The 143,571-nt window shown below is 38.7% G+C and overlaps 1 protein-coding gene and 1 pseudogene across 3 annotated transcripts; both read right to left on the bottom strand.

The window, feature by feature from the left end:
• Positions 1–45,541: 45,541 nt before the first annotated feature.
• CUL3 (cullin 3) lies at positions 45,542–139,655 on the bottom strand. Of its 2 annotated transcripts, none has more exons than XM_032401149.1 (16): positions 139,463–139,655; positions 119,139–119,336; positions 98,976–99,089; positions 78,848–79,008; positions 77,723–77,837; positions 75,559–75,787; positions 72,494–72,639; positions 71,562–71,738; positions 69,818–69,988; positions 69,110–69,217; positions 64,225–64,349; positions 63,702–63,798; positions 62,233–62,367; positions 55,953–56,139; positions 50,881–51,026; positions 45,542–48,339 (listed from the first exon to the last, which is right to left on the bottom strand). In XM_032401149.1, exons 1-16 carry the CDS (start codon positions 139,526–139,528, stop codon positions 48,208–48,210), a joined length of 2,307 nt encoding a protein of 768 aa, XP_032257040.1. In that variant the 5' UTR covers positions 139,529–139,655; the 3' UTR covers positions 45,542–48,207. The 2 variants fall into 2 exon arrangements, with proteins under 2 accessions (XP_032257040.1, XP_032257047.1); XM_032401156.1 differs by lacking the exon at positions 139,463–139,655 and adding an exon at positions 117,787–117,913 and having other exon boundaries at positions 119,139–119,156.
• Positions 79,015–86,679, bottom strand: LOC116630429 (annotated as a pseudogene). Its single transcript, XR_004298973.1, has one exon. The product of XR_004298973.1 is annotated as a 40S ribosomal protein S2-like (transcript).
• Positions 139,656–143,571: the final 3,916 nt, after the last annotated feature.

Genomic DNA, 143,571 nt, shown 5'->3' with positions numbered 1-143,571 from the left:
AAAGCCCCAGATAAATCACGAGGCATATTTTCAATTCTCTGTTAACTAAGAAGAAAGTCATCATAGTCAAGGATGGTAATGATGATTAAGTCAGCCCGGGGGGAGGGGAACCTAGGAGGTTGGTGCTAACCCATCTTCTCTCATTGACCCATTTCCTCTCAGGATAAATCACCCAAGTTTGAGAGAGCTGGAGGTGAGAATTCTCTGCTGGCACCGATGGAATTGTTTTTCTGGCGTTTGGGAAATCATGTCCTCATTCGCACCACGTTCTTACAAAAAGAGCTAACATCACTGCTCCCCACTCTACCATCTCTATTAACTTTATCTGTTTGCTTTTACAGAGACTCAGAAGCTGCGTGAAAGATTACTATAAATAGCCTCATCAGAGGATCAACAAACATGTTTTAAAGAAAAAAAACCTCTTTAAAATAATTGTTCATTTGCCTAGTAATTCGTTAACACCCTAGCATACCTTCAAAGGGGAGCGTGACACATGCACTGTGATCTCTATCTGTTAGCAACCTTAAGCTCCGGAACAAAGGAAATTCAGAGTTAAAGGACTTTTAACCTCACTGGAACTGCTGCTTTGAAGATAGGAATGTTTACGCCAAGCTTTGTTGCTCTGGAGCTACTCAGGCTTATGAGGTCTAACCAGAAACTTCCAACCTACATGGATATATTGGATTCCCTGATCTAAAGAACGTGTGAGTCTACGTCAGCCCTCTCTCCCTGTAGAGACGTACATGCACACGCACGTACGCACACACAAAGATGTTGTTTCCTTGCTATTAATCGCCACAATCAAAACTCTGAAAAAAATCCTCACTGTGTTCAGTCAACACAATTTCGAAACTAAATACCTGAGACGCAGATGGAAGAGCCAAAAATAACTCCATTTACTCAGAGCAATCATGTTTTACCTCATTAAGAATAAAAAGAACTATTTTCCAGAAAATGTGTCAGCCCCCTTGTCAGGGCGATTGTTCATTTTCCTTCAGGTTCAAAATATTTTTATCTTAAATGTCAAAGGCTCTCTTCCAAAGATGTTTACCCAGTCGCCCAAATCTGACAGGATGTGCAGCCGTGAATGAGTTGGTGACATTCAAAAGCTTGAAATCCTGTTTTCAGACTCGACACACTCGATTTTCTGGGTCTTTTGACACTGTTTCCTTTCAACTCTTTTAATCATGCCCTAAATTCTTCGGGCACCCTGGGACCAGCTGGAATACAGGTATCTATTCAAAAATTGTAACTTCTCACTGATGCAAAGGAATGCTCTGGGAATTTAAACTAACCCACTTCCTCCACTTTCCTTCCAGATTAAAGCTCAGGAAACCAGACCCGAATACTAACATTTCTCCCTAGAATAATGAGGAAGTAAATAAGCAGGAGGCTCAGGATCGTCCTTGGGTCTTGGGCTATCCATGCATTTGGACCATTTTTTATGCAAGACCGCCCCAGAGGGAAACCAGGCTGGCCCCCGGTAATACACCTACCTCTTGGAAGGGATCCAACATGGGCCTGAGTCATACCTGCTTTGGTCGAGTGTAAAGTGGAATGCCAAAGTGGCTCTGAAATAAAGTAATAGCCACAGGAATGCAGTTTTTCTGGGAAACAATTGGCCCATACATTACCAAGAGCTTTAAAAAGGTGACTACCAGGGCGCCTGGGTAGCTCAGTCGGTTAAGCATATGACTCTTGAATTTGGCTCAGGTGGTGATCTCAGGATCATGAGATTGAGCCCTGCGTTGGGCTCCATGCTGGGAGTGGAGCCTGCTTAAGATTCTCTTTCTCCCTCTCCCTCTGCCCCTCCTCCGCTCATGTTCTTGCGCGCTCTCTCTCTCTCTCTCAAAAAAAAAATAGTGAATATCTTCTGACTCAGTGATTCTCCTTCTAAAAAGCGATTCTAAGTAAATATTAAAAACTTTGACAAACATTTGTGGACAGAGATAATCACAACATTGCAGGTATGTGAAAGTAGGGGAAAAACAGCCTAAATTTCAAATAGACTAACAAGCTGGAGCGTATCCACACAATAGGAGCAGAGTGAAATAAATCACGGCACTCATTTGAAAAGCTTCTTTCAAATAATACCTACTGATGTAAAACTGCTTATGTTAATGTTACATTTTAAAAGCCAAGGTGTACTATTCCATTTGTATTGTTTCTTGATGGTAAAGAACCATTCATCGAAAGAACAGTAAGAAAGCACAAGTGTGAATAATAGTAATCTCCAGATAGTGGGTTAAATGTGCTATCTCTTTTCATTTTCATCTTTCTGTATTTTCCAAATTACCTGAAATGTGCATTTCGAACTTTAATAAGAAGAAAACAATGAATACATATATTTTTCAACAAAGTAACTTAAATGCAGCATCTCCCTTTATTATCCTGCACAGAAATATCAAGTAAAATGAATTAAAATAAATTCAAAGATGTTGGGGGAGGCTTAAAATATTAGAACTTAGAGTAGTTCCTGCAGTTGGTTTTAAAATAGATTGCAAAGGTTCAAAGTAAATAAATGGAATTATACATATCCATTATGTACATTTGTATTTTGAGGACAGAATCTTAATTGTGCACACACATACTGACAACATTTATCAAACCAGATACTCTTGGTTAATTCAAATTTTAATGAGCTCTTGTATGAAAGTTTTTATTCAAGCTTCTTTTGGCAAGGGCATTCCCAGTTTGGGGGACCCTAACCATGTTTGTTTGCTCTTTCTTTTTATTTTTATTTTTTCAAAGATTTTATTTATTTATTTGGCAGAGAGAGACACAGCCAGAGAGGGAACACAAGCAGGGGGAGTGGGAGAGGGAGAAGCAGGCTTCCCGCGGAGCAGGGAGCCCGATGCGGGGCTCGATCCCAGGACCCTGGGATCATGACCTGAGCCGAAGGCAGACGCTTAACGACTGAGCCACCCAGGCACCCGTTTGCTCTTTCTTTTTGACAATAAATATTTATCGGACACCAAGTATAGGTCAGGCACCATGCTAGGGACTCAAGATATTGTAGTAAATAAAACAGACATGATCTGTTTGTGTTCTCTCACTAAGCTCTCCATTCTGGTGGGTATTAGGCAAACATTCATAACAGATGACAACCAGTTCTATTAAGGAAAAGAGTCAAATGGGAAGTCCAATATAGGTGTCAGGCATCAGGAAAGACTTCTCTGATGGGTGAGGGAAAACCAGCCATGCACAGAGCATTCTGGGCGTATGGAACAGCAAATGTCCTGGGGCAGAAATGTGTGTACTATGTTTAAGCAACTGCCAGGAATCCAGTGTGGCTGAGGAAGAGTAACTGATTGAAAGCATGACGTTGGGGAGGATTGGCAAGGGGGTTGGCAAGAATCACAGCAGTCAATGATTTCCACAGGCTGTGGTAAAGAGTTGGATTGGTTGCCATGGGAAGCCAATAATTTTCTTCATTCTTACTCAAGTCTTTTTTAACCTCATTCTTAACTAATTATAGACTCACAGGAAGTTGCAAAAAATAATCCATTGATTTCCCTGTACTTCTGCCAGCTTCCCCCCCATGGAGGCATCTTCTATGGGCAGAGTATAAAATCAAAATCAGGAGGTTGACGTTGGTACAACACTGTTCTCTAGACCACAGATCTTGTTCAGCTTTACAGCTTTTGTGTGTGTGTATAGTTTCATTCTATGCACTTTTATCCCATGCATAGATTCTAGTGAAGGATTTTAAATGCGCGATCTAATCTGGTTTCTGCTTTGGACACCAGGGGCTGTGAGGAGAATGAGTTGGGTCACAGCAGTTAGGAGGCTGCTGCTCTCCTGAGAGCCAGGGGGGGTTCCAACTAGTGTGGAGGCAGCAGAGAGAGTGACAAAACAATCGAATTCTGTAGAAGGAAGTGGCGGGGCCATCCAGGCTTGGGGTAAACTAGATGTAGGGGATGAGGGGCGAGATAAAATACTCCAGGTTTCTGGCTTGAACAGCCAGGTGGTCAGCACTGTCATTTACCCGGAGGAAGACGTCCGGTCAAGGAGCAGGTTGGGTCACAGCTGCTCCGAGCATGTGAGTAGGAGCTGCAATCTACCTCTGCTTCGGTTAGAAGACACACATTTGAGAATCAGCAGCATTTACACAGAATCCAAAGCCATTAAAAGCCCCGCGTGAAATTTGATGACTTTTTTTTAGTTACAAAGATGTGCGATATAACTAATTATTATAATAAGATACAATCATTCTACTTTAAGAAAAGAAGCCCTGGGTGACATCACCAAGGGAGTGAGTGTAAGGAGGTAGCCTCTAACAACTCAATACCCTAGTTAGTACACGCTTGTTCTACTCCACCATTTATGGGTCATTTCGTTGGGAGTAATGTCTCTTAGAGAGACTGTAAACCTCCAAGTGGCAGAGATGCTGTCTTTTATAAAAAAAATTTCAGTATCAGTGTAGCTAACATACCGTGTTCTATTAGTTTCAGGTGTACAATATAGTGATTCAACACTTCCATCCATCACTCAGTGCTCATCGAGATAAGCGTAGTCTACAACCCCTTCACCTGCTTCCCCCAGCCCCTCCCGGGAGAAGATGCTCTCTTAAAATCTTGCTCTGCTCCTTACAGTGCCTGGCGTGGTGGAATGAACACTAGGAATGCTCAATAAATTTGCTTTTGTTCAGCAAACGTTTACTAATTGCAACCTTTTTGCCCGATATTAGGACAAGCATCAGGGACACAAAGAACACAGCTTCACTGGTTTGCGGTCATTGCCCACTTCCACCTGTATTAACGTGAGGACGCGCACGGAGTCGGAACAGACATTTCCCTCTCGGGTAGGAAACCCCATAAGCTCTGATATGGATCTGACTGTACAAAAAAGATGCCAATTTCGAACAAAGGGTTTATGTTTTTCTTCTCAATACCGGCACCAACCACCTTCAGCAATTAACAAAAAAGGATATTATCCTTGAATGACCACGTGCCAAAAAAACTATCGTTTACGAGATACTTCTGAGATTTTGGAAACTATTAAAAACAGGTTGTCAAAACTCTACAAATTCCTACATGATAATGGAAGCAAACAGCTTGTAAATTAATAGGATATTTCAAGTGTCATAGAAACTATTTCTATTATGTGAGGCTCAAGCATCACCCCAGTGAGAAATCATCTGAGGTATCAGGAACAAGAAAAACATATTTTCTATTCCATAGAATGCCCTTTGACTCTTACATCTGATTTCATGGGCTCCGTGCACAGCTGGATGGCTAGCTTGAAACTGAATCCACAGCAAGGTGGTATGAGGATGGTGTGAATGGCTGTTTGCTATGAACCTGCAAAATTTCTTTTGAAAAGAGAAAATTCTGTCTCCAGAAATTTCAGATTTCCCCCTTTTCACTTAAAAATCCATACCATCATTCATTCAGTGATTATTTTGGGGGGTCCTTCTACATTCAGGATTTATTGGGCTCCTACTAAGTGCCAGATTCTGATCTAGGTGATGAAGCTATAGATGTGGATGAAACACAAAAATTCTTGTCCCTCACCCACTCCAGGGAGGTCCTCAGACAATAAACAGAATGCGACTCATGAAGGAATTCAGAAATGAAATCTGAATGGAGAAAAGGGATAAATAGTTGTGATGTGCTATAGACCAGAGCCAAAGCATGTCCCACGCTCTGGGATCCAGCACAAACCCAGTCTGTTGAGCAAGCCAGACAAAGCTGGGACCACGACTTGATGTAAGGATCCTTGAGAAGTCATCTTTGATGATTTGGTTTTATGATTTTATTTGATGGGTAATATTAGACCAATCAAGCCTAATTTGAAAAAAAAAATCAGTATGTTATTTGCATCTCAAATTAAATTCTTCTTCCTATTCCATTTATATCTGTTTATCCTCCACCTCCATCCACACAAGTTTGAGTGTCCTTACTATAAAAGGGATAAACTGAAATGATGACAACACTGGAGTCAAAGGAGAAACCAGGGGCTCCTGGGTGGCGCAGTCCATGAAGTGGCCAACTCTTGATTTCAGCTCAGGTCGTGATCTCAGGGTCGTCAGATCGAGCCCTGGGCTTGCGCTGGGCATAGACCCTGCTTGATTCTCTCTCTCCCTCTCCCTCTGCACCATCCTCCTGTTTATGCACACACGCGTGCTCTCTCTCTAAAAAAAAAAAGAGAGAGAGAGAGAGAAACCAAAATCATGAAAAATTGCTGTTGAGCCTCCTGGCGCCCAGGGCAAAACTCAAGGAAATTGAAAACCCAGTTTACCATCCCAGAACCAGTCTGGGAGCATAGATGCCACATGTCATTAGTGCTCTGTGCGGGTCAGCAAGGACATGACTGGTGGTCAGCAAATGGAAAGTATTCATCACAGATCTCACCCCCTCCCAAAATCTGCAGTGATAGTTCCCATTTGCTAATTTAGCTGCCTGTTCGTTGTAAGACATGAGTGAACACTCCTCTCTTACGTTAATTTTCACACATGAATCAATGTAATTTCACAGCCACCCAGATCAGAATTCAGAAATACTACTTCTTCAGGGGCTCCAGGCAGCAGGTAGCAGGCATAATACAATTGCACAGAGGGTACCCCAAAAGGCTGTCACCCAAAGACTGCCATGGTCACTATCACGAGACTCTCATGACGAATCTGGAGTCCCAGCCACCGTCTCTACTCTTATTCTACAGCGTGTCCCCCAAATGGTCCTGCCCTCAACCAGGGGTCGAGGACAAGGTCACAGTGTATAAGGAGCTGGGGGTGCTGAGAAGAAACACACTATGTAGGCATTTTGCTTAGGAGTGCAGTCTGTCCCTGAACTCAGTTTATCCTATCTCACTTCCAGCCCATCCATATCCATTCATCCATCCATCCATCCATCCATCCGTCCATCTGTATTCTCTCCCCCCGTGTGCTCCGTCCCTGAACTCAGTTTATCCTATCTCACTTCCAGCCCATCCGTATCCATCCGTCCATCTGTCCATCCGTCCGTCCGTATTCTCTCCCCCCGTGTGCCCATGCACACACCTGCGTACATGCACTCATCAACACGCACATACACATCTCTCTTTACCCTGACGTTAGAAGACAGGGGCCTTTCTAAATGGTCTACAGGTCATAGCCCAGGTTCACCTCATCCAAGTGCACTTGACTCCTGGGAACAGCCGGGGAAATTTGGCAGCATTCCTTTGACAAGTGTCAGGAAGTACCCTGCGGGGACAGCAGGGGGTGTGGGCGGGGGGGGGGGGGGGGGGGGGGGGGGGGGGGGGGGGGGGGGGGGGGGGTGGGGGGGGGGGGGGGGGGGGGGGGGGGGGGGGGGGGGGGGGGGGGGGGAGGAGGAGTGTGGTTTGGAGTGGTGGCTGAGCTTCTTGGAGAGGGGAGCCTCACTGATCTGCCAAGGGTGGGTTTTGTTTCACTGTCAGTCCTCTGAGGCCTGGAATCGAGAGGAGAAGCCTAAGGGGTTTGTGGTGCCAAAGGAGCCACAAAGATGCCCAGGGCTGGGTCTCCGGGGATGGTCCTAATGTCACCAGTTCCGGTTGGCTGGCCCTGGCCGTACAACCAGGCTTGCTGGACCATGAGCCCAGCCTGGCCTTGCTCCTCATCTTCTCTCCAGCTCCCGTGGCCTGACTGTACTGGAAGCTTCTACCTGTTTCTTCAGATCCCCTGTCCACCCTTCTCCACTCTGCCTGTGTCCTGAGACTGACCTCTTGTCCTTCGGCGTCTGTTTGTTCGGCCCGTGAGGGGATCTGAGCACTGCAGGACTGCAAGAGTAGGATATCAGTCCCCAGGCTCCTCCCTGCAGGGTCCTCGTAGGCTGGCCACCTGGGACGTTCAGGGCTCCTAGTCACGGCCCCTTCCTAGAGCCCGTCGCTGCCCTCTGCCCTCACCCCTTCAAGCCTCCTGCTTCCTTGCCCAGAGGTCCTGCACCATCCCTGTGGTTTCCTTAAGCCCTGCCCACACCTTTAAAAACACTCCCTTTCTTAATTTGACCTCCACTCACCCACTTTGAAGGCACCATCTGTTTCCTGATGATGAAGCCTTGACCGCTAGGCTCCGAGAACACCTGCAGCCTCGGGAGGCAGACACATGTGGGTTCTTCCCAGACTGTCACCGCCATTTACTACAGCGTGACCCTAGGTAAACAACTTAATCTCCTTAAAACTGTTTCTCACTCGGTGAGATGCAGATGACACCAGCACCCACCGCTGAAGGTTGCCATGAGGATAAACACGCACCCGAGAGGCTTCGCACAACGTAGCGTGCATAGTAAATGCTCAGAAAGAGCAGTTCTCTTCAGAAACAGCTGCACTCCAGCCTGGACCTAGTCCCCACCGGCGCCACCGTCCTCTGCTACTCATCCTCATCCGTCCAACACTGCCAACCAGTTACCATCCCGCCATTGCCCCCTTCTGCCTGGGAACATGGACACGGTGGGCGGGGGGAGGGGGTGGTCCTCTGCTAACTTCTCAAAACTGATTTTCATCCTTGACCAGCCCTTCCGGTCACCTCTGAGGTCTTTCTTCCTTCCTCACAGTCCCCAGGAGCCACTGCCCCTCCGACGTGCTGGCTTCCTAATGGGTCAGACTCATTAACTTCAGACTCATTAAAACATTACCAGCACCCTGGAAGAGAAATGTCTAGAGTGCTCCAGACCCAGGTCTCCACAGGGTCCTGCTCAGGTCTCCGTCCTGTGTCCCTTTCTCTCTCTGTCTGAACATGTGGCTGGTGCCTGCTCACCCACACCTTGGCTTCTCCTACTGCCTATATCATGATGAGTCCCAAATCCAGATTCCTGGTCCTGATCCGTACATTCAGCCAAGTACCCTACTCTGATGCCGCACAAGCACCTCAAACACAGCATGTCAAACCTGTCCCCAGTCCCCTCCTCCCTGCCTCCTATCCTTGTTATGAGCACCTCACCCCTCAGTCAGACTCCCAAGCCAGCAGCCCTTCGCCCCATCCCCTGCATGTCCTACCAGTTGCCCAGTACTGAAGGATTTATTTCGCATTATCTTGTGAATCAGTCCTCTGATTGATTTCACTGCTGGTCTCTCCTCTGGTGAATTTCAAACACCTTCCCATCAGCTCCTCCCTCTACCGTGCCACCAAAGCAAGCTTTCTGGGTCCATATTTGATCACATCGCTGACCACTACTAATAACAACTACTGTTTATTATGACGGGCTGGTCACTGTTCTAAATGCTCTACATAGCTTTAATCACTTAGGCATCCCAATAATGTGACAAGGTAGGCTCTGTAATTATCCTCATTTTCAGATGAGCAAAATGGAAATACAGGTCAAGTAACGTGTTGCAGGTGCACACGGCTAGTAAGAAAGAGCAGGTAGAACCCAGAGAGTCTTAACCAGCTTCTGGCCACTGTATTATTTGCCTCTGCTCGCCTCTACCCTCTCCCACCTGTACCCGCTCTTCACTTTTCCGTCACAGAGACTTACACTCTTTCAGGGTTCCCACTGTCTACCCTGCAGGAGAGAGCCCCAACTCCTGGGCTTGGCCCCATGGGGCTGCACAAGCCCGTCCCTAACAGCCTCTGCACTGAGGCTGTTACTCTTCCCAAAGGGAAGGGCCCCCAGCAGCTTCCTCCTCAAGCTGCCCCCTTCCTGCCCCTTCACCTGTAAGGGCCATCTTAAACAACCTCCAACCCTCGCGTTGTACCTGGTGAATTCCCGAGCTCGCTTAGAGTTTCAGCCTTAGCATCTCTTCCCTGAGAAGCCTTCCCTGACCTCCCCAGGCTTATCCATGCCCACGTCCATATGACAGCACTTGGCACTTCTCTTACGCGTCCGTCCCCGGGGGGCAGGGTCAGAGCTCTGTTCGTCGTTAGAACCCCAGTGCCTGACACCTGCTAGGTTTTTCAAACGTTGGTGAATACATAAATAAATGAAAAACAGATAGAGGAACTTTGAAGGGCAAGTGCAAAGAAAGCAACAGAGCTGCTTTCAAAACATCAATTATATATATGTATTGTTTTAACACAGAATTCTAACCTTTATAACTACAGACCATCTCTATTCATCATACTTCCTCATTACATCCTGAAGCTGGAAACTGCCCATGGAGTCTTTATTCTCTCAACCATCCTTGATTAGACAAATGATGTCATTAGGTTGGGAGAGGCTCCTTTATAAAATCAAAATCAAATAACTCTTCTTCCAAGTTAAGCTTTTTTCAATCAAATACAAATATCAGCCAGCCCTAGAACCACTTTCATAGTTTAAATGCAAAATCTTATCTTGCAGAGACCATTAAGAGTGTGACTGGGAACTGTGTGTGAGGGGTCAAAGGTCTAACAGAAATCAAAGTCCAAAAAAGAATATGTCTGGATGGACATGTCTGATTTCTACAAGAATAGTCCAATGAAACATCACATCCCCTATTGTTCAGGCCTTCCTCTTAGGAAGAACTGGGTCCCATGCTGACGTACACGATCCTTTACTAATTACTGATTTCCTCTTGAAGAGCCAGAAGAATCAAGAGTAACACTCTCCATGATTAAATAACAAAAGAGTTCCCCTTCATCTGGTTGAAAAAGTGGCTGTTTAAGTTTATGGTAAAAATCTCCACATAGGTAGCATTTTTTGAAAAGAGGGGTTGTCTTTAATTTTTTTGAGGAAGCAGAAAGTTATACTAAAACAATCAACCTTGGTCAGCAGTCACTTCGTTGGAACTCCATATCCAGCTTAGCCACTTGATCCTGCTACAGCAGCTCAGAAAACAAGGATCAGAAAGCTGACTCTGGGTCTAGAGGTTTTCCCTTGTGAGCCAAAAATTCAAATGTGTTTCATATGCTAGTTACAAAGGTGGTAAATTAAATTAATACATTTTCTAAGATCTCCCAACAGGAGCTGAAATGACTAGAGCTAAATATTCAGTTAACCAGAAAATCGCAAGCTCCAGGAGCCCACTGCTAAGCATTCCAGTGGCTCAAGACTTTCCAGATGCTTCTCAAAAATGAGAAATATTCTACAAAAATGAGAAAGGCATTAACTCTGTGAAATTTTTTTTTTGGATGATAGATCATCAACTGAATCCAGGTAGAAAAAAGGTAAATAGTTGGAATGGGGTATATTATTGAAAGGGTGAGAGATAAGAAGAAAAATAACTGGTGTTGTGAACATCACCATTTTTATGTGAGATGGATCTATGGACAGAGGGTCTTCGAAGGGCTTTCACGGAGAATCTTTGTGACATTCTCTTCTTTCCAGTGACCACCCCAGCCTGAACCACTTTACAGCAGAAAAGTGTGTAAGTCCTTTTCTCCTGAGCTCTTCGGTCTAAACTATCATCAGCTAATCCTTGAAAAGGAAAAATAACGATCTACAAAGATGGCCACCAACATTCCCCCACCACCACCACCATGCACAGGCAGCCTCATCTCCCTCTCCTTGCATCTGGGCTGTCTCTGTGACTTGTTTTGCCCGACGGATGCTGCACAGGTTGGTATTATGTGACTTTCAAGCCTCTCCCTTAGGAGGCTTTGCAGCTTGCACATTTGCCCTTTTAGAAGCCAGCCGCCATGTACAGAAGGTCAGGCGAGGCTACTGAATGATGAGGCCAGAGAGAGAGAGAGAGAAACAGAGGGCGCCCACCCAAAGGGGAACCCAAGTCCCCTGGCCAACATCCCACACCGAGGCCCTAGACGAGTGAGTAAGGCCATCTTGGATTTTCCAGCCACAGGTGAGCGGCCCCAGCATCGTAAGAAGAGAGATTCCCGGCCAGTCACGGCCCTCCCAGCCACTCAGCTGAGGCCCCTAACATCACAGAGCAGAGAGATGATGGCTGCTGAACCACACTTCAATCTCTAACCCACAAGATCTGAACAAATACAATGATGATTAATTCCACTAAGTTTTGGAGTAGCCTGTTACCTAGAAAATAGGTGATTCAACCGTAAAGTGTGGCCAGTTCTGCGAAGGGCTCCCGCCTGCTCGTACCCGTGAGGTGCAGTGAATACGCGTGTTTCTGCGAGCGGGCAAGTGCTCAGCGCTGTCCCAGCACCTGCGGGTACCGAGCACTCCGTAGGAGTGGAGGCTGCTCCTGTCATTGTCAGAGACTGAGTGACTCACCAGTGATGTGGTAAAGGGAGATTGTTCTTGAAGAAGAGTTTGTTTCACACACCCTCTGAGGCCCTTTTCCTGGCCACCTATTCGGTGAGTCCTGAGACGAAGGTAATGTGAGCATGCCTCATGCTCCTGATCTGAGGGCACCCGGAGTAGAAAACAGCGAATGTCCTGGGAGATCACAGCCCCTTCTATGGAGGTATCTCCTAGAGACACCCGCTTGGAGAAGCAGCCCCAGACAGTTCTTCCAGAGTGACTCCCTCTCCTGCCACTTTTGAGGAGCAAAGCTCCTCTCCTGGCCTCACGGAGACTACATTGGACCAGTTGGGTATTCTTTCTAGGGAGGTGTAAATGGGCAACGCAGGGACAGACAGTGGATGTCAAGGAGACCCCAGAAAGAAGATGGATGGCCTTGGTGAGCAGCCATCATGGGAACAGAGCAAAAAGACCCCAAGTCCCCACAATGGCAGATAACACAAGATTCCTGCGGAAACCTGGTTCCTGGGTCTTTTTGTTCTCTGCCAGCGACCTTAATTCTTTTATGGTCCCCGTGAAAGCTGCTGGGTTTCTGTGGGAGGTAACCAGGGGCCCTCATTTCCCTAATATCTTTGCCATAAAACCCCATTTTTGCAATAACCTTTTTTTTGGCAATCAAAACTACATAAAGAGCACAAGCAGTGGTTGAGAGGGATAGTGCGTCGGTTACTCCCATCTCTTTCATCCAGACCAGCCGACTCCAAATGAATGTGCAGTCTAAGTCAAATCAGCATTTGCCCCGCAGAGATCTTCCAGACAAATCCCCTTAGGTGTCGAAAGAGGTGGCTGCCCCAAATCGCCCCCCACGCTGGAAATTCTGCCGCTGCCCCCGAAGACACACTGACTCCCTTTGGACCCCCGTCTTTCTTCCCCCGGCTTTTGCTCCTTGCATTACACCAAAATCCTGTCCAAGGCTTGAAGTTTCCTTCCCAGCCACCCATTCCTTTCCCCCCTGCCCACTTTGGGCTTGGAAGCTGACTTTGATCCCCAGTGCAGACCCTTCCATCGGCCAGCTCTATGGGAGCAGTCTCCTAAATAGAGAAGTCACTGCTGTCGCTCATAGCACAACCCTCTCCACGTGCCTCCCCCTCAGCCACCAAATCCTTGGAGATTTCACTCCAAAACAGCATCCACCCTATCACCGTTCACTTCGTTTTATGTGGAACTGGGATGCTTTGTAAAGAACATTTAGTCAAGGCAAGTCTTTACAAGTCTTTGCCTAAGAGGATTTGGTTATAAAATACCTAACGGGCTTCTTTATAATGGAAATGAAACCTTTGTAATGTAAATCCCGCCATCTGACCCCTGCAAGCAGAATGAGAGCAATATTAATTTACTTACTATTTAATTAGTCTCTCTTCCCCTTCAACACCCCCTGGGAGGTGGGGTTTCCAGGGACTGGAAGAATATCCTCCGCTTCTTTCTAACATTCCAAAGCACTTTTGCATCCTAGGAAGGCTCGACGCTGACCTTGAGAATGACAAGAAAAATTGGGAAGCACTCTAAATCAAAACAGACTTCGCAGGAGCAGCTGTGGCTCTTGCCCAGTCCTGACTATGCCCCCTTCTCATTCTTTTGTTTGGGTTAGTTTACTATATGTTTGATGACGGAGTCGCCAGCTCGTTTACGCCGTGGTCTGTAAACTTTTCTATTGTTCTTCAATAGAACAAATCAAAACTAAGAAAATGCCAATATATTAGTCTGTGTACTATTATCTTGAGGATAAAACAGGAAGTCTGGGACTAAACATAAGACATGGTAGTACTTATGAATTAGGGTCATTCATTTATTTTTTTATTATTATTTATTGGGTGCCTATTAAAGCCACAGCACGATTTCTACAAAAATAGTTTATTGTGATGAAGACTAATTTTAGTAACAATCCTATGTATTAATAGCACCCGCCAGGTGTGCATGGGCCCTGTGTCTCCTTTAATTCTCACACAATCCTATTTAGCAGACCAAAAGCAGAGGCTCTGTGAGGTCAATACTCTCCCTGCTTCCCACGCAGCTTGGAAAGGCATGATTAGGATTCAAAGTGGGGTTTTTTTTTAACCCCAACTGTCATGTTCTCCTGAAAGGCTGTAGCCCAGAGAAGAGAGAAAGAGTATCAATATCCTCAGTCTAGAAAATATTTTTGTATGTTTCAGTATTAAAGCCACAAACATTTCCGATCTTTAGCTTGTAAAGAACTACCCAAACCATTGAAGCAATAATTCTTGAATTAGGTTTACCCCAAATTGCCTTTCTTCACTTCTGGGTTCAACTCTTGATGCTTTTGAGTACCCCCCCCCTTATTTCTCTTTTTCTTTTGCCCAATAATCTCCAGCTTCAGGCTGTGACATAATGACCCTTCCGCATTATGTTTGCTTGTCAAGGGCCTGCTGCACTTGACATTCCCCAGCTCATTTGAACTTAATCGTTGTTGATTAGTGTCAAGATTCGAAGGATGAGCATTCCTCACTCCTACAGTTTACTTCTTACCCAAAAGTCATGGTGGGCATCGGGGGCCTCTACCTTCAGCCTGGATTCTCTGAAGTGTTACTCTGGGCAGCAAATGGCAAAGTCACCATTTGGTTTTTTCTTTTCATTGCCTCAGCATTACATAAGTAAGCTGTAGCAATGTGGCCTGGATAAAGAAAACCTGAACAAGCCCAGTCAGAAAGGGAAGGGGAGGGGAGAAGAACCATGAGAGATGATGGACTCTGAAAAACAAACTGAGGGTTCTAGAGGGGAGGGGGTTGGGAGGATGGGTTAGCCTGGTGATGGGTATTGAGGAGGGCACGTTCTGCATGGAGCACTGGGTGTTATGCACAAACAATGAATCATGGAACACTATATCTAAAACTAATGATGTAATGTATGGGGATTAACATAACAATAAAAAAATTAAAAAAAAAAAAAAAAAAAAGAAAGGGAAGGGGAGAAGCACCACCCTTGTACTGCAGTCACTCCAGAGGCAGGTTCTATTCCAGCTCGGGTGCTGCACCTGCCGCCACAGGCCCTTTGTTCAGATGCCTGAGGCCTTCACCCCAGCCACCCACCCTCGCTGCCTCTTTAACTTTTACTCTCCAAGAGAGCTGACATCACCACTCACCTTTTGGTACAAAGAGAGGAAAGAAGGAAAAAGCTTTTCAGAGAAAAGTCGTAACTGCAAGGGGAAAAAATAGGGATGGGCCAAAGAATGGCTTTGTACAAACTCCAGTCCAAAGAAGACGGATGGGGCTCAGGGACCCAGTTTGAGAACCACTTAGAGAACCTGGTGTTTAACTCTGCTGCTGGATCTTTTCATGACGGTCGTGCAGAGAGGTCAGGGCGGGGGCTGGGCTCTGTGTCCGCGTAAGGCGCAAAGTGACCGCCTTGGGCGGTGAAAGATGGGGCAGGCTGGGGCGAGATGGGTATCAGGGGCGCCAAAGACAGGGCGTCGGGATTCAGAAACCAGAATAACATGGGCGGTGAGACAAAGCCCGACCTCCCGGATGCAGCGCCAGCGACAGAGAAGGACAAAGGCGCGGACGCGCCGGCATCCCGCACGCGGGGGGTCCAGTCGCCCCAGCCCGTCTCCAGCCCGCCTCTCCGGCGGACGCGCGTCCCGACGCCCCGACGCCCCGACGGGGAACTGGCGGCGCGGCGGGGGCGCTGCAAGGCGGGACCAGGTTCCGGCTGCCCGCCCCGGCCAGCTCCGGCCGTGCCCTCCGCGTCCCCGCCCGGGCCCCCGCACAGGACCGGCGGGGTGCGCCCCTAGGCCGGCTCCGCTGGGGCGGCGGCCGCGGTCGCTCTGCGCTGTCCTCGGCCCCTCGGGCCGTGCCGCCCGGTGCCCCCCGCACTGGCACCGCGCCGCCGCGCCGCGCCCAGGTCCCCGCGCCCGTTCGCGGTCACCTCCCGAGGCTGCCGAGACCCCGCCCCGAGCAAGACCGAGAGCCGGGGCCCCGCTGAGCCGAGGCCGCCTGGGCACCCGATTCACCCAGGCCCGGATCAGCCCGTGGCGAAGGGGCTCCATCTCGGAGGGCTTCCTGGAGGCGCGGAGCCCGAAGGGCGACACCAGCTCTCCGTCCATTTGGAGTTTAGCCTGTTCAGTAGGCCCGCTCTTCCCCTTTTTATAATGATGAATTTCTTACTAACCGCAGGTATCAGACCTTCCCCTCTCCTGCACAACAACCTGTGGCTCCTGGTAGCCGGCACAATTACCCCCGAAGCCCTCGGGTCCCGCTCCGGTGCCTGCCTTTCGGGCTTCTTGTCCCCGCCTCCGCCGGCCGCGAGCGCGAGTACCGCAGGCTTCAGGGCGACCCCGCAGCCCGCGAGTAGCACGGGGAGTACCCGGCGTCGCTGCCCCCCTCGCTGCGAGCCCCCTCCCCTGAACTCTCCGGCAGTTCACCGCCTCCCCCCCCCCAAACACGAAAGCCAATGCCATATTAAAGAGCTCCAATTTCGTTTTTTCCCCTTTCTCCCCTTCCTCCCCGAGCCTCCGTAGCCGGTAAGGACATTGCGGCGGGCTAGCTTCAGGGCACACAGCACGAACTCTCAGAGCGCCGCAGGGACCCGCCCGAGTTGCACACTTGTTCTGGTGAGGCTGGGCTCCTTCCTCCTTCCCTCCTTAGAGTCTGTCCCGCAGATACCATCGTGTCAGGCTCCTCTTCCCACCCAGGTACTGGGCAGACACCAGCATTCCCATTGTTTTCCCTTAGCAGTTGAGGCAGGCTAGGGTTTTCCAAGAGAAAAATTATTCCAAAAAAGTTATTTTATTTTTTTAATCATGACAATATTAAAAAATCCATTTTAGAAGTTTCGGGTTTCAGGCCTTCCTTCCGTATGCTGTCTTGCAGGTTGGACCCAGAGATATCCCCTAAACCTTCGGCTGTTCTCGCCCTCATGCCGGCAATCTTTCCAGGAGGGGTTGGGTCTCAGTCAGAGCCCGGTAGGTGTGGTTCCTGAGATGATCTCAAGTCCAGTGTGCCCTGAATTGGAGAGCTAACTTTAGGGGTTACTTGTTTCATGAGGATAAGTCTTAGGTATGCTACACATATGAAAGGCACGGCCAGCCTCACTGGGGGTTATTAATTTTCTTAGAGTGACATCATGTGGTAAAGGGAGGACCACCCAGCTTGTCCTTCGAAGTGTTGATACATTTAAAGCAGATGCAAGAGAGGAGGATGGGAAGGGAGAACCCAAAGGCATTAATGAAGTTGGAATCATGGGATCCTAGCAGTTTCTGACTCTACTTCCCACCCAGTTCCAGAAGCCTCTGGGAAGGCTTCCTCCCACCCCCCAGCACTCCCTCTAGACCTGGAGGCTAGAGAATCTTACCCAGGGTTGGCTTTAAAAGAGATGAACGACTTACAACCTGAACAGAAAGGGAAGCCAGATCACTTACGGTTGGGCTTTCACGAATAAGCCTTAAGAAACAAATTAGAGGTTCTATTATATGTGGAACACTCAAAAAGTTCACAAGTTTTTACAGAGTGTCCTCTCATGATACTCCCTTTAACTAAACAGCCAAAAGCAGCTTTTTCCAAAGTGTACTGTGCAGGAATTAGTAGGTGTTAGGTGAATAAAAGGGTTCCAATGGTCAAACAGATGTGGATTAAACAAATACTGGACTTAAAAAAATTAAACAGTTTACAGTGGCACTCCTTAGAGACGCTAATACACTATGCAGCCCTTTAAAGTCTTATGGGGGGACTGGACTTGGTTGTGGCAGCCAGCCCCCAAGGTGGTCCCCGGTGGTTCTTGCTTCCTGCTGTAATGGAGAAGTTAGACCCCTGGTGCAAGCATCTCTTGCATTAAATCAGGGCTGGCATGCAAAACCAAGAGAAAACTGCCCTGTGTGACTTCTGAGGCCAGGTCAAAAAAAGCATTCAAGTTTCTACTTTGGCCTCTTAGATATATATAATTCTGAATTTGGTTGGCTAGTATTTTAATTAGGATTTTCGCATCCAAATCATACATGTAATTTGCTTATGACTTTTTTTTCTTGTACTATCCTTATCCTGTCTTGCAACCAAGGTTATATTAGCCTCATAAAATTAGTTGGCTAGCTTCTCTCTGTTTCTCTGTCTCTGTCCCTCTCTTTCTGAAATAGTTTAAGATAGAATAAATGCTCCTTGAAAGTTTGGTAAGACTCCTCCCGCCTATGGAAAATCATCTGGCCTGGTGGGGTTTTTTTGAAAGGGTAAAAGAGAGTGCCAGGAGAATCTTTTGATTACTAACTTAATTTCTGACATAGCTATTGGCTCATGTCTTCTTGGGTCAGTTTTTGAAATTTATATTTTTTTTAGAGAAGAAAATATTTTATCAAAGTTTTAAATGTTCACGTGTGGTTTTCAAAATTCCCAGTGAAACTACAGCTCTGTCCTTCTTTTTTTATTATTCCTAACAGTGTTTCTGTCTATGTGTGTGTATGCTTTTACTCTTTTATCATTTTCTATTGTCTTAATTTAGTGAAAAAACTAGGCTTTGATTTTGATATCATTTCTTTCTTTTATACCTTATTACTTTCTGCTCCTGTTCTTTAAAATTCCTGCCTTCTACTCTCTTTATATTTACTGTTCTTTTGCCAACTTCTTGAGATGAGGGCTTTACTCATTTGTTTTCAAAATTTCTTCTCCAAAACACACATTTAACATATGGCTACAAAATGTGTTCCTAATACCTGTTTTTGCAGCATCCTACCGATTTTGATACATAGCAAATTTATTATCATTCTGGTTTTAAATATGCTACAGTTTTCATTATGACCTATTTTTAAATTAATTCACAAATTATTCAGGAGAGCATTCTAGAGCTTCCAAATGTGAGTGCACATTATTTATTTGTACTTCTATTTATTACTTATTTATTTTTGCTATCTTTTATTTGTGAGCTCTCGTCTAATTTCAGTGTAGCCAGAGATTGAATGTGGACTGTGTTATATATTTTTAAAAAATTTGTTTAGACTTTACTACCTATTGTATTATCAATTGTTGAAGATATTTTTGAAGATAATCTGTTATATCAAACTTAATTTATTCTTTATTTCTACATCCTGACACTTAAAAAAAATGTAACCAATCAGTATCTTGTAGGAATGTGCTAAAATCCTCCAATATGATGATAGGTTTTTCCACTTTCCTTATTTCAATTAATTTTTGCCTCCTGGATTTCAAAGCTATTTTTAAGGTATATATAAGTACCATATATTCCTTTTATTACTGAGTTCTTTCCTTCTTTATCCATATAATTTGCCATAATTTATATTTTGTATGAAATTGATTACTGCCATTCCTGGGGTTATTTTTTTTTTAAGATTTAATTTTTAAGTAATCTCTACACCCATCATGGGGCTCGAACTTAAAACCCCAAATCAACGGTCTCATGATCCACCAACTGAGCCAGCCAGGCACCCCAGGGTTATTCTTTTTATTATTTGTATGGGTCAAGTTTTTCCACCTCTTTAGTTTTAGCTTATCTGGGTGGTTTTATTTTGTGCGTATATTCTATAAGACTATGACTAGATTTTTACGTTCTAATTTCATCATGTAATCTCTTATTTTTTACAGTGAATTTATTCCAGGTTCAAATTTTTGGATTATTGATTGATTTAAAATTACTTATCTCTTGGTTTTTGATTTTCTGTTCACTGTCCTTTGTCTTTGTTTCTTTTCTTCCCCCCTTTCCTGCATTCTCTTGAACCAGGAAAGCTTTCTATACTCGCCCCCCCCTTAATGATTAGGAAAGTAGTGATGGTGTTTTCATTTTTTGACCGCTTATCTTTATTTTTTTTAACATACATATTAGACCATACATTTTTCTAAATAATCTGAAATGCTCAGTAATTGTTTTTTTTTCTGAAAAGCAACACCAAAAAAGCCTTTAGCACATTTTAACTGTCTTGGACATTTTCTCTTCAATTATTGTTATCTAGAATATTAATTTTTCATTTTTGAAACAAAACGAACAAAACTTAAGAATTTTTTTACAGTTAATAAACATTTGCTTACAATTTATCAATTTCCCTGCTTCCCCCATTTTTTGTATTCCATACTTTTCCTCTAGGCTCCTTTTTCTTCCTACTGAATGAAGTATATTCTGTAATAATTATTTCAGTGAGGGTCTTTGTGTGGTTTTCACTCTATTCATAGCATTGCATTTCTGATCCATTTCTGGTCCATGAAATAATGTATTTTGTTTTTGATCCATCTTAATGGTTTTTTTTTTTTTTATGGCCTGTCTTTGCTATGGGTTTGGAGCAAAGGGGATGAGTTAAGAGGTTAATTTATGGAGTTATCTTGACTAGAAATCAGTTAATGGCTACTGAGTTCCTGGTCTTCAGAGGGAAGGATCAAAGCAGTTCAAAGCAAGCAATTACGGCAAATTGACTGAAAAGAATTTTTTTCTTTTCTTTCTGTTTTTTGTTTTTTCTTATAGGCATATGCAAGTTTCAAAAGGTATTTGGCTTTTCTAACTTTTTTTTTTTTTTTTTGCAACTCATACTGATATTGGAGTGATAATGCTGTGTGCTGACCCCTGGTGGATTCAGCAAGTGCCTATTTACTACAATTTTTGGAGCTGGAATAGATCTTATTTCAGGAGTCACAAACTCAAACACCTTCAGAGGTCAGTCATGTTATATAAATGTATCAAGTAACCCTATATATGACGATAGATCATGGTGCCAAAATACAGTAAAACTGGAAAATTCAGGCTCCACCAAAGGCATATAAACTCAATTTTTAAAAAATGTTGGTAACACACACACATACACACACACACACACACTCACGAAAGAAACTCAGAGTGAGAGCTTGATTGGGCCAATCAGTATGGCCCAACCTTCCATATTTAAGTTAGCACAGGTTAAGCCTCTGTCTTGGGGGAAATCACATTAAAACTTGGTTTATAAATTAATAACAAATGCTCTTCCCATGCTCCACTCTTACTTCCCAAAAATGCAGCAAGTACTCAACAATGCTACAATGGGCTATTTATGTTAAATCAAGTTAGACATTTGTTGACAAGACCCAATAAGGAAGAATATTCCTCTTTAAGTGAATTTCATGTTCATTTCTGTGTTTAAGTAAAAACCATGTGTGCATATATTAGTTGAGACACTGTACAGAGAAACTTGTTATTTTAAAACATTAAATGTTATACAAATTTAAATTTTTCTGCTTTTTTATGCAGTCAACTTGAAGCTTAAGAATTTAAAATCAGAAACTAGTCTCAAGTTGCTACATTTTTAACTGGAGAGCATAATTAGAGAGAATAAGAGTGAATCATGTAAGAGTGGCAAGAGTTGTGATGTTCTAGAACCAAATACTTTATCCAAATACTTTGGAAAAATCCAAATTACATTTCTATAAAGAATATTTTGAAAAAAAAAGAATATTTTTTTTGATTAATTTTAATTCTATTGTTTTTTTCTTATTGATTTAAACTTACTTATCCAATTCTTTTCCAGGATCTGTCATGTACCTCCTCAAAACGTCAGTGGCTTCTTATCTACAATGTTAAATCACAGATTTTCAGCGCGCCAGGCCCCACCAGGATTCCCTCTGTCTTAACCACCATATTTCTGATATTCACTGTGCCATTCGAGAAAATCTGCCTGCTACTCTCATAAAGGGTTTCATATTCTCAACCTGAGCCTTCCCCATGCTTCATATGAGTGTGAAAAAAGGGAGTGCAAATCCCCCAGGGCAAATCCCCAGTTCAGTCCTCAGTGCCAGCCAAGATGGGGCTCTTGGTTCTGATCCTTGCCTCACACGCTCTTCCCTTGATATGCCATTGCTCTCTGTTGAGAGTCTCACTCACAGCCACTCAAGCTCCCGACAAAATTTTATGGCAGAATAAGAAATTTCACAAATAGTTTGGTGTGTGTGTGTGTGGTGTGTGTGTATATTTGTATAGTATATACTTATACACACACGTACAGACATAAAAATATACACATGCACATATACATACACATATATGCAAATACATGCAGATATTTTTGATGGCTTAAAATAATTGCCTAAGAGAAATTATTAAATGTAAAATAAAATACGCAAATTTTATACAGTGATTCAAAAGTATCTCCATTTTAAAAAAAAAGACATGGACATACAAACTCTAATATGTACAAATGCCAGACACCCATGGTGTTTTAAGAAGGTGGCTTCACATTTTTGTGTACAGTAGAAAACCTTGTGGCTATTGTTAAAAGTGAAAATCCCCAGCCCCACCCTGCAGAGATTCTGATTCGGTCATATGAGGAGAAGTCTAGGGAGCAGGGCTTTTTAGCAAGCATCACAGGTAATTCCGAGAAACTCTGAGAAACACTGCTGAAAGGAATATTCTTTCCCCAAATAAGACAACACCTTTCCTGTTTCTATATTTTTTAAATGATGTGCTTATTCCATAACCAAAATTATGAAAATATAAAACATAAATTTCAAAATCTTCAGTTTTACCAAGTTTTGGATTTTTTAAATATAATGTTTGCAATTTTTAAAATGCCACTTAAAATTCTCTTAAATAGGTTTTCATTTATAGCCTTGTCATTTATTAAAAGACCTAGCAGATTTTTTTCATTTATTTAATTACCAGAAATATTTTAGCCTGAATGCTAGAATCTCTTTAAAAAATATGCCAATAAGGAACATTTCTGAACTTATGAAAAAAGTTTACCATTCATTTTCCTTGGTATATTTATTTTTTTAAAGATTTTATTTATTTATTTGAGAGAGAGCACGTGTGTGCCTGAGAGAGCACAACTAGGGGAGGGGCACAGGGAGAGGGATAAGCAGACCTCCCATTGAGTGGGGAGCTGCACTAGGCCGGATCCCAGGACCCTGAGATCATGACTTGAAACAAAGGCAGACACCTAACCGACTGAGCCACCCAGCCACCTCCTTGGTATATTTCCATTGGATTGAGAATAGGTAATGAGATACAGGAATTACCTGATTCTGGAATTCTCATTGGATATACCCCATGATACTTTGGAGGTCAATATTATATGGACTTTAGGGAAGACTACTTTTTTTCCTCAAACAATGGATGCCAGAATTTTGACACAAACTTTCTCTCCGTAGAGTATTTCCCAATCACAGAAGGCTCAGCAAGGCCGACCTTCTGTTGGAAAAGTAGAGAGAGATGGGATATCATGAATCACTTGAAGTCCACTGCACCACCTGGAGCCTACTGACTATGACTAAGACTACTATACACGTGGCATCCTCACCCTACAGCAATGCAAAGTTTGCTAGGTGCCGTAGTGCTCACAAAACATACATTAGCTATTGAAGAATGTCATATTGTAGGGCCATAAGACACTCTAGAAACCAACTAATTCTCTAAAGCCCCAATGCCTTCATCTTACAGATCATGTAAGTGAAGCCCGAACTCACAGGAACCTCAAGATCTTCTTGAGGGTAAGATTGAGTCTTATCATCACATCATCACAAGCCTGGGCATAATCCTTGGGACGTCAAAAATATTAAATACATCAAGTTTGTGAGGGTGAATGGTGAACTAATTAAATGACTGTTGGATTTTCTAGCTCCCACATCCAATACCAGATCCAGAATGAGACAATTTGACACCAGAGTGACCTTTGGTCCTTCCAACAGGTGAATGTGGACCCTGGGGTATTTCAGTTGTTCCAGACAACCGCACATTGTGTCTGTTTTCCTATTATCTGTAGCAACACTGAACAGGAACAGGATTTTTAAAAAATGAACAAAAGGCATTGCTGTTTTAATTTTTCTTTTTTTTTTTTAAGATTTTATTTATTTATTTGACACAGAGAGAGGGAACACAAGCAAGGGGGAGTGTGAGAGGGAGAAGCGGGCTTCCTGCTGAGCAGGGATCCTGATGCAGGGCTCAGTGCAGGGCTCGATCCCAGGACCCTGGGATCATGACCAGAGCCGAAGGCAGATGCCCAACCACTGAGCCACCCAGGCGCCCCTAATTTTTCTTTTTTAATTACTGATATTGAGCAACTTTTCTCATATTTATTGGGAAATAGTCTTTCTTCTGTCAATTCGGAACGTACTTCTTCATTGTGTTCTATCTTTCAATGCTACTGTTCAGAAATACTATTCATCCTCATGTTTGATCTCTGTGTGAAACCTTTCTGTCTTTGACTGGAGACTTGTATGCTCTTTTCTTCATTCCCAGCATTCTGAAATTTCATTTCATGATTATGTATTTTGGATAGGCTCTATTTTGAGCAATTGGTTAAGGCCATCCCATCTGAAAACTTGTATCATTCAGTGGTAGGAAAGTTTCTCTGAATTATTTCTTTGATAGTCTTCCCTTGTCTTTGTTCGTTTCTGCCTCGCATTCTGGAACTCCTCTTGTTTAGATCCCCTTCCTGGACCAGTCTACATATCATCTCTCTCTCCTGTTTTCTCCCTATTTCCTGGTAAATTTCCTCCACTGTATCTTCCAATCCTTCTTCCATCAGGTCTTTCAACTCGGTGATGGTATTTTTAATTTCTAAGAAATCCTCTTTACTCTCTAAATGCTCTTTTTCTTAGAGCAACCTGTTCTTACTCTGTTAACACTGCATCTTCTCTTAGCCCTCTGAAGATACTGATGGCTCTTTTGAAATTATCTTTTCCCTGGGCCTTCCAAGTAGCTTTTTCCTGTTTGTCTTGGTTTCTAATATTATATACTTTGCTCTTTGGCTGTTAGAATATGAAATCAAAAAGCAGATTGGAAGCTCTGAATGCCTGTGTGAGACTTGTCAGCCATGGTCTTCACTTTGAGAAACTCTGACCATTTCTTTACGAAACTCCCTGACATCAATATCTTTGTCTCTTCTCTTGGTCGGTACCTTTCCCTGCCTGGAGGAGTCCGGTCTATCTTGCCTTCAGAATGTCTGTCTGGCTGCCAGCATTCTGGCTGCTCATCTGGAGAAGAAAGCTGAAAGTCTCATACCCGTTGTGTCAACTTGCATTTACCTCCCCTGTTCTCAGCAAAATATCCCCACATTCAACTTGTTCTGGTACCTTCTGTTTTGTTCTCTGCAGGAAAACAAACAACTCTAGTCCAGTTTGGGGGTGGGGGTGGGGCGGGGAGAAAGCAGTAAAAAGGCTCTGTGGAGACTGGGGAGGGCATATTGGAGTTCTAATTTCTTAAACAGACTAGGAACCAATTCTCTCTGGCTTTTAGCTTCACTTTTTCATCCACTTTTATAGGTTCCTGATATGTCCAGTTCCTGAGACTTTGAAAGGTTTGTAGTGTAAATCAGATTGCTTCTTGATTTTCTCCTCTGCCAGGTTAGGATTTCGAGGAGCTGCTCAGTCAGCTGCCATTATCCATCTGCTTTGCGATCCTAACATTGGCTATTGCTTTTTCTGCCCTCTGGTCTTGAGAAACTCTGCAAAAATCAAACAAAGAAAAACACCTTTACTCTCATTTTTGTAGGATTTCAGGAGGGAGTGGAGGTTAGATATGTGTGTCCAATCTGGTATCTTTAATGGTGGTCTTCATTTATTCTCTCAGATGAACCTGAGAACCGGTTTGTTTTGCTAAAAACATATCTGTCATTAACCCACTCACTCCCACCAAAGGTCAAACTCTTCATTTTATCCATTACTTCTACTTCGGTTTGTTTATCAATTAATTTCTAGTTTTATATTTATTATTTTCTTTCCTTTCCTTTTGATTTGTTTTCTGGTTATTTTTATTATGAGCTTGAATTGAATGCTTTGTCTCTTATTAAATAATAGAGGCATTGAATCCTGAATTTTCTTCAGTGTATGACTGTGGCCAAATTCTGTAGTTGTTAATATCTAATATTCCCATTGCTGTTCGATTTTAAGGAGCTTGTAATTTCAATTTTGATTTTCTTACTGACAGGACTTATTTAGAAGAGCAGTCTTAAGTTTCCAAATGGGATTAATTTTGTTATCTTTTTACTTATTAATGCTTAACCTTGCTTCACTGAACATGAGAGAAAGTAGAACTATAAAATTTTACTAAAATTATTTTTATGTTATGCTTCTCCTATTTAAGAAAATTATTTTTTGCCTTTAAACTTCATAACTCCTTTATGAAAATTCTGTAAGTTTAACTGTAAAGTTTATGTAGCATAATGGAGATAATGTTTTTAAAAATACGTACCTGCTTTGTCTTCTGCCTTTCCGCACATGTAAGCCCAAGGTGTTCATCTGCCACCAAGAGGTGTTGGAAAATGAGAATTATTAAGATTCATTTGTGGAGAAGAAATGTAATGATGAACAAAGAGTTTTCAGTTTCTGACATTTAAATGGCATTTTGCAAGAAGACAATAGGCAAATATGCTTGAAAGTCTGTTGAAAACAAAGACGTGTCTAAATTCCTTTGCTTCTACTTGATATATCAAATGCTAGGCTGGGACCACAAAGCAGTAATTCTCCCAAAGTTCATAGAAAATAGTTTTGTCCACCAGGAGGGATTAGCCAAGAAATTGGAACCAGCAAGGTGGCTGATGTTAAGCAGAGGAAGTGAAAGAGGAGTTTGTCTGTTCTGGTCCTGGGGCAGGGGGGAACAGTTGGAAAAGCGAGACAAAGAGGCCAGGGGGGATTGGGACATAGGAGGAGGGAGTCAAATGGGTGTCTGATTTTGCTTGGAGCCTTGGCTTGGTGAGGGAATCATGCTAAGATGATGATGGGGCCTCTCCCCCCGCCACCCCCGCCCCCAGGGCCATAGAAGAAGCCTGACTGAGGTGCAGAGTGGCTCTGCTCTAGGGAGGGATGGCCATGTGGTTACACAACAGGAGGGTCTAAATCTGTGGCCTTCACCCCTGTTCACACGTCAAGGGGTGGGGGGTGCAGAGCTGAGAAGGAGCAGACAAGGGGCAGGCTGGGGGTGGATTGCTGAGCTCAGCTGGAAGGGACGAGGGCCGATCGGTTGTCAGATATGGAGCTCTCAGAAAACGCTTCCAACGTTGCTCTGCGCTGCATCTGGCATTTGGTATTGCAAGTGAGAATTCTGATGCGAGTCTGATTCTCTTTCCTTTGCAGGCAAACTATACTTTGTATCTATTTTGGAAAATGCTTATTTTATCCTGAGAAATCAAATATATGTTTTTCAAGTTGTTTCCACTTTTTCAATAATCCTGCCAAACATTTGTGAGGCATTCTGACTCAGAATTCACAGAATTCTTAAACATGGGGAAATTTTCTTTTGGGATTTGTTTTGTTTTTGCTTATCCTCCATCTGCTTGCTGGTTTCCTAGGACTCCTTTTCATGAATATGGGGTCTCTTTGGTCTCTTCTTTCTGTCTCGTCTCTTCTTTTAGAAATTCCCTTCCTTGGTCTTTTTGCTTTGCACCCTGGAAGAATTATTTACCCTTCTAAATCATTATTTCCACTTTGGGGAATGTTTTCCCCATCAGTGTTTCTAATAAGTTAAACATTTTTGACAATTATGGTTTTTTCTTATTTCCAAGAAGTCTTTCTTATTTTTGTAAATAGTCCTTTCTTATGACAAGATTGATTTATTACTGCAATATCCCTGAAATGAACAAGAAGACACATGCTTAAATATTGTTAAATTGTCTTCTGCTTTCTGCATTAATTCTGTCTTCTTGGAGCCATTTATCGACTATTCAGTGTAGCATCATAGCTTCAAGTGGCTGATCCTGCTCAAGTCCTATTCTTGCTCCCTGTCTCCATTTTTAAAAAATATTTTATTTATTTATTTGAGAGAGAGCATGAGAGAAAGAGAGCATGAGAAGGGGGAGGGGCAGAAGGAGGGACAGAAGCAGACTCCCCGCTGAGCAGGGAGCCCGATGCAGGACTCAATCCCAGGACCCTGGGATCATGACCTGAAGGCAGACACTTAACCAACTCAGCCACCCGGGTGCCCTCCGTTTTCACATATGATGCCACAGCCTAGTTGTTTTGTTGGAGATACGGGCTCTGTTAGTATTCACGTTGGTCTGACTGCAGGAGGCCCTAGCTTAGGTACAGGGAGGATGTTGGGGTGATTTTATCTCTTGGGAGCTAAAGGGGATCCTCCTGAGCTTTGGAAGCCTGTGGGGATTATTCTCTTCCCACAATGCCCCAGGGAATTCTGGGTACGTAAGTTTCCCCTGCAGGAGACCTGAGGGGAAAGCACCAGAGCTGCAGAGGGCGCTCATCTCTGGTTTTCGTGGTGAGAGAGCATCCTCCTTCCACATTAGCTGAGCTTCCTGGGTGAGGAGAGAGGAAAGGGATGAGGATCGAGACAACATGTGTCTAGGCTGCACTCTTGCTCACAAGTGCGTGATCATCAATAATTGGGGTTGGGAGGGACTGAGGCATACCACCCTCAGTGGAGTATATTATTATATAATCCATTTTATGCAGTCATAGTTTAGAAAGAGGAAATCCTTGTTTCCCTTACTAGGTAATAATAATTTCCTACCCAAAGTCCATCAACACCTGAAAACTGTTCTGCAGGGGAAAGAGGGTAAAGTCTCCTAGAATTTGGAGCTATGATGAAATGTAACAGGATGGTGTTCATGAACAAAGAAAAGATTTAAAATTGCAAGGAAAGAACTGCACTTAAATGGCCATATTTCATGAAGCATGTGTGGGCTGTTAAAACCTGTACATACACTACCTGCCTTCAAGACTTACTATAAAGCTATAATAACTAAGACAGCCTGCTATGGGTGAGAGAACAGACAAATAGACCAATGGAACAGAATAGAGAGCCTAGAAATAGACCCACACAAGCATACACAGTCAATTGATTTTTGACAAAGGAGCAAGTGCAATTCAATGGGGGAAAAGATCATCTTTTCAATAAACAGTGCCAGAATGGGACATCCTCATGCCCCAAAAAAAAAAGAGTGAATCTCAACATAGATCTTGCACCTTTCACAAAAATTAACTCAAAGGGATCATATACCTAATAATAAAACTTGAAACTATAAATCATCTAGAAGATAACACAGGGGAAAATCTATGTGACCTTAGGTTTGGCAGTGAACTTTTAGATTCAACACCAAAAGCTTGATCCATGAGAAAAAACAAAAAACAAAAACTGGTAAGTTGGACTTCACCAGATTTTAAACTTTTGCTCTGCAACACACATGGTTAAAAGGATGAAAAGACAAGCCACAAACTGGGAGAAAGTATTTGCAAAACACCTATCTAATAAAGGACTTCTATCCAAAGCATGCGATGAACTCTAAAAACGGAGCAATAAGAAAACAATCCACTTTTTAAATGGGCAAAATATCTGCACAGATACCTCTCCAAAGAAGATACACAGGTGGCAGATGAGCATATGAAAAAGTGCTCCTCCTCATACGTCACTGAGGAATTGCAAGTTAAAATTAACCACGAGATACCAACACACACATTTTGGAATGACTAAAATCCAAACACTCACAAGAGCAAATGTCCGCAAGGATGTAGAGCTGTAAGAACTCTCGTTGCTGGTGGGAACACAAAATGGTGCAGTCACTTTGGAAGACAGTTTGACAGATTCTTACAAAGCTTAACGTAGTCTTAAGACATGATCCAGAAATCCTTGGTATTTACCCAAAAGAGTTGAAAACTTCTGTCCACTCAAAACCGGTATACTAATGTTTATAGCAGCTTTATCCATAGTTGGGAAAAGCTGGAAGCAACTAAGATGTCCTTTAATAGGGGAATGGATAAACAAACTGAGGTACACCCATACAATGGAATATTATTCAGTGATAACAATTAATTAGTTATCAAGTCATGAAAGGACATGGAGGAAACTTAAATACATACTGCTAAGTGAATAAAGCCAATCGGAAAAGGCCACCTTTTTGCTATATGATTCCAACCATATGATTTTTCTGGAAAAGGCAAATCTATAGAGAGAGTAGATAATCAGTGGCTCTCAGAAGTTTGAGGGAAGCGGGAGGGATGAATAAATGGAACCCAGGGGATTTTTACGGTAATGCAACTATTCTGTATGATACTGGAATGGTGGATACCTAACATGAGGCATTTGTCAAAACCCATAGAGCTTACCACACAGAGTGGACCCTAATGTAAAATGCAGATGTTAATTAATAATAGTGCATCCGTATTGGTTCATTAATGGTAACAAATGTAGCACACTAATGTACTAATGCAAGATGTTAATAATCAGGAAATGGTAAGCAGAGAAGGGATATGTGGAAACCCTCTGAACTTTCTGTTAAATTTTTTGTAAATCTAAAACCGCTGTGAAAAATAGTCTATAAATTAAAACAGAACAAAACTGTACCTTCCCACCCATTCCCTGCCCTTCAAATTTTTCCAAGTGAAAATGGATTCAAATGAAATACTGAAGGAGCAAGAAGGAACACAGAAGTCTTTCTGGATGTATTGGCTGTCTCTTTGGTAATGCCTGCACTCCCGACCTGGCTAAGTATTCAGGTGATTTGTCTTGCCTCTTCATTTGGACGGCATGTTCTTTAAGGTATTTCATTAGGTATCTTGCATGTAGTAGATTCTTGACAGCTACTAGTTAAATCAACTTAATCTTATACCAGTTCTTCAAATTACTTTTGATATCTCAAGCCCAAAGATGATACATTAGCAAATACACTGCCATCAGCATGGAAAGAATTAAGACATAACATTATCCTGGTGGCCTTAACTTCCCATGAGTTTTCTACTGGCAAAACATTTTTACATGGCCTTCTTCAAATGAATTGTCCAGCCCAATTAGAGGATGGCCTTTTAATAATTCAGAAATCATGTTTTATATTGTGAAGTGACAGGAGAAAAGGAACTGGTCAATGCGACAAAAAAAAAAAACAAAAAAAACAAAGGGGATGGGACGCCTGGGTGGCTCAGTCGGTTAAGCGTCTACCTTCGGCTCAGGTCATGATCCCAGGGTCCTGGGATCGAGTCCCACATCGGGCTCCTTGCTCAGTGGGAAGCCTGCTTCTGCCTCTGCCAGCCACTCCCCCTGCTTGAGCTCTCTCTCTCTCTCTCTGACAAACAAATAAATAAAATCTTTTTTTTTTTTTAAAGATTTTATTTATTTGTTTGACAGAGAGAGACACAGCGAGAGCAGGAACACAAGCAGGGGGAGTGGGAGAGGGAGAAGCAGGCTTCCCGCTGAGCAGGGAGCCTGATGCGGGGCTCGATTCCAGGACCCTGGGATCATGACCTGAGCCGAAGGCAGACGCTTAACGACTGAGCCACCCAGGCGCCCCAATAAATAAAATCTTTAAAAACAAAACAAAACACAACTGTAGAGGTCTTTAAACTCCCTGGGCTTCAATCCATAAAGAAAATAAATATTGATTATTTAACTAATTATAATGTTTATTTTGAAGAACAAGATAAAATGGTATACTTGGTGTGGCAGGCTGAATAATGCCTCCCCTCCCCACCCCATCCCAAGATGTCCACATCCTAATCTCGGGAACCTGTGGATATGTTATTTTATAGGGCAAAAGGAACTTCACAGATACGATTAAGTTAAAAATCTTGAGAGGGAAGATTATCTTGGGTTATCAAGGCAGGCCTGATGTGATTACAGGGTCCCTGTAAGAGGGAAGCAGGGGGCTCAGAGTCCAAGACAAGGGGGTGTGATTGATAGAGGCAGTGGGGCAGGAGGAGAGAGTTTTGAGGATTTTCCATGATGGCCTTGAAGATGGAAGACCGAGAGCCTCTCCCAAGGAATGTAGGAATTTCAAAGAACGCCAAGGAAGGTAGGCGTTCCTTCCTTCAGAAGCTAGTGAAGGCAAAGAAATTGATTCTCTCCTGAAGTGCCTACAAGACCACAACCCTGCTGGTATATTGACTTTACACCAGTGACACTGATTTTGGACTCCTGACCTCCAGAACTATAAGATAATAAATTTTAGCCACTATTTCGTGCTAAATTATTACCGCAGCCATAGGAAACTCATACACCCAGGCAGAGACAATCCATCTTGTAATAGTTTTCATTCTGGAACAAGCTGATTTTAAATGAAGAAAACAACAAGAAACAACAAAAGGGTGTGTGTGTGTGTGTGTGTGTACATGAAAATACGTCCAGTCGACCCAGGGACTCCAGGAAATTGAAACGCTGCTGGGGAAAGACTAGTAGATATCCAAGAGTCTTGGATTCTACATCGGGAAACAACTCATGCCCAACTAAAAGGAGTTGATTTAGAATGATTGGACTTAGATTAAAATCAAGAAAAATGCAAATATTTGTGACTCTTTGTAGATCAGATTTTTAAAGGAAAATGCCAATTAGTGGAAGAATTAAATGTGGCTGAGATGTCCAATCCCATGAGCTGGAGACCAGGAGACTATATTTGGCAGATGTCCCCTTTACACCATAGTAAAGTCTTGATTTCATTTCTGAATGATGAGAATGGACAAATCCAGCCTGCAGAAGATGTTTTTTAAGGGAGCTCACTACTTTTTCTTTTTTTAAGATTTTATTTATTTATTTGAGAGAGAGAGAGAACACAAGCAGGCAGAGGGGCAGAGGGAAAGGGAGAAGCAGACTTCCAGCTGAGCAGGGAGCCCAACACGGGGCTCGATCCCAGGACCCTGGGATCATGACCTAAGCTGAAAGTAGACGCTTAACCAACTGAGCCATGCAGGCACCCCAGGAGCTCGCTCCCTTAAGAAGCACCAGTTTCTTCTTCCAGTTGGAGACAAAAGAAATATACATTACCTCAAGTTCAATAGGTAGGAGAAAGGAGAGGAGCAACAAGGGAAAGTTTAGGTGTGGAAACTATACTGGGAGGGTTAAACCAGATGTGTAGTAGGAGCAATCAGGAACCTCAGAAGATGAAAGGACCATCTGACTCAGAAAAGGAATTGAAGGATCCAAGCGGGAGCCAGGCTGGGGTGAACCCAACACACTCATTCAGTTAGGGCCCTACCTCCAGGTGACAAGGTACTTCTAAACACCAGCAGACTTAGAACTAATTTTCTTGGTTCTGCTTTGCTTCACATATATTATATGGCCACACCCTGAGAAGACACAGTTCATTAGTGAAGGGTTTTGCTGCAGAGGAGGGAGGCAGGAGAAGTTTGGATAGAAAAGCAGGATTGATTTTCAAAGAGCAAACATATAAAGGAGAGATCCTTCTAAACATTAAGAGCTTGATTTGCTGGTATTGATTTTCCCAAGATAAAGTTAAACACATGAATAATTAATAAGACACATGCTGTACATTTAGCTCATCAGAAAATTCTTTTTATGATAAAAATTAAAAAGGCGCATGTGGGTTAATCGTTTTTCCAAATACAATTTAGCACACCATTAAAGACAATGAGCATGCAAATGGTAGAGTTTGAATGTCAGAATCTTTGGAGTAATAAGGTATTTGGAGAAATGAGAACTCAAGGTGTGAAAGGAGAGTGACTTTGTTGAAGATTAACACAGTGAAATTATCTTACTTAATCTCCTTACTGATTATTTTTATAGTGAGTGGAATTGCCATTCAAAATGCCTCCCTGCTGATTATGTTTTAATTTTGCTTCATATAATTTTAAATATCTTCTGGGAAGAGGAATTATGCAAGAGTTCACAATGATCTATATCTAAACTAGATCTAAAACAGGAATCTTTCATTTTTTATACAACTGTCAATTGTCAAAATGCTGGTTTTTCTCTAGAAGCATTAAACCAGAGTGAAAGTGAACTTATTGCCAAGTTAGGAATGCCTGAATTCAACTGCAATAGCAAAAGGATTATGTGTGTAGAACATTATAATTTATCTGGCATACACGTGACGAGTCAGACAAGAGTTGACGTTCACATTCTGGATTTTGCCTTCCCCCAGTCTTGCCCATCCCAGTAAAAGAGCACCACCACCCACCTCCTTGTCCAAGACCTTAAAGTTTTGTCTGGGCCAGGGGTTCCAGGCTTGGCTTCCATATTCAATCAGCAAGGTTGCTGGATCTCCCTAAAAAACACATCATCAATCCACCTCATCATGGGAGCTCACAAGCCACCATCATCTTTTCAGGAGAATACTACAAAACCCTTGAAATCAGGCTCTTGTCCATCATTCACCACACTACTGTTTAAAAAACTTTCAAATTGTCCCTCCTCTGATTAAAATTCTCCATTGGCTTCCCACTGATTACATTTAAAACACAAGCCAAACTCTTTATCAAAGGCTGCAAAATGTTGAACTAGTCATTTATCGATTGTATTTTGAGAAATTAGCTTTATTGAAGTACAATTTATATATAATAAAATTTACCAGTTTTAAGGGTACAATTCAATGAGCTTTGACAAATATACTCATGATATAGAATACCATCAACCCAAAAAATTCCTTTCCGGTCCCTTACAGTTAATCTCCTCCCCCAATCCCCTGGCAATTTTTTTCTGGAAAGGGCTAGAAAGTAAATAATTTAGGTTTGGCACTCCAAAGAGTTTCTATCACAACTACTCAAAAGCAGCCATAATACGTAAATCGCAATACATAAATGAGCACAGTTGTGTTCCAATAAAAAAAAATCTTTTTAACAATTTGACTTTTTTTTTTTTTTTTTAAGATTTTATTTATTTGACAGAGAGAGAGATAGCGAGAGCAAGAACACAAGCAGGGGGAGTGGGAGAGGGAGAAGCAGGCTCCCCACTGAGCAAGGAGCCCGATGCAGGGCTCTATCCCAGACCCTGGGATCATGACCTGAGCCCAAGGCAGGCACTTAACGACTGAGCCACCCAGGCGCCCCTCCAATTAAAATTTTATTTACAAAATAGGCATCAGGCCAGATTTGGCACACAAGTGATAGTTTTCCAACCACTGATTTATAGTTAAAAGATTTTGAAAAATGTTGTTGATTATTTCTTAAATATGTTTTCAGTCCCTGTCTCCTTAGCCCTCCTACTGGGACTTCAATTACACATATTTTAGATCGTTTAATATTGTCCTGAAAGTCATTGATGCTTTATTCTTTTTTTGTTTTGTTTTTAATATCTCCGTACTGCCTGGATAGCTTCTACTGCTATGTCTTCAAAGTTGAGCTTTCCTGCTTTAATGTCACCCAATATATTTTTCATTTCAGATGCTGTAGTTTTAAACTCTTGACGTTCCATTAGGGTCTTTTTTACATCATCTATTTCTCTCCTCTTTATGATCTTGTTTTTCTCTCCTTTTTGAATACGTGGACTGTATTTATAAGAGCTGCTAGTTGCATCATCTCCACTTTATGGGTCTATTTCTATTTCTACTGATTATGGGTCATATTCCATTTACTTGCATGTCTAGTAATTTTTTTTAAGATTTTATTTTTAAGTAATCTCTATACCCAATGTGAAGCTTGAGTTTACGATCTTGAGATCAAGAGTCACACGGACTAAGCCAGCCAGGCGCCCCTCTAGTAATTTTTTCTTATTGGATACTAGGTGTTGTGAATTTTATGTATGGATTGCAGGTTTTGTTGTATTCCTTTACATTCTGGTTCACAGTTAAAGTACTTGTACTCAGTTGGATTCTTTTGAGGTTTGCTTTTGATCCTTGTTGGTGTAAGTCTAGAACAGCCTTTAGTCTACAGCTAATTTTGCTTCACTACTAAGTTGACACCCTTCTGAGGATTCTATCCAATGCCTTGTGTTTCGTAAGACTTTTCCACTTGGCTATTAAAGGCTCTGAGACTCTTCTGCCTTCTCCTTTCTGGTGGCTCTTGGGTAATTTCCTCTCATGAATACTTAGCTCAACACTCAGCCAAAGACTTGAGAGGACACCTCTGCAGGTATCCTGTGCTGTCTCCAGGCACAGCCCTCTCTTCTCTGGACTATGACCCACAAATTCCATCCACACTTTGACCATCCTAAACTCTGATCTTGGACTCTTCAACTTAGAAAGACTTCCAGGGTCCAGGTTCCCCCCTCCCTGCACTTAAGCCTGGAAACGATCTCCCTGTCATAACCTAGTGCAATTGTAGGGATTGCCTTCTTTTTCCCCTTCTCTCAAGGATCACAGTTATAACTGCAAGTTGTCCAAAATCTGAAAACCACTGTTTTATATATAATTTGTCCAGTTCTCTAATTGCTTAGGGCTGGAGTGTAAATCTCACCCTTTTTGCTCCATCATGACAGAAACTAGAATTCCCCTTGCATCTCTTTTTATCTTATCTTCTACTTCTTTCCCAGATTCCACACTGTGCTTGAGGTCTTGGTCTCTTTTTGCCCCTTGAATACACAAAACTCCCATTTGTTACACGCTCTATCTGAATGCTTTTTGTGCAGATTTTTGTTCACCACTGTCCACAGTTAGGTCTTAGTTCAAATGCTCAAATTTCTTTGGAGAGGACTTTTCTAAACATTTATACAATTGCAAAGTAACTCCCTACTGTTCCTGGCACTCAGTCTATTTCCTTCATTGTACATACCACTCTGAAAACACCCTAGTTTATGTATTTGTTCACTAGTTTATTACTTTGGTCTCCCACCAAAATGGAAGCTTCGTGATGGCAATCTCTTTGCTTCCCTATTTCACTACCATAATCCCAGTTCCTAGACCAATACCTGCAACACAATAGATGCTCAATAAATATTAGTTAAGTTGATATATACAATACTGAGGACATCTCAATATTCTATGGCTTTCTATACAATAGCTGATGCCTCTGATCATTTGAAAAAATTTATTTTTATATAAATTTTATTATATAAAGTCCTAAAGTTCATAATAGAATAAATTAACTGAATAGTGATATTGCGAGCAAATTCGGATGTTTATATTTAGGTGGAAGATCTGTCAAGGGCATCTCAAAAGCAGTCTTGCCTTGGGTGACAGGTTGGTAGCTGGACTCTTTAGATTGCTTCTAACATTTCTGCTTTTGTGAAGGCTGCTAGTGATCTTCATGTTGCTACATCCTGAGTTTCACGCTCAGTTCTCATCATACATGACTGATTAGCAGTTTTTGACATAGTTGACAACTTCCTTCTTTGTAAGCATGTTCTTTGCTTGACTCCAGTGATACAATGCCATGTTCTTTTGATTTTCCTCCTTCCTTGGCTACTTGGCTTACTCGGTCTCACCTTAGTCCCTCTTCCCAACCTCTTAACAGTGAAGTGCCCCAGAGTTCAAATCCCTAGTCTTCTTCTCTTTACTATCAACTCCTCTGTCAGTTTGGGCCCACCCAGGTGATGGATATCACACAGTAATTTAAATGAAAGAAGTTTAAAATAAGGAATTAGTAAGCCATTTTGGAAGACTAATTGTGAAGATTTCAAGAGAACTTTAAGGGGCAGCTCAGGCCAAGGGAGAGTGCTTGAAGAAGGACGGGCTCGAAAGGGGGTTCAGCCATCACTGAAGAAGGTGAAACCGCAACCCACTGGAAGGAGGAGAAATTTGTTGGCCCATTGTCACTGGGCAAGCGGGAACAACCCTCTGGGATGCAGGTAAGCCGAGGCTGATAGGCACGTGTGCATTGGGCATTGGGTGTCTGTGTTGGGAAGGCCATGGGAAGCAACTCCCCCGGTGTGGATGAGCTGGGGCTGATGATGGGATAACAGGAGGTTGGTAGGACAAAGGGGACTGGGTGCCAGAGGGGATTGGGGACCATTGCAGGCACTGCTGGAACTGGGAGCTGGAAAGGCCTGGCTCTGCTGGGACCCAGTACCCCTCTATGCCAGACTCAGCCCAGATGGCTGGACTGCCGTATGGGAGGGTAGTCTTGCCTCCCAGCATGAGTGATGGGGGTCGGTAGGCCGAGGAGAGAAGTGAGGGAGCAGTGGTCTGTGCTGTGGTACAGGCCCACACTGTCTGGGGGTCGCAGCCAAATTGCCACGACCGGGTCAAGGGCTTAAGAAAGCACTGGGGCGGGGTGGGGCAGCCAGATGCTGGAGAGAGCTAGACCGTGGGATCCCAAGGGCTGGGAAAACCATGCAAGTGGATGAAAAAACCAAAAAGTGCCCTCACCCCCCAAAACCTGGTGGGTGAACACCAGACCCAAGACAGGAAACCATTCGTCTTGCGATGCCTCATCAGTCCCTTCTACCAGCAAAGCCTAACACTGTGTCACCTGGCAAAGGAAAACTGTTTAAAGGACTCAGATCTGCTGGCACAGATGGAAGGGTATGCTGAAAACTGACCACATCCTTGGGGAGTTCCTCCAGTCTCACGGCTACGAATACCATCTACATACTGACAACTCTGGAATTTGTATTTCCAGCCCACACCCATGCCCTAAAACCTTGACGTATAGATCCAGCTCCTACTTGATGTCCACACTTGGTTGTCTACTAGACACCGAAACTTAACAGGCTCTAAACTGACCACAGCTCACCCCTTCCTCAAAATGAAATGACCAATGTTGCTGTGAACCTAAAACTGCCCTAAAAAATGACTATTAAAAAAAAAAGTAAGTAAAAAACCAGAAGAAAGAAAGAGAGGGGAAGGGAAAACCACCTCAGTCCCCTTTACCCCAACGACCCAGAGCCTTGGTGACATCTCTTTCTCTCAGAGCCCACATCCTATTCCTCAGATTCTATGTATGAAATACATGCAGCATCTAATCACTTGTCAGCACAGCCATGCCCACCACCTGGGTCCAAGCTCTCATTGTCTTCACCTTGTGACTGTTGCAATAGCCATAAAACACAGCAGCTAGAGTGATCTTTCTACAGCCTGAGTGAGATTTGTATCCTGGTCCTGCTGACACCCCTGCAACAGTTCTCCAATCCCCTCCAGTAAAAGCCCCTCCAGGTTCCTGCCCCTTTGTACCCCCAACATCTCCTACATCTCTCTCCCTCCACCACCCTGCAGCAGTGATGTCAGCCTCCTCCCTGTTGCTTGAACACTCTAGGCAGGTCTTTGAACTGTCCTACTTCTCTGCCTGGAACTTTCTTCCCTGACAGTGGCATGGCTTGCTTGCTCCTTCACTTCCTTCAGGGCGTATCTAGCTCAAATGTAACCTTCTGAAGAAGGCCTGCGCTGATCCTCCTATTTAGAACTACAATGTGACCTTCCCTCCACCATGGCACTCCTCATGTCCTTGAGCTGCTTTACTTCTCCTCACAGCCCGTACATTCTGCACATTATAAAATTTATCATAATTGGCAATTCTGCCCAATGTATTCCTCTTTAGGGCAAAGCTTTTGTCTGTTTTGTTCACTGCTGAGTCTCCAGTGCCTAAAACTCTACCTGGCACATAGAAGATGTATAGATAAATACATATGAAAATACATATTAAATATGGCTAAATATTTAAAGATACCTAATAAATGGTTATACAAATGAATTCTATGAAAAAATTGTCATTCAATATAGTGTAAACATATTTCATGACATGCACATTCTTTAAATGTAGTAGGTTATGCATGATACACTATATAACAGATGGGGAATGTTCATTTTGTAACAACATCCCAATTCCACCTGGGGATTAATGGGACATCCCACCACTAATACCGGTAACTTCTGAAAAGATGTGTATTTTACAAATTGCTTGCACACATTCTGTCTTGAGTGAATTAAAGAATGAATTAGAATTCTTTGTGGGATTTAATCTTGTCACCCTATCCTCCATGGTCCCTTTTAGTGTCTTCACTCCTTTTTAAAGAAGTTTTCTTATTAAATCTGGAATGAAATTAGAAGAATTAGAACTCAGGATAGAAGGCAATTTCACACACCATTACCCGTCATTATTCTGGAGGTTGGATTTCCCCTACACTTCAGAACCCAAACCCAAATTCCCTCCCAACATCTAGGCAAACTCTCACAAAGCCAGGTCCTCTCCTCCTCCCCGCCTCTTGCTTCAGCCTCATTCACTCCTAGAGAGCAACTGTGCTCTGCAGTTCTTTTGTTTCTTCTCTAGTACAGGGGAAGCAAGGGGGCTGTCAGAGGTGGGCACCCCAAAAAAGGAGGCAACTACAGCCAGACTGGGAGGGAAGGCAGACGACCCAAAAGGCACAGAACTTGAACTATTGCAGTTGATGCCCATGGACCCAGAATCGCTAGAGACAGATCAGGTTACCTATGCACCCACCTCTTTTCGAAAAGCTGTGGACATGTGTATCAGTTGCAGAATGCTGACATCTGAAATTATAAAAAGAATGTAAATTATGTAAATCTCTGATTGCACTAAATATCACATTTTTGTATATAGGAAGACATCTTTATATGTTTATCTGTTTCTAGTACAGCTTTTTTTTTTACCAAAGAGGGGAGTTACTTACATTGTTATGTCTGACAATGACACACTTAACCATGGGGAATTAACTTACTAATACAACTTTATTTCTCAGTCAACAAATTTCCTAAAGAGTACCATCTATGTAGGCTTGCATGTGCCTGTACATTTTTTGCCTAACATAGAATTTTATTAATATTTGATAATACACTGTTTCTTAGCAAAGGTAGTGAAATAAAACAAGTTTAACTCATTATTTTATTAAGTGGTTTCCCATTAAACTATATATCTAGTAATTTAGAACAGAAATTATCAATCTACATATCAGCTACGTACTACTCCGAAGATCTAATGTCACTCGTCATGCATACACAACTGTGCACGCCCATGTGCACACGTACTCGCGTATCCATATGCACACATACATGTGCAGATCATTTGCACAAAACTGGATTTCACCAATGTGATTGGATTGTAACTGTTTCAGTAAACTCATTTTTTGGTCATATTGATTGCAAAAAATAAGTAGGAAAAATGGGCCTTTTAAGGAAGGGCTGCAGGAAGTTCGTAATTTAGATAAGCACTATATCTCAAGAAGTTACACTAGCTCAAAGGACAGGGAAGAATAGTATGAACTAGTTTGGTTTATAAATGCAAGTTTCTAGACCATAAATTCAGTTGATTAGAGCATGACGTATTTAATAAGGCTAATGCAACAACTTGGGTTAATATGCAGGGCTATCAACTCTACAGAAGGGGGTATGCTGTTGTTATTAGCGGGTTGGAATGAAGTTAGCATTTGAGAACTAAGTAATAGGCAGGTAAGAGTTGTTATAGTGACAGCAGGCTACCAGGGGCTCTTTTGGTAAATTCAAGCTCCAAATCTTCTAAGAGAAGCTGCAGAGGCAAAACCTCCCTCAGGAGCAGTAATGCTGTTTGTCATCCAGATCTACCACTGGATTCATAGTTGAGGCCAATGGAGAAGTAAAAGTTATAAAGACAAGTGAACATAGATAGGCTGTGTATCCACACTTGGGTTGAAGCAGCAATAATTGTGGCCAGGGTCACGAGCACAACAGCAGTAGTGAGGAATCTCCAAAGCACACCTCGGGGACCAAAGTACAAGCTGGAAGGGGGCCCTCTCTGTTTCATCAACCTTGAGAATGTGGTTTGCCTGGGGAGGAGCTTGTGGATTTCCTTATACACTTAGATCTTACTTACTCTACACACCAGTCTGATGGAGTGATTTTTAGGAGGCTCAACTTTGTTTTCAATAACGAGAAAAACAATTAAAAACATGTATTTTCCTAAATCACTGGTACAAGAAGAGAACATGGATGATTCTATAAAGCTCATTACTGAGAAATAATCCAAAAGTCAGATTTGGGTATTAGGGAATTGCGAGTATCATGTTCTTAAGGGAGTCAGCTCATGTCAGATTAGGTGGATGAGCGTCAAACAAAAGACTAAATTTCACTGCAAACACTTCACACCATTTGGATCACACTGATAATAGCTGAGACTATGGCTTATACTTTATGATCTCACAAAGTTGGCTGCACAAACATACCAATTTTTGTTACCCAGATCTCACTAAACTGCTTCACAACCAATGGTTCTTAGACTAGTGGCATAAAGGTACTGAACTTTGAACACTGGGGTTTCTGGATCCAATTTCTCTCTGTGGGAATGCCTGATGGAAACTCGAAGATGACAGGTTGCTCTTTGACTATGAGGGCGAGATTACGGACTCATCCCTTCCCTCCCATTTAAGAGGATCCACTATTGACAATTGGTGGGTTGTGATTAATACTGTTGTCTGTGACCATGACTAACTGCCCACTTTGGAATCAAAACTCTTGACTCGATCAACATGTTGCCTTAACCAGCTGCGGTGTGGTAAGTATGTGTAAGGGGTTAAAGAGAATCTCACAACTTGCGTATCAAATGAACGTTCTATTCTTAGTCAAATCAGGAATTTATATGCTTTAATACCTCTAATCAAAAGCAATGGTTCCCAAATTTAGCTGAACAAAAGAATCACCTCAGACCTACTAAGTCAAAACCTACAAGAGGCATTAGTTTTGTTTTAAAGCTTCCCTAGAAAATCCTGGTGTGCAGTTAGGTTTAAAAACCCCAGTGCACTTGATGCTCCGCTTTTGGAATAGTTTTTCAAAATTCTGTAATACGCTTGTATAACCTTAATGCTACAATCCTTCATTTCTTCGAAAATGGATTGTATTATTTTTTAATTAGCTCAAGTCAGTTCGGTGAATATGGATGCCTTGTTACAAATTTGGATAATACCAATTTTGGTTAAAAAAAATCGTTAAGAATACTTAGGAATATTACAAAATGGGTTTGCAGGCAAACATTACAGAACGTGACCAACATAGCGTGCATAAGTTTTCGTAACTTTGAGAGCCACTCCCCTCCCTGTTCCTTCTTTATTTAGATGTGTAAGTTACAATAGGTTTTCAACAGACTATTTTATAGTTACATACACTGGTTGCCTATTGCTTTAGCTACACTGGAACAAAATGCAGATTCTGTCCTTTTCCCCACTGGATTCCATGCCCTTCTGGTAAGTTTTCTGTCTCTTCTGGCCTACAAACCCATTCCATTTAAAAACTGGTCTAGTGGTTATTTTTTAATACAGAGGACAGCATCAATATAGGAAATAAAAGTTAGGATTAATTCTACAGATATTGATATCGGACATCAGTTATATAAACTTATTGTAAACACAATAATTTGAATATACTATATATACCAATACACACAGCTAGTATTACTAAATTTTCTCTTGTGCACAATCTGTAAGTTTCACGATATCAAATTCTCCAAGGAATACTTTCTAATAAATCAACACAAACTTCCACCAAAATACACAAAAAAATCTACTTTCAGATTCAAATTCAATTTATAAAATTCTATCCAGAGTTTACCAAATCAATCAGTTACTGGAGACACGTTAACACTCATTAAAAGCATAGGTTTTGGAATCAGACAGATTTGGGCCCAAATCCCCACACCCTATTAACTATTCGTAGGCTCTTGAATGAGTTTTTATATCATTAAGTCTTGAGTTTTTTCATAGGATGTTGTGAGAGTCAAGAGGGTTTTAAAATCAGCATTAAGGGCGCCTGGGTGGCTCAGTTGGTTAAGCGACTGCCTTCAGCTCAGGTCATGATCCTGGAGTCCCGGGATCGAGTCCCACATCGGGCTCCCTGCTCAGCTGGGGGTCTGCTTCTCCCTCTGATCCTCTTCCCTCTCGTGCTCTCTGTCTCTCATTCTCTCTCTCTCAAATAAATAAATTAAAAAAATAAAATAAAATAAAATCAGCATTAAATATCATCTGAACCACCGAGTGGTTGGTCTACATTTTCCACTTTTTACCTAGTTGAAAACCAAAGACCAAATCATTTGCATTTATGAAAGTAAAAAACATAATGCTTTTACCATATTGTCATACCTCCAATAATGCAGTACACATTTTAATTTCTGAAGTCGAATTCCTTTAAAACTCTCTGCTAAGACACTTGGTGATCAAGAAGCGCATTCATCTGAGACTTCCAGAGTGCTTACACCCACCACATGCCAGACATTGTGCTGAGGCATTGAAGAAGCACAACTGCAGAAAAAATTTTGAGATTTCGAATTTTAATTTTCCCACACTGCAAGAATTCTTATATAGTTTGATGGATTTGAACTGTACTTTGTTATCCAACTATTCAAATTTGACAATTTGTTACTAAAAAATATGCAAGATTATTTGAGCTCCTCCCATAGAATTACAAGGCCACGTTTGCATGATTCATTGAAGGTTCAATTTAGGCCCTAATATAAGGGTCAAACACTTAAGTGACACAATTGCAAATTTGCTATTTCTAAAATTCGTCAAGGACTTTTCAAGACTTCCTAGCTGTTCACGTTCTCCTGAGAGCTAGCTTCGTGATCCATCTCTGCATTGTCCCATTAAATTCACTGTCACTCTTAGGTCTCCTCACACTTCTGGCTAGATAATGGATTTGGTACAAGGAAGACACGCGACGGAGAAAACGTCTTTTAGAATTCAAGATTTGAATTTAAGTTCAATTTAAGCATCTATCCATGCGACCCACTAAAGTATGTAAAACTTTCATTAAGATTCCAGAATAGCAGGCATTACCTCCCATTTCCCTTCCTACCCAAAACTGATGATCAGTTAAGACGAAATATCTCAAGTTCCATACTGAAATGCTTTGTGTATTATCTTTTAGTAAGAAAGAATAATTCTGCTAGGGGCGCCTGGGTGACTCAGTTGGTTAAGCGACTGCCTTCGGCTCAGGTCATGATCCTGGAGTCCCTGGATCGAGTCCCGCATCAGGCTCCCTGCTTGGCAGGGATTCTGCTTCTCCCTCTGACCCTGCCCCCTCTCATGTGCTCTCTCTCATATAAATAAATAAAATCTTAAAAAAAAAAAAAAGTAATCCTGCTATGTCCTCTTTCCTTCCTGTGAATGAGGTTATGGAGTAAAATAATGAATTTGTAAACAGAAAGTCATGTCAAGCGACAGTGTGGAATACAGGCTGAGTCAGAACAGAGTATCAAACCTAGGTCCAACTTCTCGGCTCTGCAAGCAGTACCCTTAGGCAACACCGACATAAGGATTCCCATCTTACAGAGCTCATGTGATGACTAAGTTAAATAATGCACATGACACACTCAGAACAGTGTCTGGCATGTGGTAATAAGGACTTAAATGTTATTAACTGTTTAACACTTCTAATTATTCCTGCTTTGGGGAATAGAAATAATTCATAATAATTCTGCTAACCTGAAATGTTTTAACGTTCATATCCATAGAGTACAAAATACCTACTATGTGCACCATATAGTAAAATATATGATCTTCAATTTTCATATCTAAGTTTTCCTTCCCAAATGGAGACAATCTAACAGTAAACATCAGATAGCTTATATAAAATTAGGCTATAAAAATTGAGACTTAAGTTACAGTAGATCGGCAAAAGTAAAACCCTGTATCTAGTCATTCAAAATAAGTATTTAAAACTGTAACAAAAATAGCATCATCTGGATTTAACATTTTGAAATTATTTTCCAAATTGAGGAACCAAATAGTATTTAGAAGCCCGAGATGATGCCAATGTCCTAGTTTTCTGGGGATGTAGGCATAATCTGAGGATCACTCACTGGTTGTCTCCTAAGCCCTTCTTGGTACCTCACACACACGCTGGGGGAATGGAACAGCGGTGCTTTACTAGAACAAGGATTCTTACCGAGAAGGTCTATCAGCATCCTGGGGGTTTGGGAGTGGTACATGTCTAGGTATACAATGCTACACAGGTGATTCTAATACATCCTTTAGAGAGACATGCATCCCTTCCCCCATCCCCTTTTAAAATTCACTGACATAAAGAATCCTTGTATTCACAACCACATTTTATTTTGTGAGGCTGTGTTCCCTAATTGCAATGAATTTTCAATCTTTAAATAATATAACTATATAACAATTCAAAATAAACACTGTCCTGGATTTGAAAATGATAGCAGAGAATTACAACTTAACAAGTGAACAAAGGTTACATCATTTTTGCAGTTAGAAAACTATGTGTCCACCCTCAAAATTCTTCAAGTAAGTCATCAAAATTTATTCACATCAACAGGATTAAATGATTAGGATGTATTCTTCTTTGAAATTAAGACATTAAAAAACTGAGATAAACAGCACGAATGACCTCTTGCTGAAAAGAAAGCAATGTCAACATGTACCATTATGAGCTTTGTGAGCTACAATATTACTTTAAAAGAGCTAAAACATGTAACTGTGTTAGGTGACCCAGTTTTGTTTTTCAATGCAGTATCATTCTCTGGCCATTCAACTCAACTGCAATTCAGAAATGTGTTTCAATATATGTATAAGCACTTGGAAGCATAAATATGAAACCTGTGCCCCCAAACTAAGAAGCGTCTCCAAGCTCTGGATCTAGATTTGATTTGTACAACCACCCTTGAGACAAAACATAAATTTAACTTTACTGATTTTTAGTGGTTTAAAGTAGCATTTAAATTTGTGTTTATTGAGATCTCATATGAAATTTTTACACCTTTCATGTTTATTAACTCGACAATCTGAGTTGTTCTATTTCCCAAGGTGTCATAATTATTTAATTGGGGATTGAGAGCAATAAAACAACTGTGCCACCTAAACTACCAGCATCTTCCCATAGACAAACACCCTCCCATTACAGAAATCCCAATTATGTAAAAATCAGAGAGTGGAACCCTTCGGCTTTCCATTCTACACCTGCCCTACTAGTGCTCAAGTATGGTAAGAGTATCCTGAGAGTAATGTTCATGATAGTTTTCACCTGCATCTTAACTGCATCACGTCAAAGTGGAAAATGTAGAGATTAAGAGCGTAAGGCTTATAATTCTACAGTACAAATGGAGACAAAATTAAATGCAGTAGGAGCATATCTGCCAAGTCTAAAAGGAAAATTATAACCCAAGAGACGCATGGGGGAAAATATTGATGTGGTTTTTAATCCATATTAGAATTCAGTTGTTGTAACTTGACCATAAATTTAAACAGAAACCATCTTCTGAGACATACATTCTAATATATGTATCAACAGTACTGATAGTCAACCAAGAGTTGGTTATTCCAACTCATTAGTAACACTTCACTTTTCTATCCAACATAAACCTATAGTGGTTTGCCCCAATTACATGGCTGAAACACTGTCTTATGAAAACAAAATGAAACAAAATTAAATAAAATTGAAGATAAAAATACCCTGAAGTTATAGCAAACTATAGTCCTTGGTGGATCAATCACGTAAAACACAGTGGTGAAAGTTGGAAGCACAGGATAACTGACATGAATCTTCAGCACAAAGTACATCTTTGAACACATGAAACGGTGAGTCTTTGGAGGACAATAGCTAAATACCCAAGAATCATCAGGTTTGAAAAATATTGCTTAATCACTTCCCAAAACACAGTTAGCTGCAAGAACTGAAGATCTCGTTAAAAAATATCAAGGTAATCATATTTATTGCATCTTTAGAATGCATTTCAAACAGAAAATTAACAGTGCACCCCAGCTTCACCAAAATATATATTTAAGAGAGGGGCAACCTAAGATATTTATAAACAAAGTATCGGCTGTATGTGCTTTTCAAAGGGTCTGAATTAAATACAACCAGCTGCCAACTTTGTGCTCTGACATACTCGAATTAGTGGGTGTGTGTATACTAAATCATTTATTTTTGTCTACAATAAGTGAAATAAAAACACTGCCCTATACAATCCACTATTAGCAGTGAGTACAACAGCAAAAAATTATTGTACAATTTATACATACTAAAATATTTTCTCTCTCTAGAGATAACGCAGAACAAAACCTAATCATTAGGACTTAATTTGGGAAATCTCGAAATACAATAAGGGAAAACCAAATCAGGGAGTGTATAGAGCCCAAAATAAAGGTTCCTGGTCATAAGGCTAGAAGATTAGTAAGTGCAAGTGGTAGAATAAAGCATGCTCAAATGTATGCTTGGGTCTTTGTATATTTATCAAACCTTTAAATTAAACAAGACTAGCTAAAGAAGTGTCTTAAGCAGAGCAAGATAACTGGGAACTGTGTCATTTCTTTTACCATTTTTGTTACCCAACTTATACAATGCGCAAAGTGCTAAGCAACACTACAAAAACACATTTACATCAACACTGAAGACCTGGGGAAATGAAATCCAACAATTTTATTTTAATGAGCTGTATTTTCTAAATTTTTGTTTTATTTTTTCCTGTTTTCATACAGTATTGAAAACAAAACGCGGCACATTCACATTTTCCCGAGGAACTGTAAAGATGATCTCTACAGGGATAAACGTTGTAAAGCCTGAAGCTCAATCAACTGATGTTGAAAACTCTCAAAGGGAGTAAAGGCTTGATCTGAATGGTCTAGAACATGTACTGTAATTTAATAGAAGAGATGGTCGTCTTAATATTTAATGATTTAAAAGAACTTCTCAGTCCATGCGGAAGAGTACAGTCCAAGAATAAATCAAATTTCTGAACGCATTTTATGCTACATATGTGTATACTTTGCGATCCTCAGGTGTTCGTGCCAAATATTCTCTCTCAATAAGTCCTTCAATACGTTTCTTAATAACAACTGGACTTGGTAAGAATCGAGCCTTCAACTGCTGAGTTACCTAAAAGAGAAAGTAGAAAAACTAATTCCTACCAGAAAATTTTTTAAATGTGTAACATTTCCATATAAACACACAAAAATTCTTATCTTTGAAAAGAACTGATGTGTCATTTTAAGATTCAGCTCAAACTCTAGTAATTTGATTACCAAACTAATTAACTTTAAATTAAAAAAGGCTTTACATTAAATTAAAAAATACATTACATTTTCTACATGGGTTAGAACATGCCTCCTTCACATGAGAATATGAGTGCTGAAGTGGGTTAGTAGTTGAATTAATTGGAATATATTAGCATGAATGAATAGCACATTATGGTTTAACCATTTTGATGGTCTAAATCTACTAACTTATGGGTTACTCTCCCAATTCATAGAATTTAGGAAGCATAATGTATTTAAGAGCACAGACTCTCAGGGCGCCTGGGTGGCTCAGTTGGTTGAGAGACTGCCTGCAGTTCAGGTCACGAACCTGGAGTTCCAAGATCAAGTTCCGAATCGGTCTCCCTGCTCACAGCAGAAGAGTCTGCTTCTCCCTCTGACCCTCCTCCCTCTCATGCGCACTCTCTCAAATAAATAAATAAAATCTTAAAAAAAAAAAAAAAAAAAAAAAAAAAAGAGCACAGACTCCGGACCCCAGAGTACCTAGATTCAAATCCCAGCTCTCCCATTTACGAGTACTGGGCCCCTGGGAAAGTTAAATGAATGTCATCAAGTCACTGCATATGCGAAATGAATTAATGATGCTGCCTGGTCCTGGTAAAAGTGCCACTGCTGTCATTCTTTTCTCCAGCTGCTGTCAGGATTCTAGGTACTGTGATATTGGTAAAAATAAAATGCTAACTACAGCAGCAGCCAGAGTCTGACTGTGCACTGTGTGTCAGTCCCTCTGTATATATTAATTTATTTAATGCTCTTAATCCTGCAAAGTAGGTTGTCTCCTTTTACAAATGAGGAAAATAGCCAGATAGGAAGACTGACACGCACTAAAAGTAAACAGCCAGCAGTCAGAGATGAGAATCTAAACCTTTCTGCCCCCAAAGTTCATGCTCTCCCTACTGATCCGCCCTGCCTCTCGTGCAGAACACCCATCCACCCACAAGCCAGTTTTCCTTTTACTCCTGCTGGGAGAGTTCACTTCCCAAGGCCACAATGGATTGACAGTTCTTGGAAATCTGAACTTCAGTACTTCTGCCTCCAGCTACAACCTCCCTCCCTTCTAGTATTATTGCTCCAGTATCAACAAACCTGTTCTCAATCCAGGTGAGACCTCTCATCCTCTGACCCTTCTTCTAAGCTACTAACAACTTCTTTGACCTTACATCCTTGATGGGGTCCACACTGCATGCAACATCACTTTTAGCCACACTCTCAACAGTACCTCAACTCCCAGATTCCTTTGGTTCTCTTCAACAAACAGCTGGCTCCACATTTACTACATCATTCAAAATCTACTACTCAGTTCCTTGCTGAGTAAAGTCGTCGTTTTTACACCTTCAGGGCAGATTAGGAGACAAGATGCAGCCCACAGGCCAAACACAGCCCCGCAGCCTATTCTGTAAAGCCTTAACTGGAACACAGCCACACTCTTTTGTTATCGGTGGCTGCTTTCACACTGCAACTGGCCATTAAAAAAAAAAGTCCGCCAATCTCTGGTATACACTGATAACACAAATTTACTGTGTTCGAGTTCAGCAAGTTTCTGAGCACCATCACCTCACATCCTTTTCAGTCTGCAATTCCTCACACTCCCACCACCTTGCACATATGCATTTACTCACACTTGCATCCACCCTTGTTTAGCACACCCCCTGCACCCTGCCCTGGGTTCTCGAGAGAGGCACAGTCAGTACGATCTTTGTCAACACGTCTACACAGTCCTCTCACCCCATTTTCTTTCAAGTATTCCTTCTTTATTCCTAGGCTATAAACATGCTGAATATCTTCCCATCAGAAAAACAAAATCCAGGACACCTCAACTTCACTCAGTCCTAAAGGACAAGGCCCTCTCCTGGTGCTTTCAGCTCCACTTCCTTCTCGAGGCCCTGCTGTCACTGTCACTCTACCAGAGTCATGAAAATGGCTGGGAAAACTACCTATGGGTCCTTGACTCCCCTCGTGTCCCATGACCAGTAAGTCCTGCCCATTTGACTTCCCATTTGTCTTCACTTAGCTCTCTATCCTCTACCAATACTTTATTCAGCCCTAATCATTTCTTACCTATTTCAATGGCAACACTTATTTTTAGAAATAAAGGTAGCTTGTTTAACACAAAAATATTAAGTAGCAGGGAAAATTTTTTATTCTTCATGTGTTATTATTCTATTATTTTTTATTACAAATATATTAGTTCTTAAAGTGTGCATATTTGGATGTCCTGTGTTTAATTACCAAGTAAGTGCCATACTTTGAATGATAAGTGTTACCTGACTCTGATTTCCTAATTTTAAAATTATAAACAACTTGAATATAGTGATTTCCTAAATTTGAACTGTTAATATTATTTTGCTTTTCCTACATTAATCTAGTCTTGAAGCACCCTCACCTCTGCTACTAATACATTGTGCTGCATCTTCTTTCTGGATTTCATTATCCTCACGATAGCAGCTTCGATCTCATGTTTTCTGTCGTCATCCACTTTCTGCCTCGTTTCTTTCCTTTCTGGGTCAGATTCACCTTGTTTGGCAGCAACTAAAAGAAAAAGACACTTACCATGTAATTACCAAGTAATGAAAAAATGCAGTTTATAATAAACAAACAATTTAGTATTATCCACACAGAAAAACCAATTTCAACCTGAGTATACACACAAATTTATTAAATCAAGTAAACATTCAAAAGACGCCTAATTCAACATTTTAACAAATATTTAAATAATTAACAATCATGGATCTAAAAATCTTGCAATTGTAACTTATTCTTTTTAAATATTAGGAATTTAATTTTATAGAGATAATAAAACCAATTTTATTTTTATAAAATACAAGGATTCCTCTCCTGGAAGAAAAATGGTAGCTGGATATATTTAGTAGTAAAATTACCAGTAAATAATTTTCATTACAGGGCCAACTAGTATTTTACTAACATCACACCAAGATATTTTAAGAGGAGGATAGAGTTATATGTTGCCAAGATGCAGTTAGCTCAATAAACAGAAAGTACCACTGGGATGTCAGTTAAAGGAGCAAGTAATTTATTTGTACCTGTCTCAGACTACCTAAAAATTTATATGTTACTGATTTTTTTCGGTCACAATCTCATTATCACTAATGCGCACACTATTCCGACCTTTTGGAGAAGAGAAGTCTTACTCTGTTATTCCCGACCGTCTTCAAGGCAATTGCTCAGGGAATAAATATAGAAGTCCCTTTCTTTTACAACTTTGCTCTAATTGAAGTAACAGACAAAGAAAAATGCAGCTGATTTTTCATTATTTGGTCATCAATGAGAGACAGAATGAAATTTCTGGAGGCAGAAACTGGAAAACTACAAAGACGCACGTAAGACATTGCTGACTTACGCATGGACACACCCACAAGACAGCAGACTGTACAGTTTAGTAGAACATCATTCTGGTGTACATATCCATTCAGCTGTTTCTAATTAGAACCCCTTGGTTAAGAATTCTATTTTCAGTATCTTTTCCCAAGTTAAAGATAATCAATATCTTAACAAAAGAGAGTAAAATTAGATTAAGATGACCTACTAATAAAGAATAATGCTTTTCCTCAAAAAAGTCAATGTCATTAAAAAAAGGGGGGGTACTGGTTTAGAGTAAATAGAAACTAAAAAGACATAAAAATCAATGTAATGGGGAGACCATGATTGAATCCTGGATTTAAAAAGTAAGATATGAAAGACATTTTTTTTTTTTTTAAGATTTACTTATTTTAAAGAGAGAACGAGAGAGTGTGAGTGAGGAGGGGGGGCGGGGAGGGAGAAGAGAGAATCTCAAGCAGACTCCCCACTGACGGCAGAGCCCAACTCAGGGCCTGATCCCATGACCATGAGATCATGACTTGAGCTGAAATCAAGAGTTAGATGTTTAACCAACTGAGCCACCCAGGTGCTACTTAAAGGCATTTCTGAGACAACTGTGGACAAATAAATATGGGTGGTACATAAATATTTATTTATACAAATAAATATGTTTGGAATTATTAATTTTCTTGGGTGTGATACAGTACTACAATTACTTTAGAAAATATCTTAGTCTAGGGGCACCTGGGTGGCTCAGTCGTTAAGCGTCTGCCTTTCAGCTCAGGTCATGATCCCAGGGTCCTGGGATCTAGCCCCGCATCAGGCTTCCTGCTCAGCCGGAAGCCTGATTCTCCCTCTAGCCCTCCCCCTGCTTGTGTTCCCTCTCTCGCTGTCTCTCTGCCAAATAAATAAATAAAATCTTAAAAAAAAAAAAATCTTAGTCTATTTTGGGGCGGGGAGAGGTGTGATGTTTGCTGATTAATTTAAAATACTGTAGCAAATATATATATATATGGAGGGAGAGGGGGAGAGTGGGGTCAAAGGCACCAGAGCAAATGGGGCAGAAAGTTTAAGGACTCAAAATTCTGGTGATGCCCATATACCTTCGTCCATTATGGTATTTCTTTTTCTATGGATTTGAAAATACTTAAAATAAAAAGTTGGAAGCAGAAATAATTTTTTAAAACAATCTATTTCATTCTGTAGGATTTGGCCACCTAAAGAGGTATTTTCCAAGATAAATGGGAAGACTGTGGTGATACACACTGAATTATGCTTTTTAAAATGTGAGGGCAGGAGCTCACTCCCAGAGCCTCACACCATACCCTTCCCTTAAGAAGAAGGTAACAGAGGCATTTGCTTGTGCAATGGGGTACATATGTATCTAGCTGTATCAGGGAAAAGGAAAGGGCAAGTGGAACGTGACTGGTGGTGGTGGGGAGGACTGTGAACAATGGAAACTGCTGTGGATTACAACAAATCTAATTCTTTTCAAAGGCTGTGTTATTTGAGTAATACTTTTAACTTCTTTGTTTGAACTTCTATTACGGACTATAGTAAAGGCAGAATTAGGTAAGGACAGAGTCTCTGAATCTTTGACTATGAGCCAAAAGGCAAGGATGTATTTTGACAACTTAAGAAAACCTGTGTGGTCACAATACTTATCACAGAGAGAAAATTTTAATGTATACAAAACATTTTTAAGAGTCATGATAATCTAAGTAATATTTCAAAATGAAAACATTATTTCTTTCCAGAATTTTATAGCTGAAAAGAACTTTAAGAGATCATCTAGTTGAATTCCTTGTCATATATAACTGTATTCCTATTTTAATTAATTTTTTTTATTTTTTATTTTTTTTTTAAAGATTTTATTTATTTATTTGACAGAGAGAGACACAGCGAGAGAGGGAACATAAGCAGGGGGAGCAGGAGAGGGAGAAGCAGGCTTCCTTGTCCCGCTGAGCAAGGAGCCCGATGCGGGACTCGATCCCAGGACCCTGGGATCATGACCTGAGCTGAAGGCAGACGCTTAACGACTGAGCCACCCAGGCGCCCCTATTTTAATTAGATTTAAAGTACTATATACACACACACACTTAACATCAAAATTTTCTATTTTTTAAAAAGATTTATTTATTTATTTGAGAGTGAGCAAGAGTGAGATTGCGGGGGGCGGTGACAGAGGGAGGAGGGAGAGAGAATCCCAAGCAGGCCCCACGCCTAGCACAGACCCTGACTCAGGGCTCAATCTCACAACCCCACGATCATGACCTGAGCTGAAATTGAGAGTTGGACACAACCGAATGGGCCACCCAGGCACCCTTAAAAAATTCTATTTTAATTAGATCTAAAATACTACACAAAGACCACCACCACCCAAAATTAAAAATCCATGAAGAGAAGACTATTTTTTTGATGACAATAATAGTATCTGAAAATATTACTGCTGGACATGATGGAATCTGGGCTTACAAAGAGTTACTTATTTAGGGTAAAGCAGGGTGAGGTTTGGTAATTCAGATATATGTATATCACCACATATCTTCCTCTAAATCTAGGATACAAATAAGTCCTAAAATCCAAAACCTGTATCTGCCTAAAACTATAAAGTCTTATGTCTTACACTAGGGAAAACAAATATTTTATTTCATAACTCTCTTTAATGTAGTTCTATTTCATTTTCAATTTACATCTGTGTCCAAACATGGGGCCATTTTGGTGATGAAGATACAATGATATGGTCTGCAACCATGGGACAAAGCAGGCAATGCTTTAAAAGAGACACCACTCTGCTTCAGAGGGCATACAAATCCAATCAGGGTCAAAAAGGTCAGCAGAAGTGTGTATGTAACGTTTCTGAATGAATGTAATCTGGAAATCAATTATATATTTGACATAAAAATAATTTTTAAAAGACCTCATCTTTTTATTAATGTATAATGTAAATACAATTTTTTAAAATCAAAAGAACTGCATCATTTTAAAACTTACTTTAAAATACTATTTTACTACATAGACTACATACATAGCTGTAATGGATGAAGTCAGCCCTGGGAAGTTTATCTAATACTAAATTTGAAATCAGGGAGCAAACCATATTAGAATTTTATTTTATTATTTTTTTAAAGATTTTATTTATTTGACAGAGAGAGACACAACGAGAGAGGGAACACAAGCAGGGGGAGTAGGAGAGGGAGAAGCAGGCTTCCCGCGGAGCAGGGAGCCCGATGTGGGGCTCAATCCCAGGACCCCGGCATCACGACCTGAGCCAAAGGCAGACGCTTAAGGACTGAGCCACTCGTGTTAGAATTTTAAACATCAGTAAAGGTAAAGTGCCTTTTCCCCTTCATGTACATAGAAAACACACACCATACATTATGTTAAATATATAGTAGGATGTTCATTATTAATTAAAAATAAAAACATACTAAAAATTGTTCACAATAGGATCATTTCTGTTTTTAGAGAGATAATATGGGTTTTAAAGGTTTTGAAACTTAAAAGACTATCTATTAAACATAAATAGCTGCATCTGAAAATCACACTGGATAGATAACCCCAACTTTGAGAAATCTGTAAATCAGTTTTAAAAATAGATGTCATTAGTTAACTCAGCCAGTTAAAAAGTTATTTTGTAACTACCAATATATTAACAAAATTTTATTTCCTTCTCGAAAACCATATAGAAATAAGTACCCTGTTCACACCACCAATTACTTTTTTAAATGCTTACTGAACTTGGATTCAACTGTATTTTGACAGGAACACATATGAATAAAAACTACTTAATTCCTTAAGCCTATGTGTCATGCAGCACCAGAAAAGCATTACTTTTTTTATTTTTTATTTTTAAGACTTATTTATTAGACAGAGAGAGAGAGTGAGCACAAGCAGGGGGAGCAGCATGCAGAGGGAGAGGGAGAAGCAGACTCCCCGCTCTGCAGGGAACCCCATACGGGACTCGATCCCAGGACCCTGGCATCATGACTTGAGCTGAAGGCAGGACACTTAACCGACTGAGCCACCCCGGCGCCCCAAGCATTATTTTTTTTAAAGACAGAAATCCAACAGATAATAATTTCTTTAGAGGAAAAAGTATCATTTTTCTAAGAGGAAACATATAATTCCAGATACCTGTTTGAATCTTGACTCTGTGTAATTTGGATGTGAACTGATCATTAACTGTGAATATGTGGCCGTTTTCTATTTCCTTGGACTTGGGCTCTTTTGTAAGAACCCGCTGTGTTGGTTTACCACAGGCGAGGGACTGCAGAGCTCTAACAAGTTCTCTTTCGGGGATATCCGTCTCTTGTTGAATTTCCTGAAATTCCATCAGATTGACATAATTAGACTTTTTGAAAGATTACAGATTAGTTAATTAGTAAAGTAAAACTGACCAAGCAGGAAGGAGTTAGAGAGAGGTATTAAAAAGATAATTTACAACAAAGAACTCCCTTTACAACAAAGAATTAGGACCCTTCACTAAAATCTCACTTATTTGGAGAAACTATAGAGAAAATGGTGATTCAAATTACAAAATATTGAAAAGACATGTACTTTTTTGTTTCAGAAGATATAAGGCCTGGTCTAAAAATGTCATCCAGCAGAGATTATTACTGACCTGCTTTAATATTTAGGTAAAAATAAAGTGTTAACCAACATAGCACTGCTAATTTTAGAAATACTCTACAATCTTCCTCCCAAGTTGATCCACACTACTTCTGCTCAGCAACTTCCTTCATAGAAAGAAGCAAAGTGAGCCTGAGCTAAGGCCTTCTATCATACAATCAAAATTTATAATCCAAGTTGACTGTATTTACTGCCTGTATGACCAAATGAAAAAAAAATTAAATACCTGATAATTCTAGAAAAACATGAAAAACAGTTAAGAAATCTGTTTTGAAGTGCAGGTGATCATTTTTGCAACATATCATGGTATGAATAAAATGTAATACTGAAAAAAAAGCAGTATAAGAATGAATGTGTAATTTTTTGGTTCATTATGTGCCTCTTAGGTCCATAGGACATTATGAGAATTGCACACGTATATGATTTGGTTCCTACACGTCTACAGGGATGTATGATGCCACAAAGTCTTCACAGTAGGATAGATCACTCTGATTTACTATCCAGAGCTATTTCTTTCTCAAAAGCAACTCAGGAAGAATAGGCATGAAGATGGGGACATTGATTATGTAACTGATCTGGAGAGTCATTCTCTCTTTCACAAATCTGAGCAACAGCTCAAGTTGCTCTAAAGGACTGTCAGGTAAGTGAGGATTGAGAGCAATTTAGTGATGATGAGGCACATTCCTTTGCCTCAAATGATCTCTGTATGTCTACCTATGTTAGCCATTTCAAATGCTATAAATGTTAATTCCAGCAAGTTAAATAGGTGCTGTTATTAGAATGTTGATTATAATTATGTACATGCTAAAGGTGACTTATTTACATATGTTATTGCTTAATCATATTCAAAGAACCAGAAATACCTTCTTAGGTGATATTTTACAATTATAGATCATTCCCGTAGGGAACTATTGCAATTCGGCGTGCATCCTTTATGACTTTTCCTACATATCTACATACACACACAGGAATACAAATACACATGTATGTAACATGAACATGCCCATTCAGACAGTGGTATTAATGTTAAACATAAATGGAATACCTCCTCTGTAACATGTAAATTTCCCATCTGGGCACATTTGCCCTTTCATATTCTTTTGCTTTTATTGCCCTTTTGCTGGAAGTCTTCTACCTTTCTTGTTAGAATGATTCCTAGGAAGATTATGATTCTTATTTAAAATATAACTTTCCTCATCTCATTTTCTGATTAACTGATTTATAGAAAAGTTGATTTTTCAAATGAACTCTCCTCAATGTTCTCAGATGATTACACACTGTCTACAAATTTTGTCAACTCCAGGTATTTTATAAAACTTTTTTTTTCTTGGTGTGTTAGTTAGGACTTATAAAACAATAGTGAGTAACAGTAATAAGGGCAGATATCCTAAAGCTTGTTCCTAACTTTAATGGGAAGAGGTCTAATATTTTACTACTAACTACTGCTTGCTTAGGTCTCTCATCAGATATATCCATGTAACATTAAAGGCATTTCATTCTATTGTTAGGTGGTTAAGGGTCCCCCATATCCTGGAAATATGAAACGAAGACTTGACTTCTACAAATGCTTTTTGTACATCTGTAGAAATCATTAATTGGTCTTCTCCTTGAAATGTCTGGCAAGACAGCATGTGGTTGGTTAACTTAATTATTATATAATAAAATCTTAACTATATTTTAACAAATTTCTTCTTTGTATTAAAGGAATAAATCCTATTTGGACACACGGAATCATTCTTTCAATACACTGCTGAATAGGACTAGCTAATATTTTATTTAAGATTTGTGCATTTAAGGTTGAATAACCTATAGCTTTTTCTTTTTTGTAGTCTCCTTGTTCACTTTTAGTAATAAGGTTATGCCAGCCTCAGGTATTTCCCAAGAGCAATCTGGGTATTTTGTTTCTGAGTTCAAAGTTCTCTGTAAAGCTTTCAATTTTAATTTGCTAATTATGAAATCTTCTATATCTTCTTTTTTATTGTCTGGTGAGTCAGTACATCTCTGAGGGACTTCTGTGATTGTGAATTGTCTATTTCACCTTGTACTTCAACCATTTTCCTTTATATGATGTGAAATTATGTCACTAATGATTGTTATAACTTCTTAATGAAATATCAATTATCACTGTTGCTTGATCATTTTCTATTTTATTCTACTGCCTGACATTAATTTTGCTATTGTCCATAATTAGTTTTTATACTTCAGACTCTTTCTCAGAATAATTTAAGAACTATAATAAAGAACATTCAGAAAAATATGTATTAATAATTAATACCCATATCTCTTTCAAAAACCAAATGCTAGTTAATAATAATCCAAGCTATAGACTACCACTTTATGTATGTCCTGATTTTAGCTGTTTTATATAATATAAACTTCTATTAATTAAAGAAATACATAAAAAAAGGAAAAAGCTTTAGCAGCCTGACTACTGTGGATGAATGTGACACTATGAATAAATGCCACCTTTTGCAGGCAGCTTCCAAGATGGCCTGTAATGATCCTGGTATGTTTTACCCCTGTGTGATCCCCTCACCGTATCAGGGCTCACTTGGGTGATCAAGAAAATCCGAAAGTGACAATATGTGACTTCTAAGGCTAGGTCACAAAGGCACTTCAGGTTCTGCCTGGGTCTCTTGGATGGCTTGCTTTAGGGAGGAGAATTAGCCACCAGGACGCAAGGACAATCATGTGGTTAAGGCCCACGTGAAGAGAAACTAAGACCTCTTTATCAACAGGCGAAATGAACTTGTCAGCCCTGTGGAAGGAAGAGTATACCAATAGCTTAGAAGTGTGTTTTCCAGCCCCAGACAAACATTAGATGACTGATGCCGCAGCTGACATCCTAAAAACCTCATGAGAAACTCTGAGCCAAAACTACCCAACCGAGCCCCACCTAAATCTTTAACCCACAGAAACTAGGAAAGAGAATAAATTGTTAGTGGTTGTTTTAACCCCTAGGTTTTAAGATGTGTTATGCAGCATTAAATAACTAATACACCATTTTACTGAACTCGTAAAAAAACAATGTTGAAGTTTCAAAATCAGCTTCCTTTTAAAAAGTATTAAATACTTTTAACTATCTTCTCCAATTTGTGGAGATGATTTCTGTAAAAGAGCCAGCTAATAATAACTTATGCAGCAGAGTACAATGAAATACATGGTATGAGTACCAACTTGAAGTGCCTTCTCACAATGCCCCTGGTTCAAGATGCAAGCAGCCAAAAGGCTTTAGGAGCCACAGGAATAGCATCCTACATATGCCATTTACACTCAGGCATCTGATTTGTGACTTAGCTAAAATGTGAAATATTAGAAGAACTTTCTGCTTAATTTTATCCTCTATGTAATGATGCTCATTAGTCTTACTGATCCCAAGCTGGTGGGGAAAGGGAAGAGTAAGCCTGAACCACTAAAATTACTAGTAATTCTAATAACAGCTTTAGAAAATTAGATTATGTTTTTGTTTCTCCCATTACTTTCACTAGGTCTTTACAAAGCAGGACTCTGAAAACCAACATTAGCATTTATCAAGCAGTTTATTTTGTTTAAAATATATTACCCATGGCAGCTGCAGATTACAACAGTCAAGCTGTTAGAGATGATTTAATTCCACCTCTGTTTGAAGAGGCTTACAACTTGAGTAAGGTACTCAATACCTGCTTAATCAATATCCTTGGTACTAAATCACATGTAACTTGTGCTTGACAATTAAGGTTACTCCCTAGGTAAGACATATCTGGAAACAGGTAAGAGCAAAACCTCTTGACTTAGCCACTGACCTAAAACACCTGGGTTTCAAAACATTTCCTTGAGGTGTATCACATAAAAATGTTCATTTAATTATATCTATTACATAAATGGAAGTATAGAGGCAGGTATTAAAATAGGCCTACAATTTAATTTTACTCTAAATTTTGAACTTTAACTTATTTCTACGTTCACCTATATCTGAAAACTGACTTTCAACTAAGTATAAATATGGCAGTAATTTTACAGCTTTTCAAAGTATTAATTCTTTATCTTAAATTTAAACTTAAGAATCGCATGATCTTTATTTCAACTCCAACGTACCCATTAAAGGTAAGGGAAAAGACCAAATGAATTTAATGTAATCAAAGGACTTAAAGGAGGAAAGAAAAAAAAGATGGGTATACAAAAGAAATCTGACACTATCACGGTAGTGTAAAACTAGCCTAAGGATAGACGTAGAAATCAATGAAATAGCTCAGAGTGTAGAAACAGACCCATACATATATGGTCAATTGATTTTTTTCATAAAGGTGCCAAGGTAATTTAAAGGGAAAAGAACAATCTTTTTGACAAATGATGATGGAATGAACAATTGACTATCCGTGTGTGGGGGGAAATAAATCTTTATTTCTATTTTTTTAAAGTAAACTCTACCCCCAACATGGGGCTCGAACTCATGACTCTGAGGATCCAGTCATATGTTCTAATGACTGAGCCAGCCAGCCACCCAAGGAGGGGAAATAATTCTTAATCCTTAATCTTAACCACATAAAAAAATTAACCTGAAACTGATCATAGACCTAAATGTGAAAGCTAAAACTAAAAAGCCACTTAGAATAAAATCAGAAGAAAATCTTTGAGACCTCAGGGTAACCAATAATTTCTTAGCTAGGATATCAAAAGCATGAGCTACAAAAGGAAAGAAGTGGCAACTGGACTTTTTTAATACTGAAAACTTCTGCTCTTCAAAAAATGTCATTTAAAGAAAATGGAAAGGCAAATGACAGACTGAAAATATTCACAGCACATAGGTCTGACAAAGGATTTGTATCCAAAATTTATAAAAAGCTTTTAAACAACCCGATAAAGATAGGAACAGACACTTCACCAAACAGGACATATAAGTGGCAAAGGAACACAGAAAGGATGCTCAACATCTTCATAGTCAAGGAAAGGCAAATTAAATCCACAATGAGATAAAATTACACCAAGTTGAACAGTTAAAATTAAAAGATTACTAAATTTTGCAGAGGATGTGGGGCAACTGGAACTCTCCTACACTGCTGGCAGGAATGTAAAATAGCACAACACTTTGGGACACAGTTTGGGTCTCTTAAGAAGTTCAACGTATCTCTATTCATAACAGCCTAAATCTGGGAACAACCCAAAAGCCCATCAATAGGTGAATGGGTAAAGAAAACGTAGTAAATCCATGTATTAGAGTATCACTCAGCAATAAAAAGGAATGAACTACTGAAACTATACACACACCAACATGGGTGAATCTCAAAAATATGTGATATGTGAGAGAAACTGGACAACAGCAACACATATTCTAGGATTCCATCTATCTGGAATTGTAGTAAGGCAAAACTAATCTACAGCGATATAAAGCGAATCACCGGCAGTCTGAGGACAGGGGGAGGGAACTGACTGCAAAGGAGGATAAAAATTTAGGGGGTAATATTTTGTACCTTGATTGTGATGGCACTTACACAGGTTCACAGATCTGTTAAAACTCATCAAATTATGCACTTAGATGGGACATGTTTTATCATGTAAAACTTTTGCTTCGATAAAGTTGATTTTTAAGAAACTAAATGAAATGTGACCCAATATGTGTATGGTGTTCATACAGTTCCACAGCCCAGTTTTATGCTGTTTTCTCTAATGGTACTCAAAGGTTACTTAATAATAACAATAATACTACTCAAATAATAACTTTAAAGGTTACTCAAATAAGAAAGACTCCAGTAACAGGTGAGAATCAGAAACAATGCAAATGCTTAAAATTTATATAATCAACCCATACCTCAAACGTGTATTTTTCTCTATTATTAAAGAGCATTAATATGGTCATCTGGAAAGTGGAGACCTGCAATATGTGCTTCCGTGTATTAGAGCCAGTTACTTGTGCCCCTCCAACACCAACTTCGGATCCATCTTCCTGTTTCATTTTTTAAGAAATATAAGCAAGATAAAATTATCTCCTGATAACTTTAACTGTATGCTTTTCAAAGACAAGCACTGTAATATCAAACTCTCCCCTTAGCAAAACTACGTTAACTTATTCCTACATAAAAAGGCAATGTCACTTAGAAAATGGGTATGTGTATGGGTATGTGTACACACATACACACAGGCACACTAAGTCATTATTTAAGGACTGTCCTTTTTTCCCCATTATGAACATTTTAATGTATTTGAGCAAATAATGAATCAACAATTCCTTATAGTTGTAGCTAAAATTATTTTAACAGTACACAATGGGATAATGGCCTTAAAAGACAACACTGTCATTTTACAAGCTCCCAAAAGTAGCAGGGGTTTCCTTCTGTGTGGTCTGATCACAGCAGGAGATCAAATAACAGCACAGGATGGAGGGAAAAATCTCTGCCATCCTTGGGCCTGTTCCTGCTCTATGATTTAAGTACAAAATAGAAATTTAAGTCTTCATATGAACTGTTTTTTGATCTGTTTAAACTTCAAAAGAAAACATGATTATTTAGGAAAAAATCCACTCCTCTAAAACAAAAGCAAGAATTAAAAGCCGAGTTTTTATCCTTACCTTTCCCACTTACACTCAAATATATAATAGTGTCAAACATTATTCAAGTAAATGAATTGTAAAGAATACTTCCCATTTCAATTAAATATAAAAATCAGAATGTGTAGACACTGACAATATTAAAAAAAAAAGTGTTACAACAGTGACATATGAAATCAGTAGCACTATTATTAAAATATAAAATAAAACTTTTATTTGCTGCCTACATAACAACTTGGGTATTTTTCCTTAATATTTCTCTAAAAGCTTTTTATTATTTCTCTATTTGAAGGCAAATGAAGGCAAATTCACTAGTGCCTTGCTAATTTTTATAATAACCACTTTATTAATATTTTGTATATCTCACAGATCTTGTGAATTTTCTGGTTTTGATCTATTGGAAATAAGGATTATAAAAGACTGATAATTTTGAAAAGGGACTCACAGCTTTGTATGCTCTCAAATCAATTTACATTTTATTATCTTATGCAATACTGTCTTATTATATATTCCTGAAGGAAGGCTAGGCTACTGAGAGAGTCTTCATACTGTCCAATGAAGCTAGCAACTGAGAGAACAGAAGCTAAAGCCAGCTTCCCCTTTTGAGTATTTCAATTGAGTAGTAAAAATAAGAAAAATACATAATTTACCCAGGTCAACAAAAACGAGAGATCAATTCTATAAACTAACTTTAAATTACTTAATGTAAGTGTGTTCAAACTATCAATATTTACCTTTTTAACTGGTCCATAAAATGTGGCATTGAGATCCGCGGAACCCATATGATGCTGGAGTGTGAGCTGTCGACCGCTGTGTTTGGCTAAGTAAAACCTTTAGCAGATCAAACCAGGTTTTAGAAAATCATATAATTTACACATTTGGAATTATAAACTACAGGGTAACAACCCTTAACAAGCATCTATGTATAAGGGAAATGTTAATTTCTATTAGTATACTTTGCCCCTTGGCCTGCCGCTCAGCTGCTACAATTCATAAGATCACTTTTCTCCATAGTAACCCAGTCATCAATTTACTCTAAGCCAGAGGCAGACATCAACCATGGAAAACAAGCCTCTCCAAAGAGTTTAATGCAACTCATTTTTACATATTAAAAAGCATAAAGAACAATTTTTCCTTTTGAACATGAGGTAAAAAATGGAATAAATTCATCCTCAATCAGGGACACTATTGCTCAAGTTTATTTCAACTTTGGACAATTATTTGTACTTACAAACACAAAGTTTGATCTATGTTTACCTTCTGAATATCTCAAAAGCATGTCTTGGTGCTGGTGGGATGTTGCACTTTGGTGTGGCTGACTGAGTGGGCCAATAACCTGTCGTGAGCACCCGGACTGTGAGATCAACACCACCTAGAGATACCTGTGTAGAAGATAAAAAAGATGTCCCCCTCAAATTAACTAGGATTTGTTTTCTATTCCATATAGACACTGGGTTAGAGTTAGCCAAGTAGTTAGCTCCATGTCCAATATCTAGCAAATAAAACTTACCTTCTTAAAGATTAGATCAGTGTTTTCCAAATTTTAACTATCCTGGCAAATATCTATAATTATTGCTTAAGATGCCGATTTTAAAATAATGACCAAAGCAGAGTTCTTAGTACACGAACAAAGTCTTACTGGTGTCACTGAGAGGAGTGAAGTTTTGGCCCTTATGGTTTTTTATATAAAATGTCAACAGGCCCTATCAGTATCATTTTAGAGAGAATTCTAAATCTTTCATCTTATGGATATTAATCTTTCATCTCAGCTTTTAAATATTTTTACCATCTTAACAAACTATTTCTACTATCCTGTTCACATTTCAACTACACTGATCAAAACTTTCATGTTTTCACATGTAGTTCTTATTTTAACAACCTCTGCAAAGGACAGTGTAGATCCAGTTCTACACAGTGCGCTCTACAGATGCTGGATAATGGATAACCACCTCTACAAAACAGATGCTAGCATTACTGTCATGGTTATTTTCTTCTTTAGACATAAATTTTTTTTTTTAAAGATTTTATTCATTTGAGACGCAGATAGAGAGAGAGAGAGAGAGAGAGAGAGTGTGAGCAGGGGGAGAGGCAGAAGCAGGCTCCCCACTGAGCCAGGAGCCCGATGCGGGACTCGATCCCAGGACCCTGGGATCATGACCTGAGCTGAAGGCAGACACTTAACCATCTGAGCCACGCAGGCGCCTCATACATAAATTTTTAAGAAAACTAGAAAGCACATTAATAGGAATTCCTCATGGTGAAATATTATCTTTATTATTGATATTCACAGCTTGTTCTAACCATTTTTCTGTATTTATCTAACCTGGATGATGCGTGATACAGATTTTTTAAAAGGGAGGGCTAAACTTCATAAATATCAAGAATACGCCACACTCAGATTCTTCACAAGTATCTACTAAATCACTACTCAATTTTAAAGACGTTGAACTGGGGGGGTGGGGGGGAGCCTGGGTGGCTCAGTCAAGGTTAAATGGTTGCCTTCGGCTCAGGTCATGATCCCAGAGTCCAAGGATCAAGCCCCACGTCGGGCTCCCTGCTCAGAGGGGAGTCTGCTTCTCTCTCTGCCCCTCACCTGGCTCATGCTCTCTCTCTCTGTCAGGAAAGGAAAGGAAAGGAAAGGAAAAAGGAAAGGAAAGAAAAAGGAAAGGAAAGGAAAGGAAAAAGGAAAGGAAAGGAGAAAGGAAAGGAGAAAGGAAAGGAAAGGAGAAAGGAAAGGAGAAAGGAAAGGAAAGGAAAAAGGAAAGGAAAAAGGAAAAAGAAAAGGAAAGGAAAAGAAAAGAAAAAAAGAAAAAATCCTAAAAAACACAACAAAACAGAGGTTGAATTAGTAATCTTAAGATGCCTTAGAGGAGAGAGGGCCACAGGAGGGACTCTTAGACGACGAGCAGAGGTTGGCAGTGGGAGTGGTGCATTTTCAAGTGGCAGTAATGGTGTCACAACTTGGTTTAATCCACCCAAGACAATAAAGTCTTTTCTCCTTTCTCCCATGTACTCACACGGCTTGCTCCCTAATCTTCAAATCTTTCCTCAAAACGTCAGTTTTTAAAGGAAGCCTTCCCTGACCACTTTGCCACTATAGATTTCCTCCATATCACCTATCACCAACTAAGGTGCTATATGCTTGCTTATCTTGTTTGTCATCTGTCTCCCAGAATAGAATGGAAGTTCCATCATGGAAGGGAATTAAGTCTCTCTCATTCTCTGCTCTCTATCCAGTGCCCAAACAATGCTTGGCGTGGAAAGCACTTTTCTTTGCTAGATATTTGTTAAATGGAAAAAAACAAAACAAAAAACAAAGAAAGAACTATTGCTTTACTGGTTTCTAACTCCTCTTCCTATAGCTTTTTTAGTAATATTTTGAAGACATTCAACTTATATTCAAAGATAGTACATGACAGGGACAAGTATACAGAGACTGAGATATCAGGAAAGTCTGTTGGAATAGGATATGACTTGCCGATATAAACAAACAGAAATATAATAGCAAGCCTGGTTTCCCTGCCCCGTCCTAGTTTTTAAAATAAAAACACAGGAAAAAACGGGCAAACACTTAAAATTTCCTTAAGCATAATAATTAAGATTTATCTAAATAAAATATACCACAAGTATTATTTGAATTTTAAGAGAGCACTTGTTCTATTACTTCTTTTTATTTTTTTTAAGATTTTATTTATTTATTTGACAGAGAGAGACATAGTGAGAGAGGTAACACAAGCAGGGGGAGTGGGAGAGGAAGAAGCAGGCTTCCCGCTGAGCAGGGAGCCCGATGCGGGACTCGATCCCCGGACCCTGGGACCAGGACCTGAGCCAAAGGCAGACGTTTAATGGCTGAGCCACCCAGGCACCCCAATATATTACTTCTAAAAGTAAATGGAACAGCCACTCTCTTGATAGATTTCAATAGGCCAAGAGCACTTAAAGTTAGAGAAAGGTCTGCTTGAGGATTGGTGATATTTTAAAAGAGCTCAAAGATTTCAGAAAGCTCAATATTTGTTCTGATAATTTTGCCACTTTTCATCAAATCTTTCTAATGTAGATTAAGGATTCGGAAGACTTAAAGCTTAAGATCCTTAGCATAAACACTTAAAAAAAGCCAGTAACTGCAGGCAAATAATGGCCTTACAGTAAGTGGAAACCGCAACCAGATTAGCAAATATGTAACTCTGAGCATCTTGGTAAGTACTCTCACTGCAGTTCAAATTATTATTATTATTTTTTAAAGATTTTATTTGTCAGAGAGAGAGAGAGAGAAAGAGAGAGCACGAGCAGAGGGAGCGGCAGAGGGAGAAGCAGGCTCCCCGCCGAGCAGGGAGCCCGATGCGGGACTCGATCCCAGGACCCTGGGATCATGACCTAAGCCAAGGCAGACACTTAACGACTGAGCCACCCAGGCGTCCCCAGCTAACAAATTATTAAATATTCTACCACAGAGTGCGAGAGATATTTGAATTATTAAATGAAAAATTCACAAACTTTATAACCAAAAATAACAGGATCTGATAAAATCATCATGCTGAACAACTAGCCCCCTCCCCTTTTTTAAAATGAACAACGGCAACAAAGTGGTCAAGAGTAAAGATCGTAATTTTCTTATCAAAAGACCTTCACTGATCACAGACAAGGTAATTAATTAGACACTTATATAGTAAGAGTGTTGAACCCACCCAGGAACATTTCTCTTACAGATGGTTTATTTCAACAAAATATTTACTCAGACCAGATTATATCCCTAAAGCATTCAATATGTATAGAATTAGTGGAAGAAAAAAATGAACAGGAAAAATAATTCTATTGCATGAAAATATAATTACATTAATGTATCAGAATCAAGCACAAATCTCTATAAACAATCTAAAAAAGAAAAAAAGTATCTAGGATAACCACATTATTCAGCTCATGCCCAACAAAATTTCTATTTGTCACAGACTTGTATCTTTCCTGCTCTCAGCCCTTTTCCACAATAAACTTTATGAGGCAAATCATATAACTATTTACAATGCGGAGAGACCAGAAGTCCCTCTGAGTCAGAATGCCTTAATATATATATATAATATAAATGTCCATTTCTATAGAATTAGGTATTTTCACATAATCTGTCTGTGATGAGACTGGGAGCAGTGTAAGTGATGGTTTCGTATCTAAATATCAAAGGAATGGGGGCGCCCTGGGTGGCTCAGTTGGTTAAGCGTCCGACTCTTGTTTCAATTCAGGTCATGATCTCAGGGTTGTGAGATCCAGCCCCCTGTCAGGCTCCATACATGGAACCTGCTTAAGATTCTCTCCCTCCCTCAGCCCTTCCCAACCAACTCCCCCTGCCCTGCATTTTCTCTCAAAAAAAAAAAAAAAAAGAGAGAGAGAGAGAAGAGAATCAGAGGCATAACCTCCAAATTTTTTAAGTGGCTGTTACAGGTCTTAATTATGCAGCTGTATACGGTCACTTGAGAAAGAAAACTTTTAAAGAAAACCTGTGGAGTTCTCTCAACTTAAGATGAAGTTGAAAAACGTAAAAAAAAAAAAAAAAAAAGAAACAAAATTCTGAACTTCATTAAATCCTCACAAAAACCCATCAGACTCCAAAGCCATGTAAGCTGCAGCTTTACTGCCTTCTGGGAGTCACAATACAAAACCATATTTATAACACATGTTATAAATATGACGTAAAAAACGTCAGACCCCTTTATGCTGATCTTACAGATGAGAATACTGAAGTATATAGAGGAAGGTCAGGTAATGATTCTTAAGATTGCACAATCCTGGGGGGTAAAGTGAGAGAAGAGTACTAAACTCAGCAAGCTTGCCCAAGCCCTGTCTTCTTTCCACAATCTATAATGGTTACAACAGTGGAATCACTCTATCTATTAAATTTTCAGCACATCCCTCAAGTGGAGAGGATAAACTAAGTTTTGGGAGAATAAGGAAAAAATATTTTAACACTAATAGTTAAAAAAAGGGCTAATATGGGGGAGAATAATTTTTAAAGTACACACAGACAATACAAATGTTGCCACTAACACCACTTAAAGAAATGACACCAGTTCAGTTTAACATGGATGAAAGTGCGCATTATTAAAGACTTCACATAGACACATACACACAAGGAGCAATTAATGGAGAATCTTACCCCAGTTGCCTGTAGATGCTGCCTGAATTCATCCATAGTTGTGTTTGAGATGCTCATATCCCTAAACATTCCTTCCAGTTTTGATGTGAACTGACATCCGCATTCAGTCTGTGGAAGAAACCGCAAATATACACAAATAAACAATGGATTTTTCTATGAGCAAATATACAAAGAAATAAACTCTCCCACGTAACTGACATCCTTTCCGTATCTTTCCAGTAGCTGCTCTATGCCTGTGGCTACCAAACTTCAGTGTGTTTAAGAGTAACCCATGGATTTTATTTTAAAACGCAGGTTCACAGACTCTTTTGGAGATCCCAATACACCTCACTAAACGTATGGACCCACACTACGTGTTTAATAGGCAGCTCAGGTGATACCAGTACAGGTAGTCCATGGCCCACACTTTGTGAAATGAAACTAAATGGTGACACTCCCTTTCCTACTTCCCTTGCACTAATCCCTCCCCCAGATCTCCATGAATGTATCTCCATGAATGTATCCTGCCACACCAAGAGAAATTCCAAACTCTGAATGTCCCAGAACATAAACAAATCTAAGTGTAACCTGCTCAAAAAATCCAGCTTTATTAACTTAGAGAAATAAGCATTTTAAATCAATTAAATATTTTCTAATCACATGTTGTAGTGTTCAATCATGTGATAAACATTAGTAGGGGCGCATCATTCCAGCTTATATACACCTTACCTTTAACTTAGATATCATATTTTTTTCAGAGTCATCAGAAACACTTTTATTTGTGAGAAGTCTTCTTGCCAAGTGTTGTTTATAATAACGTTCAAATACATCTTTTTCTTGCATAAACCTAAAAAGGACCATTGCCTTATCCAATATTGTTTCTACTTCTTGTTCTGTTAGCTGCAAAATCAATGAAAAGACAATTTAATAATTATAAAACTTTAGTTCTACAAAAATATCACCACAGTTCATCTGCAGTTTACAAACAAGACTGGGGTGCCTGGATGGCTCAGTGGGCTGATCATCTGACTCCTGATTTCAGCTCAGGTCAGGTCTCAGAGTGGTGAGATCGAGCCCTGCATTGGGCTCTGTGCTGGGCTTTGAGCCTGCTTGGGATTCTCACTCTCCTCCTGCCCCTCCCCTACCCCCATCTCTCTAAAAACAAAAACAAGACTTGGACAACAAACATAAATAGTCTGGTTGAGAGATGTTGTCAGGAGGGACCCAGTTTGAGAATGTGCCTCCTACTTCAGAGTAGCACCACTCCCTCATCTAGTGCAGCATGGATCAGGGACTGGAATTCCCTTTCCTAGAGGGCTACCACAGAATGGAGCAAATGAGGGGATAATGGCTGGATTAAAGGATGACTGAGAACAAATGAAATGAAATTTTTTTTTTTGTTTAAGATTTTATTTATTTGAGACCACTGAGCAAGTGAGAGAGCACGAGCTGCGGGGGTGTGAGGGGCAGAGGGAGAAGCAGACTCTCTGCTGAGCAGGTAGCCCGATGTGGGGCTCGATCCCAGGACCCTGGAATCATGACCTGAGCCGAAGGCAGAGGCTTAACCGACTGAGCCACCCCAGTGCCCCTGAAATGAAATTTTAATCACAAAAAAGAATCTTACAATGCTTTTCCATAGTATTTAGGCAGAAACTTACATAGGCAAAAGACAGACATTTTCTATCAGCTCATTCAAAATCTACGTTGTGCAAACAGAAGAGTAATAATTGGTTATATAATTCAAAGACTAAAAAGGCCCCTGTCCTTATCTTTTAAATAAAGGCAGGATGATATTGTAGCAGATTTTATTTAGCATATATTTAAAAATATGAAGACCAAATGGATGTTGTCTTTCCTATCGTGATCTTCCTCTTGTTTCTTCGTTGTTATAGCTGGCTGGAAAATCTGTGGCCATTTGCTGCTTTTCCCTTTTCTTTCACAAATTCTAAGATGAAGTTAAAAAGACCAATGTATATGTGATCACAATATACTTAATCTGATTTTCTACACTGTAGTAAACTCCCAAGATCCCAGATATATAATAAAGGCTTTCAAACTACTTTCTGTTAGCAATTCTAATCTACTCCTTCACATTCTTGGCATCCAAGTATTACTGTTTGATATGTAACTCCCAGAACCAGATGACAGCAAGCAACATTCCATGCTATGGTATTTGTCTTCTAGTTCCCTATTATCTCTATAGCACATCAAATCCATAAAGACTGTTGAACAATTGTGGCTGTGTAGTTGTTTGGTTCTAATGTAAATTATACATTAAGTGAAATGTCAAAGTACCATTTCAGATACCTTAAACAATCCTTTTCAAACAACACAGCACACGTTTAAAGCACAGCAAAGGAACAGATGTAATTTCATATCTACAAAATTTCCTATTTTTATATTTCCTAATTTTATATACAATTTTAAATCTACAAATAAAACATAATGTGTTTTCAAATGCTTTAATACTTACCCCTTTGACTCCTTTCTTCAGCTTATCATCAATAAATAATGAGAGGTATTCAGGGGACCTGGAGTTGAGGTTGAGAAAATACTCAAAGTCACCCGCAATAGTTTGTTTAAAGAGCCGGTCATTATTGAACGATTCCTGGAGGAAGCGATCAAACCTACTCTTCAGATCCAATAAGCCCTTCCAAATAGAAACAAAGAAATTCAGGATACATTATAATAATTTTTTCTATAAACAATAACTTACAATCAGGTATGTTTATCTTAACTTTGCTGGTAATAAATGGGTGCATTCGGTGTTAAACTTACAGATTCTGTATTACTATTTTCAGGACTTTATCTAAGCCCATATTAAACATGTCAGCAATGAGGAAAGTAGTCCATTTTCCATTTGTATATTACTCTATTGAAGATGACCTAAAGAACCTCTGTGCTATTTCTCCACAGCCTTCTCTGTCTTGACTGAATGGGTAAAGCCCAAGAAAATGAGCTTTAAAGATGCACCAAAAAAGCGATTACGTATACTGAAACATGAAAAACTTGGAGCATAATTTATTCATAGTATTGCTTTAAAGCACATTTTTCAACAAAAGGTATTTAACTGAAAACAGTTATTTTTTTCTAATGCCCCAAAGTATATGAACACTAAAGCATACAAAAAAGTAGTTATTTTCACTCTTTAAATCATTTAAATAAGGTCTTCATCAAACAAGTTAACAAATGAAAAGCAGCGGCTGACTTTGGTTCCCCGATACAAAGATACAGACTTCACAAAATTCTAAAATATTTAGGATAATTACACATATTATTTTTCTATTGGGAAAATTAAAGTAAAAAATACAAAATACATACAGCTCAGTAAAAGTGAACTTTTTATTAGTATGTGTCAAAATTATTTTATCACAAACTTAAAGAGAATCTTCTGTATTCGCTTACCTGGATATAGTCAACAGGATTCTTTCCTTCTCCTTCCTCAGAAACAAGGGCTTTACCTTGCTCCCTCAAATAGGAACTCATACACTCACACATTGTTTTCAAGCCATTTGGCACACGACTAAATAACTTGTACATGCAAGCAAGGTCTGCAATCAGAAAGAACATACAAATCGACTACATTAAGGATTAAGGAAAAAAATGTGAATCTCTGTTTATTCTGATATGTGAACTTAAAGAAGCTTATTTTTCCATCACTACCACTTGCTGATCATGTGAAAAATTAGGAAAAAAAACCCAGTGAAATAGAGAAAAGGAAAAAAATTAGGCTAGTTAATGGTTATTATTGCAACTTATGAAAGCTTTCAGATAAGATGCTTTGAGAGCATCAATAAAATGTCTCAGTACGTTTTAGTTTACATGGAAGATGCCCATACAGCATAACAAAAAAGCCACACAAAAAAAGAAAACTGCAGCTTTGAGTTCCTACACAATTCTAATCCAGAGCCCAGTAATCCTACACAATGTCTATCAAAATAATAACTTATTTACTGTGTAATTAGCAGTCAACAGAATAAGGGAAGAAATATAAAAACCAATTAAAAATCTTAGATATTTTTGTGTACATCTATCTCAAAGTTCAAACAACATGACAATAAATGAAATAAAATATACCAGAATTTATTTCATTATACACCATGACAAAGTTTATATGAAACTTTTAGCATATATTTCTATTCCTTAGTATTTTCCTCAGAGCAATCCCTAGTATTTCTCAAGTGATGTCCTAGGCCAATACCTGTATTTTAAAATTGGTTTATCTCACTATATTATTCTTAGAATAATTCTGGATTCTGTCCATTTTTTTATATCATTTTTCACTAGATTAAAATGTGGAGGTAAAATACTGCTTTCCCCCATGTCTGGTGTTTCTTTGAAGTAAGAACTTACTGAGACTGTGTCAAAACTGTACAATGATATACAAAAGCTTTATAATCGGAAAACTTTTGAAAATGGAGTTAGAATAGCAGTTTCTAGATTTGGGGCTAGGAAATTTTTTTCTATAAAGTGCCAGAGAGTAAATATTTTATAGAATTGTGGGCCATATGGTCTCTGTTGCAACTACTTCAGTTTTGTAACTGTAACAAGAAAGAAGCCACAGATAACACAGAAATGAATGGGCATGACTGTGTTCCCATAAAAGTTTATTTAAGGACACTGACATCTAAAAATTTATGTAATTTTCATATGCAATGAAATATTACTCTTCTTTTGATTTTTTTTTTCCCCTTAACCAAACTGTTGGTGGGCCACATTTGGCAAACAGGCTATAATTTACCTACCCGGGTCTTCATTTTAACAGCTATTTAGATCCTAAAGTTGTATATTTAAAAAATACTTAGAAGCAAGTTTTACAAAAAGGGCTTCTAAAATTTGTTTCAGTGACTTTCAAAATCAAATTGTATTAAAAATATGTTTTCAGCAATAATACATGTCCAAAAAAAACTACATACAGCAAATCTTACAGTTTCTCACATTTGGCATAAATTATAACAACAACAACAACAAACTTCTTCAAAGATGTTATTTACTTTGAGAGAGAGAAAGAGCACGAGCATGAGTGGGGTAAGGGGCAGAGAGAGAGAATCTCAAGCAGACTTCACACTGAGTGCGGAGCCCAATGTAGGGCTCGATCCCAGGACCCTGAGATCATGACCTTAGCCGAAATCAAGAGTCGGGTGCTTAACCGACTGAGCCACCCAGGCATCCCAAGAAGGGTCTAAAAAAAAAAAAGTAACTTTCTCTGGTTTAATGAAATTACAAATTTACATATAACTCTCAGGAAGAAATATAAGTATTTCAAAACTCAAAGCAAGGACTACACTAGAGGAAGCATAGAAAACAACCTCCTTTCCTACCATCTTACTTTTCTCTCCTCTTACATCCCTCCTCTCCTTTAAACTGTTCACTTAAAAATTGTTTTCCATTCCCTGGCAAGCTCTTAACTTAAACAGGCAACATGTGTTTGTTTTATAAGAAGTAAGTAGCAGGGTGCCTGGGTGGCTCAGTCGTTGAGCGTCTGCCTTCGGCTCAGGTCATGGTCCCAGCGTCCTGGGATTGAGCCCCACACTGGGCTCCCTGCTCGGCGGCGGGAAGCCTGCTTCTCTTCTCCCTCTCCTACTCCCCCTGCTTGTGCTCTCTCTTGTTGTCTTTCTGTCAAATAAATAAATGAAAATCTTTAAAAAAAAAAGAAGTAAGTAGCAAAATACTGCTAAGATATCATCTAAGAAGCAGGAAAATAGCAAGAGTACCATGTTTATTTTTTAATAGCTTATCAGTGATTTCTAAAGTCGTAATTTTAAAGTAAAACTTCAGAAATTAAAAACAAGGACAACATGACTATTACTCTTTTATTTATAATTTCTCATAGGGAAATCACAAAACATTGTTTTCAGGAAATAAAAGGGTAAGTAGCCAACAAGAATAAATGCTACAGTTATCTCAAAACTGTGTACTTTTACTTTTATAAAGCAATTCTCCTTTCTCTGAAGTCTGTTAACTTCAGAGTTCCCAAAACCAATCTACTTAATTTATCTGAAATGTCACATGGAAGACACTATTTTTGCATTTTCAGCCCCCTTATCACAACTAACTCCCAAAGGAAAGCCTACAGAAATTTTATGATTGGAATGTAACATTTTAGAAGAACCACAAAAAAATCACATAGAGGGTATGTGGCAATGGAGAGTCCAACTCTCTTGTCTACAAAAAGGACAGCAATATTAGGACTTCTGAGCTAAGAAAAACATAAAAAGTGAGGAGACTAAGATGAAAGACAGGAAAAAAGAGCCATTCAATTAACAAGAAACACCACCAAAAATCCTTATTAATAAAGTGTAAAGCTTTACTCTTAAATCCTATCAAAGTAATAAGTTAATAAATTAATGACATACACAACTTTAAGACTGATATTCATAATCTATTTTAAGTATAAGAAAATAAAAAAAATTACTAAGAACCTGGCCGAATTATAAAGATTTAATTATATTTCAATTGCTGACACTTACCTTCTGTCTTTCCATTTTTCAACATATGTACTAGCCCAGAATTTTCCATTTCTACTATGGTTTTCATGTGTTTGGAAATGAGCTCCCTCTCGACCACCTTCACTATTGGCTCTTCAGTTGATTTGTCAAGGCAGTGCATCACCCGTTCTATTTCTTCATTAATTCTAGCTTCTACTTTCTTTATATATACTGAAGCACTGTTTTCGGCTAAAAATTTCTGGCTTTCCATCTGCAAATAAAAAACATGATTTTTTTTTTTTTAAACATAGAAGGAAAATATGTTTCTCCTTTTAACTTTGTTTCTGTAACGTTTATCATAAGCCAAACTAAATTATCATAAGCACTACTAACATTTTTAGCTTCTTATCATACAGACCTACATAGTCTGAATTATATCCTTTAAAGCACTGATCACATAAGAGAAATCAATACATTATCCTTAAGCAGTGTTTTTCAAACTTTGACAATGTACTTCAAATAGCAGAAAAAGCAAGCACATGCCTGTAAAGGTCAAAAGTATAGAATGAAGTATCTGACCCCAAGTCAGAGTAGAAAATTCTTTTTTGATTTGTTTTAATGTATAATTATGCCTAGAAAGGTTCAACATGTTTATCATAGTTTTGCTGACATACTGCTAGTTACTAAAGTTCAACTGCCACCCCACTCCCAATCTCAAAGGAGTATGTGTGTGTACACACACTGAAGTTTGAGAAACAGAGTTTTAAATAACTCTTAATCTTGTCTGCTATCACTAGCTTTACAGAAGTTCCACTAAATTATAAATGTTAATCCAAATGATTTTAACCTATTTGATAGCAGGATTAACGAATACATAAAAGATTTACAAAAAGATTTACAATACATAAAAGATTTACAAAACATGTTGATACAAACTATGTATAAAATTTAATAACACTTCCCACTTTCTTAACAAAAAGTACTTTTAATCCTTGAAAATAATAAAGTTTCTAAGAACAGACATTAACACACCAAACAAAACTCTTCGTGAGACCATGTCTCCACTCACTGTTAAAAACAGTATGTATTATGTATATATGCACATGCATACACGTATCACTGCAGCACATTTTGGAATCTTGACAATTAATCTTCTATTGGTATGTCTACAATGTAATGAAGGAAATTAAAACAAATGTAAAGGTCAAAAATATTGTCAAATATATCTAGCATTAGTTGCTGCATTATTGGAAAATACAGCCTGCCTCCTACATTATAAAATTAATAGTTCATAAAGCATGGTCCAGGCTCACCAGTGCAGGCCACAGAGGTCTTCCTGATGGGCTACAAACTAATTAAAAAAGGGGGGGGGGGCAGCAAGTCCATTCTTTGTTTCTTAATGTGTAAATGACACCAAAACCCGAGTTCCATCTTTATATACATCCAGTGGCTCTTATGAATGACCTACTGAACTACTAAGAATTATTATAACTTTGTATTCATTTTTTTAAAAGCTTATTATTGGAGTAAAAACTTTTAGTACTCAGCTAAGTCTGTTTTAACACTACAAAGCTCCTACTACAATTTGAGGTCTTCAGGAGGATGCCTGGTTATTATGATCTTATTAAACTGTCTTACATTTTGTAATTCCATTACAAATTAGTACTAGTTTAACTTCACTTTCAGCAATTTAGTTGGTTCTGGGTTGTTATACTGCTGCAAAATTGTATCAGTTATACTTATTGATCTCTAACTTCCTCATCAATAGTCTTTAAAATATATATATATATGTATGTATGTGTGTGTATATATATATATATATGTACCATGAGATCATGCATATTTCTATACTTATTTCACTAGTAACTTAGTATTTACCAAAAGCCTGAATAGTGAGACTTTATTAGTGATGCACTGCCTGTGAATTTATGGTAAATAATCTGTAACATGTAAATATAATAAAACATTAAGGTTATTTCTAAGTTTGTATGTTTTATAACATATAATTTAAAAAATCATGTGTGTAAGTCCAAACTCAATTTTTTTCAATGGGTTCCTTCCCTGGAATGTGAGCATGGGGAGTAGGTGTCTGAAGGGTATTTTTGTCCTCTCCTTCCCAAAGGGCCTCAGTAGAAAAAGGCCAAATGTTCAAATCAAACTTTGATAATATCTTAAAAGAGCATTTATTTTTATCTTCACTGATTACCTGAAAAAATTCTGCAGACATTTCCAAAAAAGGAGCCTCAAAATCTTCTTCATAGACGGATCGTCCTTCGAGACCTAAAATCATTAACATCTGGCAAGCATTTCTTATTGCGCCTCTGTCAAAAGAAGTTAAACCACTTGATGAGCATGTTATATTAAAGATTCATGTAAAAAAAAGTGCAATAGAAGCAGCTTTAAGAACTTTTTTTTTAAATCAAAGTGACCCAGCTTCCATAAGCAACTCATTTATAACATAAGGATTTAGAGTAATTTTAATCGGAAAGTATATCTTGACTATAATACACCTATTTATCTCAAGTTTTCAGACTGTTTGAGCTTTAAAATTTGAAAGAAAATACACTTAAAATGTCTAAATATTTCTGTGTAGTTAGACACTCAGACTATAAAAAGACGATTTATCAGAAAGCAGTAAGGAGAGAGGGAGGCTATGCTGCTTGACATGGGTACAACACACAGCTACTCTGAGGCATTGTAATTTTTCTTTTTTTTTTTTATCCAATCACTTTGGGGCAACCCTGCCCAAGCACCAAAGCTGAAATAAAAAGAACTTTACAAGTCTTCCTCTAATAGCTGCTCTGAGTACAAACACAGAGAGAAAGCGGTCTTCCACGCTTCAAGCCGCTCTAACTGCAGTGTCACAAAAACGGTACTGCAGCCACGTAAGGAGGGGAGGCAACGTGACCTAACAGAAGGGGCACAGGAGTTCTTAGTCATCGTACATTATGCTTAACACTTTTCTTCAAATGTGTTAAGAATGAAGGCTTGCCCAGAGCTTTTTAAAGAAAAAGACAAAGAGAACAAAAAATGTTATCACACAGCCAAAAAGGAACAAAATGCCAGCATAAAAAATACATGAAAAACCAAGGGAAGACTAATGGCTGATTTATTTTTTAAAAGCATATTAAATAAAAGCTCAGGAGGGTCTCTTCTAACAAGAGATGTGTGCTTTTAAGTTAGAATCTAGGTAACTTGTTAATTGTGAAAAGGTTTTTGATGATTTTCATAATGTCCTGGACAATAAAACTTTTATTTATTGTAATAAGATTTAGGACAGTAAATCGGTTCTCAAGATATTAACCACTGAAATATAAAAAGATGATTATACCGATCTACAACTTCTCCTTTCCGCTCTCTCGCAATCATGTCCAATAGCGTTTGTCGTAGATGATCCCTAATACACCCATAACGTACAACCTGATCTCGAAAAATAATTAATCCCAAATTGTAGACATTCTCCACATTATTTTGTTGTACATATACACGGTCCTGCAATGAAAACAAAATCATAGGAACATGAGCACAACTCCTGCAAACATAAAAATAATCATTTTGAGCTATAATAATACAGGAAATAAAATTCTAGAAGCAGCTAATTTTTCAGGTGAGAAAACACTTCGAACTATTTTAAGCACCATGGAATTTTCTAGCACCTCCCAAATTATATAAAAGTTAGTCTTTACAGTTTACAACTGTACAATTTACAAACAATTGCCTATAGGTGGTCACCCATTTAACCTGAAGAAAAAAAAAGGGGGGGGGGGAAGGGAAGCAAGCATCATGCCCAGGGAAAAGCAGGTGAGCAGAAAGCAGAGGAGAAAGGTAGAGAGCAAGGTAGACACATCTTTCTTTCTTTCCAGAGCCATACCATACCTGAACATGATTCTTACTTTCTTAAATACTGTACTTAAAGATCATATTCTTTGAAGTAAAATTAAGAGCCAAATGAAATACAGATCCATGTAACTTAAGCTGATTGCTTACTGGTAAATACTAGAAGGCTCTAATGCCTATAATACAGCAGCATTAAGTATTACATAATTAAAATACCTCTAGTTACCGTCATTTCAAACAGACTACTTGTAGTCATCTTATTTTCAAGTTCTTGCCAACTTGATTACAGGTGTGTCTCACTTTATAGAACACATAAACTCCAGAATTATTGGCTATACAAGTCCTATTTTGTGCATTTGAAAATCCACATTTATACCAAAATACACCGGAATAAAACTACTAAGTTTTTAATTCACAAAAGGATTAGCAACAGAATTCCTTTCTGTTCTTAACCAGGATCTCTCTGGGCCTCGATGGGTCTCTGAACTTCCAAAAATTATAAAATTATTGTGTGTTTGCTGGTACATAAGTACTATGGAAACAGAGCCCACAGCTTTCACTAGATTCTTAAAGGCATTTATGATCCCAAACCAGTTAAGAACCACTGCACACTGTGATCCTGGAACTTTCATAAGGAACACTGTCATTACAAGGAACACCAAGCAAAGCCACCAGGTGAACATAAACAGAAGCTCAACCATATCAGTGATGCAACTGAAATGGCACCGACCAAAAACTGCTGACCAAATTCTCAACGAGTAGCATTCTCTTCATGTGACGTCACTCCTGCAACCTTCCTCCATTCAGCTCCTCCAGGGCACACTCCTGATAGCTATAAGGAAAGCCGCTCTTTGATTAGTATCTTCGCTGCTCACATTTCTACATTCTGTATCATCTTGGCAAAAGCTCGTATTTTTAAAATTGTGCATCAACTTCAGCAGGTTCAAAATTTTCACAGATCACTCTCTGGTACTTTTTTTTTTTTTTTTTTTTTAAATAGGCTTTCACTTTTCTTCCTTTGTATAAAACTATGTGGTGGCCACATCTGGAGCCTGGGTCCTCCGCACGGAGACTCGTGTGAGACTCTGGTGTGGGTCTTTACAAGATTATCGGTGAGTTCCTGATAGGGAGACTTGGTGAACACAGTCTTTCCAGAGGTCAGCGGTGAGACAGCTGTAGGTCTTGGAAATGGCATCAAAAGTGGCCTAAGCGAAGCTGCCCAGGGTGGCAGCGCGGCCCCTGGCTGAGGGGGAGCAGTTGGCAATACCGGCCACCATTAGTAGCTTCTTGAGCACAGGGGCTGAGACAATGCCAGTGCCTCCGGGGGCAGGGATGAGGCGCCCCAGCACAGAGCCCCAGCGGCTGGTCACCTTGCATGGGACAGCGTGGGGCTTGTCGATCTTGTTCCGCCAGCAGCCTTGCCACATGGGGACACTGGAAAGCTTGGGCCAGGGTGATGGACCCTGGAGAGCAGTGGCTATCTTCCTGTAGCACTTAATACCCAGACCAACGTATCCACTGTAATGTCCGATGGCAGCAAATGCCTTGAACCTGGTCCACTGGCCAGCACAGGTCTGCTTTTGCACAGGCATGACCTTCAAAACCTCATCCCTGAGGGATGCCCCCAGGAAAAAAGTCAATAATCTCATATTCCGTGATGGGCAGGGAGAAGACAGATTTTGTCTAGGGACTTGATCTCCATGGCATTGATTCGGCAGCCCAGCTTGGTGATGGGGATCCACTCCTTGTCTGGGCCTTGCCTCTGAAAGCTCCACGGCCTTGGACTCAGCCCCAGGCCCGAGCACAGGCTGCCAAAGCCGGTGAGGAAGCTGTTGCGGCCTCCCATTCCAGGACCCACCCCTGGCCCCTCCAGCAGCACTGGGGTCATCCCCCATTTGGTGTTTTCTCTCTCCAGTAAATTCTTAAGCTTCACACGTCCACCCCAAGATATAAATTCTGTGTCTCCCCTGACCGGGGGCGGGGACACGACAGACAGAAGATGCAGAGGAGAGAGAGAGAATCTTAAGCAGACTCCCCGCTGAGCGTGGGGCCCAATAGAGCTTGATCTCATGACCCTGAGATCACTACCTGAGCCGAAACCAAGGTAGATGCTCAACCAACTGAGGAGCCTCTGCCTTACTTTTCAGCATGAAACAAGATGCATTCAATAAAAGCTGACATAAATCTAAAAATTTAAAAAGCACCAATAATCTTTTTTATTATAAAAATACTGTGTTGCATAAATTATTCATAAATTTGATGTTTACAGTTTTGAATAGTACCATATACAGTATCACTCTCTCCCTAAGTGATCAAACCAGTAACTGGCTGCTTAATTGAACATAGGTGGTAAAAGAGAGAAACAAATGTACACACACACATATTTGCATCTTAAAAATTTTAATTTAGAACATTAATATATGTTCATTGAGATATCAAGACTTTTATCTTTGAACATGAATCCTGTGACGGGAGTTCAGTGTTTTCTTTCTTACATACACTCCCACCTAATAAAGTAACTTTTCTACTTTGTTTCATTAAGATGGAGCATGAAAACTAGAGACATTTGTGAAGCAATCTGAATGTAAAAAAGTCCTTCTAGATTTTTACAATCCCTGCTCCATTCTTTTAAATTACCTACACCTAATTTGAACCAATATTTAGTGAGTTGCCTCTGTCAAGTCTTTCTAAAACATTCAATCTTGTTTACCAAAGAACAAATTCTATCGTTTTTAACACCATTTTATTGATTTACAGGATATTAAATTATGTATTAGTAACAAGTACAACTGGCATAAACACGCTTGAAAATAAATACAAGTGACTCAGTAAACACAAAGCGCAACTGGTAAGAGCAAAATACAGAAGAGATACTGAAAGTAGTGAAACAGCACTGAGAGAATTCTGCATCAGGCTGTTTCACAGCATAGAAAATATTGGTAATTCTGGCAAGCACTGCAAGTTCCAACTCTACTACATGCCTATGGGACTTGTAGGGTGTGTGGGGTCAGATACCTATCATATATGACGTATATATGACATTAGCTAGTTTAACCTCTTTCTTAAGAAACCAAATGTTCTTAATTAAGAAAGATGTCAAAAGAATTAGGTCAGATTTTATTGTTTTTGGCAAAAGGGCACTACCTATAAGAATTACAGAACAAAGGCACATAAAATGTAATCTTCAGAGCACATTATGAATTTTAGAGTGAAATTTTTTTTTTTTTAGAGTGAAATTTTTTTAACGTTCCCCCTTTTTTGGCTTTACTGCAGTATAATTTATATGCCATAAAATTCACTCATTTTAAGAGTACAGTTCAGTAATTTAGAGTACATTTCTACAGTTGTCTAACCATGACCACAATTCAGTTCTAGAACTATTTCCATCACCCCCAAAAATCCCTTGAGCCCATTTATAGTCAATCCCACTTCCAGCACCCCTGCTTTCTCTTTCTACAAATTTCCTTTTCTGGTCATTTAATATAATTGAATCCTATCTAATCTTTCGTGTCTGATTTTTCACCAAGCATAAAGTTGCTGAGGTTCATTAATGGTGTTAACATTTATCAGTGTTTCATTCCTTTGTAGTGCCAAATAATACTCCATTGTATGGATATGCCACATTTAGTTCATCAGCTGATGGGATATTTGCGGCTGTGTCCAGTTTTTATCCGCTATGAGCAATGTTGCTATGAACGTTTGGGTATAATCCTTTGGTGGATATATGCTTTCATTTTTCTTGGGACAGATTTCTAGAAGTGGATATTGGATCATATGGAAATTGCTAAACTATTTTCTAAAATGGACGTATCAGTTACAGCAGATTTTTGAATGCAAAAATACCAGATGCGGAGTTAGGAATTCTTCCAATGAGCTCTGGCTGTACCATTAATTTGGCTGTGTGACTTTGAGTAAGTCATTTATCCTCTCTGGTCCTGGGCAACCCAAAGGGATGGTAAAGATAATCTCTAAAACTCTAGTAAGTGATTTCCTATGAAGCTTAACTCTCTGATCAAACATTAACATATATGAAGAACCAAGATATACTTTACTATCACTTCTTCCCTTTCTATTTGTGACCAGTCTCCCTGGCCTGGGGTTCCCTCTTCCCAATCCTAAGCACAGAAATGTGGGTGAATCTATAACCCTTGGGCTGATAATGCTGTCCAGCTCAAGTCTTCTGGCAAAAAGGCAGAAAAAGGGTCAGTTGCAACTGATGAATTGTTCAGGTACACTGTGTATGGGGAGAAACAATGCTTTAGTAAAGGAAGCCAGGTAGGATGGAAACACGTGGTTAGTGTCTTTGAGTAGGGCACAGAACATTCACGTCCGTGGAAGATTACTGGAGACAAAAGAACTACATACAGATGTTGTAGTGTAAGACCTAAACCTTTGTCTTTTAATGTGAGACTTGCAAGGTGTGTATAATGAATGCAATTAAATGACATACAATATTAAGAAAACCTGTTATCCCTCAAATTTGATTACAGGTAAGAGAGCGCTAATAAATGGACAAGAGAAAACCGACAAAATTTGAGTGTGGCTATTTAAACTAGTAATACTAGTTATTTATATTAAATGTTAGATATGTATGATTTACTACCATCAAGCAAAATAAGAGATATACGTGCATATACTCAAGTGTTTGTATGTACACATGTTAAACAGAAATGCACGAACACATTCACAATAAACTTGTAATCTGCACATGATATATATTAAAATATTTGCTAAATAAACATGCTGAATCTTCTGTTTCCTGCCTACTGGCACTATCAGAAGGAATTCAGCCTGAGCATTTTCCTAATAGATTCCAACAGGAATCTCTTTGTTAAAAAATAAGTGGCTGGGGGCGCCTGGCTGGCTCAGTTGGTGAACCCCTGATCTTGGGGTTATAGGTTTGAGCCCCACATTGGGTATACAGATTACTTAAAAAATAATAAAATCTTAAAAAAAATAAGTGGCTGAATTTATGTAATATAATATTAACGTAGTTCTAATTATCTGAATTACTGTACGACTTTTATTTATGTTTCTATGTGAATATTTAATTTAAAAAGATCTAAAATCCCACCTCTAGTTAACCTCTAGCTAGCTAAAGAATACAACCTCAAAGTAAGGACAAGATGAACTCATCCCAAAAGAGAGAAAAAATATTAAAGAATAACCAAAAAGCAGTATTTTAATCTCAGGCTTTTTGACCAAAATATAGTGTGTATGAATCCAACATTAGTCATTTATCTACCGAAGAAAGCTAAAGCACAGACAAAAAGTTGGTGTCTGCTTCTATTCGCCTTTTTAAGACAAAATACAGCATTTTAAATATAAAACGTTCTAAAAAACATGTTTGAAGGCTTAATGTCTGAGTCAAACATTAGATTTACTAAAGGGATAGGAGTTTCATCGCTACAGAGATAAACTATATTTTCAACTGCTATTTATGGTTCTTTCTCAGGGGTTGCTGAATTCCTAGGCCAAGCAAACCTACAACAAGCAAGCCAAGCTCTTCAAAAGCTAGATGAACCCAGGGGTGAGGAGGAGTAACTAATGATGGGACCATCTCGTTGGCCCTGTTCTCACAAACCTGGGGAAAAACCGGACTGCTTTTGCATCTGACTTCAACTGCAACCCAACACCCTACCTCACAATGCTATCCCACTTATTTCCACCTCTAGTCTTGAAAGAATACTTTTGTAAGGCTAGCTTCCCTGCCAAGAACAACTATAAAAGCTAGATAAGAAATTATAAAGTATCACCTGTTTAAAAGCATCACCTAGGGCAGGCAGGCCTCTAGGAATTGAGGTAGAGAGAGACTGGGGTCTTTCTTCCTCTGCCACAAAAAAAAGGAGACCCCAATCAACAGATCTCCAGATAAATCTCCTTCAGCAAATGCCTACTTGTGACCTAGGGCTCTTCACATTACCAGTAGACAAGAAGACATCTGTCTACGAGGTGCTTGGCCGTACAAGGCCACAGATATTACTACTCCCACCATCTTGGGAAATATCTGCCTTTCCCCCCTTCACTGATGGCTTTCTTTACCAAGATGCTAAACATTTTAACTATGAGATCAAACTCTGCATGCAAGAGTATTCTTAGAAGTATCAAGACATGCTATGTGGACATACAGAGCTTACGAAAGCTAAACCTGTGCAAAGTCAAGGAGTGACTTTGTGAGTGAAAGATCATTACTCAGAAATGGAATAAAACAATCAAAATAAAACAAAAACATGATCATGAAGTTCAAAAAATAACATTAACTCTCACTACTTAATTTACTTGCAAGAAATAGTTCAGAAAATTTTTTAACCAACAGGTTTTTTTGTTTTTTGTTTTTCTTTAAAAAAGAGGATAGGAGGAGATGAAGAATGTAAACAGGGGTAAAAATCTTTACAAATAGTAAATATTTGTCCTGCTCATAAACCAGAGATAAACCCTGAAAAGTTTAGCTCATTTAAAAAACAAACAAAACACTAACCAAATAACCCTGTAACAAATAGCTACTGTCTGTTAGAACATGTTTGAACCTGCTTTCCCAAGCTTAATCACTAGGCAGTCTTCTGTCAGCAAGTAATAACTGTTAAGTGTTTTCAAACAGGTTCACTTTCAAGCCATGAAATAAATACAAGTTAAGAAGGCTTAACACTATGAAGATTCTATAGAAAAATTTAAAAACCCAACACTTGGGAAAAGTAACAAAAAGTTTCTACTGTATAGTAAAAAAATAAATAAATAAAAATCTAATTAGAGTAAAATTTAAAGAACTGTCCCAGTATTTTCCAGAATGCACTTAGTGCCTGACAACACTGTGGAAAGGGCACCAGTAAGAGATGAAATAGTAAACTGCTCAGATTAACATTTCTGGATTTAACAATGTTACTGCGTAAAGTACATGGAAAAGCACAGAATACAGATGACTTGAAAACTTAGATCTATGACTAAAGCTCAAAGTCATAGTTTCCACCACTGTAAAATGGGTCCAAAATCTCTCAGGGCTGTCAAAGTTTTTAAAACGATGTAGTTGTAAGAAATACTACTTAAAAATAACTTTCACTTATTTTAAGAATTGTATCCTATGATATCTGACAAATCAAAACCCTGGTCGTGTTTCTCCAAAGCTGTGTAAATTGCACCAAATTCTAAAATAAAAGCACTGTTCCCTATTCTGAAATTCAAGAATCTAACGGTAGGGGAAAAAAACCCATCAACACTAGAAAACAGTCCCTATTATAACCATAAGAATAATCAAGTAACAGAAATCAGGATCTTGGGGGCGCCTGGGTGGCTCAGTCAGTTAAGCATCTGCCTTTGGCTCAGGTCATGATCCCAGGGTTCCTGGGATTGAGCCACATGATGGGCTCCCTGCTCAGCGGGGAGTCTGCTTCTCCCTCTCCTGCTCCCCCTTCCATCGCTCTTGCTCTCTCTTGTTATCTCTCTCTCTGAAATAAATAAAATCTTAAGAAAAAAAAAGAAATCAACATCTTGGAACAATGAGATTATTAGACTTTAGAAACGAAGACCTATATTAAAGAAGCAATAGAATTCAGTGATGAAGAGCTCAGATTTAAGAGCCAGATAGGTTATTTCAATCCTATCTCTGCCATTTCCTAGGTGTGCCTTTAACATCTGTGTCTGTTTCCTCATCTTCATAGTAACACCTACCTTAAAATGCTATTCCACTTACTTCCACTTCAAATACTGAAAGAATAGCTTTTACAAGACCAACTCCTCTGGCAAGAACAACTATAAAAGCTGGATGAAAATAAAAAGCTACACCTCCTCACACCCATCAAAATAGCTACTATCAGAAAACAAAACAAGAACAGAAAATAACAAGTGCTGGCAAGGGTATAAAGAAATTGGAACTCTTGAGCACTGCTGGTGGAAATGCAAAATGGTGTCGTTGCTACGGAAAACAGCATGGTGGTTACTCAAAAATTAAGAATGGAACTGCCATATGATCTAGCAATTCCACCATCCGGGTATATATTCAAAATAACTGAAAACAGGGTCTTAATGAAACATTTGTATACCCATGTTCACAGCAGCATTATTCAAAATAGCCAAAAGGTGGAAACAACCCAGGTGTTCACTAACAGATGAATGGATAAGCAAAATGAGGTACACACATACAACAGAATTATTATTCGGCCTTAAAAAGGAAGGGAATTCTGACACATGCTACAACATGGATGAACCCTGAGTCACAGAAGGACAAATACTCTGTGATTCCATTTATATGAGGTATCTGGAATAGCCAAGTTCATATAAATAGAAAATACAATGATGGTGACCACGGGCTCAAGGGAGAGTGGAATGGGAAGTGACTGTTTAATGGGTACAAAGTTTGAGTTTTACAAGATGAAAAGTTCTGGAGGTGGATGGAGGTGATGGTTGCACAATAGTATGAATTACTTCTCACTGAACTGTACACTTAAAATTGGTTAAGATAATAAATTGTATGTTAAGTGCATTTTACAACAATTTAAGCAAACAAACACCAACTGTTTTTAAAAGCATCAAAGAGCAACAAAGGCAACCTGGCCTTGTGGGGCCAAGATTCTGGAGAAAAGGCAAGGAAGTACACGAAAAGAGACCAACATTCAACCTCACTCGTTCCCTTGGGTCATTTGTTTTATTTGGAGGACTGGAAATGAGAGGCTAAACAGAAAGTCACAGGCAGGCTGGCTATCAAGCAGCTAGGACTTACGAAGCCGAAGTCTGAAAAGAAAGCAATGCAAAGAAGAACCAGGACTTCTGCAAGCAATTTTCATCAAGATGAAATTGACACACCACCTAAGCATGGACAAGACACCAAACACCAAAGACAAAGCAGCACTGGGAGGCTAAAGAGCTGAACAGAGACCGCTGGTAGACTTAGAGTGGTGAAGAGACAAGAGATGGAATTCAAGGCACAGTAACATGGAAAGCAAACTGGTAAACACCTCAGGCTTCTAGACCCCAGACGAGTAAAAATATGCCCCAGAAATAAAGGCAAACTCAAAACAGACCAACCTTAACAGAATCTAAAAGCCAGCTTCAACTAGATCACGATGATTTGCCCATATAGTGCCTGCCTGCCAGAAGAAAATTACATTTCCTTTGAAGGAAGATACCGTCCAGGGTCTCCCCAATTTTTCATATGCAATGTTGACAAAATTTGCAGGTTTGTCCCCCACACCAAAACAGACACCCAGGACCAAATACCTAAAAGCCAAGGGGGAAAAAACTCCAGGAAGTCAAAGTATTCTAAGACTCCGACCCAGGAAGTGGTTTAAAATATACACACAGATAAGGTAAACTGTAAGTCAAGGATCTGTGTTGTAATCTCTAAGGTAACCACTAAAATAATAATAAAAGAATATATAAATATAAGTAACAGCTAACAGGGAAGGAGAAATGGATAATAAAACATACTCCATTCACCTAAAAAAAAGGCAAGGAAGCTGGGAAAAATCAATAAAGAACAGGTGAGACAAACAGAAAAAAAAAATCCAGTATGATGGCAAACTTAAACCCAAGTGTATTAATAATTATATTAAACATAAATAAGCCATATGCTTCAACTTAAAACAAAGATTATCAGATGGGGTTAAAAAGCCTATTACTGTATGGTGCTTACAAATGATAAGGACACAAAAAGGTGGGAAGGAAAGGATGGGGAGAAATCTGCCATACAAACACTAACCAAAAGAAAACTCATATAGTAATACTACACAAAGCAGACTTTAAGGCAAGAAGTATAGGAAATAAAGAAGGATATTTCATAAAAATAAGAGTCAATTCAATAGGAAAATCAAATAGCCCTAAATTTATATTCATTTTATAACAAAAACCTCAAAATATATTAACTAAAAGGGGAAAAAGACAAATCCACAATCAATTCTAAAGATTTTAACATTTCTCGGGAGCTGACAGGACAAGCAAACAAAAATACTTAGTAAAGACGTGGAGAATTTGAATATGGTTAACAAATCTGACCAAACAGATATGTATACAACACTTTATTCAACAACTGCAGATTGAAAAACTGTAATTAACTGAAATTTAAAGCTTCTCTTCAGAGACACCATTAAAAGAAAGAGAAAAGGCAAGCCCAGAATGGAAGACAGTATCTCTTAAACTATATAAAATACATCTACAGGGGCACCTGGGTGGCTCAGTCGGTTAAGCATCCGACTCTTGATCTCAGCTCAGGTCTTGATCTTGGGTTGCGAGTTTAAGCCCCACACTGGGCTCCACGCTGGGCGTGGAGCCTACTTAAAAAAACAGACAAACAATAAAAACATTTATCTACAAAGAACTTTTACCCAGGATATATAAAAATCTCCCACAAATCACTAAAAAACAAACAAAAATCCTATAAAACCCACATTTTAAAAAATGTACAAAAAAGACTTTTCCACTTTTATTTACGTTACATATCAACAAAAATCTCAAAAAAAATTAGAAGAGGACTTTCAAATTACCGTAGGGCTAGACTACTATCAACTGGATAGAGTAAACACTAAGGCATGTAATATTTTTGGTGATTTTCTGAATATTCCAGTAATGATGGTGTTAAGTAACTGCTGACGACAATTAGGAAACTAAAGTCTTACCAAGTCACTCTTCAAGGAGAATTTTAATATCAGATTCAAACAAAATAAGAAAAGAAACCAGAATACTATTCTAACATGCTTCAATAGCTTACACTTGGACCATGGAAAAAGTCAATTCTTCAATTCCGCTTGGGGAACCAAGATTATCTGCCCAAACAGATGTCTACATCATAAAACTGCCCAATGACAGAACTTCTAAAAAGAAATCACAGTTGTTCAGAGCAATGCTTGATACATAATACACTCATTGTATACTTGCTGAATGAATGATTTTATCCTCATAAGCACAAAGGTGAATGAATGTTAGCTCAACTCTGGGTAAATTACCGTAAATTACCATAAATTCTGGGGGCGCCTGGGTGGCTCAGTCGATTAAGCGTCCGACTCTTGGTTCTGGCTCAGGTCATGATCTCACAGTTGTGGGATCGAGCCCCGCCTCGGGCTCTGCACTAAGTGCAGAGTCTGCTAGAGATTATCTCCCTCTCCCTCTGCTCCTCCCCCTGCGTGCGCATGCATGCTCTCTCTCTAAAATAAATAAATAAAATCTTTAAAAAAGTTATCATAAATTGTTAAGCAGAGTCAATACACATAATTCTTCCGCACTGAGGTAGTACAGGCTAAGTGGTGAAGACCATGGGCTTTGAATTCAAAAAAGATTTGGATTCACTATTCCAGTAATACAGTAACTGTGTGATCTTGGCACGTTAGCTAATCTCTCTAACCTCGATTTATCCATTTGTGAAATGGAGAGTACAATACTCACCTGAAAGGTAAGGTATTTAAAACATTTAGCACAGATACATAGCCATGTAATAAACAGTATCTGTTATGCATTCAGAAAAGTATTTTTACTTTTTTAAAGAAATTTAAGTATACAAATTCTAGTAATAAAAAAATAAAAATTATTGCTTTCCCAAACTACTGCTTAAAAATAACAACAATAAAAAGGTATTTTAAGGATTAAATGAAATATACTTAAAAATGCTTAAAACAGTGCCACCACGCACTAAGGGCTTTGAAAGTATTTTGTGCTATTACAAGGAATAGTATTGGGTAGACTCCTAGACAACTGAGGCTCTTTCAACCCACTTTAGAGTTCTTAAAGAAACTGTCATCAACTTAATACTAATCTACCCTCACTTCTTGTTTTTTCCTTCATTACAAACAACACAAGTAACTGTTCACTTTAAGTTTTAAAATGGTGTGAAACTTCAGAGTTGAAAGATCTTGAAAATTTAAAATGATCTAACCAACACATCCTCAACCAGATCCCATAGACAGGCCTCAGGGAACCCATAAACCACTTGAAATTGCATATAAGAGTATACGATGTGGTATGTAGATGCATAGATGTCTACTTTTAGTAGAGGATCCATGAATTTTGACCATTCTTCCAAGGGTCTAAAACCCCAAAAAGATAAAAACCAGAACTCTTATCCAATAAATCTATTTTCCTTATAAATAAGGAAACAAGAGTTTTACCTAGAGAAGTAACTTAAGCAAATTAATGACAACGTAGGAACTAAAGCCAAGTGTCTCTCAATTCATCATTAAATATTTTTTCTCCACTACTCCCAATTTCCTATAGGAAACACACACACACACACAGGAAATCTGTACACATAAGAAATTTGTACACATACATACAATATGGGACAGTCCCCTTTATGAACAAAAGTTTCATTTCCTTTATTACCTCAAGAAATATGTGCTCTATTTCTGACTACACCACAGGGCCTATTTCATGCTGAATAAATACTTGCCTCCCTAAAGTCAACCTCACGGACTGCTACATCATCACTGCAAACACACAAAACCAGTTCATAGGGCATGGTAATCAAGGGGTTTATGGGTCTATCAATTTGTTAGAAACAGTAACTGAGATGGAAGGCAAGTTAGAAATCCTAATTATCAAGCATAACACTCTCTGACCTTTACAGTATTTATGATGATGCCTTGGTTTGTTTTTTACATAAAGGTCTAGTACTTGGCTTGGGATCTAACCACAAAAAGATGCCAAGGTATTTATATTGTCAGTCACAAATGCAAAAACTACAGCACAGATGGGGAAAGCGTGTGTTTCCAGAGTCAGGAAAAATATTGAACAGGTGTGAAGCTTAATAATCTCAAAGCCACTGGATCCTATTTTCTATTATTTTGTACTTAAGATGACATTTTAAAAGCAGAGAAGGTGCCAAAAAGACTCTTAAGCAACCTATCTGTGCTCTTCCAGAATAAAGCTATTTCCAAATTTCTCTAAATGTGCAATCTAGAATGCTGTAAAGAAGAAACATTTTTTGAACTTAAAGCCTCAAAACCTACAGGCAAAAACATGGACAAGAATTTTAGCATCTCAATGTTCTCACCCTATCTTCTGAGTTCCCAAAACACACAAATCCTTGGTAGCTTCAGCAAATAGCTTATTTCTCTCAACTCTGCTTCCTGCCACCTATTACCATTGGTAACTCCAACACTGACAAGAATGACCAATCTGACACACTATTTACAGGTGCCTAAATATTCACCCGCATCTTTATGAGGATTCCCTTCACCGCCATGTTGATATGGGCAAACCTTGAACCTCATCATTAGAAGACACCAAATATCTCTGGCACTAGAGATCTTCTTTTTCCTCCTACATTTCCTACTTTGTTACACTGAAAGGAACCTGCTCCTCACTCTCACCAGGTCTCCAGGTCTACTGATCCCTAATCCCTAAAACCTCTATTTCCTGGGATCTTATGACTCAGATGCCTACTTACTAAAGAGCACAGACCCACAACCAACCACTTCAGTAATGCTACTCCCTTAGAATTCTCCCCTTTACCCAATAAGGCTAATTCTATCTGAACATTCTTGTCTAAGACTGCCAAGTACACCTGGAAAAAGTACAAACTCTGCTGATCACCTCTACTACGTAACTTTGTGCCAACTCACCTAAATTATCCCCTCACAACTACAGATGATCCCTTTATTTACAGAGAGCTGACCCCAGCACAGGGGATACTCCCAACTTTTTCCTTGCGTTAGAGTCCTCTTGTTGCTGAATACATGACCACAAATTTAGTAGCTTACTACTTTTTCACAGCTCCAGAGGTCAGAAGACTAAAATCAGTTTCCCTGGACTAAAGTAAAGATGTCAGCAGGGCTGATGCCTTTTAGAGGATCTGAGGGGAGAGCCCACTTCCTTGCCTTTTTTTCAGCTTTTAGTGGCTACCTGTATTCCTTATTTGCAGCCCCTCCTCCATCTTCAAAGCCTATCATTCCAATCTTTGCTTCTGTCGACAACACATCACCTCCATCTCCTACTGACCTTCCTTTTGTAATGACCCTGTGATTCCACTGGGCCCACAGTCCACCTAGGACAATCTCCTCATCTCAAAATCCTTAACCTAATCACACCTGCAAAGTTCCTTTTGCCTTACAAAGTAACAATCCCTAGGTTCCAGACACTAGTCATGGGCATGTCTGGGGGATCATTATTCAGCCTACCACGTTCTTCAACACCTCGCATACTTCAGTCACCCTAAACCAGTGGCCCCACCTTCTACTTTACAAAGGAGACCAAGAGCATCAAAAGTTCCTCAGCTTCTCTCCTCTTCACAAAGTTATTGCTACATCCTGCTTGACCTTTTTACTCATCCTCAATGACTTTCCAAATACATAGCTCAAAGAAGCAGCGACCCTCCCCTTCCTGGGTTAACTCTCACCCTGTGCCTATGAATTGACGGCCTCCAACCTTTAAGGAAAACCTGCAATACCACTATAGCTCTGCTATTTGTGAAAATGACTAGAAATATGGACAAAGTCAAGTAAAAACATGAAAATAAAGTCACCATAGTTTTATGCAGAAAATTTCTCTACTAACCTTCCAGTAACCCTATATATCACACTAGAAAATGTTTTTCTATTTCCTTTGCCATTAATTCTAATTGCTCAAAAGTAGCCTATAGAATACCATCTATAAACTTAATTTCCCTTCATATTATATTCATTTTCATAGTTTAAAAAGAAAAATTAACTGAATAGTAACATATACTTATGAGTTATATTGACAATTAAAGCTATTATAGAACCAGGACAAATTTTCTTGTAAAATGTTCAAATCTTTCCCCAATCATTAATCTTTTGAACAATTAAAACTGAAAATGAAACTTTTACTAAGTAGTCCCAAACCAATCTTAGAGGTTCAACATGCAAGTGTCAAACATTAGGAAGGGGTGGAGTGGCAGAAACTAGAAGTGACATGTTCCGTCTGGAGACATGCACACTTTTCTTTTTGAAACACTGAACATGTCACACAACAAAGTTATGTGGAACAAAGTGTGACCAGTGGCTGCCTCCATATAACCAATGATTCCAGTTTCATTTTCAAGAGTCACTGTGTCCCACAGTATCTATACACCAAGGCTGATGCATGACATTTGTAAACAGACACCTTCTTGTCAAAAGTCAGCAAACGGAGTAGGTGGAAGGTGGGTAGACAGTGAAGCATCTTCTCTCTTCTCTCTCTGAGCCTGAGATCTAAAATCCCAACAGTTACAGCCGGTATTCATTGTCAGAAGATCAATGTCTAGGATCCATGACGGTACAACATACTGCTTGTACAGATATATGCCCTATCTGGCAGGTTATGTCATCTGAGAAGTCTGCAATGAGGGTAAAACTCTTCAAAGAAAATGTAGACATAAATAGGAAAAAGTCTTTAGATTTCTGGCAATTAAAAGCATTTATATTTCTTGACCAAAGTATTAGTTACATAAATGCATATGTTTGTCAAAATAATTTTCTAACTCCAGTTCTGCACATTTCAATGTATAAAATTTTACCTTAATTTTAAAAAGGACTTACTTAAGCCCAGAATACTAAGCATAAAAAGGCAAAATAAAGAGAATGAAGACTATGAAAATAAAAGGATTCTATCTTGTGGAATGTGAAGATATCAACAACACTTTAATTTCTCTCCAAATCCTCAACAGCATGTATTTTTTAAAGATTTTATTATTTGAGAAAGAGCGAGCACAAGCAGGGGGAGACGCAGAGAGACAAGCAAACTCCCTGCTGAGCGGGGAGCCCTATGTGGGTGGATCCTAGGATCCTGAGATCAGGACCTGAGCTGAAATCAAGAGTCGGATGCTTAACTGACTGAGCCACCCAGGCACCCCAACGACAGCATATTTTTAAAAAAGATTATTTATTTATTTATTTATTTGAGAAAGTAAGTGCTGGCGTGCGCAAGCCAGCACAAGGTAGGAAGGGGCAGAGGGAGAAGCAGACTCCCCACTGAGCAGGGAGCCAGATGCGGCTAGATCCCAGGACACTGAGATCATGACCTGAGCTGAAGGCAGACAAACAAGAGCATATTTTTAAAAAGCATTTTGTAAAAGTGTAATCTATGATCTATTAAAGATTCTGTGTGCATTTATTTATTCAAGTCACACGTGAGTGCCTAGTTTGTGCAAGGAGCTGTGCTAGGTGTTGCAGATATAGTGGTGACAAGACCCTGGCCTCTCCTCATAAAGTTCGGTCTAATGGGGAAACAAGGCCCTAAACACTCGTTAATAATGATTGTGATAAATGCTACAAAGGAAGAGCACTGGGTACAATGAGAGCAATTGCAAGCAGTAGGCAGTACACAGTGCAGGTCAGGGAAAGCTTACCAGAAATTTAAGCTAAGACTTAAAGGATAAGTAGGAACAAATCACATAAAGAGAGGAAACATTCTAGAAACATTTCCACACAGAAGACATGTGAAGATTTCAAGATGAGAGAGAAGAATTTCAGCAGGGCAGTAACTTGATCATGTGCTTTCAAATAATCCCTCTAGGAGCAATATGGGGAAGAGAAGAGGAAGGAGCAGAGTGAATGTTAGAAGACTAGTCACTGAATACTCCAAGAGAGAAATGAAGGTGCTTTCTAGTTGGGTAGTTATAAAAACGGAAAAACCGCAGATTCTAGAAATACATGATGTTGGGAGAAGAGAAGACACAAGAGTAATTCCCAGGTTTCTGGCATGAACAAATGGTATGATATCAATTATGCGTTCATTTGGAAATGCCAAGTCTGAAGTACCTCTCAGACAACAAAGGCAGCCATCAACCTGACAAATGAATATAAAAATCTGAATCTCAGAAAATGAGGCTGGAGATGCTATTTGGAAATCATCTGCACAGAGGCACTAACTGAAGCTATGGTAGTAACTGAGATGAACCAGGAGATGGAAGTCCAGGTTACTAAGCCCTAAGAATGCCTCTATTTAAAGGGCAGAGAAGGAGTAGCTGAGAAGGAACAGTCGGAAAGGCAGGAGGCGTACCGAAGGAGTGCTATGTCACTGAAACCAAGGACCCAGCATGTGAGAAGAAAAGAGTAGTCAACTGTGCGCGATGCTGCGGAAAAAAATCAAGGAGCATGAGGATTCCCACTGATCTCTGCCTTCAGAGATGTGCAGACATGGTGATCCTCGTAAGAGCAAGACTGAACAGCATAACTGAGGAAGAAGCTTAAGTGGTACATATTCAAAGTGAATCAAAGATGAGAGAAAAGGGAGATAGCCAAGGGTCAACATTTCTTATGAGACATGTGCCTGTGAATGGCAATGAGAGACCCTGGGAGGCAGCGCAGGGGCCCAACAGAAAATTTAGTAGAATTTTATTTTGAGGAGGTGAGTGGCCTGAACATGTCTCATGCTGATGAGTAAGACTCAGTAAAAAGGTAGAACCTGAAAATACTTCAGGGTTTTGACAAGGTGGAAAGGGATGTGATCCAGCTTAGCACAGGAGGAAAACTGGCCTTTAACGAGGGGAGACAATGCCTCCATTAAAACAGGCGGGAAAAGGAAAAACACAAAAGGGAGAAAATACAGATAAAACTGTAGATATAGTGGGAAGAACCTGAACACAGGTTCCCCCCACCCCCCACGCTTGCTCTTTCCTCTGAGAAGTGGAAGGCAAGATCATTTAAGAGTGAGGAGGCTGGAGAGCTGGAACTTTGAAGAGAAACTAGTAGAGGGAAAATGAGACTACTGTACAGTGTGAAGGGTCAACTGGAGGCTTGTGACAAAGGACAAACAGTGGCACTGACTACCCGGTGTGGAGTTTCCTCCAGCAGAGGCCCAGGAAGGGTAAGTTGCTGGGTCTATCCAGGGCTGTGGTACTAACAGATGGGTTTGATGAAAGGATGAAGGGACAAGAAACCCTAATCCTAGTGATGAAGGATTTTTACTGAGCACATTACTATGGTCCAGGTGCTATTAAGTGCTGTACTTGAAGGTACCTTCAAGCCTCATGGCTACCCTACCCAATGAACACAATATTATCTTCATTTTATAAATGAGGAAGCTGAGGAATAAACTAATTAGTTTCTTGACTATGGTCACATAACAGTCAGGACTCAAGGTTTGACATTTCATTTGGGAACCCTCTCCCCCACCCGCACCCCCCAAAAGGAACTGAAATAAAACAAATTTTTAAAACAAAATTATGTTAAGAGTGTATGTATAGGGCGCCTGGGTGGCTCAGTTGGTTAAGCGACTGCCTTCGGCTCAGGTCATGATCCTGGAGTCCCTGGATCGAGTCCCGCATCGGGCTCCCTGCTCGGCAGGGAGTCTGCTTCTCCCTCTGACCCTCCCCCCTCTCATGTGCTTGCTCTCTCTCATTCTCTCTCTCTCAAATAAATAAATAAAAAATCTTTAAAAAAAAAAAAAAAAAAGAGTGTATGTATAATTTTTAAAAATTTCTTTTATCAGTAGAGTAACGGACCATGAAATTACAAGTGGTTTTCTATCTTAGTGTTTGTTAGTGTTAAAATTTAAAGACTCATCAAATCCAGAACTTAAGGAGAACAGTATAAGCTAACTTATTTCACAATTATATCCTAGGCACTCTATGTTTTCACATGCTATCTCATTTACCTCAAAATGTCAGCACAGAATGAATCTGTATCCTGAAGAGGAAAATGAGGCTCAGAAAGGCTAAATACTGTTAAACTTTTTATCAACCCCTGAAAAATGAAGTAGCCTCTCCCTGACCCCCTTGCCACTAAGCCCTATAAAACCAGGGGTAATAGGCCTGACGGCATTCTCTGAGCAGAACAAAAAACTCCACAGCTGTTTGCTCTCACTGGAAATTTTTTCCAACCACTCCTTTATTCTATCAAGTGAAAGAAACTAGGAAATGCTCTCACCATTATAGCTAAAATCAAACTAAAGAAACTGAAAATAAAAATTTGAAAAGCAGAGAGTAAAACCTTAGAAGAAAATCCTACATCCAATTCCCAAATATAAACACTGAAGTAACAAGAAAAGTTATTAGACTTGTTAATTTTGCACTGACACAGTAATTAAGCTTGATGAATCTAGCTTCATTCTATAATCACACAAAGGTAAGAAAAAAGTCGACAGTTTAATCTCCTTGAAAGTTATTAAACAGCTTAGCTCATGTCAATGTTTTCCAAAATGCCTTGCTGAATTTTTTATTTTTCTAGATTGACAAAAACAAAAAACAGTAATAATAGGTAAGAAATGGAAATGTATCTGAATAACATATATACTGCAAAGATTTATTAAGACAGACAGCAGCTATTAGAGTATAATTATTACAAGCATATTTGTATAAAATGACATCCCCATCACTGAAGATATAACAACATTAGGTCTTAAAAACTTGTAAGAGAATACTAAGTTTTCATCTCTCATGCTGTCATTCAACCACTGTTACTCAAAAAGAGATGTTAGTAAGGTTTTTCAACATTTTCCATTTTGAAGTACAAGTGCTGTATACCAAGAAAAAAATTAGACCTTTCTCTTTCAGTCTTCCATTTTAATCATTAAATATATGAACAATTAAGATTCTATTTCATATAAGCTAAGGCTGGTCCCTCCAAAGGAAATATTGTTTATTTTTTTAAAAAAATAACACCTTCCACACTGACCTGTACCATCCAACTAAACGTGACAGAAAGAAGAAAGACACTGTTTTGAAATGCCTAACTTCTTAAAGGAAAAACAAAAAAAGCTCTACTTACCATATACATTAGTATGTCTCTAATCATCACCATAGCTGTTTGATGATCATTCCAAGCTTGATTTAGCGTTTGAAGAAAGTTGTTATTCAATGAGTTTAGTACATCTTCTCGCACCTATTAACAGAAGAGTTCATTAAAGTTTGTTACACACACACACACACACACACACAACATGCACTCTCTCATACGTATACATGCACATATCTGTTCAATAAAATAATGATGTGGAATCTTCAATTTTACATCAAAGAAATAGGTTATAGGCCAGTAGAAACATTTTAAGCTATAATATAACCTAAATAGAGATAACTAACAAATGTGTTGTATAGTCCAGACCCATCTCCTGATCTCCAGAATCATAAAGCAACCTCCTGGGCATTTCTCAACCCTCCAACAACCTAACATCACAGTCAAAATAAAATCCTAAATATTTATAAGGAACTACAGGGCCCCAGAGAACTGGCCCCAGGCTACTGCTCCAACTAAATTTCCTACTACACCTCCCCTTCCCCATCTTTGTAGAATGGCTGAAAATGTTGATGTTGGAATCAAACTACTGGGCTCAACTCCAGCTGCCTGACGAGCTGTGTCACCTTGGGTAAGTTATTTCACGTCTGTGCCTCAGTTTCCTTACATGTGAAACAGTATCCATTTCGTAGAACTGTTGTAAGGGCTAAATGAACACTAGTGACACACTCAGAACAGTGTCTGGCACTCAGTCACACTCACTGAGCATAGACTGTTACCTCAGTATGCTCTGGCTACCGTGGAGCTGCGTCCAGCAACTGTGTTCTACCCTTTCTTCTGCACGTTTCACACAGCTTACGCCCTCATTTTTTCTGCCCAAGTTTCACTTCCAGAGAGGTCTTTCTTGACCACCCTATTTCAAACAACAACTTCTATACCCACTCTTCACCCTACACTAATTTTTCCTCACAGTACTTGTCACTGCCTCCTGTTTTACGTATTTATTCACTTACTGTTCCTCTCACTAAAATGCAAGATCCACAGCAGCAGGGATTTTGTCTTTTCCATGTGTGCTTCCCACACCTAGAACAGCACCTTGCATCTAGAAGACCCTTTACTTCATTCCTCCTACCCTCCAAAACCATGATCCACCACCACCATGGTAAGCTTTTTCAGGATACCTATCTCTGCACATCACGTTGCCTTGAGTCTGAAATGCCTTCCTAATGCAATCCTGCTAAGACTACTCAGGCTTCAGGAATTCCTCTCCAGAGTCTACAAGCATATTGCCACCTTCTCCAGTAAGAGGTTCCTGACTACTACTACTACTTCCTGCTATGCTATCTGTCCAATGGTATGACTTCTGACTAGAAAACAGAATTCAGACTCTGGTTCTAGCTTTATCATGAAGAAGCAGTTTGTCCTCTAAGTTCCTAGAACACTTGGGGACTATACTGCCAACCTCTCTAATTATTCCAACCCACCCAATCCTCCATGGTCTAGCTCAACTCATAATTCCAGCCTAACCAGACATGTTCTAGCTCCAAACACCTGTAGTAGTGATTAAACATTTTTAGGTTGGGGAGAATCTGAAGTCATGGTGTTTTGTGAGAAACAAATTATTTAATATGTGTGTCGAGTATATAGATATCTATAAACTTGAATTATAAAGAGTAAATAAAGTGTCATTGCATATTAGCACTAGTATAAACGAGTATAAACAAGTGGTTGCAAGTGCCAAAGACTGAAAAAAAAAAAAATACACAAAACACACTATTCCCCACAAATGAGAGAATAAATTCAAACTGAGAAAACTAATTTTTCTTATATATTAGAGGAAAAACAGCTGTTAAGAGATTTTAGTGATGAAACAGTATGTCTGTTGTACTAAACGTGTAGTATGAAAACCACTAGCCTATACCACATAATTATATATAATCTTTTGTTCATGAGACTAATAAGCTCCTTGACTTCAAAATACGTCACCCATAAATATGTTGACTTGAAAATATCAAAAGTGATAAACACTCATGTAGGTTCGTAGACAGTACTGTGTTAAATACTTTTTGTAAAGTGGATACTAAATCATTTATTCCAACTCGTTAAGTCTGGCACTTGTCAGATGCAAATTCCCATGAAACTAACACTAAAAAAAACCCTACAAACTGAAAATATGCCTATTTATAAAATTCCTCACCAATCTTCATATCCTTTCAGTGAACCACTGAATTTTGAGTAGCAATTAAATTAATGACAATACCTGAGAAACTGTACTACATGAAAAAAAATATATTCTGAACATCAGAATATCTAGCAATTAATTATTCTTAAGGACTTAAGTCAACTTCTGTATACCCTTCTATTATAAAGTCAAGTTACATGTTAACAAAGTCACCCTAATTTTGGAATGCAAAAATGTACTTGGTATATCTGTTAGATGAATGAAAAACTGACCACTTAAATTTTTAAAAGTTACAAAAGAAGACGTGTGTCCTAAAATTACTGATCTATATACACTTTAAAATATCTCAAGTATTTATGTTATATTTATACTTACACCAGCCTTTCAACAAAATAAAAATGTGATCAACTAGCACAATGTGTCATAAACGATAAAACTGCTTTATTTGCAAACTTCAAAACATTATCCTGACAAATCAATAACAATAAATTTTACTTAGCAGAAAATAGCTGCTATTAATTTTGTTATATTTAGTTTGATTTTTACTGTTGAAGTTAGATGTGGTTGGTCATGGATCAGCTTTGGCCAATGACTTAAGCAGAAATGACACATCATTTTTACATAATGTAAACTTTACCATCTCAGTAATTTTTAAGTGTAAAATTCAGTGGTATTAAATACATTCACAACAATTAACCTCTATCACAGGACATGAGAGTTCTAAGAGGTGCCCCAGAAGATCTGCTGGTCAGACATACTGTTATATTTATTTTTGAGTGATTATGCACACACACACACAGACATAGGACTATAAGACATAAAATAAATGCTTTAGATAAACTTGCTGCTTTCTCCTAATTATTCAGATCACTCTATGAACAAATAATTCTTCCCCTAATGCTGCCTCAAAGAACTGTCCTTCTACTCTGATACATGAAGAGTGAACAAGTATTTGTTCAAATATACATAATAAAAGGTAGGAATGAGATGAAAATTCAACCTTTATGAAGATTAAAAATGGACTTTTTAAAAGGTAAGGTTGCATATAAACCAAAAACACATTAAGTGGGGGATAAAAAGATTTAACCCTTATTTTACAAACTGTTAACAGAATACAGAAAATTTGGAATTGGGGTCAGTTTGTGTGTGAGTAACATTGTTAATCTCACACCCTAATAACCACCATTAGTTCCTGCATCAGCAAAGGCAAACAGGAAGGGACCCTGCTACAGAGGGGGTACCAGTACCAAAGGGGGCCCGCAGATCAGGTATATCCAGCATTATTACAGAAGAAGAGCTACAAAAAGGTCACCCAGGTGAAGAGCTGGAATTTGAAGGGCAAGACAAGGAAAAACAAGCAACAAAGCCATGGAAATTGAGAGTAGGATGGGACCAGCTGTGACAACGAGGCTAAAATGAGTAGTTGAAAACTGATGGCTTGTTCACGGCACTTAGCCTTGCACAAAGCAAGGTACAGACAGTAGTCAAGAGCAGTAGATCATGAACCTGGCAGAGAATTAGAATCACTTGAAGAGCAACAGATTTTGCTCAAGAGAATGAGATGACAAGACACAGACTGAGAGAAAATACTTGCAAAAGGTGTATCTGGTAAAGGACTGTTACCCAATATATACAAGGAATTAATAAAACTCACCAAGAAAACCCAATCTAAAATATTGGCAAAAGACCTGCCCACCTCACCAAAAAAGACAGCCAGATGGCAAATAAGCACACTGAAAGATGTCCAACATCTGATTAAGAAATTGCAAACTGAGGGGCGCCTGTCTGACTCAGTCTGTAGAGTGTGCAACTCTTGATCTTGGGGTTGTACGCTGGAGCCCTACGTTGGGTGTAGAGATTACTTAAAAATAAAATCTTTAAAAAGAAAGAAAGAAAGAAATTGCAAATTAAAACAATGGGATACCCTTACACTCTTATTAGAATAGCCAAAATCCAAAACACTGACTACACCAAATGCTGCTGAGGATGTAGCAAACAAGCACTTCTGCTCACTGCTGGCAGGAATGCAAAATGATACACAGCCACTTGGAGGACAGTTTGGTAGTTTCTTACAAAACCACATGTACTCCTACCACACGATCCAGCAATTAGGCTCCTTGCTATAAATACCAAAGGAGTTGACAACTTATGTCCAAACAACACCCTACACTCACATGTTTATAGCTTTATTCGTAACTGCCAAAACTTGGAAGCAACCAAAGTTTCCTTCAGTAGGCGAAACAATAAACTGTGGTACATACAGACAACAGAATATTATTCAGCACTAAAAAGAAATGATCCATTAAGCCATGAGAAGAGATGGAGGCACCATAAGTGCGTATTACCAAGTGAAAAAACACAATCTGAAAAGGCTACTACCTACCATATCATTCCAACATTCCGGAAAGGGCAAAACTAAAGAGACTATAAAAAGATCAAAAGAAGAAAAAGATCAGGTGCTAGGAGTTAGGGCGGAGGGAAAGATGAATAGAAAGAGCACAGAGGATTTTTAGGGGAATGCAACTATTCCGTATGGTACTACAATAGTGGATACATTTCATTATACATTCATTAAAAATATACAGAATGTACACCACCAAGAGTGACCCCTAACTTAAACTATGGAGTTTGGGTGATAATGATAAGTCATTGTAACAAATGTACCCCTCTGGTATGGGATGCTGATAGTGGGGGAGGCAGTGGAAATACGGTACATGACTGTACCTTCTCCTCAATTCTGCTATGAATCTAAAACTGATTTAAAAAATAATGTCTATTTAAAAAAAAAAAAAAGATTTTGGGGCTGACCCAAGACCAAGAAAAGACAATCTCTTTTTTTAAAGCTACCCAGGTGATTCTCATACAACAGCCAGGATTAGGAAACCACCGGTTTAAGAGCCACACACTAGCCATTTCTGTTCCTTCCCTTTGCAGAATTTCTTCAACACAAGTATGTTTTTGTATAGTTGTAATAATATTGATACAATTCTGAATCCTGATTTTTTTAAAGAACGATCAACATTCAACATTAACCTCTGCTTTAGGAGAAAAATATCTACTTACAGCGTTTCAAGGCAGAACAGCAATTCAAAGAAAAAGGTTCTATTAGAATAAAATATAGGAAGAAAAAGTCATCTGAGATTTTAAGCAACTACCAACATAACACCAAAAGCATGATCTATAAGAGGAAAAAAATAATAAAATGGACCTCATCAGGATCAAAAACTTCTGTTTTGCAGACACTGTTAAAACAATAAATAAACAAGCTACAGACTGGGAGAAAATATCAAATTATCTGTATCCAGAATCTCTCTCTCTAGATATAAAAACTCTTACAACTGAGTAAAGAAAGCAAACAATTAAGAAATGGGCAAAAGACCTGAACAGACACTTCACCGAAGAGGTTATATAAAGGCAGTTTTACACATGAAAAGATGTCCAACAACACTAGCCATTAAGGAAATGAAAATTTTAAAAATGAGATACTACTGCACTTCCATTATAATAGCTAAAATAAAATATACTGACAATACCAAGTGCTGACAAAGAAGTCAAGCAAACTAGAACTCTTCTTAGACATTGCTAGTGAGAATGCAAAACAGCACAGCCCTGGAGGAAAACAGTCTGGCATATGACCTAGCAATCCCACTCCTAGGTATTTATCCTAGAGAAATGAAAACTTACATTCACACAAAACCTACGAATGTTCACAGCAGCTCTCTTCATAATCACAAAAAACTACATACAATCCAAAACTCATTCAACAAGTAAACAGGTAAATGGTTATGTAAATGGTAGTATATTCATACAATAGAACGTATCATTCAGCAATAAAAAGGAACAAACTACCAATACATACAACACCTTGGCTCAATCTCAAAATAATTATGCTGAATGAAAGACGTCTGTCTAAAAAGGTTACAGACTGTATTACTCCATTTACATGACATTCTTGAGAAAACAAAACCATAGTGACAGAATAGACCAGTGGTTGCCAAATCTTGGGGTAGGAGGAGGATGTGACTATAAAGGGAAAACAGGGAGTCCTCTGGGGTAATGTTCTGTACTGATTATGACAGCATTTATATGAATCTATACACATGGGCTAAAATTTACAGAACTGTATATGAAAATAAAAGGCTAATTCTACTGATAGAGACTTTTTAAAGCTAACAATTATGATTCTCAAGTTGGGCCGTTTTATTATTATATATCATAAACATAAGCTAGGATGCCACAATGTTTATTCTTAAAAGCAACTTGAGGGGTTTTGGTGGCTCAGTTGGTTAAGCATCTGCCTTCGGCTCAGGTCGATCCCGGGGTCCCACGATTGAGTCCAGGGACAGACGAGCTCCCTGCTCAGTGGGGATCTGCTTCTCTAACTCCCTCTGCCCCTCCTCCCAGCTTGTGCTCTCTCCCGCGCTCTAATAAATAAAATCTTAAAAAAAAAAAAAAAAGGCAACTTGAATGCCAAACAGTGAAAGAATTGTTAATTACTTCAGGAGTGTCAACTTATGAATGACTCTGGAATAATTCAAATTGGCATACTACAGTCCTCATTTCTGTGAACACAGCTTTCCCTGTCCTTTTAATTACATCCTCAGCAAAGATTAAAGTGGAATTACTAAGTCAAAAGAAAATGTTTATTTTTCAACATTGTGATAAAATCTGCTCACTGATAATGTCCAAGTTGCAAGAAACACATCTTCAAATCAATCAAATTACTGGCAAAAGGAAGAGGAGAATAGAAAGGAGGATGACAAGAGAGGCCAGTAGGCATAAGCATGCCTAAGACCTACAAGCTCCCAGTCTTTGCCCTTGAGTTTTCTTATCCAAATATCTTAATGGACTGACAAGGAGGCCAACCCTGCCAGAAGCTCTTGGCTGGATGGAAAGTCAAAAGACATTAATAATTGGCACAGTCTCTCCCACCACCCCCGCCACCAACACACACAATTAAACCATTAATTACAATTTTTTTTCACTCTCTAAGTTTCAATGCCTGGGCAAAATCCCAGCCTAATTAAATGTTTAGGTAACACAAAGAAATTCACTGGCTAAAACTAATTATAAAGATTTTAGCTCTAAAGTCCACTGAAACTAGTAATGAGCCATATAATTAATAACGATATGGACTACGGAAAATTAACGACTTCTTTCTTAAAAAGTCTCAAAACTCAGGACAATATTTAATTCAAATACAGACAAATCTCTGAAGTACAGAAAATGTATTTAGCATTATTTTGCACCGAAATACACAGTGTATTAAAAAACACAAAGTGGGTCATGAATAACATGGAGCACATGCCAATTATACATAAAACATTTACAAAATACCACAGAGAAACTAAAACTTTAAAAGTGTAATCTCCTAGAAATCTGTAGTATTTTAACAATCACTCAAAATTAAAACAATCAAGTTAGTATTTGAAGACAACTTTCCAGGGCAATTACTAACTAGGACTTTGAATAAGTTAGTTAACCTATCTGGTCTGTAAGCTCCTCTTACCTGTATTATCACTGGGGTTCACTATAACAATGGCATTCACATCCTGCTCCACTAAGATGTCTTAGTACTACTGCAGGGCAGGCTCCATTTTCCCTGAGTAAATTTGATTTATATTAGTTTTGTGGGATTTAAAAAGTGGCATTTTCCATTGTTTGAAAAAAAAAAACTAAGAGCCACAGGATGTCTGCTAAGTACTTTTCTGTCTCTAAATTCTGAAACAAATACTGCTTATTTCATCTGACTAAACTATTTACATAAATATGCAACATTTACATGATCAAAAATAGCACTTAAGTTCCCACTTACATCTGAATTTTTTCAGGGTCCCACACATGTGATCTGGGGGGTGTCATTTTACAAATTTTACCAGTTATGTAAACCCTGTTTTTCTAAGGAATGTCATTAAAGAGTTATTATTGAAGAGCTCAAAAAACTTTCATCACATCAGAGTGATGTGACATAAACCTGTCAATAAAAGTGGCTACCTACAGAAGTCAATCTCCATGGAAGCCAAACCATGGAGCACAGAAGACATCTCTCCTAATCTGACACAAATAGCTTTTAAAAAGCTCCACAGCTCTTCCCTTTCTCCTGAGAACTCTTGATTTATTTTTTTTAATATTTTATTTATTCATTTGAGACAGAGAGATAAGAGAGAGAGAGCATGAGCAGGGGGAGAGGCAGAGGGAGAGGAAGAAGCAGACTCCCCACTGAGCCAGGAGCCCAATGTGGGGCTCGATCCCAGGACCCTGGGATCATGATCTGAGCCTAAGGCAGACGCTTAACCATCTGAGCCACCCAGGTGCCCCGAGAACTCTTGATTTAAAAGATTAAAAAGAAATAGTGTAATATTTTGCTATTTTTAGGTAACAGTCATATATAGTGAATAGTGGCAGCACAGGAGTGCAGATGCTGAAAAGCTTGCCTGCCTGATGCAAACCACAGATCCAACACTTGGTAGATACATAACCACCAGTAACTTCTTTGTGTATTAAGTTTTTACAAAAGAGGAATAATAACAACACCTACTTCTAGGAGCTGTTGTGTGGATAAAATGAGTTAATACACAAATAATGCTTACAACAGGGCCCAGCCCACAGTAAATACAGCAATTGCTACAACCATAATACTACTGGTATTACATATTCATATTATTATCACATAAATATTTGATCTTGCTACTCTATAAGTGTGGTCCACAGAACAGGATCGTGTTCAAGACTGTCATCATCACCATCACCACCACCACCACCTTGGAGCTCGTTAGAAACACACAATCTTGGGTTCTAGGTCAGTCCTACTGAATCAGGATCTGCATTCCCAAGTGCCTTAGATTTTGAGAAACATGTTAACACAAAGTATATATACATACATATGGTTACACACTTTATACAGTACTTCCTAAGCTCTCAATTTTCACTTGATTCTTGCTTTCCTTTCTTCTAAAAAACAGAAATTTCTCCATTAACTGGAAGGAATCCTTTTACTCTATAAAGTTGAGGAGTTTGTCAAGCAGCTAACATCCTATTATCTGTATATTCAATATAAGTTTGGTGAACAGATGTTGCTCTCTCTCATAATACATAACAACCTTAAGATTTTTGTATTTCAAAGCAAATTTCTACTAAGCTGAGGAGCATTAATCTTAACTTTTGTAGATATCTTAAACTTTCCAAGAATTCACTAATGACAAGAGATTCCTGAATGATACAAAATTCACTGCCCTCTTGATATTTTCTAGACTGACAGTATTATTTCTCATTATTTTCACTAACTTTTAGAAAAAAAGGTGGCAGTCTCAATCAGAGGAATCATACCAGTATCACTGACAAAAGAGTAAAATAGCTACTACAGGGAAAACTTGCTTCTTGATTGTTGTCAGAAGATTCTTCTGTAAGTAATTTTACTGACATATATATACTCAGTAATGTAAGTTTAAGCATTTTACAAAGAGCACACTACTTGTAATTTCAACATAAAATTCATTCCTAGTGGCAATATCTCCCCATTCACTCTGTAAGTATCCAAAATGAAGCTCTTAATTTAAAAGAATACATAAAAATCTTTCTTCAAACTGTCAATTCAGATAACTTAATGATTACTTCCAACAAGCAAAGCAGGGTACTAGCCACTATGGGGGATAGAAAATGCATTCAGCCACTTTACAATTTCTATGGGGTAAGGGAGAAAAGAGGAGCCTAATACTAGCATTCATATGACCTTAATACAAAGTAGAATACAATGAATAGCACTAGAGAATCATGAGGCTCAAAGCAGGGGCACACAGTGAGAATTACGACAACGTATTTTTATAATTTCATACATAAAGAATATTTGCTACATGTTAAAGCAAATAAGAAATCATATAAATTTGGCATCACTTTAAAAAAAAGTTCAAATATTAACTTAAAAAGAAAAGTTAGTAAAATCAGGATTTCTCTGTGAGTACAAAGTAGTGCCATGAAAACCAGTAGCTTTTTACCTAATGATTGGAAAACCAAAACAAAGTAGTATACCATAGAAGGACATGGATTATCTATCACTTGTATTACATTCACAATGGTTAAGATAAAAGATATACATTAAAAACCATTATAGCATTAGTACCATAATTAAACTTTGGACAAGGCCACTGACAGAATACGTAGTAAAACATACACAAAGCATGGCAATATGGCAACTAGTCTTTTTGTTCTCTTGATTAACATGAGAGAAGAAAAACCCCAAAGTTCCACAGGATCACACGATCTGGCTCCCAGCAGACAGAGAGACTCATCTCAAAAAATGAGAGATACGTAGCCCAAAATTTTCACTGTGCTTTTAAATGGTGAAATATACTCAGCTTAAACAGGGTTTGGATTCAGCAATTAACTTGGGTAGGTAGAAGCACATTTGGAATACAAAACAGAATTTGGCAGCTGGTGAATATAAAGCATGGTTTCCCTTTGACTGCTAGTATTCTCTGGGATTCATTTCAATAGACAATTATTGAGTGCCAACTACATGAAGGAGCAGGAGGAAAAAAGATGAGTAAGACAGGTCCTAGGTTGGTCACTTGCTTTTTTGTAAATATTAAGAGATATTATTTTTTGTAAATATTACTAGAAAATACAACAGAAAACAAGATAGAAAGGGGTATCCGCCCTCACAGTGCTTACAGTCTACACAACAATTTAAGTGGGAATAGCTGATATTTACCACATGTGTGAATTTATCAAATAAAGTTAACACCTTAAGCTTGGCTCTCCCCGACATCATTTCTCTTCCAATCCTTTTAAAGTAGAAGCTACTCAATTTCTTACGCCCCTCCTATCCCACGGTTGCCATCTTCCTGACTCTCTAATAATCTCTATTCCCTACATTATCCCCCCCAAATCTCTTCCTCTTTGGGGATTACTCTATTCATATTCAAGTCACTCTTCCAAATCATATTCATTAAGGGTTTGTACCCCTAGCTCAGACAGAGCCTTCCTTCTGTCATCACCCTAAGCAACTCCAATATTCAGTGTAATAGGTTCTGTTTCCTTCAACAACTTAAAGTTAGAAGAAAAGGAGAAGATGGCAGGAGAATGAAAGATATGCGACAATGAAGCACTGAAGATGGCATGCCTACTTATCTTCAGTCAGTCTCTTTTGAAGACAAAAAACCAATGGCTCCCACCACCCACATCTTTAGTCAGTCTCTTTTGAAGACTTAAAAAACCAATGGCTCCCACCACCTACAGGATAAAATCCAAATCCCCTATAATGTTTTTCAAAATCTAGTCCAACCAACTTTACCACTCTCATTCCCAACAAATGTATTTGAAGCCTTTTATATTCCACCTACACTGATCTTACCTGACTGTGCTCATGCCTACCTGCCTTTTTTACTCATGCCATTTTCTTGACTATCTTTTGCCTTTGTTCACATCATGAATCTTTAATAATCCTTTAAGGCTTATCAAAAGTGACCTCCTCTTTCTACTTTGCCCTGAATTCCTCAAGCAAAATAATTCTCCTTCAAATCTGATTACCTCACTAAAATTGGAAGATTCTTGCTGACAGGCATAGTGTCTTATTATTTTTTGGTAGATGAAACACAAGAGATTCAATATCTGTGGGCCTCTGAACTGAATCTGTCTTTGCTAACAAAAATTTTATTCCTGAGTGTTTCTATCAACGTCCTTTTATAATTCACTGCAATCATTATATTTATATTTTGTACTTAAATGCCATTAAAAAAAAAACAACAACCCTCTAGAGTCATTCACATTTGCCTAGAAAGGAAAAGCACTAAAAAAGCTTTATTATATAAGCTATTAAGTAATTGGCTTACAAAATAGTCCAGAGCTTACCAAGAATACCAACTTTATTTCCACATGCAATTAGTACCCTCACAGAAACACTTTAATTTACTGGTGAATAAACATAATATTTAAAATTCTGGCTCTTCTCTTTCTCCCTTCAAAAATGGGAGAAAAATCAATATACTGAAAAAAGTTTACAGAGACATCATTTTCAGCAAATGAAACTCTACATACAAAAAATAAACAATAGGGTGTTATTTCACAAAAAGACTTCAGTTTACCACACAAAACAAAAAACCTCAAACAAGAATGCCAATTAAAAATTCAAACTATTCTTCAAAGCTTCAGTTTCTCTACCTGTAAAACAAAGTGCTTAGAATTGATCAGATTACTAGGCACAGATTCAAGTGCTTAAGTCTAAAACGTAAGTTCCCCAAAGGCAGGGACCTTTGACATAATGCAAATGCTTATTAGACCAGTGCCTGGAACATAAGAGGTCCTCGACAGGGAGTTTTCTAAATGAATGAAAAGTCAGCAGGATCAAGCTCCCTTATTCTGCCTTCCACCCAAAGTAAGAGATTATTTGAAGTAACAGGATATATGGATAGAAAGACTTTTTTTTTTCATTGTGTGGATATAATTCCACTTATTCACAATTAGTGAACATTTAGTTTTCAGCCTTTTTTAAAGCATTTATGTTCAATGCTACAATAAATATTAGTATAAATACTTTTTATATACATATTTAAACATATCTACAGGATGAATTCTTTTTTATTTATCTTTCAAGTTTTTATTTAAATTCCAGTTAATGTATAGTGTAATATTAGTTTCAGGAGAATTTAGTGATTCATCACTTACATGTAACACCCAGTGCTCATAAAAAGACTTTAAAAACCACTTAAATGTTCTTTTTAGCAAGAAGCTGTTTCTAAGTAGAGCTAAAAAGTCAACATCTTTTTTATTCAAACTTTCAAAGTACAAGAATTAGCTCATTTATGAGGTTACCATATTATTAATTATTATAGAGTAATAATTTGAGAGAGAAAATTAAGCGTAAGGCAAATGTAAGAAACCTATTAAGCATCACAAAATTGGAATAAAGTTCTTGCCACATTAAAACCAAAACAAGTTTCTCCCCTGATCTTAAGAAACAATTCAAAATGGAAATGTTTTTATTCTAAATATGTATTATGGCACAGGAAAGGACAACAGTAAACTTTAAAACTATAATCTTCCTAAGTCTTAAAAAAAACAAAATTATCAAGATACATAACCATTATATAATTTTAAAGCTCATTTAGGTTAATAAAACCAATCCCAATCTCATTTATAAATTAATAATCTGAAGTCCAGAAAAGTCTAGTAATTTGTTCAAGACTGGTAGTAGCAGAATTAGGCCTAAAAAAGTCCAGTTCTCCCCACTTTCTACCCAGTACTTTTTCCACTGCAGCTACTTTTAAATTATTAGTAAACATGAAGTGTTCATCAGTGGATAGAAGAGGTAAAAGCAAGTCCTCAGTTACTTTACTATGAGTTTAAAGACTTTGTCAAGTTTAAATCCCAAACAGGAATCTTTTAAAAGAGGCCTCCAAAAAAAGGAACAGGACCCTTTAAATATCTTACAATTTTGTCAGTTACACCTCAATAAAGCCAAGGGGGGGGGAGGGGGAGGCGAGGAGGAGATGGCGGGGGAGATGGCTCCACCCTTACCTGACCCTACTCACAAGTAACAGAACTGAATGGTACTACGTTTAAATTTAAAATGGTCTTTAGCCATTACACACACACAAACACAAAGAGACAAAACGGTTATGAAAACCACAACTCTGAGGTCAGAGCTGGATCTGGTCATTTTTCAGTTTCCATTGCAATCCTCAAATCTACCTAAAATGTTTTAATTCCTTGGGATTAAATTCCTCATTTCTCTTTTCTGTGTGATTTCATCTATATGCTCACAATTTCCAAACTTACATTTCCAGTCCAAATTTCTCAGACAACTAGATTTGCATATCCAATTTCACTGGCATCTTAAAATTAACCTGTTCAAACAGAGCTCCTTTTTCTACCCCAAACCTGTGTTAAAAAAATGGAACACCTTGTTGCCCAAGAACCAAAAACCTAGGAGTCCTCTTGGATTCCTTCCTCTTCCTCATTTCCTACAACCAATCTATTCAGAAGTAATCTCTCTACATTCAAAGTATCCTGAATCTGGAATCTTCTATCCCCACTGTCACTACACTGGTATAAATCACCACTACCGCTCACCTGAATTACTGGATTATTCCTTCCTACTCCCCTCACTTCAACTCTTGGGTCCTCTAAATTTATGTATCACACAGCAACCCGAGTAAGATTTTAAGAATCTACATCAGATCATGTCACTGTCTTGTTTAAAATTCTTGAATGGTTTCCTAATGTACATATAATTAAGTAGGAAGCCCTTATACCATGGTTTCAATGACTCTCTCTTCAAACCTCATCTTGGTCCCATTCTTCCCCACTGCCAATACTTAATTCCCCATTCACGACAGGCTTTGTTTTCAATTTCTCTATTCCAGAGACCGGCAAAGCATGGCCTGCTGTCTTTTTAAAATAAAGTTGTACTGGAAAACTGCCACATTCATTCATTACATATGGTCTATTGCTCCTGTGGCGCTGCAACAGGAGAGAGTTGAGGAACTGCCGATAGAATGTATGGCTCAGGAAGCTGAAAATATTGACGATCTGGACCTGTAAAGAAAAAATGTTCTATAGCCATCCCCTTTGCCTGGAATGCTCTTCTCATGAGCACTTTACTCATGAGCACCTTCTCATTCGTCAAGTCCCCTCTTACTCAAAGAGTCCTTTCTTGGCCTATGTAGTTGCCCGCATCGTTTTTCTCTATCTCTGTATCCTGTTTTCTTCACCATGTTTCATAACTAAACATTTGTTTACTTGTTTAACTGTTCTGTGACTGCAGGGATCAAATGCATTCCAACATATTTTTTATACCTAAGTCAGAGGCTGGCAAATAACATACTTTTGAATGTTGAATTATGTAATAAGAAGTCTTATATGGGTATTTTTGAGGCTTTGACAAAATGATCTATAATTTAAAAACCCTTAAAACTAGAAAGTAGAACTTTTTTCTCCAGTATAACCACGCTTTTAAGTTATTTATAGAAACAAATGTTAAAGAGAAGATAATCCCTGTAAATTCTGAAATGTTTTCATATTTACCAAAATGAGATTTTTTATTTTTTTTTTTCTTATGGAGAGGTACAAGGGCCATATCACACTCAAGTTTTGCTTTGTGGTCTAGAGAAATTCACTGAATTCCTTTGGGTCTCAGGTTCCTCAAAGGGAACATTCTTCTAGAGGTAGGAAGAATATACTACCAAGTTAAGAGAAAAGCATTTAGCTTTTTTATACCTGCTTCAATTTTGTGAACTCACTTCTAAAGCCAACAATCAGCTTCCTTCATCTCAGAGAAGTTCCTCCATTCATCCGCCCTGATAGTTTGTGCCATTCTGCTTTACAAAAGATCTTGCTCAGATGTTTACTATTCTCATCTTGCAACCAGGGTACTAGCAACGACTCTGCATAAAAATTGTATTTCATTTGAATCCCTCAACGTGAAAAAACAGGTCCTGGCTGCCTATATACCACAGCACTAAAATGTTCACTTCAGTAGAAAATAACTTTGCTTTGAAAAAAGTATTATTGCTTACGTAGTTCAGGAAAGTGCTAAAAGCACAGTGAAGAACAACAACAACAAAAAAAACCTGATGATTAGAACACACAGTAAGGCTTTCAGAACCACAAAAAGGAATACACTGTGAGACTGAAGACGTGTTACTTTCATACCACAGAACCCTGAACCTGAACCATTCTCTCATCTAGTCAGAAAGTGCAATGTACAAACTGGCAATAATTATGCAAACTACACTTCTGCACATTTGGTAGAAAAAACTGAGACTTCCTACATCAGAGCACATTTAGGCTACTGTATAATGGCTCTGCCTGTCAGTTAACAAATTTCTTTGGGCTGTGTCCCCTTCATACAGTAGTACTGTATTTGTATGGTTATTAAAAGTTTTCATAAGAGTAAGGATGAAATAAGATAAATGGAAAACACAAAAATGAAAGCATAGATACTAGCAGAGGTTAAAAAACTTAATTCAACTGAAATAAGGAAATCAATCATTAGATATACTGGTATTGGTACCTTTCCTAGCCAGAAATTGACTAGTTTAAACTGGTCAAATGAGCATTTGTGAAAGAAAAAATTAAAGAACATTTTCAGATGCTGGTGATGAGTGACTAATGCCTATGTAACAGAAATAAAAAGAATTTAGTGTATATAATTTCTTTAGCACAATTAACTTGAATACATGTTCTCTGCAACATATTATAGGGAACTGCCTATATTTTGAAATAAGAGTTAACCTGAGATATGGGACCACTTTGAGCAACTCACAAATATGCTGAAGCTCTTATAGTTACCATAGAATTATTGTTCACATGACTTCAATTTCTACCTAACCATGTTTCAGAGTCCAAAAATCACTTAAACACTGACTTCCCAATCTGGTCTCCCCTCCTTTCCTCACTTTTTGGATGAGCCAATTCTCAACACAGCACATAACTACAGATGTTTTTTCTGCATCTGTGCCCAAGCTGCAAAGCAAAGCTTCTAAAAACAAACAAAAAAGGCAAATCACACATTCAGGCCAACTCCTACTGAGCTATCTTTTTCCTCACTTGCCAATTCCTATTCCCAAGAAGGGCTACTCCAAGTCTCTTCATCTCATTTTCAGAAGATGCATGGCTTAATTATTAGATTTGTAATAGTTTTAGAACTAAAGAATCTCAGGAGATATTACTGCTAGCTCCTTCATTTTAATTATAAATAAACCAAGAACTAGAATTTAAAGGACTACAGCTTTAAGAACACTGAGCCAATTTACTCGAAGCCTCTCCTGCACCCTCAATTTCATCGTGTTTATTGCATCTTGATCCATTCCTTATGCCTCAGGAGCAGATCTACAGAGGAGTCAAGGACTCAGCCTGAAACCACACTACCCGAATACTGTTCCAGCTAGGCCACTTACTACCTATGTGCATCTAAACAAATCACTAATTCTCTATGCCTTGGTTTCTCCACTTGTAAAAGAGAATAGTCATATCCGGCTCATTAGGTTGTGACCACTAACACAGGTAAAAGCACTGGAACCGAACCTAGCACACAGAAATGCTAAATAATAGTTGTGGGTGGCGCCTGGGTGGCTCAGTTGATTAAGCGACTGCCTTCGGCTCAGGTCATGAGCCCAGGGTCCTGGGATGGAGTCCCGCATCTGGCTCCCTGCTCCTCGGAGAGCCTGCTTCTCTCTCTCCCTCTCCCCCTGCTTGCACGCTCTCTCTGTCAAATAAGTAAATAAAATCTTAAAAAAAAAAAAAGAGTTAGTTGTGACCACTACCATCATTCATTATAGAACCTCTGGCAAATGAGAGCATGCCTTTATTCTACCTTTACTTCTCTGTTCTCAATTCCGTACTCTCTCCATATCCAAGAACTCAGTTGCTCCAATCATCTCTCCTTCAATAGTTTTAAGCAAAACTCTTACACTCGCATTTCTTCTTTCTTTTGATGCCAAGTTTCTTAAATTAGTATTCTTCATTTCCCACACTTACATACCATAGTTTGCTTTTGAAGATTCATCCTTTGGCTCTAGGATTTTTGTTCTCTGAACTCCAATACTTCTTCCTCAGTGTACATGCTACCAAACATCCAGTGTTGATCTTCAGTTTGAGTTCCTGCTCAAGCCCTAAACCTGTGTATCTCTATACACAGGGTATTTCTAGGTGAGCATTTTATGATGATCTCACACTCAATTTCCCTCACATATAAAATGATTTTGAAGGTACCTTCCAACTGTAAAAATCTCCAATATTATCTAAAACAGTATCTGTCATCTCCTCTATCCATTCATGTCTAGCCTATCACTTTACTCAAATTTTTCCAGGTCCTCCCCAGCTCCCAGCAAACACCCTCCCAATTCTACAGTTATATCATTTTTATCCTAATCTTCTTAAAATATTCTGTCACATTATCATCCACTTAAAAACCTCCAATAAACTTCTACTGTTAATTAAGCCCAAATTCCTTAGCTTGGCATTCAAGTTTTTCTCCAGTCTGTTCCCAAACCACCTTTATATTAGAATCCACTAATCCCCATAAATTATTATATACCTCAATCAAACTCTATTTACCACCTAAGTGTACCCAATTTATTTCCGTATAATCACATGACATCTGCCATCTTGGAATGCCTTCCACATTGTTCCCTTATATCCCAAATGTCTCATGGCTCAGTTCAACCTGATACTTTTCCATTTAATCTTACAGCCCAGGATAATCTGTCCCTCATTGGAATTCCTAAGCCTTTTATTGCCTATTCAATTCATTTGCCACTTAATTATATAATGCCTTACACTATGAGCTAAATGTCTGCATCATCTCTCACATCACAGTACAAACAAGGGATATCATATCTCTGTATACCCACTGTATTTTCCTAGAAAGCTGTGCAGAGTAGGCACTAAAGAAACTGTTGGTTGCATGAAGAACACAATCACCTTGCTTCATGAGATACTAGCTACCTGCTCCTGTAATCCCATGTAAGAGAAAGAAATTATGGAAGGAATAGTAGAAATAGAAAGTAACTATTTTGTAACCACCACAGTAATAATGATTCATGCAAGAATCATCAATGGATGCTAGAACCATCACATGAAAGTTTCTTGGGGAACAGGATATTTATACAGTCTCAAAATATATCTGAACAAATTACTTATGAATTACAAAGGGAAAAAAGGTACCTTCACAGTGGAGAAATCTGGCGGACACCAAGTGATCAAAGTTAACATCACCAATAATGGGATAAACTGACATCATGTGCCTCCTGATGTGATGCACTGAGGACACAACATCACTTATGTATTATTCCTGCCAAAAATGCATAACCTGAAACTAGTCATGAGGAAACAATCAGACAAACCAAAAACCGAGGGACAATCTACAAAACAACTGACCTATACTCTTCAAAAATGTCAATGTGCTGAAAGACAAGAAGCTGAGGAACTGAGTGTGTGATCCTGGATTGGATCCTGGATCAGAAAACAAACTGCTATAAAGGACATCACTGCTACACAGGACAACTGATGAATTTGAATGTAGACTATATTAGATAACAGTATTATATTAATGTTAAACTGCCTGATTTTGAACATCAGTCTTTGGTTAAGTGAGACAATTTCCTTGTTCTTAGGAGAAACATCCCAAAGTATTTGAGGGTAAATGAATTTAAAACTTGTTCTCTAATTCTTCAGCAATAATAGTAATATCAGTAATAGTAATAATAACAAGGATCAATAGGAAGATTAGCAAAAATGTGGCAATATGTTAACAACTGGTGAATCTACAAGAGATCATTGTACTATTTGGTATAACTTTTCAATTTTTTTCAAAATAAAATTTAAAAAAAACGAACACCCTAATACCACACAAAAACTTTGAGAAGTTTTTATTTATCTGTGGTATTTTATATTTTATCTGACAATCTTAAAGCAAGAAATACTTGCAATAGAAGAGTTTGCTCTATATAAACATTTATTTTAAAAAAGCAGAAACGTATTTTTAGAACCAAAGAAATATTTTATAATTTTAATAGCCCAACACTAATTTATCTTTTTTTTTTTAAAAATTCACTTACTATAAAACTCAGTTAAAATAATGTCAATTTCAACTGGTGTAAATTCCTAGACAGTATTTTTTTAAACAATGTAGTTTTATTATTTTCAAATATACAGAGAAAGTAGAGAAAGATAAAATGGACTGACTGGTTCAGCATTTTAAGGAAAAAATAATCATCTGTATTTCATACATTAATAAACAAGCATTTGTAAACTAATGAAAGTTTGTTTACTTAATTATGATTACAGAGAATGTATTTATATTATAAATCACAAACTTCATCTTCCCTCAATTATCAAAAATTGTTATTTAGCTGATTATAAGTTTTGAGTGAGATTTTATAATACAGCCATTAATTACTATTTCTATAGGCTTCCTGGAGCCTTTAAAACTAATACTTCTAGTCAAAGTACAATATAGTATATAAAGGATTTTCTAGATTCCATATAATTAGCAATAGTCCTTTAAAGTTGGATACCTTATTTATGAGATGTTCGGTAACAACTTCTCTTAGTCCAGTGTAGAGCTTTTCTCCATGTTTATGCAAAACCATTGTATAAGCATTTCTATAGAGCTCCTCAAAACTAAGACCACTGTTATTCTTACGCTGGATTTCTTGAATTGCATTTTTCAGAAGGTCCCAAATGCTGTTTACATATTTTTCATCCATGGTCATCTGTAATATCCAAGAGAGAAAAAGAGACAAAAAAAAAACACCAATGGTTGAAAATCTTTCTGTATTTGTCCATATAGTAATTATCTTATTATATAGCTATGATTATAAATCTGCACGACTTATAAGGATGTTAACAGTCTGTTTTAACAAAAATAAAGGGATACATCTAAGAATCGTTTTTAGAGCTTACAGAGCAATTTTTTAAAAATCCCTTAAGACCTCCCTCCTTTCTTATATGCATTAAAACCCTCCAATTTAAATGAAATCATAATCCCCGATGTTAATACTTGCTTTAGCCAAAAGTGTAAGGCACCCTTTTCCTTAATTTATTTAGAAGAATACAAGCTCAGAGAGAAACCCTGAAGAAAGACTTCCATGATTTAAAAAATAATTGAGGGGGTGCCTGGGTGTCACAGTCGGTTAAGCCTCTGACTCTTGGTTTCAACTCAGGTTGTGATCTCAGGGTAGTGATATCGAGCCCCACGTCAGGCTCCACAGTCAGCACGGAGTCTGCTTAGGTTTCTCTCTCACTCTCCCTCTGTCCCTCTCCCCGTCCTCCCCATGCTCTTTCTTTAAAAAAAAAAAAAAAAAAGAAGAAGAAAGAAAGAAAAGAAAAGAAAAGAAAAAATGAGGACATGAACACTATTTTCCTCTCCTGAAGATTTACAGAGCTCCTTAGCAAATTAAAGATTGGAAGAAGACCTGCAATTAAAAACAAAACAAACCAAAAAACCCCACATTTTCTGTTTAACCCATTCTTATTTTCTTCCTTTCCCAGTTTAGATTCCACAGTCCAACATTTGTAGCTACCTTGTATACACCCATGAATCACTTGCCCCTCTCCCCACCAAAATACTTGCCATTCTAAACCCCATCTACCCACCTACTCTTCACATGCACCCACGTGTGTAGCTCAAAGTAAATGAATCACACACATACACCCATATTCAATACGTCTCAGTTTAAATTCATAACCATTAACCACAGTGGGCCCTGGGTACAACCCCATAATTCTACATTCTAGACTACGGACTCTACATTCCTAGGTGATTTTACACCATCTCCTCCTTCCTCACTCTAGGATAATGACTTTTTTCCTGTTCCATTGAGAAACCAGAAACAACCTGAAGACACACTGTACAAACTCCAAGCATATCCACCAATCTATATCATTATGTATCAATATATTATTATAATGTTCTTGTGCTCCAAGTACCAAGTTCTTATACTCAAATTACAGACCGGGACCAGAAACATAGGCATCATCAAGGACTTACTAGAAATGCTGAATTTCAGGCTCTACCTATACCTATAGAACTATGATCTGCATTGTGACCCCAGGTGATACCTATACAGAATGAAGTTTAGTTCCATCCCAACTCACCTTTTCAAGGACCTCCCTTTATCAATCTCCCTTCTCAGCATCATCACATTCTTTTCTCTCTGCTAGACAATTTCCAACCGCATTCAAAATCATTAGTTTCCCATCCTAAAAACAAATCCTCACAAACCCACCATTTCTCCAGTACCATCCAATCTCTGTCTTTTCCATTTACAGTAAAATCACAGGACTTGAGACAGTAAGGCTTTCATCTCTACTGTTTCACTGAAACTATTCAGGTCACCGGTGACTTCCATCTTGCTAAATCTAAATGGTCAGTCTTAGTTCTCACCATTCTTGACCTATCTGGCAGCAACTGAAAGAGCTTATCACCCCTACTCCTTGAAACAGATTCCTCAGTTGCCTTCCAAGCACTACAATCTCTTGTTTTTCTTCCCATTCCTCTAGTTCCTATTTGTCAGTCTGCTTACAAGTTCTTTCTCCTCACAGCAACCTCCAAACCTGAACTTCTTTGTCTAGCCACAACTCAGTTTTCAGGTGAAGCTGATTTCATCTATGCTCATGGCTTAAGTTAACCCCAATATTTATTTACTCTGTTTGGCCCTCTCCCCTTGATACCAGAGTCCTATACTCAGCCATGTTTTCACTTGAATACCTACTAGGCATCTCAAACTTACCAAGTCCAAAACAGAAATCCTAATCTTTGCCCTTAAGTCTGCCCCAGCAGTCTTCTCCAAATGAGCAAACATCCACTCCATCCTTCCAGTTGCTAAGGCCAAAAAAGCTTGTAATCCCCTTTATTCCCTCACCTTGATTCTTTTTTTTTTTTTTTTCCTCACCTTGATTCTAATCCAACAGGAAATTCTGTTGTCTCTACCTCCAAAATGTACCCAGAATCTAACTCCTACTCACCTCTTCCACTACTACTAGCCTTGTCCAAACCACCATCATCGATCAGAGTATTCCAACAGCCCCCTAACTGGTCTGTTTCTGCTCCTGGCCCACTATCGTAGAACAATCAGTGACCTTCTAAAAACATAAATCATGTTATTCTTCTGCTTACAACCCTCATGTGACTTTTAATTTCTCTTGGAGTTAAAGTCAAAGTCCTTATACAAACTACAAAATGTTATTCGATCTGATAATCTGACTTCATCTATTCTTCCTCCTTGCTCACTGCTCTAGCCACACCAGACTCTCTTTGCTATTCTTTGGAATATGTCAAACAGGTTTGTTTCAAGGTGTTTGTATTTGCTACTCTCTCTGTCACTCAAATATTCTTCCCTCAGGTATCTGCATGGCTCCTTCACTTTATCAACCTCAGCTTTAACTTCACACTCCATTTAAAATAGCAGTCTCCTCCTACTAGTCACCCCCAAATTCCAACCCCACAGTCCTTATTTTTTTTTCCTTATTTCATTTCTTGGCCTCCCTCCTCCCATCCAAATGTCAGCTCCATGAAGGCAGGAATTTCTTTCACTGAGGAATCCCTCAGCCACTGAAGTAATACATGGCATATAACAGACATTCATACTTGCTGATGGAATGATTTCCTGCTAATCTATGACTAGGAAGCTGTTATTACGCCACATAAAACCCACATGTTCTGCACTCACAACCTGGGAAACATGGCAACAATTATTCATCAGCTTCACACCTACTTGTGACCTGGAATGGACAGACATTACTGAGTGGAATCCTCTCCAAAGAGAGTAGGAAGAAACTTTTGAAGGTGATGAATATGTTTACTGCATAGATTATGGTGATGGCTTCACAAGTGAATACTTACCTCCAAACTCATCAAGTTGCATATGTTAAATATGTACAGCTTTTTGCATGTCAATCAAACCTCAATAAAGTGGTTAACGGAAAAAAACCACACTCCTTCCAAGCTATGTCCAATGGGTATGAATGTGAAAGAGTAAGGAATATAGACAGGCAAAATAGTTCTTTCAGTTACCCTAGCAGTAAAATATCAGTTCAACCCTCATAGAGGATTCTTAAGCAGATGACTCAAACAGAGCCTTATTTTCTAATCTTTTCTGGAGTGCTTAAAAAGAATTCTGTAAAAGAGCAACTTCTTTTTTATTACTTAAATCTTATTCAAATCCCAGGTCTAGTAGAGACTTTTCTGAAACGGCCTTAAGAGAATTTATCCCTAGGTTGAAACTGCGATTTTTATTAGATATCCTGATACACAGGATACCTTCCATATAAAATATTTTAAATAAGATGTAGCTGTTCATAAGTTTTCACAAATAAAAGATACAAGTCCACGTGACAATGATGGCCTCAAGTATTCCATACACAGAAGTTATAAAAAAGCAGACTAAGACACCATCTCTCAACATTAAATACTGAACATATAAAGCAGAACATTCAGAACAATTCCAGAGGAAGACCAAAGTTAATGTGGACTATAAACTCCAGGGGTAACTATACTGCGAATAGTTGAGCAAAACTTCAAATGATCTTTTCAGGCTCTATAAAATAAGATCCCATGAAAGCTAGAAAATGTACAAAAAGGTCCCTAACCCGTCATGAATTACTAAATTTTCTATTAGAAACTAAAGAATTTAAAAAACATAAACCAAGAGACTTCAAATATTGTAGAAATACCCTTACATTATAATAAATCATTTCTCACGTATATAAATCAAGAGTTGTCTTATAATCCAAGATTCTACGTACTACTCTCCTCGGTATTCGTGCTTTACAGAGTAGAGAGGGAGCCACAGTACGACAATGTTCAGGTATACAAATTTTCAAGTAAATGAAAAAATAGACCCAGAGACATTACATGACTTACCCCAAATCTAAGAGCAGAGATTAGAATTTATATATCCCCAAATCTAGTCCAAACCGCTGGACTCACATTACATTCCATTGTGCTAATACGGTATAGTAATATCACAGTGTGAGTCACTGATTATCTTGGTAAACATAGTGTGGTATATTAGTAGAGAACAAAAGCCCTTGGTTGGTGTCATGGCTTTGCTAAATTAACAGGCCATGTGACCTTGGGCAAATTACTTGACCCTTCAAAATCTTTATTTCCTCACTTGTAAAGCAGATTTAACAACAGTTATCTATCTCAGGGCACTATCCTGAAGATTAAATAAGAATGTCAGTAGAATTTAACCCAGCCCAGGGCACAGCACAATCCCTCACACGTCGACTAAAGAAAGTGTCCAATGATAGAATATCTGAACTGTCATCTATGGGCATCAACCATCAGAAAGAAAAAAATAACTTTTCAAACTTAATAAATAAACAGATATGAGCTAAAACAAAAATACCTTACAAGTACAAGTCTGCTAAATACAAGTCAGTATAATGTAGCCTTCTTTTGGAAACACTATTCCCTACACTTCCTAACTCCTATTCTTCCAGTGCCATTTAAAATATTTTAATCCCCAGAGCTCTGTCCTTGGCTCTTTTCACCCTACACTGGGTCACTATGCATTTCCATCCATTATCATGGTTACAATTACTACCCATACATCTTAAGTTCTAAAATTTACAAGACACCAGATTAGCAAGGCATTCCGGAGCCTCCTAAAACTGTACACAAAATTTTGCAAATATAACGTGTGCATTTCTTCTTCCTGGATGAGGAGTCCTAAACTCTTATCAGATCTGGCTCACATCTCAAAGAATAAATTACTGGCTTATATGTTAATTGCTCCCAAATCTGTACTGCCAGCCCAGATGTTCCCCTTAAGTCTAAAACTACCATATTCAACTGCCTGCTGGACATCTCAAACCAAATGTTCTAGGATCAAACTTATCAGGTCCCAAATCCCTGTTAAACTGATCCTCCAAACACACACATATATCTTCCTTCTGTATTCTCTAATTCACAAGCCACCTAGTTATACATGCTAGAAGCCTATGCTTTAACTTTTCTTCTTTCTTCTCTCATCCCCTTTTCATTCAATCAAGTGCTGCCAACAGTAGGCCTAAGATACTTCTCAAATATGTTCCCATTCTTTCATCCTGCATACTATTATCCTAAAACCTGCATCTAGATCACCATGACAGCCTTCCAACTATCATGAACTCCAATAACCTCTTAAAATCTATCTTCCTCAGAATCACCATTTAAAAAATAAACATGAGCATTGTAGCCCTGTTCAAAACCTAACTCTCATTACCAGGGGTGGAAGGATGTACTTCAAAACTATTCAAAATGTAGTCTATGCCTACTTCTCTAATTTCACTTACTACTCTCACTTACTACTACCTATCTTACATTTATTCCCTGACAACATTCAATCAATGGTTATTCCCATCCAATGACACACCTCCCCCTCATTCACCACCCTCCCTCATCTTCTTAAAGCCCCTTCCTCGGCCTCTTCTTCATCCAATTCTTTACATAGCCTCTGAACACAGCTCATATGTCATATCTTCCAGAAATCCTTCCCTGACCTCCTCAAGCAAAGTGGACTCCTTCTCAGCACTTTTTTTTTTTTAAAAGATTTTATTTATTTATTTGACAGACTGAGACACAGCGAGAGAGGGAACACAAGCAGGGGGAGTGGGAGAGGGAGAAGCAGGCTTCCCGCTGAGCAGGGAGCCCAATGCGGGGCTCGATCCCAGAACCCTGGGATCGTGACCTGAGCCGAAGGCAGACGCTTAACGACTGAGCCACCCAGGCGCCCCGTTCTCAGCGCTTTCATAACACTCAGGTCATATCTATCACTTCATACTGATTCATAATTATCCGTGCATCTTTTTCCTCCACTAGACTAAGAGATACTAAAGGGGTTATGCATTTTTCTTTAATGTAATTAGATGGCCATACACAAATGGCTAGTGAATGAATATTGCTTTACCTATATTATACTAATGCAATTTTGAACCTTTGAATTAGTAAGCACAAAGACATGGAAAATATTTTAATGTGCTTATCTACGGCATTTAGTATTACAGGAAGTATTTAATTATTTTAAAATTACTTTAAAATAATCAAATGTCCTTTTCAAATAGAACACAATAACATGCAAGCAACAGACTCTTAAATTTCATTTTTCTTTTTTTTTTTTAAAGTTTTTTTTATTTTTTATTTGACATAGCAAGAGAGAGCACAAGCAGGAAGAGCAGCAGAGGGAGAAGCAGGCTCCCTGCTGAGCAAGGAGCCCGATGCGCGACTCGATCCCAGGACCCTGGGTTCATGACCTGAGCCGAAGGCAGACATTTAACTGAATGAGCCACCCAGGCATCCCTTAAATTTAATTTTTCAAGTAGTATTTTCAGATTTTCCTATTCACTTAACTGCTTAGTCATTAATTTTATTAATAAATGTTAACTAGGAGGAAAATCATAGGCAGAAAAGGCCCTTCAGGACAGGATCTGTAAGCTACAATCTTTCCCTAAATCAAGCAAGTCCAAAAACAATATACCAAAGGAAATGGGCTTCAAGTGCAGATTCTTACATATGCATGCTTTGGTCTTGGCATCAAGCGAACATGTCAGTAACAGTGGCAAAATAATTATGTTACTGATGAACTTTAATTTCTCATTCATCCTTGGTACAGAATACATTAACTATCAACGAAAGGTAAAAGGACTAAATGTTAAACTCTAATATCATCAATATGTTAACCATAAAAACATCAATCTATACTTAAAGGCTTTAAGACTGTACTTTTTTAAAAAAAATAGTAATGTACTTTTAAAGTAATATTCTAAGTTATTCAAGCAGGATTTTAAACTCATTGATGAAACTGATTTCTTTAGGTTCCATTAATTGCAAATACACTCAGGAAGGAATTTTGTTAATAATGCTGCAGCAAAGCAGTAACACAATAAAATGCGCGCACACACACACACACACATTTAATGTTTGCTAATTATTAGGCATATATGGTATTCTGCTCCAACAAGTTCAAGTATAAAATGATCAGCAGGGAAGGTAAACTCATTTAGCAAGAAAAGAAACAAAAGCTCTTTTTAAAAGAAAGATATAATTAAGCATTCTTAAATGTTTATGGTTTAATGAGACTTTTAAAAACCAAATCAAGACTTTAATTTTTAAAAATGACCTCCAACCCCTTGCCTCTTCCTAATCCAGGATTATAATTTCCTCATTAGTAAGTATCAATAACAAAAATAATCCTAAGTCTTTATTTTCTTTCAAAACATTTTTGATTATTCATCTACATTATTTCAAATGATATAAAAACCACCTTTAAAATTCCTGAATTGGGGGATGCCTGGGTGGCTCAATTGGTTAAGCAACTGCCTTCGGCTCAGGTCATGATCCCAGGGTCCTGGGATAGAGTCCCACATCCAGCTCCTTGCTCAGCAGGGAGCCTGCTTCTCCCTCTGCCTGCAGCTCCCCCTGCTTGTGTTCTCTCTCTCTCTGACAAATAAATAAAATCTTTAAAAAAAAAAAAAAAAGGTGTGAATTTGAAAGGGTATCAGTCTATTATATACTTACACATCTTGAAGGTTCTGTAATAATCAAGAGTTGGAGAGAACTACAGCATGAGCCAATTAAAACTAAAACGAAGAGAACTGTATTCTTCAGATCCACTATATACAAAGCACAAGAAGTCTTTAGTCCCCTGTGAATATTTTCGACAAGAAATTTAGAACAGGGTGGGTGGGGGAAAAGGGTGAGAATTTGAAATTCCAAGCAATTCAGAATGACATAGCTAGAAAAAAATAAACAAGGAAAAATGCTTGATCTCAATTTTGAGCTTCAGCCTCAAAAAAAAGTTGCTCTGGTACAAATATCTGAGGAATGGCAGTATTCTAGTCAGACACAGCTAAGCCATAAATTATGTAAGGAAGCTCCCTCCCAGATTAGAAGTGCCTCAGAGTAATATAAAGTCTCTCTTCCTTTATTTTATTGTACCCTTTATAATACATGGCACAATGCCTAGGTGACTTCCAAAAAATATGATTTGAATGTGGTCCAGTTACAGTTAATGATGATGAATCTTATTTGATGACCAACTATACAATGACTTGTAACATCTGTAAGCATTCCATTTATCCATCAGTTGATCTTTAAGCAACCTCAACCATCAAAAATATAACCAAAGACCCAAGTGTTAAGGAAAACAGTACAATGGATACATTCAGACTTGCACAAGTTATTTAACTTTCCAGAATTTACTTTCCTCACATGCTTGTGGCAGAGTAGATGATGATGTACTGTGTGGCAATTAACAAAATCTGTGAAAGCATCTGGCACACAGCACTTGTTCAGTACATTCGTTTCTTTCTTTACTACACAAAACTGACATACAGCCTTACTTAATGACTTAACCCGAATGTAAAGTTGAGACTGATTATTTGTTTAAATGGTTTTTCTGCGGTTACAGTGGACATCAGATGGGAGCAGAACTGTGTTGCCAAAAGTAATAAAACTGATGTCAAGGGAGCAGAGAGAAAGATTATCAATTAGAAAAGCACAGGAGCCTGGGATAATTCTGTGAAATCACAAACTAAGTCTGATCTACATTCATTTGGACTCTAATATCATTATGCAACAGTAACATTTATAATGAGAAAGCGAAATCATCAATAGAAGGTTCAATTATAATCTGCATTTCAGTCCTCAGCATGAGCAGGCTGTTCAAAAATCAATTTGAAAATTTGGAACAAATTTTTTTTTCAAATACCAAGGATCAAACTTCCAGATTAGCCTATTAAAGTCCTTGTTAAGTCACAACTGACTTGAGCAGACAATGTATTTCAAATATATCTCTCCATGAATGACTTTTGCTTATATGAAAAAAGGTATGTGTAACAACCATGTGTAACATGGTCTGATGATAATCACAGATGCAATTTTAAGTATTCTCACTGAAGCAAGAAGTTTGTCACTGTCCTACTGTTGGTGCTGTTTCTGCTAATGAAAGAAGAGAGGCCACCTACTGGGCACCCTGAAACACATTTTATCCAGAGAATACAATATTCATCTTGACTGGAAATCTTCAAACATTATAACTAGAGACCTTCCCTATTAAGAAAATTACTTATACTTTATATCTAAGTGCACGCTTGAATTCCATGTTTTCATCCTATAATCTAAAATTATTAATTTTAATAAAAAGTGACTATTTTCTTCTCTTTAGCTTAGGTAACTTTTTTTAAATGGGTAAACCCTGTTTTCCTAAAACTATGATAATGTGTAAAAAGCTCTACAAATTATAGTTTACACTGGAATCAGCTACACACAATCCAAAGGAAGAGGAAAAAAAAATGTGAAAAAGTATAAATTACCAGTTAGCTTTGTCTTTGAATGAATCTAACTGTAACCAAATGTGATGATAGCAAACGGCCAAACGTATGAAATTATTACAAAAATCTGGTATCAAATCTGCTCAAAATTTCTCTAAAACTACCAATTCACACAAAAAAAGAGTATGCAAAAACAAAATTTCCCACTGCTTCATACTACTGTTTAGCCATCATCACTGAAATAAACTATTTCAAAGAAAATTCTAAATCCAAAAGATAGGTGACTTCTGCAACACCACACAAAATGTTTTATGCCACAGGAGAACACACTAGCATTCCATTCCTAGACTTATGTATAAATTTAAATGAAATTTTTAAGAGCTGGAATGAGCCTAAGATAACCACAAATTAAAGCTCATTTTACAAATGAGGAAACTGAGGCTAAGTGGCTTAGCCAGGATCACACAGCTAATTATGGCAATGAAGAAATCCAAACATCCTAAACTAAGTGTCCTTCCGCTAACCCCAGGTCAACTCAAGTCACCTGGGTGCTCAATATTAAGATGTCTTTTTATAATTGAATGGGCTAATGTTAACAACACTGAATTATTATGGCTATATTCATGTTTCAGTTCAGTCTAGAGAAAAGAGCCTTTAACTTAAATCAGGCTTCTAGTCATGGTTCTTCTATAAATTCAAGTCCTGAAATTTTCCCTTGGGTAAATCATCTTCTCTAGTCCTCCCTTTCCTCATCTATTAAGTAAGATTAGAACAGTATCTCTCAAAATCCCTCTTAGCGTTTAAAAATTAAAATATGAATACAAACAGGAGCAAATAGATTACTTGTTTATTTGGCTAGGGATAGCATTCATCAAACAAAAACAAAAACAAAAACAAAACAAAACCCACACTTCTTTCATGTCTCATTTGCATACACCATGAGAAAAAGTGAATTATTTTAAAATATCTGATCCTTGTGCTTCAAAATTCGTTTTACTGTTTAACCTACTTCTTAATGTGTTCTCAAAAACAAAAATTAAAGATATTAAAGTATTTTAACATGTTAACTTCAAAGAATCACTTTTTAAAAAATATATACTTAATAAAACAAATTTCTATTAATTGAAAACGTTAAAAAAAGTGTGCTATCTGCCTCATAAAGAGGAAAGTGTTAACTCACAAATATGTCAACTAATGTCTTTCTTATAGGTTATGACTTTGCTTTATTCAAGTCAATATACACTAGGATACCCTTAAGCAATTCATATACTCAAATTTTACTGAAAATATACTTCATTGATTCAAAGTTCTTAGTAACTTCTATTCTCTTATGAGAGGTGCATTTACCTTGAATCTAGAGGCTTACACTTGCAAAAGCTCCTTCCAAGGGCCAAAAACTAATTTTGAATTCTTTTTATAAAGAGTACTGCACTGGGGCGCCTGGGTGGCTCAGTCGTTAAGCGTCTGCCTTCGGCTCAGGTCATGATCCCAGGGTCCTGGGATCGAGCCCCGCATCGGGCTCCCTGCTCCGTGGGAAGCCTGCTTCTCCCTCTCCCACTCCCCCTGCTTGTGTTCCTGCTCTCGCTGTGTCTCTGTCAAATAAATAAATAAAATCTTTAAAAAAAAAAAAAAAAGAGTACTGCACTGTATAAGCTTTAGGGTCCCTGGATCTGCCCCTGGCTAATAATCTGAATGGCAATCTTAGAATTAATTTTCCAGTATTTTCCTAATAAGAAAGTAAATGTTTCAGAATCTAGCAAATGCTTAACAGAATACAACTAGGCAGTGTGGTGTAGTGGGAAGAATATGAATTTTTTAATAGATACACCTGGGATCTAAATCCCAGCTCTGCCCTTTCTTAGGTGGACATGTAATATTACACATACCTTACTAGGTCTCTCTGAGCCTTAGATTTAAAACAGTAACAACATCTAAAGGTTGTAAAGATTTCAGATAATTGTAGTTCAAAGCATCTAAAACACAACCTAACATAAGGCAGACAGTCAACAAGTTGTTGTTACTAATGTTACAAAGCAATTTCTCACACTATCTATAAATTGGAAAGGAAAAAGGAAAAAGAATTTATCATGATTACTTTCAAGAGGATAGGGCAAATAGATGAGTAAGATTGCTCAGTTAAGAGCTGCTTCAGATAAGAATGACTTGGAATCACTATGTTAAAGAATTCCTCTTAGCAATGAGGCCTTGCTTTTATAGAAAAATATCTCTAAAGAAGCTTGTATTTTCTTCAAGTAAGTAAAGATATTCCTTTGAAGTCTTTATTCATTTGCTTAGCAGTAACCTTTCTCATTTAAAGAGTAAATTTGGATCCATTCCTTTCTCAGTGGTAACAAGTACTAAATGAATGAAAGTCAAATTAAGAAGTTTGACTTAACTACATTTTCAACTTCAAACTGACTTAAAAAAATAAAGGAATGCTTTCTAGTAGCAAAAGCGCTGAATTAGGGGTTAAGGCAACTAAAGAATCAGTTCTCAATTTACTATTACTTGTCTCAACTTGGGCAAGCAGGACTCTCCTCAACTCTAAAAAAGCTGGATTTTAAAAGCAGTGGTTAATAGAACTTTTCCATAATGAAATCTTTTATACAAATGGCAACTTTCGAAAAGCTTTAAATAACAAGAGAAGGAGATTTCTGAAGATACCCTAATTCCACTCCTCCTATGCCTCCAGTGTCCTGGAGACTCTCTACAAGTTTGAAAATAACTGTCCCACATGAAACATAATACACTTTTAGTTGAAAATTCTGACTTTATGATTAGAAAATTCATTCAAATGTCTCAGTGATGCCACTGTTTATTAGAAAGCACTTTGACGTTTCTTTTAATCCTCACAACTAATCTGTGAGAAAGATTGCTACAGTTCCCATCTTTAAGATGAGAAAACAAAATAAGAGTGTATTAGTTCATGCATTCAACATTGTTGGATACTATTGTGCTGCACTGACAAAGATCAATACAAAAAGACTTGATGCCTCCTCTAAAAAAAAAAATCTACATCCTAATAAAGGAGATACAGACTATTCTTTGAAGACTTTGGGATATGAAGAAAAATAGTACGGTAGTTACCATGACAGGGAAGACGGGAAAAGAACATCTTCCTTCTCTGAGACCTGAGGGAAGGCAATGAAAATGAGTAAAGATACAGGTTAAAGGCTACAAATGAAAGGGAAGAAAGCTGAAGGAACTTATACAAGATAACGTTAGCTTTTCACAGTGAAGCAGTAGTTAAGTTTCTGGAAGAAGACAGATAAGAGAATTCTCAATAAAGAGCTTAAGGACAGTGATTAAAGTTTGGAATAACTCACACAGGAAAAGAGAGAGGGAGCTTACCAGGGACACACACAAAAAAACTGCCCAGAGGCCCTGGGAGTCCAGCTTAGATACCACTATTTTCCAATTTTCCCCAGGAGTGCACAACAGCCTAAAAAATATAAGCAGTGAAGGTAGATGGGTGGAATGATTGATCACTTTGTGCTATTTCTGGCCTTGCTCTAGGGAGGTAGTAAAAATAAAGAGGCAACTAGTGACAGGCATCATGGTCTGGGAGAATGAAAGGGGTCTTCTTGAGGTCTAAGAGCACATTAATGTGAGAAGGAAACAAGCAACAAGTAGGATAGAATAATAACAACAACTGGCATTTATTTACAATGCCTACTTTGCACCAGGCACTATTCTAAGAGCTTTACATGTATTAACTCTATTCTTAAGAAGTAGTGCTATTGTTTTCTCCTTCTTACAAAGGAGGACAGAGATTAAGTGATTTGCTCATTATTACATCTAATAAATGAAGAAGCTAGGATACAATGCAATACTGGAGTTTAAGATTTCTAAAGCAATGGAATGACAAGCTCTAAGACAGAGTGAAGACCTCTGTAGTAAGAAGAGGCCAGGTCTGTGATCATCCTTGTATATCTAGTGCCTGACCTCCAGTAGGAACACATAATAAATGTATTTTAAATTGAATGAATGACCATGCCACACATAGTGGATAAAATTAAAATCTGAACTGGAAAGAATGTCTGTGAGGAGGGTATTAAATTCTTGAATGATCGAAAGAACATGTGTAAGAAGTTAGGAGACAATCATAGGGAATGCACAAAAGAACAGTTCACAAGGGCCAGAGCCACAAAAGAGGATGATGGATGTGGTAATAAATTGTATGTGGGCCCAATGATTCAAGGATTACAAGGAAAACAGACACCTCAATTTAAGAAGATAAGCCAGTATTCTCAGGGTAAAGCCAGGTTTCAGATGAAAAGGCAGCAGAGAATTCTGAGAACAGGTTGAAGATACAGGAGAATCAATCTGCAATGAAAGTAGATCAGAGTGGACAGCTGAACAGGCTGGGAAGAAGGAATCATGGTGGATGGAGTAAAACATAGAGTACAACTAGTTAAAGACTGGGCCACAGATTTAGTCTTCTGAAGATCAAACCAAGGTTACTGTCAATGCAACTATCTTTACTTTCAAGTCATTATTGTTTCAGGGGACTACGCTGACTTCAAATCATTAATGACCGATTACATCTTAAGACTTCACTTACAGCTGCAAAAACAGTTCAAACATTTCAGAGCAGTAACTTGCATCAACTTTCCCAATTAATCAATTACTGTGGTTTCACTTAAAGGATTAGTTTCTCATTTAATCATTCACTAACCACCCACACTGTCTAACACTGTGCTAAGTGTTTTGTGGTTCAAAAGGGTGTCTGGTATAAGTTTGGGCAGGGACCACAATCTAGTTCACAAGCGAAACAAAAAAAGGGAATGGAAGAGAAAGGGAGAAAATGAAGAGAAACAAAATGTATTTTTAGATAAACATTTTACATACATATTAGAATGTACACACCAAATCAATGTTTTTATTCTTTCAATAAAGTTACCTAAGAAATGACATACTTACTGCAATGATTATGTAAGAATCATTATTGGAACTTCTGTTTTTGAATCTACCCCCAAGAGCCAGTAGCATTCTTTTCAAGTGCCCCAGTGGTACCAAACCTTTATCCTTTGAGACTGACTTCTTAGTGTGGTTCAAATTGGCCCTGCAGGCTTTTCAAAACGAAAAACAGTACCAAAAAATGGCAGCATCACTAAAATAAGCATACACTATTACAATACAACTACCTGCAAAAATAACACTCAATTTTAACATTTAAATTGTGGTATAATCATGGCTAAATGGTGGTATTAACCACAGCTCTGTGCTAGGTAGTGTTCTAATGCTTTATTTTCTTTATCTCACAACAACCCTGTAAGGTAGGTCCTAGTGGTAATTTCATTTCCGAGGAGGAAACTGAAGCTAAAAGGGGTTAAGTAACTTGTTAATGACGATGCAGCTAGTAAAAGGGAGAAATGACATTCAAAATCTGGCAGTCCAAAGCCCACCACACTCTATTACACTCTCAGTCTATTTTTTAGTCATACTCCTAACACAGACATTGAATACTCTAAAGGAAAATTCCCTTAAAGACTATCCCTAGTTTTATTCTTAATGAGTAGTCAAAGAAATGCAAACTAAAGCATTAAAGTACTATTTTTTCACCTATGAAATTAAAGATATAAAATGTTGGCTAAGACACTGCTACACAGTAGAAATACAATGATACAACCCTGACAGGTATAATTAATTCACTTTAGAGCCGGATTAGGATCCCAGTTCTGCCACTTACAAGCACAGTGACCTGAAGCAAATTTCTTAGGTTCTCAAAGCCTCCTTTATAAAACAGATGATAGTAGTAGTACTCTATAGAATTGTGCAAATGAAGTGAGCTTACATACACAGAGAACAGTGTGGGGGGCCCATGATAAGCATTCACTGAGTGTTAGCTATTATTATTCCTACCTTTCTGGAGGCCAATTGGCAATATGTATCAATTTTGTTTGGCTTAGTAACTCCATAATCATGGACAGGCCCAAATATTTATGTGCCTAAATAATCACAGTTGCATTATCTATAACAGAGGAAATATGGATTAACTGGAATCGATCAAAATACCCAGCAGTAGGGACATGGTTAAGCAAACTGAGGTACCATAGAGTACTTGTCTTTACAAATCATATCCTTAATATATTTAACGTGAGAATACTCTCTTTTTAAAAAGCAGTTTTAAAATAATATAGTACCTCAATTTTACTGGGTGCTCACAAGTGTATGAAAGATTAAAAGAAAATACATCAAAATGTAAATATTGCTTATTTCCAAGCAGTAGGGTTAGAGGTGATTTTAATTTCCTTATTTATAAATTTAGATACTTAAGTTTTCTATCATGAATATGCATTACTTTTATAATTAGAAAATCTACTAAAATGAATTCATTGCTTTGACAAATGACTGAATAGTTTTCACAATACACTGATAGACACTAATTGCAATTCCTAGTATACCTCAGTGATTTGTGCTTAAGTAACACCTTTGCTTTTTTGCTACATTTACAATGAATAAATGAGATGTTTTCAAACTTGCATTATTTGAAATTACAAATTGTCCAGTAACTTTTACAAAAATTTAACAAAATCATTAACGAACATCAGATGATTGATCTTCAATGAAAATAAGAGCAAAAAAATTATCTGAAAGTTGGGAGCAATTTAGAATACAAAGGGAGGGCATACTACTTTTTTTTAGTCTTTACTATATAACCTTCACGAACTAGAGAAATGCTATTATTAGCTACATTTAATGAATGAATGATGTACAAACAAATGAAGCTTTCTCTATCTTGTCTCAATGAATTGACCTTATTTAAAAGGCCAAATTCTCCATTATATTCTATAAATAGTTTCAAATTCAATACTGGTACTAATAATTTTCCAGGCTCCCCTGAACTGCTATCTAGGAAGACAATGCAAAATATAACACCTTATAGATAACTACTTTATGCTTTTGTTTTTTAACTTCTAAACCCAGAGAGGTACTAACAGTTACAACATAGCTGGCTGTCCTGAAACTATTAAACAGAAAGAAACAGTCTAAGTGTAAGCAACACTTTAATGAATCTGTTATAACTTACTCCCTAATTTCTCTATGTTACAGAATGAAAAATAAATATAGTTAATCCCCCCCCCATGTGATTTGCAAGACTATTACTCAGCTTTCAGCTTTCCTGTACATAGTTCAGGTAGTCCTAGACAACAATTACTTCCTCTGAGGACATCTATTATGAAGATCAAAGCCGTTCCCCCAAATCTAGCAAATTTTACTATAGCTAGGAAAAACAAAAACATTAACTGTCCCCAGTTGTCATTAAACTCTTGTGTTCTTAATAAGTACATCACAAATGATCTTAAAACTCATCTCTTTGTAACGTCATCCACTTTGTGGTTTCCATCTAACAATAACCTCCACATCACTCACGGTCCATGCTGCACACGTGGAGCTCCATGAAGCTCATCTAGGATTATGGAGTGGACATCACAACCAAAGATTCTGCATCATGATTTAGCATGCTTCTGTAATAACTGAAACCACTTCCAAATCACACTCTAAAGACAATCACTTTCACAATATGACTCCTAAACTCTGTGAAGGCTAAGTCAAAAAAGGAGTATCAGAGGAGAGACAAATTATTTTCAAACATATCCCCTCCAATCCAATCAAGTGTTTCAAGTCCATGTGGACAAAACCCATGTGGAAAGTACAGATGGTAAGGAATGGCTTTTCAAAGATAAGGACAAAAGGTTCACCTGACAGCAACCAATCCTACATAGTGGAACAAAAGCTCAGGAGTGAGACATTCAGCAACAGCAAGGAAAGAAGAGCAGGAACTTCTTGGGGCAGCACTCTGATCCAAATCCATATAGTTTCCAGGAGTTTCGCAACTACAGCCTCCTTCCTTAAAAAAGTTTTGTGGCCCTTGCTGTTAATTTTGGGTACCAAAAAAAAAAAAAAGATGTGAAATGACATATATTTTGTGCAGTGCAGGAAAGCTTACAAACTAGATAAACTCTAACTCCATCAACAATTTTTAAAGCCAGAAAGTCCCTATTGTTTTCCGTCTTAAAAAGAACTAATTTCTCTTAATCTTATGAGAAGTTCTACTTAAAATGCAAATTGTGCATAAAACTGTGGTATGGCATAACCTTACTCTTGTGAACAATGATGAAACGGACACTTAGAATATATATTCAAAACACTAAAAAGAACCTGATTTTACTGATGGGACTATATCTGGAATAGGCTTACACATCTATAGAATAACTTGTAAGTTCACTCACCACTCTATTTTGCAATGAAAACAAAACAACCTCAAAACATATTTTTACACTTTTTACGCATCAGTTTTATAAAACAGCATCCGAAATGAGCACCTGAGACCTTTGGTTAAACTACAATTTTCTTAAACTACAGTACCTATAGTGAATGTCCAAAGATTAATGCAAAATACTACACCTGTAAATACTGTACGTATGTACACACACACACACTATTTTTTCTCTATGGAACACTACACATTTACTACTAGGAGACTGCTAACCTGGATGAAGAGAAATTTTGAAGGTCTGTAATTACTCAAACATTTACCAAGGGGTAAGTCAGGGAAATATCATACCACTGAGGTATATATCTATTCTTAATGAGGGCTCAAGGTACTAGGGACTTAAAAATTTATATATTAAAAAATATAATGATTCTTTTCAGTGGAGACTACTTAGGAGGATTAATACTTCCAAAATAATGAAAAATTATGCTTTTAAAAATCAGCAGATATTAAACTGAGTATCAAACACTAATCATTTACAAACTTCATTGAAAGATTTTAGAAAATCTTAGATGGCAACAAGTTATGGACAAAAAAAGCTCACAACCATAAACACTACTTAAAAAAAAATCAGTTTCAGCACTATGTGCTAATCTATCATATATTATACTCTTTCACGAAAGGAATAATGAAATTCTCTCCTGCCTCTTCCAATAATATACAACATCCAGAAAGAAGGGATCTTGATTCTTCAAGCTGTACTTATTCCATGCCCCTAGAACAGTGCCTGGCACACAGTACTCAGTATTTACTGAATGAATGAGGGAATGAAGACCAGGTAGGAACAGGTGAACATAAAGAGATGAAAAACTGATCGCACTTAAAGGTACAACTGGTTAATCACAATATTAACAAAAATGAGTTAATGTCAAATGTGAGCTATTCCACATTTTAGTAATAAATCTGAATTAGAAAAACTCAGACTTCAATAGTAAATTTTTCCTAGAAAACTTGTATAAAACTATTTAAAATTCTTAATTCTAAATTCTGCTAAAAACGTTCACAACTGATTTAGTAGCAAAGCTAACATTACTCAAAAATTGATAAACCCAGCTCACTTCATTATAAGGGAAAACACACTAATCGACTTCATTAGTTCTCTTCTGTGTTAGTAAGTCTTCCCTCACTGAAAATTACACTTCAGAAAAAGCATGCTTAAAAAAGTGAATTCAAACCCCATCCTTCCCCCTTCCCAAGATATGTTCATGATTCTAAGACATTCAAGATCTTTCTCTAGTTTTACTGTTCTAAAATCTTCTGTACAATTGCTAGTTTGTCTATCCTGACGTATACCTGTTACTGTAGCGACGTGAGCAAGTATGTCCAGTTTGTTACAAGAGTACATTTTAATTGCTTGCCATTGGCTATCTGAATCAGGTATGACATCCAAAGTTATACTCTCCATACTAAATACTGCAAGCATATGACTCAACGTAATGCTAAAAAAGAAAGTTTCTAAAAAGAACACGTTTGCTGTCACTAAAACCTAGAGTAGAGCAACTCGGGGTAGTGACTACTCATTCTTTTGGGCTTCCATGGCTAAGAAATGGAGAAACAACCGTCCAGTGTGTTCTCTCTTGCTTCCCCTTGACCCTCCTACGAGTGGCGAGGCAATTCCTGCATAACAGAGTGTGTAAAGTGCTTTGGAAGCCTGTGGATGAGAGAGACTATAAATACAGCTGATGATATTAGTACGTTACTACTGAGCACTACACGGAACCACTGTCACTGCGTCGGGGGTAGGTTGGTGGCAAAGCCCTGAGGAGGAGGAAGAGAGAGGGAGAGAGCAGTCCAGAAGGTCTGGCTGGCCATCTTTTAGGCTAGGTTATTTTTTAAACCGGAGCGAGACCACACGTGAAAAGTTACACACACGCCCCACACACGGAGGACTTCCACAGTCCTCGTCCCTGCAGGTCTGGTGGTCCCGGGAAGCGAGCAGGGAGAGGAGTACTAGCGGCTGGGCCTACACCCCAGGAACGTGCGAAGGTGCTGGGACCGGCCAAGGGGCCCCGGCCGCAGCCGACGCCCGCTGGTTGGCCGGAGGAGCAGCTCCCGGGCGGGTGCGCGGCGCCGAATTCGGGCGCCGGATTCGGGCGCCGGGCGCGGGGAACGGCCCGGGAGGGCGGCCGCGCCGGGGCCCCGCGCCGCCCCGTTGCCGGGAAGGCTCGCGCCCCGCGGCCGGCGGCGTGGGGGAGGGGAGGCCGGGCCTGCGGCCTGTTGGGGGAGTTCAGCCCGGGCCTCGCGTGCGGCTCTCCGCCGGGCCCCCGGCCCTGGGGTCCCAGGCGCCGAAGAGAGACTCACCGGAAAGGCCCGGATCCGCATCTTGGTGTCCTTCCGGCTGCCCGTGCCTTTGCTCAGATTCGACATGGTGCTCGTCCCCTCCCCGGCGGCGGCTTCGGGTCGCACTCCGAGGCGCCGGTGTCACATTTAAGGCGGGCGGGCAGGCGAGGGGCTACGCTGGGGGCGGCGCGGCCCCCGGGCTGGGCTGGGGAGCTGGCCGGCCCCTGGGCGGCCGCGGCGGGGGCGGCGGCGGCTCGGGCTCGGCTGGGGGGCTGCGCTAGCGCGGCGGCTCCGCGGGGTCCCCCTCACGCCCGGCTCCGCTCCCTTTATCGCGCTCCTCCGCGATGGCGGCGGCGGCGGCGACGGAAAAACATCTCACTGCGCAGGCCGAACGTCCTCCTCCTTCTCCTCCTCCGCCTCAGCGAGACGAGATCCGGCCCAGAGGGTGGAGGGGGGAGGAGGGAGGGAGGAGAGCCGGAGAGTGGAGAGATTGGGGGGAGGGGGGTGGGAGGACGGGAGGGGGAGGCGGGCGGCAGCGGCGGGGACGCTCAGATCTCGCGAGAAGAGAGCGAGCGCGCTGCCCCGGACTGGGCGGGGCGAAGCCTGGGAGCGGGAGGGGTCAACAGGAGGGGAGGAGGGGAACGGGGAGTTGGGGAAGTGGGAGGGACCAGCGGGGCGGGGAGGTGGGAAAGGGGCGGGGCTGAAGGCGGGAGGAGAAAGCTGCCTTTTTGAAAGGGGAGCGTCGGAGACGGGGCTATGGGCGGAGGTGGTTGCTGATTGGTGGAGCGCGGGGGGGGGGGGGCCTGGTCACGTGGACGGAGTGGGCGGGGGAAGTTCAGAGAGCCGGAGCGGGACAGTAGTGGGCTGGGCCGGGTTGGGCCGGGTTGGGCCGGGTTGGGCCGGGCCGGGGCGGGGCCGGGCAGGGCCCGGCCAGGCGGGAGGAGGGTAGTCTCGGGGAGGAGCTTAGGGGTGCTGGGTGGTAACAGTCCTAGAACGGGTTTTGTGCTTTTCTAGGGCATGTGAGCTAGGGAGGGGTACTTGAGCAGAAGCCAAAGAGTTTGTGCAGGAGTTACCTGCAGTTGTTAGAAATTAGAGTGCTGTGTGTATACAAGGTATTCGGGTTGGATGTGCACACCCCACCTCTCAGGACTGAGGGTGAAGGTGTTAATCCACAAAATTTCCTTAAACTGCAGAAGCCCCAAGACCTCTTGATTCATTGATCTTTCCTAGGGGAACCCAGAACTTAATAGCGTTAAAATCTCTTTTTCGTCATCATTGAAGTAAAATGACAGCACCTTTCATTTATGCAATATTTTGGTAAGGGGTGATAAATAGACGATAGGGTGGTAGAAACCCGTCTTTAACCTGCCGAATCATTTTTACCATTACCAAGAGTATTGTCGGTTTTGAAAGCCAAAATTGTCATTGATTCCAGTTTGCTGTAATTTTGGAAGTTTTTTGGTTTTGTTTTGTTTTGTCATTGTGAAAAGGTCTGATTGGATTCATCAGTTTTGCCTTTTATCTTTTTATTTATTAGGAATTTTACTTCCTAATTTACCTCTTTGCCGAATTGATATTTTATTTGGACTTCTGGCCCTGCAAAGAAATATGTGAGTTCCCACTGAAGTCTGTAATCTTTTAAATAAGAACCTATTGTTGGGATGGATATCTACATGTGGAAGCTGAGGTTTTAATACTTTATTTACTTACTGTAATACTTTTTAAAACTTTTTTAAAAGCTAGGGTGTTAATACTTTTTCATAGCATTTGGAAGCTGGAGTTTTATACTCTTAAAGTAAGTAAACAAATATTTTGTGTGTACGGTAAGGTTGAATTTGCCCTAAGTTAACTTAATCATGATGACTAAACTTAGGAATGTTGTGCTTTCATCTCCTATTTGGTTGAATACTCCTTTGTAAATGTATTTTCTTGCTTTGTTTTCTGGTATTTGCTAATTAAAACTTGAGTTTAAGAAATAAGGATATTGCTTGAAGAAATACTTCTGTAAATAAGCTAAAAATAGGTCACCAAGAACTGGGTTGATAAGGTAAGATTGGGAAGGGCTCTGATTTAAATACCTGATAGTAGGAGTCTTGGATAGGAGTTTATAATCTGTATGCTGATTGGACCTCCATTTCCAAAATCATTAGAATATAATAACAAGTGATGTTTTTCTATTGGTTGCATTGTCATATGGCCCAGTTTCTTTGTAATACAAGACCAGAAGTTCTAGAGCCAGCTCTATCAGTTTACCAGCTGGATTTTGTGTCTTTTGGGGCAAAAGGTCTCATCTGTAAAATGGGGAAAAAATAATACTACTTTCTTGGGATACTATGAAATTTAGATGATTAACACATTTTTAAAAAAGCCGTGAGAGCAGTGCTTAGCAGAGTAGCCACTCAACACTGGTTGGCTGTTATTATCATGGGTAATTAAGGGCAAGGGTATACTATCTTCCTTCATCGAATATGTACTTTTTTTAAATACTTGTATCAAATGAATCTTATTTTAAAACTAAGTTAGTCTTGGATTTCACAAACCAATAGCATACTTTTCAAAAAGCTGGGGAACTAATACAGGGTTGGCAACTTTATTTTGGCAAGAAAGGGCATTAGAAAAGAATATTTAGCATAGACTAGTCTCATTATCTTATTTTTTTAGAAAATTATTTTAATCCTGGAAACAAGAGAAGGTAATTTTTTAATAAAGGACAGTTTTTTTAATTGATTAATTTAGCCTTATGAAAAATAATACAGTGAGCTGATTTTTCTTATTTCATTGTGAACCTGAGAAAAGATCATGAGCCAACATTTAGGAACCTTCTGAATCAAGGCATATTTCCATGTAATTGTGAAGCATATTATCACCCCTTAATTTACAGTGTTTGTTTTGTGAACCCAGATTTTTTCATATGCTGGTTTTGCTCAAGCAAAATTTGGCTGCATCTTAAAAAAATCACCGCCAACTACATCTTTTGTTAGGCTTTCAACACAATAGGCCAAGAAAAATGCTTCAAAATGAATTTGCCGCTGACATTAAGAAATCCACTGCTAATTTATTAGTTCATTTACTCAAGAACTGTTTAGTTAAGGCTGCTAGATGTCAGTCACTAAGGGGAGTAAGACACATGAGACCTGCCATCACTGAACATAGAGTCCTTTTCACATCTCAAAATTTGGAAACCACAGACCCAAGTTGGATTTGGCAACAACTTTCTATACACTCCAGTCCAGAAATCAGAGATTTTCCTGCTAGAAAACCAGCAGTCTCAAAATGTGTATGAAATATTCTCTAAAGCAGCAGACTATTCTTCTGTACCTAGTGGTATTCTGTGATTTTCAAGTAGCAAATGAACTTTCAAAATATTAGTTTTTCTGCCAACTGCCACCTGATGTAGCAGAGAAAGCAGGGCTGCAATAGGAACTCACTAGATGTTGCACGCCTGCCGGTTGGTATTCTTACTTATGCTGACCATGTCCTGACACAGGAGAACAGTGGCCCCATTTCCATTGATTTGTATGGAACACGTGCAGTCAGAGAAGCCAGGAGGCTGAGTGGGCCAGCGCCTTTTCTACCTCCCAGTCTAAAATGGACGGTACAGACTGTGAGAAGCCGGCGAAAGGGAATAGCCTCTTCTTGACCATGAGTTTCTAGGTATCCAGGATACCAACCCACTTTAATCACTGATTTGATTGTGTAGATACTGGTTATTAAGACAGCTGACAGCCCACCAATTCAATTAGAAAGACCTGTTCGATGGTTTTGGAGAGACAAAGACTGTGTTAAGGGAAAGATGTATGTTTTTCAAATCAGAAGAAGATTTATAGATATTATCACTTCTTTGAAAATAAGGGCTAGATCTTCTACTCTCTTCCTTGTCTCCACTAGGCAACCAGTAGGTATTGTAAGCCATTAGATTTATACATATTTAGAGTAGTAGCATCCATATGTGCCTTATAAGAGGACATGCTATAGGAGTAGCCCATTGAGAATGTAACCCCAGACGTTTATATATATGATTTTTCTGTATGTACCTTTTCTACTTTGTCCTTACTATTTATCATATATACATATATGTGTGTGTGTGTGTGTGTGTGTGTGTGTGTGTGTATTCAGAACAAGAAGCCTGT

Source organism: Phoca vitulina, unplaced genomic scaffold, assembly GCF_004348235.1.
Source record: "Phoca vitulina isolate PV1807 unplaced genomic scaffold, GSC_HSeal_1.0 scaffold1, whole genome shotgun sequence".
Classification (NCBI taxonomy): Eukaryota; Metazoa; Chordata; class Mammalia; order Carnivora; family Phocidae; genus Phoca; species Phoca vitulina.
Note: the sequence above shows the minus strand (reverse complement) of the source record. Positions and strands in the feature narration are given on the sequence as shown.

Bases quoted from the DNA above. Each gene is read 5' to 3' on its own strand.
- CUL3 (XM_032401149.1), bottom strand. From the start codon at position 139,528: ATGTCGAATCTGAGCAAAGGCACGGGCAGCCGGAAGGACACCAAGATG. The intron at 63,799-64,224 runs GTAAACATAGAT...GATCTGCTAAAG, and splicing joins GCTTTTGAGATATTCAGAAG to GTTTTACTTAGCCAAACACA. The intron at 62,368-63,701 runs GTAAATATTGAT...AAAATGAAACAG, and splicing joins TTTATGGACCAGTTAAAAAG to GAAGATGGATCCGAAGTTGG.